The sequence below is a fragment of the Plectropomus leopardus genome, chromosome 5 (genome assembly GCF_008729295.1).
Source record: "Plectropomus leopardus isolate mb chromosome 5, YSFRI_Pleo_2.0, whole genome shotgun sequence".
Classification (NCBI taxonomy): Eukaryota; Metazoa; Chordata; class Actinopteri; order Perciformes; family Serranidae; genus Plectropomus; species Plectropomus leopardus.
The window spans coordinates 20887799-21031977 of record NC_056467.1 but is presented as its reverse complement, the minus strand read 5'-3'; the positions used below and the strand labels follow the sequence as shown (position 1 = coordinate 21031977).

The window sequence follows — 144179 nt, the reverse complement described above, 5'->3', positions numbered from 1 at the left end:
CTTCATGTCTTTCCTACGTGTCACTCAGGAAAGCTCAAGGAAAAGTATGAGTTTTTCACAAACTTACAATGGTCATAAGTCACTTGCGGTCCATTCAGAATGGACCCGTGACCCATTCTGGACCGCAGCCCACCAGTTGGGAACCACTGCACTAAAGGTCTGGATTAGTGATACTGACTTGAACAAAACAGTTAACAGCACAATCTGGAACATCACAACATCCTGTACAGCACACCTTAGAAAAAAAAAACATTCATTGTAGTATCATATACACAAAATACTGTAAGTATTATCTTCTCGTTTTTTTTCTGTACGGAACAAGTTAACAAGGAGAGAAAGATTGTGGTAACAGAGCCGTTGCAGACCTTAACCTCAGAGCTGTCCAAATGAAAAACTTGTTGACCACATTCCTCGCCTAGTCAGTAATAGATGGAGAAAGGAATGAGGAGTGATAGGTGGCCCTCTGAGCAGAGAGTCCCTGGTCATAGTGCATTGTCTGCACGGCACATCCATGCAGCAATCAGGTTCAGTGCATTTTACTTTTCACTCTAAAAAGCCATCTCAGGTACACCTCTTTAACCACGAGCTCTAACCTGCTTAATAGCTATTGATTAAGCATCAGCTCAGTGGCTAGAGGAGGTGCAATCCATTCTCAGTCCTATTTCTCCAGAACAAATTTGATGAACGGGGCATTATAGCTTGGAGGGAAACCTATTTCCCTCAGTTTGCCTGATGAAAATGTTCATTTTGTTCAAGGTGTAAGCAACACTTCTCAATAAGAACGATGGCTCTAACATTTAGAGTACAATACAGGACGATACAGTACAGTAGCTTATCGACATCGACAGGCTGCAAGCGAGCGATGGTTATCACAGGGTTAAATGTATTTATCTTACAGTTCTATAAACTATCGACCAGAAAGTTTTACACACAGCCTTCAGTCCACACAGTGCACTTATTTATTCAGTACAAAGTCCATCTAAAGCTAAGAGAGATCCACACCCCTGAGCGGTCACAGCCTCCGGTCCCCATTCTCCACACACTCAGCCAGGCTGTTGAGAGCTGTCTCCTCACTCTTGGACTGAAGGACATTGTCCCCCTTCCTGGAGGGCTTTTTAGTGGCCCGTGAAAGCTTCCTCCTGAACGTATCTCCAGCCAGGAAGTAGAGAATAGGATCCACACAGCTATTGAGGCTGGCCAGCCCTCGCGTCACCTGGTAGGTGGCGTAGACGCGGTTATTAAAATCACACATATCAGGGCTTTGGAAGTACAGCCTTGCCCGCATGTTAAGGTTCTTCATCACATGGAAGGGCAGGTAGGAGACGGCGAAGACCGCAAGCACGATGATAACCAGGTGGATGGATTTCTGCCGCAGGGGCGCATTGTTCATATCATTGCAGATTAACGCTTTCACGATCATACCGTAGCAACAAAATATGATAATGAAGGGGATGCAGAACCCAAAGACAGTCAAAGTCATGCTGTAGATAAAATAACCAGGTAACTCATCCTCAGTGGTGGTGTCATAACAAGTGGTTGAGTTACGCTTTAAGCCAGTGCGGGAATAATACAATATGGGAGAGATACCTATAACGACCACCGCCCACACCAACGCGCTGGTAATAACTGCATTTTTCTTCTTCAGTCTGCCCAGAGACTTGAGCGGGTGCACCACCCCGGTGTACCTGTGAACACTGATGCAGGTCAGAAACAGAATACTCCCGTAAAGATTCACATGGAATATGAATCGCTGCAGACGACACAGAACATCCCCGAATATCCAGTCCGTTTTATTGAAGTAGTAGAAGATGAGGAAGGGCAGAGAGAGGACGTAACAGAAGTCAGCCAGAGCCAGGTTGAACATGTAGACAGAAATACTGCTCCAGGGTCTCATGTGGCACACAAACATCCAAATGGCCAGGCTGTTGCCCACCAGCCCCGTGATAAAGACCATGATGTAAACAGTGGGCAGGTAGTAGAACTGGAAACCTGTCTTGGTGAGGGAACATCCTCGTGTGTGATTGTGGAGATCGGTTACATTCAACAGCGAGGTCAAGTTCAGGTCTGTGGTCATGGTGTCAGGGGCAGAGGCAGGTCCTTTTACTGCATGAAAGAAATATGTCATATTTAAGCCGATATTTGGTCTTTAAATACAGTCTTAAACACTACACATCAATGATCTGTTGCTTTGTGCTTTAAGTTGCTTGCTTTTAAATTTGAATGGCGTTTACTTTCAAAAAACATTCCTGCAGAAATTCGACGTTTAAGCTCCAAACTTGATTTTGACGAACGCCTACGTGCTGTCCAACAAACACACACGCATACACACACACACACACACACACACACACACGCACACACAGGAATTACAAACGTATTACAACACTCACCGCTGAGACAGACTTGAATTCCACATTCCTATAGCCTTCACAGTTGCAAAGATTTCAGTCAACACACAGATGGGGCGTCACGAGCTGTCAGGTGTCTCCATTCACCCCCTTAACTGTGTTTTGAATTGTTTAAAAGTTGCGATATCCTTCAGGTTTGCGTTGACACTTCAAGGGGAGAAAAACCAGTCCGCCGTCGGTTCGTCACGCGGGGACGATTTCCCACAACAGCGGCAGTGGGACGCACCAGAGACAGCTGCAGGCTCTGGCACGAAGAGCAGGAATTGCGAGCAGCAGGCTCCGTAAAGCGAGAGGAGGCTCTTCGCGCTGTGGAGAGGGGAGGTGCGCACCACACTAAACCACTGAGCAGCTTCCCGTCTCCAGACGCGCTCTTTCTGTTCCTCCCTCCTTTCATTGGAGCCTTATCAGATCTGACCCGCCAGCTCGAGAGGAATATTGTTATAGAAAGAGAGCTGCTCGCAAATATTACGCAGGCTGATTTAAATTAAAATTTGGTTACAAAGAGGAAAGATAATAAAAATAACATGTAAACATGTAATTTGGGGTGTGCGGAACTGAGCAAGACAGTAGCCTAACAATTTTAGGCATATAATGCAGAGAATTAACCATTCTATTAAAGCTGTTTTAATAAGAAATTTAAAGAGAAGAAATTCTAGCCCAGGGCCATGCTAGCCCAGGGCCATAGCCATGGAGTCAATTTATGGAGGGGGAATAATTTTAATATTTTAATTAGGGCTGTCAAACAATCATTTTTTAAAAATCGGAATTAATCTCAGAATTTCAATAACTAATCGCGATTAATCACGTTTTTCTCATCACAGGTTTTTAATTCATTTATTTTGCATTACAGAGAAGTAATGAAGTCCATATTGACAGAGTAAAGCAATTCTCATCATTGTCTTGATTGAGAGTCAATGACAGCAAAAACTGCATGAGACTAGAATAAAGCGGGCATGTCTGTCAAGGGAAGAATCATGGGTACCCCTAAATGTATGGCTCTTAATTGCATTGTGATGAACATGTTAACACTGACAGCACTAGATGTGTTATCCCTTTTCCACCAAAAATAGCACATGTACACAGGTTTCTTAAAAAACAATAAACCCATCGGAAGTAGGCTATAGTCTCCTTTCCCATTGCCAGAAGAGCAGAGCTGTATACAAGGCTCTGCAGTAAATGGAGCATGTGTGTGTGTGTGTGTGTGTGTGTGTGTGTGTGTGTGTGTGTTTGTGTAAGTGTTTTTTTTTGGTGTGTCATGTTTGAAAGCAGGTTAGTAAAAAAAAAAAAAAAAAAAATGAAAGCGAGAAGCCAGTGAAATTCACTTTGTTCTGTACATCTCTTATTTCTCTTTCAAACTGCAGACTAATTTGGGTTGATTTGAGGGCTGCGGAGAACTCATCAACTACGTGCAATCTGTCAGTGCTTTTGGCACTATTAAAATTATATATTAAATATTATTATAAAATCATTGACTAGAGTTGGAAAAAATAGTTCAATGTATGTATTTATGGTAACAGTGGTAGTACAGGAATTAAAGTACAAACAGTATGAGTGAATATTAGATTAGAATATTGAAGAATATTAGATATAGACTTTTATTATTATTATTATTATTATTATTAGGCATATTCTTATTTTTTAAAACATAAACATAGCCTATAGATCTGGTGCTATTAAAAAAACGCAGTCAGGGACTAACGCCTCAGATGCCCAGGCATATCAGTGACACTGCCTTGTACCAGCCCCCAAATTATAGTGAGAATGATGTTTCATAATTGTTTAGAAGTGATACAGCAGTGTGCTGAGAATAAATTTGTTTAAATTGGAAGTAGAGCTATAATGGACGGTGATAATGTCACGGTTAGGGGGTTGTCATTGCAACCAGATTTTTACATGAAATATCCCACACGATGACTGTCAATCATAAAGGGTCATGGAGACATTGATTGAAACAAAAATGGCAGGAAATGGTTTAACAGGGGCAGAGTCAAACTATAAATTTACAGTTCCTCTACAACTGAGATGGTCATTTTTGTGGCTCCGAAAAAGATCAGAGACAGACAGTTCATGATGTGTCGTAATCAGCCAAGGACAAAGCAGACACGTAGCAGAGAGCAGGAGACAGAGGGAGGATGGTGAGGAATGATTAAGGGATCGGGACAGTTGAGAGAGAGAGAAACCCCCCCCCAAAAAAAGGTTAATTAATTATACTGTGATGCCAAACATACATTAAAATCGCAAGAAAGAGCCAAGGCTGTTGCAATAATCTAATGGATAACTAGTAATGAGAACAAAGAATAAAAATGTCCACCATATCCCCAGTATAGTCCATCAGAAGATATTATTGAGCTAGTTTGGTAGCTTTTTATTTTTGTGTCATGAAACATCCCAACCCACAATTGATTGACATTTTCCATTCTATGAAATAACGGAACATGTCTAGGAAGCAACATAACACAACACAATTCTCAAACCCAAGTTGTCACACATTGGTCACATTTGCAGTGGACTTCCATGTCTACATATCACATGTGGCAAATGTGGCCTTTTTGTCAATTTGCTATATTATGTTCTGGGGATCTGCTAGCCAGGCTTTACAACACAAGCACATGGTAGGATGACACTGGCACTGGTTATATTTTAGGCCACAAAAGCACATGGTAACCGACCACTGGGATGTCAACAAATGCACATTTGTTGCAGATATGATGGTTAGGTTAGAGGTTGAGGGAGGCACATAGTAAAGGTGTAGAAAAAAAAACATCACCTTCAGACGGGTACGTACACTGGACTCCCGCATGAACGATTAGGTTGTTTGTTGGAACCCCCATTCATCGCCCCCTACCCACCTGCCCTATAGGTGCCCTTGAGCTTCTTAGATTTACGTTGGTTACGCTTAAGCAGTATTTCAACTTGTTTGGTCCATCGTTTCACATTTATGGCGCATGGGAAAGGTTCCTCCAGCGACGCTTGCAGCAGCAGGTGCGCATCTGCTGGCGTAATAACAAACCCAGCGACCAGTTCTGTCCCGTCCTGTGTTTCTCAGCAGATGCTGTCCAGTGGTGTGCCATGCAGAAGCAATTGGGTGGCTTTTGGCATCAGGATCCTTACACCAGAAAGCACTGACAAAGTGGTGGTATTTAATGAGTTTCAGAGTGAAAACAGGCTGGGAAATACATAAAAACCAAATTAATTTTTCTTTAGCATAGTCATTGCTATCCCCCATACACATAAACGAAATAAACAAAAGATGAGTAACATCTTGTTTCTCCAGATCCTTATAGCTTTCTAAATAATTTCTTAGATAGGAACTGATAATTAACAATAATTTCTTAAGGTTCTTAAGTGCTTAAGGTTCGAGAAGGATGTGTGATGTTATTATAGGAAGTGTACATCAATGTGGTAGGTAGACTTTGAATCATTAATTGTGATTAATTTGAATTGATCTATAAGGCTATTGTTTCGCGGATATCATGTGTCTCATCAGCTTTTTTCAGGCAGAGTTTAGTGCCAATGAAAAGCAACTGTTTTTTCACCAAGACAGCGGATTTTTCTGCCCGCATTGTGCGTCTAAAACCTGAGTAACATTAAGGCAGAGCATGATTTACTATCCTGACCGATAAATCAAGTGTTTTTTGTACGTAAAGCCTAATAATATGTTAACCACAGCATTGTTGAAAATGCAAAGTTTCAATGTTTTCTGCTACACAGTAATTGTACAGATATAAAGGAAAAGTGGGTTTGTAGAGACATAAAATGCCAACATTTTTTTCTTGCCATTGTGGTCTTAATTTACAGATGATATGTTTAATTCGAAAGAGAGTTTTGTTTGTATTTTAAAGCAACAGACAACTACTATAAAAAATTTAACGCTTTTTTTCGGAAAATCAGGAAAAAAAATTCACCAGTGCATTAGTTATATTAGCAAACAGTTTGATTGTTATTAAGCTACAGAGGCTCAACACGGTGTACTACCAACTGTGTATATTCACATATCCAAAGTAACTGAACTGTGTAATTGAACCTACTCCACAAATGCGACACATCATTCCATGTGAAAATAATTTTACAAATGAGTAAAAACAAATGAACATTTGAGCACATATAACCCAGAGTGCTTCTTTAATGCTAATTTGCACAGCAGTTGCAGGAATGTAAATGTAAATGCTTGGTTGAGAGTCGCTGTATTGTAAACTTGCAGAATGAGGGTTTGCCGTACATAATCAGTTCAAGATATCTAACAGTATACATCTGCCAACACAAACACAGAGCGTGATGAAATACGCCTCTTGTGGTTTGTCCTTTCTGCAAAGACAGCAGATTTGCATTGGTTGGCTCTAAGGCAAAAACTTCAATCACAAAAGATTTCTGCAGACATTTTGACTGAGCAAACCCATTCCTAAAATGTAGCATCTCCATATTACACTGTCCTCTCTTATATTAGCAAGGATGTAATATTCAAGTCTCAAGGCAGGGTGAGCTAAGTTAAGAAATGCTCACTGCCATTACATTTCCTGCCAAGGACCCTATCCTATTTGGCTCTGACCTCCATTTTCTGCCCCACAGGCTGACAGGGACATACTGGGCACGGCTGGACGCGCACTGTTAGATTAATTTGAATGTGTTAAGCACCAACACTAGCGAGGTCAGTGTACCTCAACCTGTCAGAGGAGCTGCTGTGCAATATTAATTTTTTCAACATGGTTTTAATTCAAGGCATTTTGTTGCGTTTTAATGAAGACACCCCCGCCCCTCCCCCAAAAGAAAAATATGTTTGAGAATGTTTTAGAATTGCTATGTGACACTTTCTATCCAATCTAATACCACAATGTGTGACTATGTAACTTTTTTAATATAATAAATATTGCACTCTTCCTCTTACAAATAACAATTTGAATTAATATAAATGAAACGCCAGCTTGGTTTCTTAAAAATATGTAAAATGGACACAACCTCTTAATAATGCATTACTTGGTGGTCAGCATGAAACGTGTAAATTTACATGCTGGCAACACAAAAACAATGCCAAAGCAAAGTCAGCCAGGATCTTTTGTCAAGGTGGATACACAAATTAAGTATAAAGAGCAAGAAAGTCCACAGGTGGACGGGGTGGTAAATGGGTCAAACAAGTATGGACTTTAAACCAGGAGTCTGCTGTTGGTGTCCCCTCTGAAACAACAAGTCAGCTCCATGACTTTATAAAACTAACATTAAGACAGAATACTTCATGGAGGTGCTTTGCGTAACTTTGCTAAGTACATGCATACTTTACACAGGTATCTTAACCCAAATCATAATCTTTTTCTAAACTTGACCAAGTATATTTTGTTCTCTAAACCTAAACAAGTATTTTTCGTTCTCTTAACCTAACCAAACTGCGAAATCACGAAATCACAGCTCTTCGTCACAGACTACATTATAATGTGTATTTACAATAACTTCTGTGTAGAACCCCCCGTGATGTGTACATAAGATGAAACGGTACATGAGCAAACGCTGTTTTTGTGTTGCTAGTATGTCATTTCAGCACATATCTTGCCAGCCATCAGGAGTGTTATTACGAGGTCATACTTCTATTAGACTGTGTTGGAAAAGCATCATTGCCTAATTTGGTACATTTACACACTTTTCAGCCCACCTTGCTTGGTCTGGTATGACCAGTAGCTTTATGGTGATTAATGCTGGTAAACATTAGATAAATATCACTGAGTGACTTTGTTGACTTTAGGACACTTTTCTTGTGCTACTGCTGCATAATGTTTTCCCCAGTATTTGTTATTGTAGATACAGTGCTGTTCAGCAGAAGTTAAACAGGCATGCTTTAAACAAAAACAAGTCATGCAGAAAATGTCACCATTCTACCAATAAAGACAAATGGAAAGATAATGGAGTTCCACTGTTTTCCTGCTGCATGTTGGACATTATTTATGGATAAACTTGACCTGACTTTCACTTGCTCTGCTCACAGATTTTGGTGAGTCAGGTGTTTCCAGTCAGAACCAATCCATGTCTGAGGGAACATTGTTGCCCTGCACATGCTTCCAGGTGTGGACGTTAGATAAGGATAAGTTGAAAATACCTTCAGCAGCTCCCATCCCCTCAGTCAGTGTGGTTAACGGATCACTGCCTTCCAGGCCAAAACATCCTGCCTCATTTGGCCTCAAGTGCTTAAAAAAAAAAAAAAGAAAGAAAAAAAAAGCACAGGGAAGTGTGACATTATTGCAGATACTTTAAAACAGGTCATTACTTGAGAGTTACAGCTGAAATACTTTGCTGAACTTTAACAAGCCCACTGGGTCCCGCTCTCTCAGTTGCACCAGTGGATTAAGTCCCGTTGCAAAAACGGATTGGATGGAGTAACACTTCTCCTCACGTCCCAGATGTAATCATAATGACAAGTGTAAAGCATAGAAGAGAAATTCTATTTGTCTCAGGCTCTGACCTGCATTTCATCCCATCCCGCTTCGCTGGCTCCTCTGACAGCCCGATCACCATCAGAGTCGGGATGGCTAATGGTGTTTCTTGCTTGTGTCGCTCTCATTAAGTGTGGCGGAACCAGGTCTCTGCAGCAACACTGAGCGAGGAAAATCAGACCCCGAGCTGCATTAGCATATTTAGACCAGCGTGCATCTGTCTCATTAGTGAAAATCTAATTTTACATATTAGTAGATTTTTGAGAAAATTATTTTTGTAATATATTCTGCTACTCCTTTCATCTGAATGTTTCTGTCCTTTCATTTATCTTTTGTTTTTTTTTGTCTGCCTTTGTTCCCAGTCTATGGTTTTTTCTTCTTCTATTGAATTCTTTTGCTTTTTTATTTTGCTTTATCCAGTTCTAAGCTCATCACATGCCCAGAAGGAGACCAGCACACACAACGCACATGTGATTCTGATGAGCATCTCCGCTGCTATTGAACTCTCTTATCAGCCGTCCAACAGACTAGGCTGGAAAATAATGAATTCTTCGTTTGCCTGTTTTTCTGTCACTCCGCGTCACTCTGCCATTCTGTTTTCTTTTGCAGTTCCTCTTTCATGTTTCTCTTGCTCTCACGTCCATCCATCCTTCATTTCAGATGAACATCCACCCTCCCTCCTCTCTTTCCTGAATAGGTGAGCTGACTTGAATTTTGCATGAGGGCTTTACTACGCACATGGAAACTCTCAGTAGCCTGTATTTTTGCTGTGCTCGTGCTTGTTTTCAGCCCAAACACCAATTACCACTGAGGGCCTGGGAGAGCAAAATATTTTACCATTTCCAGTAATAGCATGTCTGATAGCTTGGCTGACTTGTTCCCCTGTGGGACTCTTGCTGTAATGACACTGCATGGCTCACTTGGTAACAAACTTGGCACCAAATGCAGTGCAATCACTGTGCGTCAGCTGTCAGAAATGTGAATGTTGTGTTTGTAGAAGTGAGCGCTGTGGAACAGGACTTGGATCACAGTGTTGGAAATTTTTTTAATCTCGCACATTTGGAATCAAAGCATAATATTTTAGATATCACATATTTTAACTCAAGCATTTTGTTAGTTAATGTAAGCCTTATAGGGAATATGACTTTTGAAAGATGACTGTGTACACTTGATGAATAAACATATTGTGCAGGCCTAAAAGTGGTAATCGGTTTAATCCACGTGAATATAATCTCATTCTCAAATCTTGCATAAACATGTTAGTGTACACTGTATAACTTAATGAAAACTATCATGATTCTTATATGTGGGGTGTTTATTCTCTGAGAGATCTGGTATCACCCTCTTCATTAGTTCTCTTCAGACTGTTTTGTAATCAGAGGCAGGAACAGTTTACTTAAAGCTGCTATGCTCAATATTTTTTCTATCAACAATGACTTGTGTGTGAAAGGTGTTGTTCATAGTCATGAACCCATAGAGAATGATGACTTCACTTTCATCCCTCGTCCCTTTCATCTCTACAGGGCCCACAAATCTACTGTTTTGGTTCACTCTCACCGCTCTCATTAGCAATGTTTCCAGCAACAGCTGTAAAAATGCTCTAAAACCCCATAATATGGTCCTTGCCCTGCACCAAACAGCAGACTAACAAAGTTTGCAATTAGCTTGTAAACACAGTGGAATATATAGCTGCTAAAGAGAAAGACAGATCCTTCAGATATTTATTGCATGCCGTACAGCAATTGTCAGATAAATAAACAGACAACTACAATAACACCAACAACAACAACACAAAACAGAAACATCAACAGGGCACCTCATCCATATTGTAGACCTATTTACCACATATTGAAGTGTTTTATATATCATAAGGTGTTGCATCCTCACACGCAGGTTCAATTATTTTTCGCAGGTTGTTCAACAGAGCAATACTGGTAGGCACAAATGACCTGCGAGCTGGATTGGTTCGGAGGGCTGGCACCCTGTACCATCTGCCTGATGATAACAGCTCATGCACACTAAATCAGGAGTTGGTGAAGATCAAAACTGAACTAAAAGTAGAGTAAACTTTCCTCCTCCAGAATATGATTGCATAGGCCGTTTGTACAAGTAGCTGATTATGACTCATGCTCACGTTTTTGTTAGGTGCCAACCTCTGTAGTAAGTATGGCAGGAGCAAAGGAGGAGTTAAATGATAATAACATATGCAGGACTTTAACCCAGGAAATATTCTGTGTCCTGTGTGAAACCAAGTTACTGTTTAATTATTTGAGCCACGTACGTGATGCATGTGTTGTGTCACATGATTTATGACATGTTACACAATGTTAGTAACAAATACATGCAACATGAACTATGCCCTTTTTTCAAAAAGAAAAACCTAACCAGCTGGTTTTGGTGTAACTGTGATCATTTCATAGTGTTAAAGTCGTGATTAAAACAAAGACCATAAGCTAGTATTGGCATGTAAAGCACTGGTCGACCAACAAGTCCCATGATGTTTCAAATAAGTTATTAATAACTTACAGAAACACTGTGTGCAATAGTCCACTTTCAATCTTCTCTTCACCTCTCTGTGTGTCTCTCTCCTTCTCAGTCAGTGCACACACGCACACACACACACACATACGCACACACACACACACACACACAAGACAGAGGGACTGCAAGGCCTCACCTGAGCCTTTCATCACCACGGATTTAGATAATAACTGGGGAAAAATCCGGTGACTATAGGCTGTTTGTGTTTGCTATGATCAAGGCAAAAGTAATTAGTACTGAGCCCATTCACATTTCAGTAATTGTAACTGCGTTATTTATTTGAAAAGGTAATTAGTTATATATCTATTTACTGCCAAAAGTAGTGGAATTACTGTAATGGGATACAAAGGAATGCATTACTTCCAGCACTGTGTCTGACATATTCTGTTGCTTTTGTTGCCAGTAGGGTCACACAACACGCAAAACAATCTCTCCTGTGAAGCTGATTGGAAAACTTTAACAATACTTTGGGCTTCAGTACAACACACTGCAACTGGATACTGGACTTCCTCACATGCAGACCCCAGAGAGTTCGAATTGGCAGTCAAACCTCCTCTACATTAGTGCTCAACTCCAGAGCCCCCCCAGGACTGTGTGCCAAGTCCCTTCCTGTTCACACTGTACACCCATGACTGCACTACCAGACATCAGGAGAACGTTATTGTGAAGTATGCGGACAAAACCACCATCATCAGCTGTATTACAAACAACGATGAGAGTTCATACCGGGAGAAAATCAACAATCTTGCAGAGCGGTGCACAGAGAGCAACCTATTGCTCAATGTCAATAAAACCAAGGAGCTGATTGTTGATTTTAGAAAGAACGAGACAGAGACACACCCCTGTCTACATCAGTGGAGCTGAGGTGGAGCAGGTGAAAAGCTATAGGTTCCTTGGAATTATTATCACTGAGAACCTACTGTATTTTAGTCATCACACATGACCGCTCAGGTTAAAAAAGCACAAAAAAGGCTCTACTTCCTACAGAAACATAGGAAGGCTAAATTCCAGAGCAAGATCCTGGTTAACTTCTACAGAGGAGCAATAGAAAACATGCTGACAGGAACCATCACGAACTGGCAAGGTTTTTGCATGGCTCAGGACAGGAAGGCTCTACAGCGGGTGATTAAAACTGCCCAGAACATCACTGGTTCCCATCTCGAAGCATCAGTGACCTCGGTGAAGTGAGGTGTCTGCACAGAGCCCAAAGGATACTGAAAGACAGCAGCCACCCCAGCCACAGTCTGCTCACCCTGCTGCCATGTGGGAAAAGATACAGAAGTATCCGCTGCTGAACCACCAGACTACAGAGCAGCTTTTTTCCCCAGGCTGTGACATGCATCAACTCCTCCTTCAATGCCAAAAAGATGTAGCAGGATTTAGGATCAACTTTAATTTCAGTTTTTCTTAAACCACGTTTAAGAAAAACGACAATAAATCTACCTTGTACCTTGTATGTTATGTAACCTGTACATGCAGTATGTCAACACAGTGACCTCAAAAAAGTTTGCAATGACATTTGTAACTCATCTAAAGTATCACGTTCTCCTGTTTCCTTGATATGATTGCCAGAGAACTAGCATTCGGATTGGATGGACCTTAAAAGAAAGGTCATTTAAGTCAGGTGCACGCTTTAGTTTTCAGTAAACAGCTTGGGTGTTCCCACACACACACAAAAACACACACACACAGAAACACACAGGAAGGTCAGCTGCTCCCTAGGGTTCCTCTGACTGCAACTGTGATCAACCGGCTAAACCTTATGACCAACCCCACGTGCGACCTGTACGCTCCCTCTTTTCTTCTGTCTTTAATCTTCCTTCTGTGAACCTTCATGTCACTCGATCTGCATTTCTCATACCAACTATCAGTCCATTCAATCAGCCCATCTTTCCTGAATGTCAAGGTATCATTTACTTTTTCTTGTCCACATTGAGCAACTGACTTTTCTATAATCAGATCAATGCAGCTGAATGTCACAGAGGTTTTCTATCAAGCAGAGAGAAGGTCAGTGTGTCTGCTCTGTGTAAATACCACAGAAATGTAGCTCTCAGACCACCGTTGTGCCAGGCATTTTACATTCGACTGAGTCAAAGTAAGTGTGGCTGATATTTGTGCATTTTTGCAGATGTGAATGATGTGAATACAATTTGATGGTATTTCCCCAAAAAACACAAAACGCCAAAGTCTGAGTTTTAGTAAAAGTTGCCAGCGGTATTGTATGAAGTGGTGATGACCAATCACAACTTATCAAATATGTAAGCATTTATTTTTCTGTCTAAATATTCAGCAGTAATTGTAAACTTCAAAGTGTTACTGTAATAATCCCAGTTAAGTGATTTGCCATTGCATTTCCCACAGCCATCAAAGTTTCTTCACAGGCTCCAAGTGGGGCACAAACACCTCATTAGAAAAAACAAAAAAAAAAGAGTTTGTTTATAAATTGCGATGCAGTGAATCAGTGTTTCCAGTGAACACTAATGGCATCCGTTAACCATAATTTCGAACAGACCCCCAGTTTGATGGGATTCTACCCACTGCAGTCTGGTTTAATGTATTTTTTTCTTCACTTGTTTATTTTCCAGCATCATTCTTCTTCGTACACACCATCCATATAAAGCCAAATGAGCTCCTTCTGGATCTCAAACAACCAATGTTTAAGTCAATGCACTTTCATTGCAGTGGGTCCAATTCCACGGTAAATGTGCTTATGTGAATAGGACATTTCTTAATCAATCTAATGAGGTGGAATAGACCAAAATGCATTTACCTGAGAGCTGTACTGTAAATTCTAGGTACTTGTACTTGAGTATTCTCTTTTATGTGACTCTGTACTGCTATACCACTATATCTCAGAGGCAAATATTGTACTTTTCTTCCAATACATTTGTCTGATAGCTTCAATTACTTTCAGATTCATTTTTCCAGCCCATTTTTGTTTTTTATCTGTTTAACTGAACAATAAAGTTTCCCTTTATGTTTTGACAAAATTCCTCTAATTCTGAAGCTAAACAAACAATTTAAAAAAACTGCTTGAATAACAAAAATGCATTGTTGTGAGGCTGAGGCTGGTTGTTTTTCTGACACCACAAAAACTTGACTTACAGTTATATGGTTCTCACAGGACAGCCATGCCACAAAAATAAGTTGATCTTATAGAATATGATGCATTTCTGTAGATTAAAATAACCAGCAGTATATGAAGGAGTCAGAATTAGCACAACTTAAAACATCTACAGCATTAAAAATTTAACATACACACTGATACAGCAGCAATTTTAATCCAAACACATCATATTTAATAATAAAACACTGAAAGGAACAATTTTACTCCACTTACATACTTTTACGAAAGTTAAGTATTTTAATGTAGGAAATTTACTTGTAGTAGAATAAGGGATCCAAATACTTATTTCAGCACACTGCAAACTAAATATACACACTGTGTACTTACATAAAATAGAAAATTAGTGAATAATAATAAATAATAATGATTCAAATGCCCACAAAGCATAACAATTGTCCATTTATTTATTTATTGTCATGGTTTTAAAGAACACTTTATGTATCATTCATTGATTCACTTAGTTTGTTTATACACTGTGTTCTAATTTTGCTGTGGTTTCAGACACTGCAGCTCCCACTGTCTGCTCTTACATCAGCAGATTCACTGCACCTGCTGATCATCATTCACCTGTTTCTCTTTCACCCATTAGCTCTGCCTCAGTCCGACCCCTTGATACTTTGTAGACTGCCTGGATTATTTTGTAAATTCATATTAAAGTAAAGACTCCTTGCTTACTTCATCTGTCCTCTGAATTGTGCTCTTGGGTTTTTGTCTTTGAACTGTGACTATATATTATGATAAATTACTTTCCCACCCCACCTGCAGCTAACCCCCGCACCATGCAGTCCATCAGCTATCCTCTAATATATCTAAATTAGACTGATCATTGAAAAGGATTGAGAACATCCATAACAATGTAAGACTGCATATAATGTCAGCAGGAGCCTGTGATAAACAAGTAAAAGATAAATATATATATGTACCTATAAAAGATAAAGATATATATATATATATACCTCTACATGAAAATGATAATTAAAAAAAGGGATGGGAATAAAAGACGGAGATGTGTCAAAATCATTAATTATTGCAATCTCCCTTGAAGTCTAATATTTCCTTTTCAAAACATACATATTTAATGCTTGTTGTAAGGGTAGGAAGTGACTGTTGCTTCCAGGAGATGGCAAAAAAGTCTCATGACAATTAAGGAAGTAAATGCTCTAATGGCGCGTGCTGTTTGAGTAAATTTAATTAAGGCACACATGGGTTAGGGGAAGAAATATAATTTTGGCACATTATTAAGGAGACTAAAAATAAAAGACCAAAATATGTACAGTGATGTGATAATTGGACTTTGCATTGAGGTCTAAATCGCGATAAGCCTGGTGTTAGTTAAGCAGATGTTTAACACAATATAAAGCTATCTGACCATATCTTCCATTAAGAGAGAGAAAAGTACTTTATGCACTAGGTGAGGTGTTGGATTCACACTTCTAACTCCCCTCAGTGAATGAGAATATTTTACACATAATATCATAAAATATTAATATGAATCACTTTTATTTTTGGAGGCAGTGTAATGGAATTATATAATCCTATGAGTTGAAAGAAAGGAAGAGTTAGCCAAAAACCATTAAAATAATTAAGACAGATCCAAAACAGTGATGAAACTAAAGATTTTTGAATATACCAAAACAGCCAAAAGTGAGAGCATACAGCTTCTCGAGCCAGCCTCAAGCCATTCGTAGAACTGCAGTTTTTTGGCACTTCCATGTTGACTTTACTTTTCAGCTCCATAAGATACCACTTGTTCAATCCTTGCCTGATAAAAGATTTCAATAACGATCAAATAATAGTGAACATAATTAGGTAAGGTAAGGCAAGTTCCTAATGCTTTTAAAAAGAACTGTGTCGCTTACGTGACAACTATCTGACAATATTCAAGAATTATCTTGACACATCCTCAGGATTTTTGTTACAGGACAAACAAATTTTAAACTGAATTTGCAACGCTGAGGCTGTAACAACAGACTGGGATTACACACTTAACCTGATTTATGAGAAGAGTCAAATGACAATACACTTCCAAAGTGCAGGGTTTTAGATGTCAAGTGTGAGGAATGTACATGGATGGATGGACAGGATTACAGGGTAAAGAGGTTGTCTAATGGAGAGGATTCACTGTTACGCAACAATCTGTTGCCCCATAACTGGAAACAAAGATGCTTAAATGTTGAGATGTTTAGAGCAAAGTGGGGGTGAAGGAGAAGGGGCTAATGGTGCACATTAGCGTAAAGCTTTTTGTGTGGCCATATTGTGGGGCTGACTCACAGAGACTCAGGAGCTCAGTGCAGGATGTACATTACCATGCATCCAGGAAAGCCCCACATCGATCTACACTCTGCCGGTATCCCTACAGAACTAAATACAATTTTAATCAAATATTTTCTGGATGACTTCCATTTTTACCCAACTAGTATGTGCTTGTGGTAGCTCTTAGTGAGAGGAGCTGTAATTGTGTTTGTGTTTCTGTGTGTATATTTGTATAAGTTTGTAAGCGCCATGGTGAGATATCCTATTTTCTGTGGAGGGAGATAAGCGAGTAAATGAATGGCGCCATCTGAATGTATAGCACCTAACAGCATTAACATTATTGTCCTGTCTGTGAACCATAATCGGAATGGCTCTGATTCACTAAATCCTTAATGGAATAAAGCTGGATGATGAAAGAAGCTGCTGACAAATGGGAGAAAGGGGAGAAAAGCAAGGGGAGAATGACTTTGTCAAACTTTTCCCATTTGGCGACCAAGCCAGCGTATAATTGCTGAACATTCAGAGTGGAAAGCGACTGAGGTTGTGCATTTTATGAGCAGTTTGACGAGTTGAAATATGACATGCGTCTGGTGCAGTTGAGACAAAGCATAAGACTTGAGCAGTAAATGTAGGGATCTACTGTATGGTGAGTAAATTAGCATGTCTAAACATGCTAAGCAGCATCACTGCAAAAGAAGAAGAGAAAAAAAGGGAGACTGAAAGAGAGAAAAAATTAAACTGCAAGTGAAAATTGCATGATGCAACAAGTTTATACACTAACTGAATCATGCTCTCTCTCTCTTCCTCTCTCTCTCCCATGCACACACAAACACACACAACCACCCACACACACACACACCCACACACACACATTCATGCATACATGCCAAAAATGTAATCTAAAACACAGTAACATTTTCTCTAGAAATCCACATGGCAGATTAACCACATTCCAAAGCTTTCATCCACACATTTTCTTTTATTGTAATTCTTAATTAGCATAAGTGTTTTTATTGTAAACTGCTGCCACGACACAGAGAAACAGTTAATGACTGTGGTTGTACACAAAAAAAACTGATCTTTAAAAGTTTTAATTGTAAAATGGCATGCCTAAATAAAGCCATGTGGCAAACTGCCAGTCCAAACAAGTCTAGAGTCAATGTCTTAGACATAAAAAGGACATATTAAATGTCATGCGAAGGTTTTTCAGGCGTTGCAGTTAAGGGTCTCCCCTTGTCAGACTGCTGCTTGTCAATATTCTGCACCATGACAGGTAGACGGAAAGGAAAGGGTAAAACACAGGAGAGAGGAAGACTTAAAAGGCAGGTGAAGGGACAGCACACAGAGAGAAGGGAGATGTGACAACGGGACGCATTAGTGACAGAGAAAGGGACCAAGGGGTGAATAAATAAAAGAGGAGCAGAGAAAGAGGACAAGGGAATGAGGCTGAATATAGAGCTAAAAACAGAGGGAAAACTGACAGATATGAAAAAGAGAGAGGAAGCAACAGAGTGTTACATCTGGGAGAGGAGGGTGCGCCAAGACCGAAACAATCCATCCTTTCTTGTTATTGGAGGCAAAGAAAAGGACAGGAAGGCAGCAGTGCACCATGGGAGTTCCGAGGCATTTAATTGGAGATGAAGAGAAGCAGGCTAAGAGCCAGGTTCAAACTGAGAGGCACTGAAGAAAATAATTTGATGTTAAGGAAGAACTATCAACCGTATCTCAATCTTAACTTGGAAACAAGAACTTTCAAGTTCTGTCAAGAAGTAAGAAAACTTCATTCAAAACCACACTGACCGAGCAAATAACTGACTAAAGCCTCTTTCTCACATAGTTACCGGTAAATTACTGGGACAACCTTTCAGTCACTTGGGATTTCCACTATTCACACTTGCACAACATTCAGGAACATTACCGTCTTGAGCCTTTTCTCACATGCCATGTCAATGTGAGAATAGATGGGGCAAGGGGCAGTCCAGAAGGTGGTAATGCAACACTTATGCTTATTCTCAGGAGCTGTTCACATGCCACTGTTCTTATAATGTATTTCATATTCATTGCAGTGGCTTGTTATCAAATCATATGAAAAACCATTGGTGTAATTGCTAAACCATAAACAGGTTGTGAATTCAAATATGTCATCAGAGGAGTCTTGTGATTGGTTTGTTTGCTCTATATCAAAGCTTCTTTCGTCAGACAGACATAACCCTACACAATCCTACAGTGTTACTTTCCGTAAGCCCAAGGTCAAAACAGGTTAAACCAACATAAGCCAATATTTTTCAGACCATTCGTTGAGATATTTCACTGAGTTACAAGGGCTAGTAGAACTGCAGCTGGCCTGGAAGTGAAGCCATGACTCAGGCTCTATATAAGTTTCTCCCCTTTCTCTGTTTTAACCAAAAAATGTCTACAGTCATTACTTTCCTCTTCTTAAACAACCTCAACTTTATACACTACTACTTACAGTATATTGAACTATATAACTCCCTTAACTTTTAGGAGATTAATGTTTTTGTTTCCTCCCCTCTTCACCTTCTTTTACCTAGTCCTGCTTTCTCAGACCCATTAAACCAAAGAACAGATATGCCATTCTCTTAATCTTCATATTAGATAGCTGTATGGTCTGGTGAGCTCCATTTTCCAAGCCTAATAAGGTGACAGAAAGGATTACAAGAGGAACTTCAAACACTTTGCTTCCTCACTTTTATCCACTGAGCTGTTCATATTGGCTGATTAATATTAGGGGGTCAAATACAGATTAAAATACAGAATTAAAGACCAGTCGAAAGAGGATTGAGGTGATGCAGGATCTGGTGCTACCTGAATCCAGCCGTGGCTCAGACACTATAGAGTTTCTTGAGCAGCTGTTCTTGTGTGATAATGTGTCTGAGTCACGGTGCTTTTGAGATTTATTCAGACACAGGTTCATGAGAAATCGCCTGCCTCAGGTTTAGATGCCCACATGAATACACTCAAGCTGAAGGTCATACAGAGGAGCACGGTGGTGGGTTGGGCACAGAAGCAGGAAATAGCTAAGAAATTAGACAGACAGGCTCTAAATAAAACATCAAGTCACTATTGTCTTGAACACATTTTGACCTCTACAGTTCTTTTTATTTTTTTAAATACTTTTCAGGTGTGTGATGATACCTTCAACCTGATAAAACCTAATTTTGGGCAAAACAAATATTGCTCCATGCTGTATGAGACCAGGGAAGACAAAGTTAAACAAAAGAGCCTGTGGCAAAGTACATCTGCAGCACTTTGATTGCTGTGTTATCTAAATGACACAAACATTTCCTGTTTCCATTTAGTAAAAAAATATCAGAATGAAGTACTGTCCACTCACCAGGAGATTTGTTTATTAAACGATCTCTTGAAGCAATATTTAGACATTTTGAGATATTTGCTGTCCTGCATAAAGTTAGATGAGGAGGTTGATACCAATGTATGCAGGAAATGTCAGCTACTGTTTGTTAAAGGCATTGCAAGCAAAAGTTAAAGCTATATACAACCACAGATTCTCCAGGTTTGGAATTTTGCCTCGCATTTATTTCAACATTCTGTCCACAATTTTCCTAGGTTCCTCTTGGATGCACGCTTCTTATGGTCTGGCACCTAATCGCTGCCCTTATAGAGAGTCCCAATATCACCTGCGCACTTAGAACGTCCTGAACAACGGCCTATTGTTGTGTGCCTATTGTTTTGACGGCCCAACAATTTCAGGCCCCTTAGTCCAGAAAATGTTCCATAGGTCTGCAAGTCCATTTTTCTGATGGCCCTTTATCCCAAAAACAATTGGCCATTTCTCTGAAGTAGTGTTAAAACATAAAATGCACACTCACAGAAAATCCATCCGCCAGAAAAGTGAAAAACACCCAGGCTCAGTGGCTCAAATGCTGATGGAAAACACCATGAAGGGTCAGTCAAAACACCCAAAAAAAGCTAGCCTGGCTGTGTTCAAAATTAAACCATCCACGTACTGGCACCTCAAGGCCCAGACACACCAAACCAACATTGAAAAACTATTAGTGACAAAGGCCCACTATTGCATTGCTTTCTGCTGTCTTTGTCTCGGCCATAAAAGTTGCTTTATGCTCGAATGACGATTATGGTTTCATATGAAATTATTTTTATTTTATTTAACCTTTATTTATACAGGTAATCTCACTGAGAAACTGGGCCTCATTCTCAGGAAAGACCTGTTTCCAACAACAAATTGTTAGAGCTAATGAATTCAGAGGTACTAACATGCCGTGCTATCATCTAAGGAGGGGTTAAGAAAGTTAAAAACTAAAAAGGAAACTAAAAGGAAACTAAAAGGAAAAATGGTATGGTCATTTCACATGGGTGCCTTAATCTCTGACCTCAAGATATGGGTTCAATGAGTACCCATAGACATGCCCACTTTATGCTTTTGCTGTTATTTCATTTATAATCAAGACAATCTGGTAAGAATTACTTTACCTTGGACTTCACAACTGTTATTTAATTGAAAACTTGATCATAAAATGAGATTTATCATGATTAACTATTGAAATTCTGCAACTGATCGTGATTTTGAAAATAATGTAAAAAAAAAAATAAAAAAAATAACTAGTTTCTAGCTCCAGCTTTATATTGGATGGGAAGCCATGAGAGTGTAATTCTCAACAAGAAAGCAATTAAATGTCAAAGCAAACCTTGTAAAGAAGCACAGTGACTAATGACAAAGCTGATCACTTTGGGATCTAACTTTGGGAAACTGGGGCTACAGAGCTAAACCGATAACATTAATCGGAACTGAAGTAAAACAGCACATGATGCAGCTGCTGTGATGAACTCTCGATAAATCTGTTGAAATAAACATCTGAGACAAAATGCTGAGAGAAGAGTTGAGCTGCATACAGCCTATAGGTCCTATATGCCAAACTGCCTGTCTCAGCAATAGGCTCCTCTCACTCTTCCTAAATCACTGTGAATTAATTACACCTCCTGTGATTTAAGAGCCAACTACCACTGTCCTGTTGGCTTGGTGATAACCTCAGTGAAAAGACTGCTTTATGAGCGTAACACGAGATAGACGAAATAAGGAAGAGTACGGGAGTGAAAGAGAGAAGGAGCTGTTGAGGAAACTCATTAATGAGAGGGATGGATTAGGGGTGTTTCATATAAACACTCTTACATGAGTGGCATACTGATTTAAAATGATCTACCCTGAAGTGCAGATTTGTATTTAAGTTTCAAAAAATCTATCTCTGCACTAAGAGGGTGATCCCAGCCTCCCCCCTACTCCCCACTACTACTCAAGCTGGAGGTTGAGGCTGTGGTAGAGTTGACTTGAATACATTTTGGCTCCTCACTCATGTGACTGTTCACTTAATCCTCCAAGCTGTCCACAGAGTCCTGTCACAAAGATGAAGTTTAGCCTACACCACAGCTGTTGCAACAGATTGTTTTTTCTCTTTCTTCCTGTGGGCTCTGGTGTCACACTGGGATCTTTCTTCAGGCTTTGTCTCTTTGTATACAGCTCTCATTCTCTGTCATTCTCTGCTGCTTTACTCGTCCTCAAATAGCATCACAGTCAAGTAAAGACAAATGACTAGCTAATTAACTGACATTAAAGGATATCGCACAATATGTTAATTGGACCTACATCATGCCTCCCCTGACCTCCTTCTCTCTTTCCTTTCTTCCCGTCTTTGTGTGCTGCACTTAACGCCGAGGGACATCCTGTCACCATGTGAATGGTGGCCGTTCATCTCTGAGTACAGCTGTGCCCTCAGTGCGCTCTTTGTATGACCCATATTCTGTTAGCAAACTGCCCGGACAGTTGTTATGTACCTCCCTGACTTGTTCTTCTTCCTCTATCTAAGAGCGGAAATATTCAGTAAACTGTAAATTCTGTAAATGAAGTTTGGTAGAGGTCCAGGGTCATAGCACGCACCTAAAAACGACATGTGGTGCTCTAATTGTAGTTTGAAGGTTGTAGTTCAACTATTTCCCTGCATTAAAACGTCACTAATAATGCTGGGTATAGATGAAAGAAATATTACTGTGTAGCGTTTCAAATTACTGCCTGTGACTATGACAGAACAATTGCAACATTAAATGGTTGAATACAAACGCCTTTTGTAATATACTATTTCATGACAATCCACAAAAAGTTTGTAATGATCTATATGCGGCGTGCACAACTTCATACATTGTCAGATTTTTGAAGACTGCAAGTAGATGACCCCAACGGAGGGTGAATACGGGGTTGGTACCAACAGATGGATGCCCTCTTGTGGCCATCATACAGTTAACGGTTGAAAAAACGTTATGCTTAGTTATTTACTTACACTTTTGCATAGTCACTTAGTTTGCTTAGTTACCACTACGTGTTAAAGTGGTTTGTGGGTTAATGTGATGATGCATGATAATTTGAATCCAATAAATTATATAAATCTATGATTATGTCAAAGTGGACTAAAGAATTACAGACTTAAGGGGGATTTAAGGAGCACATACTATATCTCTGCCTCTGAGGTTTTCAGAGGCTGGTTTAACCTTTCCAAAGGCCACTTCATAAAAGTCATCAGTTGCAGGAGCAGTCAGTTGAGGATCTACTGCACTGACATGGGGATGTCAAAAATAACAGTCTTCAAAAAATAACAGTCTTCAAAAAAGTACTAGATGTTGATCAGCCTTAATTAATCTTAAGAAACTGATAAATAATTTTATTTCTGACAAATGTATCAGTCAACACCAACTTCCATGCATGTCTTGTACACATTTGCCAAGTCCATCAGGTCTATAGACATCATATAAGATGGACAACACATGTCTACTTCCTCCCACTTTACAAAAATGAAGCCGAAGTCCTGTCTACAGGCGAAACACTTTAACATACCACATAAGAACTACAGGAAATCTTTTTTGGGAAAAAAATGCTTGATGTGTACTTTGATTTTGGCCCAGGTCCTATCTTCTAACAGTAGGGACAGTGTTTATGACCGATATTGCGGCCAGTCACCAAGGGGGCAGTTGAGATGTTTTATCTTCACTCCCATTGGGCTGCCAACGCCTGTTTGTTTTGTTTTACCTACAGTTTTGTTTTGCTCCTTTTTAAAATTAGACTGTTCTCATGCACTGTTTTTCCTGTACTTACAAAAGGTAGTGCATCAGAATTCTTATAACCTACATTATCTTGAGCAAGTCATTTGTATATGACCCACATAACCAGAAAGACTTTGATCATGTGACCAATGCATTGATGGCAGTGGCGATTCTAGAGTCTGTTCGGGCCCTAGGCAAAAATTCACAGGGGGCCCCTCCAACCAGCATCATTTCTCTCCCCAACGTGTCACCACCGATTCTACAAGTTGAATTGGCCCAAAAACCTCCAACAAGTGCAGAGCAGTGTCGCCACTGTTGTTCACACAGCTCTGACCAGAGCCTCTAACAGCCCTGACAAAGCCCTACCCCCGACAGGCGGCCTGGTGTTACCAGTTTTAAAGTGAAAAGCATATACACTACAATCAATTAAAGGTAGAAAACTGAACTTACACTTACCATTATCATCATTTGGAGGGGGCACTTTATCCCTCTCTTTTGCTGATGTCAGAAACTTAAGAAATAATCCTGAGGAAAGATTAAAAAAAAAGAGGTGATATAGTGTATGAAACTTATAATAGTAATATGTTAGTCAATTTATAATGCTTTCACATTATAGAGTTAGAATTCAGCCTGTGAATGTTTCCCTTTGGCATAGCTTTCACTATCCATAGTTTATTTACATTTAATTTGAGAGGGACAATGTAATTTAGTATTGTTCCAATGCAGAGAATTAAACTTTTATGCTGCAGTCTGCACTATAGCTAGTTAGGCTTTTACATTAAACAGCATAGGCCTAATGAAAATTTACAACTTTCAGTATCGTAAAACCACCACAGATGGAAAATACAATAAAAACAAACAACCCGCCGCACATAGCACAACAACATATACCAATACACTTTAATAATTTAGAGAAATGTTACGATTGTCAAAATTTCTTTGCATCTAAATTTCATAGCATTCGTAGCTTGAAAATTAGCTTGGTCGGACACAGCTTTCATCAGTTTTCCCCTTTAAAACACTAGAGACTTACGCCAACCCGCAGTCTTGAGTGCCAGAGCAGGTAGCCTAATTTCCGCTGGCGGAGGGGCTAACTCCAAGATTCACCTTGCTAGCTTGAGTGGCGGTCTAAAAAATTAAATCTTGCAGCCCTTTTGGACTTTCCAAATGTTATTGAACTGGATGGCGTAAATGTAGAAGTGAAATGAATTGTGTTTTGGGTGTTTTGAAGCTCACAAAAAAATTATTTACTGATTTACAGAAGTCTCTTTCCCGATGTAAGTCAATGGGGAAAAGTCCTTCTGGGCCAGTTGGCGTCAGGTGACTGTACCAGATGGTGTAATTCCACTTTCGGCCACTATGTAAAATTTGCATCAGAGCCTGGTGCACTTCCAAGGAGCTTGACTGACAAGCTCAGCCTCTGGCTGTTGGGAGTAAAGACATAGGTAGTAGAGTGAAAGTCTGCATAATGATCTGTCTCTTTTATTTTAAGGTATTTTGTCATCATCTTCCTTTCAAGAACCTACACAACTTTAACACAACATCCCTAAACCTAATCTGTGTGAGTTTACATTAAGTTTACATGTGTGTAATGTGAAGACGGCATTTATAGGGCCCTAATCAGATGGTTGAATGTGCATTTTCTTTGACATTGGGGCTTCCTTTTCTGAGAGACATTAATGTAAAGCCTCTCTATTTTTTTATTTACCTTAACTGCACCCTTTCTGGCCTAGCTTCAAAGTGAGCAAAACTAGCAATCAGCAAAACTGTGAGTTCAGGCTGTTCGCCTAAAGTTCAAAGTTGAAAATGTCCAAGTTTATCACTAAGGTATTGCTCCAAAATTGTCAGCAAAGTGGTGGCCTAAATATTGATGGTAGTTCTGGCAAATTTGAGGATCCCTGAGTTAACAGAGCAGTGGATGATTTCGTCTACCTTTCAAAGGCTGGCACACACAGCTGATGTTGTCACACGGTACAAGGAAGCTAAAAAAATGATAGCCAAGCCTAAAAAGAACAAGGAATTCAACTACATGACTTCATCAAAACACAACCAAATTACAGCCGTTATTGGCAGTGTGGCAGGAAGTCGGTGTTAAATTCTGTGATGGACTTCAACCAGTCAGATCGATAGCACTCCTCTTCCAAGAGGAGATGGTATTAGACTAACCTGCTACTCTCACTCTCTTTTTTCCATCAGCATAGGAAAACACTCACAGACACTTAGTGATAAACACACACAAACACACTCACCATAATCATGCACACCTGGATGCACACACACGCACACACTCCCACATACACCCTAGAGAAAATTGGATGTTTGAGCGGCACTCCAAGTAGCACTCAGTGAAAGTCAAGTGGTGACTCAGCAGACAGATAACAGCAAGGGAGAGACAGCAACAGGGTTTAAGTCGAGGCGGGGTGGATGGTGCATAAAAATAATGAAACGATTACTTTGAAGCAAAAGTGTCAAAAAGTGACAATAATCTGAGCTGTCTGACTTTTGGATCATCATGTGTCAACCCTGGAATTACCTGTCTGTCTCTTTTTGTCTGCACATAAAACCCTTTATAAAGCCTGTTATCTCTGATCTGTTGTTTATCTCTGATTTCAGAAGAAAAACATCATTATTTCTTTATGCACTCGTGTCTCACTGTTGTGCCACCTGCCACATCTAATAGTGACTTTAAATACTCACTCTTGCCACCATTGCATTCATCATCTTTCTCTCTTGGTCTCTCTCTCCTTCCCTTGTTTTCCATTATTGCTTCCATAATGAGGTCAGAGCATTAGTTCATTGTGGGTCAGTTTGAAGAAAAAAAGATCTAACCCATTAATTTAACAGTCAGCCCCCCATCACTGTATTGTTTGTATCTATAATTCACAAATAAAATAATTTGCATTTTTATTGTATTTCTCAGTATTTTCATCCCCTGAGAGGTAATTTTAATTAAATGACATTTATCGTCTGGTAATGGACATGTATGGCTGAGTGCTCAAAGTGCAACTTATTTCCTTTTCTTCCCCCACATTTATACTTAGCTGGAGGTGCAATCTTGCACACACACTCACTCACACTCGTGCACTATTCAAGCCTTATTTGTTGTTTTAAAAAAAGAGCCCTAATTGAAAAACTGGGCATGTTGAGGGGGCAGTAGTAAGTGAGATTCATGACGCATTACGGACATGAGGTCATACATCATACTTTGTGAGGCAGGCGACAGAAGCTGCCATTATTGGATCAGCATTGCTTCATTAAGTCTCCACACGACACAGTCTGCCACTAACGCCTGTGGACAGAGAGATGAAGAAGGGAGGGAGGGGGAGGAAAGGAGGGACAAAAGCTGGGAGGAAAAGAAATGCAGAAGAAGAGATGGAGGGAAAGAGACAAGGCACAGGGAGTTGACAATAGAGTGCAGGAGGAGAGAGAAAGAAAACAGTTGTGCAAGAAGATGGAGAAAGAAAGAGATGACTGATATTAAAGATGAAAAAGAAACAAAAGTCATCCATGATTTTCTGTGATTCAGTGCATTTTGATGATTTTTTTCAGGCAGATAATCAGACGTAGAAATCGACGAGTAAGGAAACAACGCATTAGAGATAATGGCCCGCAGTTTCCTGTTAATGCCGGCTTAGTCAACATTTCTACAACTCAAGCACAGTTGGCAAACCCTCCAGCAGCTCAGTGCATCCAAGTTTCAGAGGATAATTCCCATCCATCCAAATAACTGTCCTTCTCCTTTTCCCTGACAACTGTCACCATTATTCCACTTGATTAGGCTGTTGCATGAACAGCAGAAAACAAAGCATCAGGAACAGTGATCTCAATCTGTTTAAATCTATTGTTATAATGAAAGAAAATATATCCAAAGATTCAATATTATGCATAACTCAAATGACGAACAAACAGGTGATTGCAGATTCCTGCACTGCACAGTCACTGCTGGACTGTGAGCCCCAACTGACAAAGAGATGGTGCTATCTGGTGGCTAGACTGTGCATCACACCATTGAACCAGCAGCATGGTTTTATTTTGCTTTAGATTAGGAGAGAGACATCTTACCTTACGCTGGTTTCTGCAAAAAGGCACCAAACAACGAAGCCCCTGCAAACCTTTATATTATTTTATTAGAGCTTCTTTAGGACTGTGTGACTGTGCACTGACTGTGCTTCAGGTTTAATCAGCCACTTTAACTGAAAACACCTGTGTGAGGGAACCAAGGGTGGACAAGCTTCAATTTAGCTCAATTTAATGCTTAAATGCTGACATGAACCTTCTGTCTTTCACAGTGTGTGTACATGCTGCAACATGTATTGCGATTCCCAGACTTAATTTGCTTCTTTAAAAAAACTGCATCTCAATTAAGTGACATTGAGATTTTATCTGTGAATGTTTCTAAAGAAATTAGACTCACATCTCTATCTCAATTAAAATCTTTGCTCCTAATTAGAAGCTTCAGTGGGTAGGACAAATAGAAGCATCATGCGGCGAGATATCAGTAATAGGATTTTAATGAATACCAATATTGATTTGGAGTCACTGAGTGCTAAGAAAACATAAAAAATAAGTCATGCTGGATCAATGTTTGTGGTAGCAAGATCATTATGCTCACTGAATATGGGTAAGTGCAATTATTTAAATTACTGCAAATATACAATAATCAGATGACAGAATAACAGATAAAGATATATTGGATTTTTTAACAGGGTTAAAACAAAAATTAAGTGTTCGATTTAGCTGCTATTGGACTTGCAATCAAAAGTATCTGAATTAGAATTGGCCTATTGATAGAGCGATAACTTTTGGACTGCTTTTTAAATTACTCCTTTTATCTCTGTAATGTAACCACAAATACCCTGTATAGGTACTATAGTAATACTACAGTGGTGCATCTTTAATTATGGCAACACGTAACTGCATTTCTCTTTTAAATGTATTGGCTTATTCAGATGATTAACAACACTCACTTATGAGATGGTTTTGTATGACTTATTGGCTCAGTGATATGTGACATCACTGTTTCTGTTTTCCTGATTATTGGTTATTTATTGGTTATTTGAATTTGCTTAAAAAAAACAGTTAAAAACTTTGGGAAATATTTGCATTCTTGCGTGATGAAAAGTTATGCAAGGTTATGTCCAGGACTATCTCTTGGCCAGGTGCAGGGAGTTTTTTGGAGTTGCCTGGCAACCTCAAGGTGACAATAATACTGAAGGAGGCCAAGACCCAAGAAACAGTCATGCATGTCGCCTTCATGTTCTATCAAGCTCGGCCCTCTACTGGACATTCACACACTGATATTTGAATAAATGTGGCCAGCCAATCAGGACATGCCTACCTGGATATGTGCATAGCCCACTGTATGTAAGGAGGCATATGACACTGTCAGCTATCCTTTTTCATCTTCAGTGACAGCCATTAACAATTGACTCACCTTTAACAGGTCAGGTGGATGTTATGTCATGACAAAGTGTTCATTCATCTAGCTCCAGCCACTGTACCCACAAACACCAGTAGAGGTTGGAGCATGTGTGAGGATAAAACAAAGGTTACAATATTGTAACCCTAGTTCTATTAGCACAAGCGGAGCCCTCTATCTAGGAGCTCTGTCACTTTTACACTGTTCACTGAAGGAGGTGTTAGACAGCTAATGGTGTCTTATGTATCCTTCTATACTGTGGGCACTGCACATATTCAGGTAAGCATGGTCTTACGGCTAGACTGCTATTCGCCTGTCAAGGTGAACCTCAAATGGGACCGAAAAGCACTTTACAAATAACAATAATGCACTTTCTCACCCTTGCCTGAACTGCTGCTAAACTGTGTTTTAAATATTTTTTTTTGGCTCAGCTGCTCAGTTGTGTTTCTGATATGTCTGTTTAGCTGAAGAGAAACGGTATTTCATTTCAGTCTGTGTATGCAAATACTGAAAATAAAATCTCATCTTGAATCTTGAGGGCTCTGCCTGTGCTAATAGAACTATGGAGTTACAATATCATAACGTTCATTATTGTCAAACTTCAACTTGTCAATTTTGCAATTTATTTGTACAGATGAAAGATATAACATAGCAATGAGTGAGCCTTAGTGCAGGATGCTGGATTTTGTTAGAGCTAAACAAACATATTTGTGCATTTTCTTAAATATGGTGTTATTTGGACAGTACATCATGTGTTCTCCCCAAATACATGAAATACTTTGTCTGAGGCAAATTCTCCTTCAGTTCATTTGTAAATTTTTATTACATTTTTTTTATTCATAACAGCAAGAATCAAATATAGCAATGCAGGCCCCATGAAAAAAACGTGTCAAGAACATTTTTTTCTCTTTACTACACACAACCATCAAAGTTGGCACACCACAGGTTATATTAGCTACATTCATGACTTCAGTTTTTACACAATGTTGTAGCTAATAAATCCCCAGCAAACACATATTTTTACCAGCTTCAGCAGGTTCAGTTGCGCACCTCGATTTCATTCCTGGTTTCCTCTCAAACGTTTCATTCTGATGAGATTATATTTTATGGCTTTAGACTGTGACCATCAGACGTTTTCTCTACAGGTGCTTTTCAGAGGAGGCATGCAAACATGACACATCTTTTCAGGGGGCCCGGAGCAGTAAAAACAAGCAGAAACAAACTGCAGCAGAAGACAGAATACATCATATTAGCACTACGAGCAGAGAAAACAAACAAGAAACAAAAAAAAGTTCAGTTTACATTATATCATAAACGTAAGCATGCGTGCTTGTAGGAGATGAGAGATGACAAAGATGATCAGAACACAATTCTTAAAACTTACGACTTAATGACCAAATCACGAAATGGTATTTCAATCTGAAATGATTCTTTAATTCTGCCTGATGTTGAACTACATTCATGTTTGGTCAGTTTCATCTACTAGAAGCACAGCTTACATAAACATAAAGAACATACTTATAGCTATGGTGTTTGTGTTGCATGTATTTTAACTCTCCAAGTGGTAAAACTTTAGTGAGTATATTTTCAGGATTTTTTTTTTTAAATAAACCACTATTCTATTTTTGTATTTTTTATATATATCTTATTCCATTACACTGATAGAATATTGTATACTGTAAATACATCTTTCTGTATAACATGTTTTCTTATTCAATATTACTGTTGTGATTTTTTTAAACGGTATATGTATTTCCTTTAACATGCATTCCTCTCTGAGTTAAGTAAGGAGACAGGACGTGTTGTGATTGGTTGGGCCTGGGAGGGCGTGGCCATGACACAGACCTGTCCATACAGGCAGGTTAGGGGACCAGACAAACCCAGTCAGGCCCTTACGCTGGAGGGTAGTGGACGCCTCCTCCGGAAGGTTACCTGGCAAACTACAAGCTGCTGACAAAAAAGAAGAGCAACACTTGGCCTTTTCTGAAACGGGTCGCAGAGTCAGAACTCAGTGCCGTTTTGATGCAAGCAATTTTTGTTCAGCCTTTCGTAAGATTTTTTTTGTGTTATCCTAGCAAAATTCCTTGTCGTTATAGACATTATGTTTTTTTTTATTCAAAATAAGATCTCAATATACATGATTCTCTCTTTTTTGACTATGTACAGAAGTGCAAAAAAGTCAACCTTTATCACCTTTATCACCTCAAGTTTCCCCACCCCACCCTTGTTGTTTGCAGTTGGCGAAGTAAGAGATGAGCATGTACACTCAGTTCCCTACTCGCCACGTTCACCTGACCCCGCCAGCGACGCCCCCAAAAAGTGATCAAATATGCAGCTTGTTTTCCAACATGGCCCAATTTCCAGGGAGAGTAAAAATATTAAAACAATAGTTACTATTTGAAATGGATACAGTAGAAAATAACATCTTTACTCTAAACATCTAAGAACTAGATTTTTATAATAGTCTTTTTTTTTCTTATATGACTAGTTACAAACCTTACAATCATTAAAATATTACTCGGTTATTGGCGGTGGTTGCCACAGTGACAACTTAGCCTCTCTGTTCTATTATGTCATCACTAATAGATACTCATATAAAACATCTTTGTCCAAAGAACACAAAAAGACTAGAGAAATTAACAATATGCATACAGTTCAACAATATGCATAACGTAGAAAATATTGAGTTTACAATCATAATCATACTAAAATTAACATTACATGGAATTTCAGGAAACTGTGCATGAGGAACACACAAACACACACTTTTTTTTTTAAACCTTATAGTCACTATAAGAAAGATAAATAGAATGAGCAAAAATCCGAACTAAATATCAAAAATCATCCAAACAAAATAAACACTTCTCATCTAAAGAAAAACCACAAAAAAGTTAAGAAAACACTGACAAAAAAGTGACAATTACATAGTGCTGTGTGTGTGTGTGTGTGTGTGTGTGTGTGTGAGTGTGCGTTTGTGTGTGTCAGTGTGTGTGTGTGTGTGTGTGTGTGTGTGTGTGTGTGTGTGCTAATATGGCGTGAATTAGGCAACTGGATGGTTCAAAATGGCATGTTGCATTGTGCTGACCCGATGGTACATTCTAAGGCTTTGGATGAGTAATACAATCGTTTATATTCTTGCCATTTTCCCTGTACTATCCACCAATTAAATATGCCTGAAGAACACCCAGAACACAACAAGAACAAAGAGTTCTAGAGATCTACTCAATACACTCGATCCTACTTTGGGCTCGCCTGTGCGGCCCGCACATTTTCAAAATTTTGTCCCACTACTCTACCCACAATATCTAGTAACAGTGACCCAAAAAGACTTTGGCTGACTATCTGAAAACTCTCAGGTAGACGTATTAAACAAATATCCTTAAATATGTCAGACCATATATACACTACACTTCAACAGTCTGCTTTAAAAAATGCATAACCATAAAAATGAAAAAAAAAAAAAAAAAAAATCAGGTCATACAAATCCATCACCGGTTGCACCCTCGATTTCTGTCTCACAGCAGTTTGGACACCAACTGATCTCCCTCAAAGCAATTAATTATTACATCATCATTAGGGGAGTCTTTGGTCTCTCGTGCAGGCCGAGACCCCACATACAGCTCATCTGACATTTAGAGTCAGTAGACTTAATGATCATGGAGAGATCTGTGTCAGCATAGATCCAGTCATTTCCTGTCTAAACAACTGACATCAAAGTCTGAGAAAAAAGAAGAAAAAAGAAAACTTTCCTTCAGTAGATTTGATTAAAGCAGACAATCTCGTAGAATCTAATCAGGAGGGGCGCTATTGGCAATCACAGGAAATGACAGGTCACAACATTGGACACTACATGCTGTCCAAAAGAGAAAATAGACGTATTAAAGGGAATTGTTGAGTTTAACACTTTGTAGAACTGCTTTAATACCATTCATGTGTTTTGAGATGTATGGCACTTTACAGGGATGCCTGCAAGGTTAAAGACATGTGCTTAAGAGATAGAAAAGTAGGCTACAAAGGTTTGAAAGACACCTCACAGACATTCAGTTGCTATTTTGCCTCTGAGCACACTCGTGTAATTTCCCCTATCACTGGTTTAACAAAATGAAAAAATAAAGAAAATTGTTGTGCATGCATATGTGATTAGTCAGATAATTTGTTTCTTTCTTTTGCCTCAAATGAAATACAAGGTGCACCGTTGTGTAAACAAATGAACACATTTCGGTCAAAGACCACCAACCAATAAACAAAAAAACACATGATTCTTGGTCAATGGACGTACCAATCCAGTCATTTTTTTTTTTTGAATGACTGCTCCCTTCGTTTACCTCATGTTGACATTCAAAGTGTGTCCGGTGAATAAAGGTAAGTTGCCTCCACAGAGCGAAAGGCAGTCTTTTAATGCAAATTATATTCTTTTCTGTTGTCGTGTTGAAGTGTGCATGAGTAACACATGAAAACAATCCTAACACACTGTGCCTCCTATGATAACATGCAGATTTATCCCAAACCAATTGAGATTTGGTTTTCCGTTTTGCTCTTGATGTTACAGGCATGAAGGGTTACCGCTAGTCTTGGACTTGACACCAACGCACTCCAGTTCCATCTGGGAAGAAGTTTACAAAACACAAAAAAATCAGATGTGAAAGAAGAGGATGAGCTGCAACAAAGCACAGTTTAGAAATGTGTTATTGTCCTTATTTGTAGAAAAAGGGGTTCCAAAAGGGTTCTTCCTGAAGGGCTGAGGTTCTACCCTCAACCATTTGCTTTTGAAGTACCTTTTTTTGAAGAACAGGATCTTTGTAAGACTAATGGTTTCATCAAGAACCTTTTTCGAAAAGGTTCTTTCGAAGACTAATGGTTCTATTGAGAACCCTTTTCACCCCCACAAAAAACAAAAAAAAAACTTGTTGAATATAGGGTTCTTCAAGAGTTCTTTCTATGATTAAAGATTCCATTACGAACACTTTTCATCCAACAAACTATTTTTAGAGGAGAGAGTTCCTAAATAGTTGTTGAAAACATGGATGTTGAAAGATTTTTATCCTCAAGTATTCAAATGTTTACCCATGTTTCAAACGGTACTTTCAACCGTAGACGTTCCTGTAATCCCGTTAATCAATGTATGTGTCTTGTGTTCTGCCATAGTTGATACCTTTACGGAATATTTGCCCCACAAAAACATGATCAGGAACAATGATTGTAGTGATTTGCACAGGACCACATCAGCCCAATCTTTGGGAGCCTCATGAAACCCAAGTCTGCTGGATGTGGTTTCCTTGGCGGCAGACTAATGTGTTACACTAAAACCATCATTAGTGAGAGAGAGATCTATGGGCAATTTATTTTGTTGCTATTTTTGTAGACCCCAAAGATAAATCCCTTGGAATTAAAAGTGTTCTCGGTAAAACACCATGGGTGGTTGGGTTAGCACCCTTTGATCTCAAATACCAAACAAATACAATTCTTGCTTACTACTGAATCTCCTTTCAGTGCATATAAGGATGTAATAAAAAAGAGCATATTAACCAAAATGTCAATTTATTCCTTTAAGTTATACATTACTCCAATAAATTAAGTGGTAGAAATGTTTGATCATAATATTAACAATAATAATGATAACTTCCTGAAGAAATAACTTTGTCAGCTGCAAACAAAAAGCAATTGTGGCAAATCTTTTTCACAGCAGTTATGTAGCTGTGTGTGAAAAGTAGCAGACAGTATTGGTCAAAATGCAGTGTGTGAGATGTTTGACAGAGGTGCAGTACATACTGTTCTGATTGAGACTCCTACATCTGGGTCACATACTTGTGACTAGTCAGATGGTCTGCAGATATTATTGGAATCTGATTGAGAGAGGAAAAAAGGAGTGGGAGGGAGAAGGGAAAAAGACAGGCAGGGAAAAAAGGTGAGAGACAGACATCATTTAAAATGAGGACAAACAGTACTCCAACCTAAATTGATGGTAAAGTACAGCACTGTGAGCTTTGCTAAATAATCACAGTATTAGATGCTCTGAAAAGCTAGCAAAGATCAGAGATAAGCCTTGTGCACCATTCATGCATTTTTCATTAAGAGGCACATGGGAATCATAAGATCAAAAAAAGAAAACTAACAGACGGTGAGCAGTCAGAGCTGATACCAGAACTGAAAAAAGGAGAAAGAGGAGGCAGTAGAGGAGCAAACCTGATTGGCTGTTGCGGTTGCAAAGGGAACACTTGTGGCAGATGTGGTGGCTGCAGACACAGTGGCTGGATTAGCACCGTGCATCATGGGTACTTGGAGGGAAAGATCATACAAGCAGTTGAACCAGAGCAGATTTGAAGTTTTTTATGTTCACACTTCATGTGTACATCTGTCTTTAGAATGTTGATAAATATGAGTAAATCTGTGTGTAGAATTTGGGAGCATCTTTTGGCAAAAACGGTATAGTCATAACTATGATTTAATTTAGTTTATAATTACCTAAGATAGGAATCTTTGTGTTTCAGTTACCTTAGAATGAACCCTTTATATTTACATATAGAGCGGGTCCTCTCTCAGTGAGTCCACCATGTTGTTATACAATAGTCCAAGATGGACAACCCAAACACAAGCTATGTAAACAGCTAAGTAAGAACATTGACTTTTTCAGAATAAGGGGGAAAAAATGAATAATTTATGTATGTAAACAAAGTCATTATGTGGTGAGTTGAATGACACGTGAGAGACTACAATGGGCTCAAAGATAATCAGGAAGGAAAGCTGGCACCTACCAACACTTGTTGCAGGTGTCATGCACAATATCGAGCCTGCCCATCATGCATTGCAACAGGGAGTGGAGTGATTAGGGAGGAAGAAATAAAGAAAAACCCATTACAAGTGTTATAAAGTCAGACACATTGGATTAAATGTGGAAATGAACAAACTGGGCACTGATTATGTTAACCCGCATGCTACATTAAAATGATTATATCTCTGCTTATGTGCCAATACTTACATTAATAATTGCACAGGCAAACCACCTTCATACATCACAGTTGCTGCCACCACACAGCATGGGAAGCATATGCATGAGATACAAAGCTCTGGCTCTCAACTCTCACTGCTCCATTAAAAGGAAGGGGGAATTAAACACTACCAGAGGTCCCATTTTCCTGTCAGCAGCACAGCAGCTGTTTACACAGAGGTACTTTTGAATGTCCTGCTTTCAGAGTCCTTAAAGTGGGCTGCAGTGCCCTGACAGTCCAATTGTGTGGGACATGAGAAAGATGAGGTGAGACAGATGAGAATATAATACACAGTGTACAATTGTACACAGTGGCCAGAGAGGAGCTGTGTGTGTCTGTGCATAAGCACACATACTGTACAATAAGGGTGCAATTTAAATTTTAAGCCTTGCATAACACTGATATTAACAGAATAGACTACCATCATTGTGATATAAAGACCACACTGTGGTGAATTTCGTATTACGTCATTACGTACTAAACTAACACACATGCAAAAAAGCGCAGGCATAAAATGTGTTGTTTTTTTTAAAAAAGTACTTCTGACACTCCTTCTCCCATGCAAGTCCATGCAAATTGTTTCACCCACTATGAATTCACACAGTCATTCAGCCATTTACTGCTGACAGCAAACATTACTCAGTTGTGAGAGACAACACGTGATTTAACAGCCAATAGCAATGAGATCGCTGCCACCAACATGGGCTAAAGAAGTCTCAGGCATTACCTGATGGTATGAAGGCAGCCTGCTGCTGAAACTGCATGTTGGCCAGGGCCTGTTGGTACTGGAATACGCCAGCATTGAACATAGTGGTGGCACCATTGGCTTTTTCAAGTGCAGGTCTCTTTGGTAAAGGAGGCAAGACAGGAGGGAGCCCCTAAAGAGGGGACAACATCAAAATAAAGGGATGGGAGTGAGGGAAACCAAAGGATGGTGGCAGTGACATTCAGGACAGAGAGAAGAAAGAATTTCATTAGAGGATAAAGTTGCTCTTCCAAAACATTACAAACACTGGCAAGCAAGCAGTGGACTGCACTACCTCTGTCAGAGCAAGACAGGACTGTGGTGCCAGCTGATATCTATCAAAAAACTGTCCTCAGCACAATGTCATGAACTTTATGGTATGATTTTGAATAAAACAGTACATTAAGTAATTATTTTTCAGTCTAAGGCACAACTAGATCTCTCTATAACTATGATGAAAGTTAGGATAGTATTTATTGTATTGGCTGTCGGACCATCAACAGGAATGATGTAGTTAGGGAAAGCTGCACTGCCAGCTCCATGATAATAGTTCACTATAAGCCATGTTTAGACACCTCTAAAACAATTACACATGCAATATGGGAAGTGACAGAATCATGCAAAGACTACCTTATTAGAAACTTAAGTATTACATTTTCATGCCACCAATTATTTGCTGATGAGAAGCACTTCAGGTGATGAACTGACCACTTACAGTCACAAATGTGGGGGCTTTCTTATTTAAATATGTTTTTGGTTCCTTATTAAACTACAATGAAACAATTATTCTGTAAATAACAAACATATGATACAAACCAATGGCTTCAGCCAGTTCATCACCCCTCAGTGTTTTGTCATTACATATCTAGAACTACGAATCTAGTACACAACAGCAACATGCCAAGCTAAAAGGTGAAAGGTCATAGTACCAGGTCAAAAGTTGCGTCGAGGGGTCGCTTCAGTGATTTGACAGCCGACTGAGTCTTAATTAGCAGGCAGCGAGCACATGATGGCAATGGGCCAATGGGGTTCAAGCGCATTAACATAAACCAGCAAGCGAAGGTGCATCATGGGGGCAGCAGTGCAGTGTGGGTTGGTGAGGAAAAAAACAAACAAACAAAAAAACAAACAAATAAAAACAAATCATTGGAATGCAATATACAACAATAACAAGACTAAGGCATGCACATTAATGGCTGTAGGGTCACTAAAAAGAATTATAGCCCTTGATGAAGGTTACGAAAATTCTGTTTCATGAACTGTAACATTGAGTGTAATGTCGTTCTTGTCCAGAAAGGAGGATTAGCCAGTTATCAGATCTGTTAAATTCAAAATCAAGCAGTCCTGGATTATTAGACATACACTATGAATACAATGTAAGTATAATATGAGAAAAGCCCATGCTCCAGATTCTGGGTTAACTCGTGGTCTGTGATGACTGGACTATGGCAACTGTTACCATGAAAGTAAACAAGGTTAACTTGATCCCAACCCCTGGTCCCTTTAACTCAACCCCCAAACTATGTCTGCAACTGCTATTACCATCATCTGAACAGAGTGAAACACTGTGTTTTTATTAATGTTTTGCCCCCTGCACACCTTAATTTCACATTTACAATGGCCATAAACCAGAATTATGGGTGCAGTTTGTTGAATTGTCATTAATACAATAGATATCATCTGCCATTAATGAAGTAAAGATTACCTGCTTGCCCTATAGATCAGAATATTTTTTTCTTTCCTTCTTTATTGCTTCAAGGATACTTTTTATATATTTGAATCACCAAAGTCTAGATTTGCTACCAAGGAGGATCATGCATTTAATGTCATAACACCTATGGGTATAACTAACAAAACACTGCTTCTGTAGCTACATAAATGTGAACGTAAAGCCACAGCAATGAGTCCATAGCATGAGTCCATACAGTTAGAGAAGGCATAATTATTAACATTTTCTCTCCATCTCTGAAACAATTTGCTGATATTGACATATTTGATTGTTTTAATTGTTTGACTCTCTTTTAATAAGTCTTTTTTCCATCTTTGGGTGGCTTTGCATTGCAGAATGTTGTTGTCAGTACTGGAATAACAACTTTCTCTGCAGGATTCTCCATCACTAAATAAGGCTATCACACATGGATTTATTTAGAGAGAACTGGATCCAATGTTAAACACAGCGCCCTGTTCATTCTTTTGAGAGTTGCTCTGTGGTGCAAAATGGCTCAACTGCAGCACATAAAATTACCCGGATGATCCGGGGATGATTGGCACTATTTTCACACTGTGCGGCTCATAGAGCATAGGCACTAGCCACAATAAAAATTGGCCTTAAAACCTGTCAAACTTCCTGCGAGCCTGCTTTCACCAACAGAACGTGCACACAAATCTGTCTATGTAGAATAGCCAACAAGAACTCTTTAAAACAACCTGTGATTGGCCAAGGTCTCCCGTCAAGGGCTAGATTTTCTAAAGTCAAAAACAGCCTTCCGCCGCTTTAACGTTTTAAAGAGAAGAGAGGCTAAAAGGGGCAGATAAATTGTTCAAATGCAAAGGCAAATGTGATTATATTATGCCTAATTTGGCTTCAATGTAAAAAGGAACTGAGATCAAGCTTACCCTCCTTTCTGCAATACTTGCTTTTAATATCTACAGAATTCGGCTGTGCAAAACATGTCCTTCTATAGAAAATTACGATTGCATTGTAGAAACAATGCTGAAGTTGACAACAGTCTTCACAGTTGTCTTTTCAGTAAAAATACAACATATGTACAAACTGCAAACAGCAAAATATACAACTAAGAAAGCAGCAAAACAAGGAGGAGCAGGAGGGGAGCAGTAGGCTCAGTCACATACTAGCATGATCGCTACAGCCTGCTGCTAATAAAACACACATCCACTCTCTGTATCTTCTTAGTGCGTATTGGGGAAGGGCTGAAGAGAGCAGAAACAGAAGAATTTGGGATGTGCGCAGCGAGGTTCAGTAAAACAACAGGGGAGAAGGTGTTGACTCAAACAACATGAAAATGAAGACTTTTACGTCCAAACATGAGTGTTTGTGGTATACTGTGCTCATGTGCTGGTCATGCTGAATGAGCCAGCATCAACATTAGAAGAGCGTAATGATTTGTTTTTGGTAATCACAGAAGTCTGGCTTGATTTCTGAAATAATAATGCTACTCTAGGTGTCATTTCATCTGTTGGATGTCATTATACAGTTATACTGTTCTTTACCTTGACTCCTTATTGGTGCAATCTGTGGACAGATACCTACCATGGCTGCAGCAGCCGCAGCCTGGTTGACTTGGTGTTGGGCCGCTTTGATCTTGGCCTGCAGGTGAGCTGGAGGGTGAAAGTACTTGCACTTCTCCCTCGAGCAGCGGCCCTTTATGTAGTCCATACACACAGTGACCGTGTTATCGTTGGTGTCAATCATAGTGCTGTCTGAAGGGTGGGCAAAGCGACAGTCGTTCTCTCCGCGTGTGCAGTTACCCCGCTGGTACTCCCGACACACCTGGTGCACAAAAACACATGAACGCACACAAGTATAACTGATTTCATTTTGTTTACATGTCTTCAAGATCACAGTAAAACACACATAAATGCACACAAATATCACATCCACACACACATTATAAAGTTACTGTTCACTTTACTTAACTTTTGATGAAGTAATCAATCTGTTGAGTCATTTCAGAACTTGACAATCACTTTACCAGACAGAGCTAACCAATCTTAGTGACAGGCTTGGCCATTACTGTTGATTGATAAGCAGAACAGACTGTAACCAGCGTTTACAGACTCATTAATCACACGGCATTTATCCATTATTCAAATGAGCTGTGTTGTTGTTCTTCCTTATGGAGACAGGAGGGGGCAGCATCTGCGTGAACAGTCAGGGAACCGATTGCCTCAGCCTGAATGTGGAGACTCAATGAGGCTCGTGGGAAATATGAGGCTGGTTGCCCTCAAGGGAGGCTGCAACTGACGTAATCACCAGCCCACGCATAATAATACACACACACAAGGTGGGTGCACATATAAATTATGAGGCAGCATATTTTCCTCCAGAATTAAATTTTGACACTTAAATAGCTGCGCAATAACTTAAAATCTCAGTTTGAGCACAGGCAGACACTGCTGAGTCTGAATTGAAATCCCATCCTGCCCCCAAATAAAATGTAATTTCATGGTACGTTGTATCGATCTATCAGTTATTTTAATAGAACAAGCCATTTACCAAATGTCTGTTTACCAGTCTCACTGTCTGCATGCATAAAGGATTTGATCTGTGGTCGAACTGCTGCCAGACAAAAGGCCACCGATGCTGCAATCTACACACAAACCCTGCTCCGTCTCCTGTCATGACAGCTCATCATCCCCAATCACTGATCTGTGTGAGCAATAGGGCAGGATTCTCTCTGTCTGTCTCCTCTTCCTCTTATGTGCCTCTCTCACACACTCCACACACTCCACAGTCACATACGAATGTGCACTCACATTAATTCACCACCACTGCCACCATCACCACCGCTGCTACTGGTCTTATTTTTTAAGAGAGAGCCTTGTTGTCAGGCAGATGTTTGAGAGGCGGGTGAGGGAGGGAGGGAGGAAACAAGGAGTGAGAGCAAAATGTAAAAGTGGTTGATGAATAAAGAGAAAAAGACAGACAGATGGGTCTTTGGGATTGAGTGAGTGTGGCTAACGTGGAAAAAAAGAATGAGAGGAAATGGAAATGGAAGCAATTCTCTGCGCCAGGTGTGTTATCTTACAGTGGTTAATTGTGTGTTAGAGAGAGCTAACCCAGCGAAAGTGCTTAGTTGGACAAACAAATAAAAGGCCTGTTAATCATATTTCAATCCCCATGGTAACTGTCCCTCCAGTTTGTTTACCACACCATAGTTTTCAGGTGAAGCAAAATATGATTTTATGAGCGCTGAAAGGCTGCAGTATAGCTCCATAAAAGATAGAGACAGAGAGACAAATATTTCTTGGGAAAAACAGTCTGAAATATTGTCTTCTAAAATAGGAATTTCTCTCAGCCTCAAGGAAACAGCCTGAAACATATCTACTCGCTGGTATGTGTGTCGGTCCACAAAATTCTAGCTATGTTTATTTTTTTGACGACACACCAGAAACTAAAATATGTCTGGCCCTTTTCTCCAAGATATTTTTAGCAAACCTAGTTCCTGACAAATTAGGCTAGGATATGAATTCTCCCGATCAAAAAGCTTCACTAGCTCACACAGGCTGAGCTCTACAGGCAGTGTTGACCGCTGGGTGTTAATATCTGAAGTGAAACAGTGAAAATGAGCTGATTTTCCCTCCACTGCCAGTTATTGCATTTGGCTGATAAATATTACACATCTGTTTGGCCGTTTATTGCACTCTAGTGCAGAATGCTATCTGTCCTTTGCCAGACAATAGTTTCAATCTGAGTCGAGACCTGCGTGTTCTTCTTCTCTCAGCAACTAGCTTCCTCTCACTTGTCACGACTCCTCTATGAAATCCAATCATAGCTCCAACCTTTGTTTCTGTTATCTTTGTCTCTGCTTGCCCCAACCACTCCCCTGATGACCACAACAGGTCTCCAAATTGATTTCCCATCTCCCTCTTTGTCTCTTTTTCCCGTCATTGACCCATTCCCTCCCTCTGCATGTCATCCACTCGTTCATCGGGTCCGAAGACTTCCTCAGCCTCACCCCCATTAACTATCCAGCTACATTTTAAATGTAACCTTACCAACATTCTCGCACGCCTCCCACCTGCCTCCAACGATTTCCCCATTATTCTGCTGCAAGTGTTTCCCGGGTGGGGCTGCATAATGGATGAGATTGACTTACTGTCCAATTAATGATTATCTGAACACAGCTAGAGGAACAGTGCTCTTCAGGTATCAAAAGACTGATTGGCTTCATAGAAGAATTAAAGATTTTTGTGAAAATTACTCACTGATAGAATATAACTTGAGCCTGTGCCAAACAATGCTGTCTCCTGGCTGTTGATGGGATGCAGCATTGACAACGGTACTGTTTGTAGAGAGATACTCTAATTAACATCTCTCTCTCTTTGCTTAGGTCTGGGTAATGACTGTATTATGGTAATGGGATGTAGTAACTGTAACAGAAACTGTGTACCAGATACATAATTAAAGTCTACAAACAGAAACTGTTGAGGCAAGATTTTCCAACCCATGCCTTTAATATTCAAATCGGCACAGACCATGTTTCAAAGCCCAATCTGTTTGCATAGCTGCGAAAAAGACCCTCGCCGGGTGCAGTGTTTACTAGAGTTTTGTTAATCTATCTTTCAATCTGTGATATGAAAGTGGAAAAATAATTATGCAAATCCGCTCATCTGTGTGGTCTGTGTGTATAGTCAAATTATACCTTTGTATGTGAGTGTGTGTGCTGCTCACCTCCAGTCTGTCTGTCCTCATGAGTTTCTGTGCAGCAGCAGCAGCAGCAGCTGGTACGGGGACATTGGGGTTGCTGGTGACCAGTACGGGAGCACTGGGCAAGATGTCAGCGGGCATCAGGCCGGGCGACACGGGGCCAAGGTAGGGGTTAAACGCAGCGGCTGCTGCCGCAGCAGCATTGACATTGGTTGCAAGGCTGGGTGTGACTGAAAACATGGGCTGTAGGCACATGCAGAATGAAAGAGTTGAGCAGAAGATGAGCAAAAAGATTAGTCACAAAGTCGATATTTAAAAATGTAATATGTAAGCCTTTGTGACCTGAGCAAATTCTTTTAATTTCTTTCAAAAATATTGAGAGAAGGCAACCAAAATTTGCTAAAAATTAAGAGAAAAGTTTTTAAAAAAAATTACCTGAAAATAAGGGAAAGGTTTTAAATTTTTTTTTTTTCTTTCACGTAATTTTAAATATATATTTTTATTTTTTAAACTATTTTTAACTTAATTTTCTTTGTCAGCTTTTTCTTATTTCTTGCAGTTTGTGAGAAATTCCTTGCCAAGTTGGCCATTGCCTTTCTTCCCATACTTTTGGAAGAAATCATACCAGTTTGCTTAGGGTCAAATAACTTGTGAAAGGCAACTGAATACAGCACAAGAAAACTGATATTGATCTAGGTTTCAAGGGGTTAATTACATCCACCAAAAAGTATAATGCCATCCCTCCCCACCCTGACTCAAATAACCCAATGGACTTGAAGATATATGAAGCAAGACATGTTTGCAATCATCAAGTGCCAAGCAGAGGACCAGAAGTGTGTTGGGAGAGAGTGTCAAAAATAGACAATTACTGGGCCCACATCTGAGGAGAAACAATATATTCAATGGCTGCTTGTCTTTCTTTTGAATTAACACATAAAAGACGCCAAGAGACTCTATATGTGGTGTCACCTCCTCCCTATACGGATCAGATGGAATCACATGCTTGGCAAATCAGAGATCACACACATATAGGAATTATTGCTGAGGGACGTCAAGCTGTGTGTGCATGCAAGGAGAGAGATGGGCTATACTGTGCAAACACATACTGCCTGTATGTGCTATACTGGAGATTGAAAGACACACTCTGTGAGAGGGAGGCTAAGGAGTACGCTAGCTGACATAGCGTAGTCTAAGTTTTCCCTGCACGTTCCTGACCTCAGCCCCAGTCTGAGAATTGTCTCTTGAGCCCCTGCCAACACGACACAGTGAGTAATAGAGCAGCGGCAGCCAAGGCTGGACAGCTACATTCCTCCAAAAACCTCCTTGCTGCTCTGGGATGACTCAGAAAATCAGGAATAATGGCGCAGATTTTCTAATTCTTTCAGTGCTCTGCTCTGGAATGTCTAAAGAATTATGTCCTATCACAAGGTACTCTGGAAAAGTGTCTCTGTCAAGGTGCTCAGATACCAGTTTGGGATATTCACAGCTCAAGGTTGGTATGATGTCAGTGAAAAGACTCACAGTCATGAGGCAGTGATGTCATCCTGTAAAAACTTTGCGATCTTGCTAGCGGCCTTTTCTTAATGTCTCTTCACTAAGCATTGAATTGTTTCCAATAGGACGTAGCACATTCTTGCTATAAATGACAATCCCAACAGATTGAAAACAGATATGTTAAACTGAGTGTATTTACACAGTAAGGACATCTCACTGCATGCCTTCTGTCATTAATCTGTGTTCCTGCGTCGATGTGGTGTCTGTTATGGTGGCTGACATGTGCAAATTTCCATTTGGAGAAGTATGCTGCAGCTTCAGAAATGAATTTAAAAATATGTATGGATATCTAAACAAATGCAACAAGTAAAATGTGCTGCAACTGTAAAAGTTGTGCTGCAGAAAGCCAAAACACAGACAGTAAATGGACCACAAACACGCTACAAATACAGAAACCATGCAAAGTCAAAAACACCAAAAAACTATTGCAACAGATAAAACGTTGCATATCTAGTCAACACAACGGAAGTCCTCCAGGCCTCTAGGGGAGGGCTCAGTGGAACAGCTTGATTCTCAACCCAGAGAGAGAGAAAGAGAGAGATGACCAAACAAGAGTTTTTGTTTGTGAACCAGGAGAAGCAGATTAAAGAAGGAACATAAAGAGGTTTAAATTCTTTTCTTTTTTTTTTTACATTTGACCTTAGTCTTTCACAATATTCTAAAAGAAAAACAGATTTGCGTATATTCCCTAGAGACCTTCAGAACCTCTGTTTTAATGATATATGCAGAATTTTTCTGTTGCATTTTCAGGGTTTGTGTATTTTAGACTTCGCATCATTTCTGTATCTGCAGCATGTTTGCTGCCAGTCTATTTGTTTTGGTGTCCTGCAGCACCTTTTGTTCGTTTGCAGCTTCTATTCTTTGTTGTATTTGCAATATTTTCTAACAAGCTAAAAGAACTACCTGGGGGACCCATGGGTTGTGGGTCCACCATGCATCACTACTGTTCACACTGTTAAATATGCTCCTCTGTTACATTATGAAAATAAACTATTGTACTTGTCAGCTGTGTGCTAATATAAAGAAATCATGTAGTCTATCAGCTGTGCACTGGAGATTATAAGACGTAACCATTTACACGGTGGATGAGTACTTGCAGTCTTCATATGTTTGCAGCCTACTTTTAAACAGAAAAAAACACATTCTATGTTGCGATAATTACTGGAAATTACATGCAATATAGCCAACAGCTAGTGGGTGGTTGTTTGTGACTTTCAGCTCCAGTAAGTGAGTCGGATTTCAGTGACTGATTAATATGTTTACTGGTTAGATGGGCTCTCATAAGTGGCCTGGTGGGTGTGGTTTAAAAAAAACAAAAAAAAACTAAAGCGCATTACTTGTGTCTAAAGTTTGCCAACATTAGCTAACATTAGCTTTTTTAAACTATTGGTCATACTCACCAGCCAATAAACATGGAAAACATACTGTGTAGTTACAGCTTTAACACACCACTGAAATGTCCTTTTGTGCACCTTTAATGGTTTTATTTTACTTATTTCTAAACACCACCTCTGCCAAACGTACACCAAAAGTAAGTGAATGAGTGAGTGAGTGAGTGAGCGAGTGAAAGCGAGATAGATATAATTGTAACATGGGCTGTCCGCTGACGTTGACTCTATAATAAAAAGCATCATGAGCACCATCACTCACAGACATCTGTAATGGACCCTAATTACTTCACCCTCTGCACAGTACCATGCGTGAAATGAAAGCACTCTCCTACGCACACGGAGGGAGGGTGGACAGCTACAGACAAAAAAGTGGGAGAGCAGCAAATATAATTTGTAGAGATACCAGGGATGGGGGCAGGAAACTAAGCTGAAGACACAAGAGAGGGATGGAGGAAGAAAGTCTGATTCCTGGAAAGGCAAGTAGCCAGTCTTACCCTTTGTTCCCTTTGCACACAACACGGCTGTTTTCTTGACTTTTCTTTGTAGTAGAGGCCTAAAGCCATCTCTCCTCACTGCTGTCGTCCTATCTCCTTCATTTTACCTACCTGTCTTTACTCTGTTCATTTATCTCTTCCTGCCTCTCTCTGTCCTCCCTTTCTTCTTCTGCTGTGTCCTTCTCTGTCAGCCTGTCTTCCTCCTCCTATCCTCTGCCCATGACATAAACAGAAAGGGAAGACTTTGCAGTCCCAGGGAGATCTATTGCTTCTTTAAACTCTTTCATGGTTTCCTCTGTTCCTCTCAATGGGCCTCTCCACTCAGCCCCTCTTCCCCAGATAAGGGTGATAAGCCATCGGCTAAGTGTGCACGTGGGGGTGTGTGTCCAAGCATGCAGCATCTGAAGCTCTTTTGAATAGTCTGAGACAAATTCACTCCACTGCTCTCACTTAAACATAAAGGGACAGGAGAAGACAGAGAATTTACTTGAAGCCTGACTGACAGGTCTCATTGACTCTGTGAGGTCTCATGGATGGGGCAGGGAAGGATTCATTTGAACTGGCTGAACGGAGCTACGGCCATCACCTTGAAGATCCTTGGAGCATGCAGCACAGTCACAGAGCTATTTCTGATCTCATTTACTGATTGTGTTTGTGTGTGTGTGTGTGCATGCATGGATTTGTGGGTGTGTTGCATGATAATATTTTATTGATCACCATATAAGAAATACTCACACAGTAATGATACAAATTGTGTGTGTGATGCCTTGGCCTTGTTGTCCCAACAATGCTTGATTATTGGGCCTAACATAACATTAATTGACTGAAACAAGTAGTTTATTAATGAATCAGTCACTATTAAGTTGTTTTTCAAGCAAAAATACAAAATATTCTTTGGTACCACCTTTTTGAAATGTGACGCTTTGCTGTTTTTCTCTGTTTATATCATGGTATGATATATTTTTCAGTTTTGGACTGTTGGTTTCAGTCTTTCTCAATAAAGATCTCCTAGCCTGCTCTGTGCCTATATAAATGAGCTAAACTACATGTTGCTTGTTTGAAAAACTGCTTGCCCTGGCTATATTTTTGCAAAGGTCTGCACACCTCTAAACCATTTTCAGTGCAACAACAGACTGTTTCTAAGGCTCGATCAGGGCTCTATAGGCTAACTGAATGTTGTTTTTGCTTTAAGTATATATCTTAGCATTTTTTTGTGCTCAACATGCCAGAGTTTGGTCACTTGTTGTATGTTATGTGCAGGTGTTAGTCTCTGAGATGGCTATTTTTTGACATGTTAAAGATGAAACAGTTCATTAAAAAAGTAATTTCCAGATTAATCATAAATAAAATTAATAAATATAAATGCAAGTTGCATCCATCTAAACTCAAATTCCACTTTGAACCTTTATTCTGGAGTTCTCACAGTGTGTTTCCTAAATGAATCTTAAGATTTCAAAGCTGCTTTTTTTTAATTTATTTATTTTTGTATGTACTGTTTGGTCAAGACTCAACCTCTATGCTCCAACTTAACAACCCTGTTAATTCTTACCCAGTCGACCTGGCTCTTAGCTTTGGTACTTCTTTGGTACTCTTAACTTTGGTTAAGTTTGAAATAAAGGCAACACACAGTCAAAACTATGATCAGTGCCCACAAGTTGATCATATGATTGTCATGTTTGGCTGATATGATTGACGTCCTTACCCTAAAGATATTCAATTAAATGAAAGCCAGATCTTTCATAGAGCATGCTAAAAGCACTTTCAAACCACAGATTTAACTGCATTACAAATTCCCAGAAATCTGTCAGAGATAATTTTAATTAAAAAAATTCTAATCAGATATAATTATTAGTTGCAATCTCTTTTACACTCCTAGAATAACAAAGCAAATTAGGATTTGTTCTCTTTTTTGGTGCATCGATTGCATTTCATTCTCTAGCCTATTTGATCATTTCTAGATGTTTCATTTTTGTTATTACCAAGCCCCCGTGAACATCGTTGGGCTATGAAGTGACTTTTTGGAACAATCAAGAATGCAGGTCACATGAAAACCTCTGGCTCAAAAAGAGATTTTTCCCCATACACATTCATTAGAAAAGAAACAGCTGCACAATGAATATATTTTTCACCTTAGCATTAAAAAACACTGACATGACTCTTTGCATTTTCTTAATTTAACCCATTATGTCCAGTATACATCTCAAAGAGGTGTTTTGGCTGTCAATCAAAAACATTTATTGAGAGTTCTTGCTCTATCAATAAGATGAATTTTAGAAAGATGGAGAGTAAAGACTTTCTGAAGAGTTTGTACATCCTGTGTGTAGGAAATTAGTGTCATTTTTTTATGTTAATGTGAGCTGTGTATACATGTGTCCACATACCACTGGCTGTAGCTGTGTGCCGGGCATCATGGCGTTGGCGAGCTGCATCTGCTGGGCCAGCATGGCCATGTTTTTCTGCTGGATGAGGTTGTTCCTTCCATTGATCTCCAGCTGGGTCTTTAGGTGGGGAGGAGGATGCAGGTACTTACAGTTCTCTCTAGAACAGCGGCCCTAATGGGGTGAGAGGGTAGGAGGAAGAGGAGACAAGAGTAGGGGATAAGGAGGATAGAGACATGGAAAAATGAGAATTAGATTAGTCTTTCTTTTGACTGGAGCCTAATGTAAAGGAGTAATGAGCCTTGACTCAAGTTGTTGCCCTCCGATTTAGCAGGCGCTGACCTAACATCCCTGGCATCTGGGCCTGCCACTGGCTTCATCGTAAAGAAGACCGATCAGTTCTAGTTACTATTTCCCTATTCGTGACCTAAGCTGTGCACTCACTACCTTACCCTATTTCCTCTAGGTCCCATCGAGAGACAAATTAGCTTCAAGTGCAGCGATAAAGAGGATTAGCTGTCTATCTGCTTCTGCTAACAGATGGTCATACACAGAGCAAAAGAAAAAGAAAGAATGATGCACTGTCCTAATGATGATATGGAAGGTTGTTCTCATAAAGTGTTTGCATGTTTTCTTACAAAAAGTAGCCTAATGCACCCAAATTTGTACATATCCCACACAATCATGGGCTAATATTTGGTGCAAAACCGACATATTTTAGAAGGCTACTTTCACATGACCAATGCACTGACAGCAGAAACAAGGAAGTAGTCCCGAGCAGCAGGTTGAGGTGGTGGATGGGTCACAAAACATTGGACTGTTCAACACTGGGTGTTCGGCCCGTGTGACCTTTGAGTCACAAGGTATGTCCTCACCATATTTTTTTCTCTTAAACCTAACTACAGAAACTTTTCTTGCTTAAACCTTACCTCCCTACCTTTATTTTGATTACGTGACTTGTTAATGTTATGATGTTAAGGACATAACATGATTTATGGAGTGCATTAACATACAAATCATTCTACGCCGATTCACTGGATATGGATAGCTTTATTATTAATCAATCTGGCTGTATTTTCTGGATTTATCTTTGTCCAACCACCTGTCCAAAACCCCAAAAAGTTAAACTTTTGTAATGAAGCAACACAAACTACATGTCTTATGATGAGGAACAACCATTCACAGCTTGTATGTGTATCTTCCCTTTCTTCTGTAAATATCAGTCTATGACAGATATGGAGAATAAGTTGATCATTTCAGAGCTTTTCATCTGTCCTACAGACAAAATGTAAGGCTGGATACACACTTGCCTGGAAAAAGATAAGCCCTGGTATGCTATGGTGCTGGTTATGCTCACTCAAAAACTTCAGACCCAACTTGTTGCGTTCTTAAAAGCTTGAGGCACAAGAGTAGCACCCACCGCCTAACCTCAAGTTTTAAAGATGAAGCGAGTGTCCCAGTCCTTAATATTATCAAAATAGTAACAGATCTTTGTCCATTGATCAAATAATCGATAAATAAACAAATCATTTTAACTCCAGTGTTCAATCTGTGTAACTGTTTCACTAAAAAGTGTCCTTTCTTTTTGTGAGAGAGATTATGTTACAGGGACAAAACACCCAGAAATAAGTAGAGTAATGTGATTTATGCAGTGCAATGCAACCAGGATTGCACAGACTTGGGTCTCTTGGGTGTTGGTGTGTCCATGTGACATCACAGACAGGCAGGAGAACATGTAAACTGGAGGAATGGAAGAGATCTTTGAGAACTTTTCAGTATTTTCTTCTCTTTATATATATCTTTCTCACTCCCTCTCTCTTTAAAATTTGGTGCAGATGTATTTGGATCTGTGTTTTAGTGCTGCTTTGGAGGAGATGGAGGGTAATTAATGACGGCGCATCATTGCATCTTGCCAGTTAAGGAGCTGAAATTATCGAGTCACCAGGTGTTGTATTCCCATCAATGTTGATCGGAGCTGGAGGCGACAAAAGCCCGTGTCTACTGCAGAGTCATTTTACCAGGGTGTTTAAGCCAATCATAGGCATTCTCATTGCTTTAAAAAGCCAGATGTTAGCAGGTGTTAGCTGTTTTTTTTGTGCAGTGGGAAGAAGGCTTCACAATGCTGTCCCAAAGATCAACACTCATTCACACCTGGACCCATCTAGCCACAGCAACCCACACGAATACTGTTTGGGTCAAGGATTTGAAGTGGCCTTAACGACTCTGAAACTCAGAGTCCACATGTGTCCTTAACGACTCCGTAGGACACACCCACATAGGGAGGAAAGCCTGCAACTCCCTTATGGTTGGTTAGAAATGAAGAAGCTTCTTGGATTACAGGCAAAACGTCTTTAAGGAACTAAAACAACTCCAGTTGCAAACGAAATAGCACTTATGGATACTATGACCCAGACTGAGAACCTTCATCATCATACAGGGAAAAGAGGCTCAAGTTCATAAAGGTCAAGAACATACAGTATCTCTTTGTAAGACAGATGTGAAGTAAAAACAATGACATTAAATTAAAAGAAAAGACAAAGAAGCAATGCTCATCTTTTGACCTGAACTTCAGCTGCACTCTAACTCCAAAGACAAACTTTTGTGCGAATCGAATTAGCAAAAACCTGCATTCTCCTCCATCTTACAACATTAAAAGATATCCCACTTTATGTTGGATGTTTTACATGGCCCTCTGAATCACTATTGATCTCCTCCAAATTGAGCAAAATGACTTGTGTGTCAATACTTCACATCATATCAGAAAAAAAGGACCGGAGAACTGATGCCGGATCGATGCATGATTGGAGACTTCTGTGACAATAAACATAAACACATCATGGCACTTTATCTAATATTCTGCTATAAGCAGCGCAGTGTGTGTGTGTGTCTGAGTTCTTGGAGCTGTGGGCGATTATATTCATCCAGCAGCCGGCAGCCCAAGGGGAGAAGGAGGGAATGTAATTTACACTCTCATAATGCCTGCTCCACTGAACACTCCCCCGGATAGGTGTAATATTTTAGATATCTCCTCCTCTTATTCACCCCCCCCCCCCCCCCCCCTCCATTCCCTCCATCCACTATACACCCCAAGCCCCATGCTGGTATTTGTTCTCCACATCATGAATACAGAGCAGTTGAGGTGCAGTGGTGCTGCTGTGATCTGTGTATGCGAACATGTTCCATGTATGTGTGCAGAATGTGCAAAGCAGACCCTCACTCTGCCTTTGTTGCTTTTGCTCTTTCTTCTTGTCTCGCCTCAATCTTTCCCAATCAAAATGCATCCTCCATCTGTTTCTTCCCATTACTCCCTTATATAAATCTATTTCCAGGGGATGGGGAGAACAACCCTGCGACAACTCCACGGCACCACCTCCCATTTGGAATTAAAGGCTGGCATTCATGCTACAGCTTATCTCAGGGAGATTACCTGCTGCCCATTGCAGCCCACTATTATGACACCTGCTTTCACAACCTAACACATAGACTCTCCCACTCTTCCTCTATTCCTCCCACCACGCTTTATTCCTCTCCTTGTCTCTCTCTATCTCTCCATCTCTGCCTTTTATTTCCTTGTGCAGCCTGTTCTGCCTAGATACAGCAGGAGAGATACTTTGCATTGGGGAGCAGCAGAATGTCAAGAGTTCTTCCAGCATTTTCATTGGCTGAGAGCAATAGTACTCCCAGCCTGCCGATTGGCCTGGAGGCACACATTTTCAATGCTCCCAGTCTGGCTCGTCCCTATGTGGCTGCGACTATTGATCAGCGCTAATTGGTTAATGTCTTTTGATTTTCAAAGCGCATTCCCACTGGGTGACTAGACTCCACCGTGTCAGCTCAAGTCAGTGTATGTGCCTATGTGTGTGTACAGTGTGTGTGTGATTAACTGTGACCTGCAGAGCGTGCATAAAATCCCCAAAGCACCCTTTGAAGGCAATCTCTTCATTGGGTTGCATTTGGTCAACTTTGAGGCAGCTTTACTGAATGTGTTCTACATTCTGAACAAAAATTTAAATGCAACACATTTTCATAGGTTTAAGTTAAAGATCTAAGACTTTTTAATGGACATGTTTTTCTCAATTCTTTGTTGCAAATTTGTTTAAATCTGGTAGTGAGCACTTCTACATTTCCAAGTTCATCCATCCACCCGACAGTTGTGGCATATCACGACTCTGATTAGACAGCATTGTTACTTCGTAGGTGTGCCTTGGGATGGTCACAATAAAAGGCTTCTCTAAAACGTTCAGTTTGATCACATAACACAAGGCCACAGATGTTTGAAGGAGAGTGCCCTTGGCATGCTGACTACAGGAATGTCCACCAGTGCTGTTGCCTGTGGGCTGAATGTGAAATTCACATCATAAGTCATCTCTAGTGTTGTTTCCTTTAATCTGGCAGTACATCCAACTGGCATCAGAACAAATACCACATATAGCCACACCACCTTAGGACCTCCAAATCCAGCGTCTTCACCTGTGGGAGACCAGCCATCCCAAAAAGCTGATGCTACAATTTGTTTGCACAACCAAAGACTTTCTGCACAAACTTTCAGAAAACATCCCAGGAAAGTTCATCTGCATGCTCACTGTCTTCACCAGGGTCTTGACATAACAGCAGTTTATCAGGGAGTAAAGACATAGCATAAAGAGCAAAAGTCTGTGTAAGAAGGCAGGTTTGGGTGGTCGATGGGTCACAAAACCTAATGTAACTTTCCTCGCCTAAAACTTACCAACATAACTACATTAAGTATGTAACTTTACCTTTGGTGTGTAACATCAGTTGTGGGGCGCTAATAAGTGCTATATTAATGTATAATTAATATATATGTAATTGCAGGTTTAAAAAAGTCTTATACCATTTTTTGTACTTATTTTTAAATATGTCAAGCTTGAAAACAACTTTTAAATTTAGTGTAATGTAGTGTTTTTGAAATGAAGACAGTTCAATAAATGTTTTGTCCTGTTAGTAATCATCCAAAGTCGAAAATATTGTTAAATAACACATGGTTTGAATAGCTCTTTTTAGTCAAGTTGTAATATTAAAAGAAGTCTCATCTACAAAGTACCTTAATTGAAGAACCCTCCAAAACCTCTTATGAAACCACATTAGCATTAAACCAAAAAGCAGCAACCTCCAAGACTGACAAAATAAGATAATGCAGAGGTGCCAAAAAACATCAGTTCCTTGAACAGCCATTTGAGATTGGCTCCGAAACAGAGTATATCGCCATAGACCACCATGCAAAAATGCCTAACTGTACCTAACTCACCCACGCAGTGTTGGTTGGGCATAACCTCAGGGGTAGGTTATGCACACTGCATGTCAAACATCCTCAATAAAGCCTCTCCATGATACAGTCCATGCCTATTTAGCGGTTGAATCAGCAGACTGAATACAGGTATTTTCTTGCCTTGCCATCTTCTTTTAGTAAAATCAGAGGGAAATGAAAGGACACTTGAAGGAAAGGAAACACGATATTATGGTGGATCAAAAAAACTTTGTTAGGAAATGTTTTTCATTTTGGTGATTTTGGCCTATAGGGCAAGGTCAGTGGCTTTCATGTGATTATCTGCTCAGTCAGCTGTGGTTGTAGAATAACACAGTGGGCTGGAAGCCCAATCTAATGTGGATAATGCTCTGATGTTTGTAAAAGAAGTACTGTTGATTGTTTTGATCCTTTGAGGCGGACACCGCTGTGAACACATTATCTGGGAAGAGTACTATCATTAGGATGAAGGTGCTTGTAGTAATGAGGATCTACCTCTGCACATTTTATTAGCTGCATTCACAAAGGTCAGCACCTTGACGTCGTCCTACCTTTCATGTTTCTGCCAATAGCCCCATTATCTATTGCTATGTTGTTTGAACGATTCAATCCTGCATGAAGTCTCCACCACCAATCACTGCCTGCGATGCTAATGTGCTGGCCTCTCTCCTGCCCCTTTTCTCGGCTGTTTCCCCACTGTCTAAACAGTGTCACTATAGGTTAATGGTGAGCCTGTCTGATCCAAAGCAGCGCTCCCTCTGGCTAAGAGCGTATGACTACCAGACTCCACTCATGTTGACTCTGTTCCGCCTTCACCTGTCTGCCTGTCCTCTGCTGAGACGCTAATATGCTAACAGACTACCTCGATGTGTCTTTCACGCACTCTTACGATTGCTTCATCATTCTTCTTGTCTCTTCTCTGTCTGTTTCCCTCAGATACCTTTCAGGTGATTGTCTGGATTGGTCTGTTCTCTTAGCAAGCCCTCGCACCAAACAAACGATATTCTTCACTCAAGAGTCTTCACTCAAAGCTATAAAACATAGTCTGGCATGTCAGGGTAAGGTTTTCGTAAACAGCTTCCACATACGGTAGTCTTAACACCAAATATAGATTGTGAAACTTGAAGCAATTTGCTTTAGCCAGGCTTTGGCCGTGGCAAAGCTTTATTTCACTTGCTTTTAATTGGCAAGTTGTAACAAGAAAGAACCAGCTGTCACAGTCTCACTCTTAAGAGTGTGCATGTACACACGGGGGAATGGAGCATCCTGCACTTATAAATCACCTTGGCCTCATTACACTTGATACCTTTCAGCCATATTCAGCTCCTGGACACACACTCGCATGCACGCACGTACGCACACTTATTTTTTTAAGGTGATATAACAGTTTTGGTCGGCAGACTGTTATTGATGCTTATTAATCAGTGCCACAGGAACAATAAAGCTAAATTAATTCCCAGGTGCCTACATAAACATGAAAGTATGCATACACACAAACACGCACATACTATACACGTCCTAACATTTAGTTACTTCAATTACCACTGCAGCATTTTTACTGCAGTTTCAGGTATCAGATGTTTGCCTGGGTCTGACCTCGGCAACAACATCGATTTAATCAAGAACACATGATCCTCTATGACAAAGTTGCATCAGCGAGACTGTCCACAAAACAACAGGAACTCAGGAGACTGGGTATAGGATTTTCTTAACCCTATGTCCCAATCACTGGACACACCATATTTTTAAAGTTCCTTTAATTGATATTTTGATCAGCCTTGTTGGCTATGGACACCTGGATGCTAACAACATGTGCCATACATGTATTACATATACACATTCGTTGTACTTCGGGGAATGAGGTATTATGGAAATCTACAACCGTAAACTATGCCACAAGAAACAGACCACATTTTTGTCAAAGAGGTTATAATATTTATCTAGATACATGAGCAGATAAACATAAGAGTTTGATTTTATTATTGGAAGTACCCTAAAGGCAAATCTTAGTCTTAGTCATGTCTTTTTTTATATTCTAAACAGTACCTTTTAAGTTTTTTTTACTTTCTTTTTTTTTTTTGGGAGGTCTGGGTTTGTACAATCACGATCCAGACCAGCAGCATTACTGTTTTTGCAGTAACCACAAATACATCTGTTGCTGTTGCTCATTTTCTTTATGACTCCAGTTATTTTCATTCTTCCAAGCCTTTTCTTCATGCAATTTTCCCCTCTTTTTCACAAGGCTTATTTCCATCTGTTTGATCCAAGTTTTTGAAATGAAGACAGTTCAATAAATGTTTTGTCCTGTTAGTAATCATCCAAAGTCGAAAATAGGAAATGCTCATAACCATATCTGCCAAAATAATGGTCGAGACACTCTTGGTAACATGTTTATGAAGTCACTGACTTGCTAATTTTGTGTGTCTGTGTGTGCTCTGAGACTATGATCAAAACCTAAGACCGTCAGACTATTTGCTGCCTGTGGTAGTTTGGCAGCTCTGAAGGATGTGTCTGTGGACTGCCAGAGAATAAAACTCATGGCAGAATTCCACTCACGGACGAGCAACAGAGACAAAAACAAGACCAGAAGAAGGGGAAGGTAGACAGTCAAACAGAGGCATGAAAAAGCAGAAAGACAGAGATTAATATTAATCAAAGCAGTCTGAGTGATTTCTGCAGTGTCTTAACTGGCAGATATTTACATTCTCCAAGGGTTGAATGGCGCATTGCTTTCCACCAGACCCCTTCTGCATGCTCACTCCAGTAATCACCAATTGATTCTAAATGATCTTTTAATCTACCCGTCCAGGATGACTCATTCCAACTTAACCACACATAATCCAAAAGCCTCTGATCTTTTCCGCATTCTCTCTCTCTGCACACGCTGTGTTGGAGCTCTCCTCAGACTCCCAAATACCGTGACCAGTGTGACAACTGTAGAGCTCAAGTCTGGACAGCCACCGTTCCGAACACCTGTGCATTATTAATTCTCTCCCAATGGCACGGCCTCTCCCTCCTGCTCCCAAAGACAACCATCAATCAAGAAAATGCTGTCTGGATGAGGGGCCGTGAAGAGAATACACAAGTACACACACAAACATACGGGCATGTGCTTTCTTGACCAAGGGTTCCTACTGGCAAGCATACGTCAGACAAATTATGACATCAGATGCAGCACAAAGAACGTCCTGTCTGAGAACAGAGAGTGCTGCCAGACTGGCCAATAACACACACACACACACATAAACACAGCACATTTATTAAGCAATACAAACCAGCTGCACACCACTGGTCCATCATGCCAAATGTTAGAAAGTAAACCTGATGACAGACATGTTTTTTCATTGAAGTCAACAAGAGAAAAACATCCTGTGTTCTGTGTCTTCTCTTTCTCTGTCTCATCATGTGCCACTGCTGATACTGGATGTCTATATAAGTCTCATTATCTCTTTCCAATCATTTATCAAATCCAGAACACCCCTGGTGCATTAGTATAATATCCTGGATCAGTTAATGACCTTAAAACCTCATTTAACTGCGCAGAAAGGCTTAGAGATAACGACATGGATAGATATATGGACAGAACAGACAATGACACAACACAGCTAGCAGAAACTATCGCTGGAATTAAACATCTTATGAGTTCACAGAAACGCTGTTCAGAAATTAAAGCTTCTTTACGTCACAAATGACGGCAAGTCCGCAGAAAGCTTTTAGCCGTGGTGCTCAATAAGCCAAAACACCAATTACAGCCCCCGAAAGCACTACTTAGCCTGGCAGTGTGTTAGCATGTTTTGGGGTGGGTGCCGGTGTAAAATCGTTAGCACAGGGAGCTAATTACAGCCCAAAATCATTAGCTGTCATGGCTAATGGCAGCACTCTGCCACTGTTAGCTGGGCTGTTTCCTTTTTGTTATCCAGTATTATACCTGGCTGAAATGTCTGGGTCAAGTGGCCCGTGTTTAACCAGTTTGTTTTATGTTTACTGTCACTGTTTTTCGTGATCAGTGATGGAAATGAAACAAATGTGCTACTTGTGGGCTCTCACAAATCCATTCCCATCAATTAAAGTTATTATAGTTTATGTATTTTAGATGTGTCTGAGTCTGTCTGTTGCAGGCTGCATTCTCCTCACTGCTGTCAATCTTTTAAGAAAAAATAATAAACATTAGCTGCCAAAGTTTTTTTTATACCTTATTTTTTTTGCTGCATAATTAGTGTGGCTATCAGTGTTGTTCACTGGTGGGAATAGCTGCCTCCCACTGACTGATCGTTCAATAGATTGGTTATTCCATTAGATTTTTCAATATTTCAATAAGTGCCAGAAAATAGTGAAGAGATTACCACAAGTTCACAGGGCCCAAGATGAAGCAGGAACTAAAAAAGTGTCAGTTCAATGTGAATATATTTATGATTTGTCATTATTTATAAATCCTGTGACAAGCCCCTTTCACACATGACCTGCAAAACGGAAATTAGCGAGAAATTACTCAAAGGAGCTATCAGCGAGGACGCAAATGTTTAAATCATCTAGATAGCACTTTAAGTGGACTTTACCCCCCAAGCTCTATCGTATAAAGTTAGTGTAATATCCAAAGGAGACCATCTGTTAATAGCAGGTAATTGTCCGGAGAATTTACAGTGAGCAAGCTGATGACGTTTGTCATGCTGGTAACACAAAATTGGAAGAAAATAAACATTAAACAGTGAAGAAAAAGGGTAATTTACACAAAGATGGTAACAATATCTAACTGGAGAGATGACAATATTTGGGAAAAGTCTGTTGGTAAGGACTGACGCAATAATCACATACAAGTAACTGCAAGAGACTCTGTTATTTATAACCAACATTACAAACAGATATGTGGCTGTGGTGTAATCCATGTTATTTCCCACCTCCTGCACGTGAATTTGTGTTTCCTAGCATCGTAGAGCAATCTCCCTAGGATTGGCTAAGTTTTTTTTTTTTGCCTTGGATTGGTTGGTTTTGGGTAACAATGTTAGGGTAAGCCAATGAGAGACAGAGTCTGGTGGGCCATTCTTTTGCTATCCTAGGAAATGCAAATTTGCCCCCTGTATGCTCTACCCAGGCATCAACGCTTGCTTAAACCAAATGGAGAATTTCAAGTCAGCGAGAATGCCTCTGGAACTGATAGTCTGTTGTTGTGTGCTACATGTGTGAAAGGGAAACTCCTGACAAAGTCCAGACCTGATTTTCCAGATATCATCGAGAGTTAATATGAGAAAACAACAATACACTGGCACTCTGTCCAGCCTCCCCACCACACTGCAAAGGATCAACAGTTATGGAAAATGGTTGGACGCATACAGGTGCAGGTTTGATGTACAAACAAATATGTAACACAGTAAACGTTGCTAACTTATTGAGCCAGCTAAGCAGCTAACTTAAAATGCCTCAACACTCCGTAATTGGAATAATGGTTGAGTTGCTGTTCTTTCCATTTAATATTGCATCAATGCAGTTTAAAGGCTCCGAAAATGTTATACAAAACAAGAGCATTGTGTGAAATACATAATGAGGATTAAATTCCATACATAGTTTAATGAACTGGAGTATTTACTCTTCAGTCCCTGATTTTAAGTCAAACAATACTGTTTACGAAATCAACATTTGGAAGTCACCTTGCTATAACGAGGCAAACAAGTGCAGTTGGCGACGTGTGTTTATATTTCCAGAAGTCAACTCCCTCCATGTTTTTGTTTTGTTGTGTGTTACACTTCCACTGTCATTGCTGTTTTAATGTCAAAACACTATGAAAGTGCAAAGTTTGCAGAATTCCATATTTTCAAAGGTGTGCATAAAAGGCTCAAAAAAATTCAGTCTCCAGCACTTGCATATTTCACGGTGGGGCAGCACTGAACCCTTGAGGAATGCTGCTGACTGCTTTGAAAGCGAACATCCCCCATGGTCAGAGAAGCCAGCATTAATGTTACGACCCAGCTCTCTAGGGGGAAAGAAAGCAACATAAACCAGATGGATTTAGCAAAAGTTATTTATTGCATTAAAGTTATTTATCATATCGGCCGTGGGTAACTTCGTTTTACAAACAACAAAGGAGGCAAATTCCAAAGTAATAGGGACCTGAGGGCTTACTTCAAATAAATAAATAAATACAACAAAAAGAATACTACCTCAGAGTTTGACTTGATAAAAGACACTAGAAAATAAGGACATGAAACCCAAACTGTATAACCTCCTCTACATTTTGTTATTTAAAAGAACAGGATAGAAACCAGGAAGTCAGGGGCAGTAATGTGATGGAGTAGTGTCCCGTCTGACTAATTTTATATGCAAATAAATTGATACAACTATTAAAAAATGTATTCACACAGGCTTATGTATTTAAAGTTTTTGGCATTTTGATTTTGTTGGCACTTTATACTTGCTATTGTAATATTTACTTTTGGAGAAACAATGTCTTTACAAAAGTATGGAAGCGTTATTTTCCATTTGTGTGGTGTCACTCTGTTGTGATTTATCTATTTATCTGTTAATCTAAACTATAAACAGGAATGTAAAACACTGCAGTGTCAGTTCTTAAAGTGGGTATGGGTAGTGGAGACAAAAATGTTAAACTGAAGCTATGCCGACGCGTGTGCCTGCAGAAGTGTTCGTACTTCACGCCACCCCTGCATAAGTCAGTGCCCCACTTGGGTGACCCCAGTAAAAAAAAGTCTTGACACGCCACTTCTACATCAATCTCACACAGGGATAACGGACACTACTTTACATACATGCAAAACACAGGAAAGAGTCACATGGGGCAGGCAGCAGCCGAAGTGGCAACAATTAGCATTTAAAGGAAATGAAGTTGGTAGTCAGTAAAGGGATTAAATAAAATGTCAAAGTCACTGAGTCAGCAGAGGAGGCACCTTTTCATCTCTGTTCACTATGCTCCTTTCACTGACCCGGCTGCAGTTATAAAGCCTAGATTTGCTCCTTTTTCGCTTGCTTTTAAAATCTGCCTGAAATGGAGTTGATGAAGTCTGTGTCTCTCTCTGGAGAATGCAGTATAGGTGGCAAGCGTTGTTCTGGCTCCTGTGGGAACGTCATTGTAGAATTGTGCAAGGCAAAGTCTCTAATTAGCTTTGTTCTTATTAGGTCTACAACACTATCTCCCCTCAAACACACACACACATACAGTGATGTAGAGAGAGGCCGCGCCACAGCCCCTGAGATCTGCCCCCTCTTCTCTATTTCTCTTTCAATTAACCCTCCTCCTCCATCCTCTATCTGTTCATCTTCCTCTTTCTGCCTTCATCTTCCCTTCACTCTCAGCTTAAACATTCACTATTCACAATCTCTAAAGTTTAGACTAATTCATTTTTATCTCCCATTCACTGTGCAAAGGAGGCAGGCAGAGAGCAGACCCATTAAAACAGCCTTAATGGAAGACTGGTGAACAGGCACACAAGATTCAACAGCTTTTAGGCCTAATTATTTTTTGCCCAACTTTGTAACACTCACTCTGCAGATATATATGGCCTTGCTGGCTGCTGGGAATATATCCTTTTTTTATATCTAAACCTCCCTCCTTTTTCATATCTGGATCTTCCTTCATTTCCACGCTGTCCTTAGATTGCTTCACAGCCATTGTCATTAAGTGTTCAGCAAAAGATGCGCAAAAGAATAGATAAAAATGTTGTCTTGTATCTTAATTTGAAGACAGAGATTGAAAAAAAGTAAAAAGGAAAAGATTAAGTTGTGAATGAACAAAAAATGCTAGCTGACAAAGACTGGCAGCTGCCTTTGGTTTGTGCTGTGATCTTTAGCAGCTACACTGAGTGGCTCCAATGTGAAAACAAAAGACGCTGTTGGCAACAGGCACGGCGCTGCCCTCGGTGTGTGAAAACTGCATGAGTGGACACAAACAACAAGACACAGCCGCATGAGTGCACAGAAATTTTTAATGTGCCTGCTTTGTAGAGTGATCTCAGGAGGGATTTAGGATCAAATGACACTTTTTTTTTTCCTCCTGATGAAGCGAGTCAGGATCAGATGCAGTAGAGTCAGAGGGCTGGAATGTTCTATTCTATTCTACTTCTGATGAGTCATGGGGGACGTGGCGGATAATCACAAGACCACACCCTGAAGCTCTCAAGTCACGGAGTGAGAGAAAGTTGTCAGATGCGAGTAGAGATGTCTTTTGTAGCGTGCACGTTTGCTACATGTCTGCACTCACACATACTCTATCACACACACACTCCTATTCTACTCCGGCGAACAGTGTCACTGTACTGGCATCAGCAGCTAGTGTCATTGCCTCGAGGTTAAAGCAGATAAGAGAGGATTAGCATTCATTACTCCATAAAGTGATGATACCCCAAGCAAGCACACACACACGCACAGAGCTATGTGCAGACATGCTCAAGGCACACACACATACACACACTCAAGGCGAATGGCCAGATTTTTCTCTAAAGCCACAGCATAGCTTCATTTTTTAAAGACAAACCGTCAAAGCTGAAAACAAAGGGAAATGCTAGTCATCCAGAGTTCTAGCATGTAATCCTTTGTACCACCAACAACTGGAGAGCTGGACAATCCTCAAACTGAAGCTTGACTCAAACACTGAAAAATCCAAGGACAACAATAGAAAAAGAAACAGATGAAACAGATTTTTAGAATGTGATAGGAGATCTTTCAAAGGGACTGTTCACCCCATAGCGTTGGGTACCAAACTCTGCACTTTTAAGGATACTGAATTTCGTCTGTACCCTAGAGTACGGATTCATAATAAATCCACTGTTCCAAATAACGCTAACTTAGAGTGCATCTGGGCAAGTATGCCAGGTTTAGACAAGGAGTGGAAGTGCCGCGATGCACCGAGAAGCTTGGAGACCAATCAAAGAGATCCAAGGCTGACAACGGATCTCCATGGAGTCATGGAGCTCTGCGACTGCTCCATCAGCTTCCCAGCAAGCTCAGCTTATCACTGTAGCAAGCCAAAAGTATCGCTGCGGTGCTGATCTACTGCGATAGTTATGGCATCCAGTCTATTTTATTCTCCATATCATTTGCACTACTAGATAAGAAACACACAAATACATGCAGACAGAGAGACAGACACATAGGATAAGCTCTATGATTTAAAAAAAGCTGAGAAGCAAAACTGTGATTTGGTCAATTATGTCACTTCTGCAATTGTTTAAATATTATACTTTAGTTATTGCAGAGGAAGTAAAGTACTGAAAAAAAGATAATGTTGGGTACAGGTACTAAATCCCAGGTACTGGAAGTGGAACTACTTTTGGTTCAAATGTGAATGTACTTAACCTATCACCCCAACAGCAAAAACACACACTTTTCCTCTTACCCATAGTGCTCTTTATCAATTTTGATTGTTTTGATGAAAGTTGTTGAGTGTTGGAGATATCAGCCATAGAGATGTTTGCTCTCTCTTGAATGTAGTGGAAGTAGCTGGCACTCAGCTTGTGGTGCTCAAAGCACCAACAATCACATATGAAACACTTACCAGCTATGTCTTTTTCCAGAAATCATGACTTAAATCATACTCAAGATAATTCACAGACCATGTTAACATGAAGGAACTTTTTTTCCCTCTTATCAAAATACAACCACCATTTAGGGCACAGAAAGAAGCGTGCATCCAATCATGGACGAGAGGCTCATGCTAAACATTATTAGCATCCTCCTTGGATAAGCTGTAACATTAGCCAGCTTAGGTAAGCTATCTTAACAGTATCAAACTATATGGGTAAATAGTGGATGCTTCCTTCTCAAGGTGATTTAGTTGGTGGGTTTAGTTTGGTAGAAACAATTAAACCATTTAACTGCTCACAACAAGATTTGTGGATTATCTTGAGTAACAGGGTCATGATTTTGTTGACTTTTTGAGACACTGTTCTCGAGTTTTTCAAATATCTTTTTTTCTTTCTTTTTTTGGTGCTTTTAGCACCACAAGCTGAGTGCCAGAGAGGGTGGACATTTCTACTTATGAATTTGTCAACTCTCAGCAACTTTCACCAAAACATCTACATTGATAAATAGCACTACGGGTAAGATAAAAACTATATCTAGGACTTTTGGGTGAGCTGTACCTTAATTCATTAAAATATCCATATAAAAAATATGCACCACAAATAATTAAGCACAAGTAAGTAGCATTTTTCGCTCAGGACCTTGGCTTCACCACTGCAGAGGAACATTCAGCATGCACCATGCGGTGTTCCCATAAAGATGCACAATGGAGTGAAAGCGAGAGACAAAGAGACGGACAGAATGGACCGAGACAGAGTCATTTATAGGTTAAGGATATGTTTTGTTAACACGATACATCATGTAGAAAAGCATGACACAATGTGTCTTAATTCCCTCCCCCACACACACAGAGAAGAGCAGAGCAGGGTGCCATCACCACGTAGCGCCTTCCGGCTGCACACTCATCCACATCGATCCACATTGATCAAAGTCGGCTTGTACCACTTCAGCAAAGAGCGGGGTGATCACCTTCCCTAAGCCGATCTAACAATGGCCTCATCTGTTTCAGATATGCCACGTACTGTATGTAGTCATAAAAGTATATCAGGAACCACAGTCTATTTAAAAAGAAGTAAAGGTCAGGTGGAAATGTGAAAGAATTCAGCCTAAAACCAAACTGAGGTTACACTGAAGGATCTGGTGGTTATTTCCATATCATTTAGATCACATATTTTGTGATATGTCGTCCTTTCGAGACTTCAAATATCGTCAGGAAAGCTGCAGTGAGAGGCAGCATGGTGACAGACAGAGTGCTGTCGGCAGACCCAATACAACACAGCTGCTGTATCTCTCTCTGATGGCTGAGCCTGATACCGCTGTAATCCAGTTAAAGCCTTTTGAAGAATCACAATGTCCAACAGCAAGCCCTGCAACATGCACTATAACAATAAAGGGATATTACAGGCATTCTTCAATCTTGCGCGTCAAATAGACGACTGACACGGCTTCCTTTCACTTCCTCTGTTATTACTTTCCCTCCATCCACACACCAACTATCTGCTGTTCTTTCCTCTCCATCTGTCCATCACTGTCCATGTTACACCATTTGATGTCCTTGCACCCATCCATCACTCTTTCAGTCCCTTTCATTGAATCTCTTTTCCTCTGCTTGTTGACACCACCCTCCTGTCTGTCTGTCTCTGCAGGGATGGCATTCTTTGCCTCATGTTTAATGTCATGATGATGCTATTACAGATGCAGGCATTTCCACAACCGATTTGGCTTCTTGGGTCACTTCACAGCTACTTATGTTTTTGCCGCACACTTTCACGACTTGCATGTTTCAGGGGGGCAAAAATGAAAAAAAAGTGGGCTTTACAGGTTGCTGTAAGACAGGGATTTAGAGTTGATGTATTAACTTTTATAGAAAGAGAGAGGAAAAGAGCCCGCTGGAAGCAGCAAAAAACATCCGCTCCATAATGGTCATGAAGGATCAATATTGCATGGAGACAAAGTGCTGCTAAACAGTGTGGTTTCTGTTAATTAGCACTTCTCTAATGATCCCTCTCTCTTTTTTTTTACCTCTCCTTTCCCCTCTCCTTTGCTTTCTGTATTTCCCTCCCACTCTCGCACTTTATTGCTTCCTTCCATTATAACCCTTTCTTTCTTTTGCTTCATCACTTGTTCACTGCTCTCAGTCAGTGGATTCTGTCCTCCTCACCAATGTTCTGTCTGAGCAGAGAAAACAATGCGAGAGGAGGTATCCGAGTTCTTTTCATAAGCATGATAAATATCCCGCGCCTGTGTTTGCGGCTGATGGCTCTCAAGGATGAGATTTAATGAACCTCTCATCCAACTCTGATTATTTTCTAATTAAAGGAGTGAGTGATGGGGGCAATGAGCAAATTCATGAATTCATGTTTATAACTGCGGGGGGTGGGGGGATAAAACAACAAACTAAACTGGTAAAAAACTGGTAATGACAGACGTAGAGACAGAACTCGTTTTCAGTCGAGCCGTGTTTACTGCACTCTCCTGGGAGTGAGGTCATTTGGCACAAAGATATATTTGCAAAACTTAAATAAATCAAATTATCTTTATGATGTGTGAATGTGTATGGTGTAAATATTAAAGTGTTTAAAGTTTCAATAGGTGCATTAATCATGCCAGATTTGCCTGGTTACAAATAATATATCTGAAAGCATAATTAACATTATGCTGAGCAATAGGTACACAAGTCAGAGATTTTACTACAATTTATGTACCTCACTCTTTGCTACTTGCTGAGCACAAATCTGATACTAAAATCTTCTACCGTAAAGACTACAATATAACATGCATAAACACCAAGCGTTACTAGCCCACTAGACTGTATGGCTTACAACCTAACACATATAATGTTAATGCCTGATGATAAAATGTGGCACTGGTAGATAGCAAGCAAGCCAACAGCATTTGCATTATCGTTTGTGGTACCAACTGTTTACAGATTTAAGCCAATAAACAAACTGTTGACTTCTATCCAACAACAAATAGTCGATGTGAAAGATACATATTTTTGAACAATACTTTGGTGTGTACTGTGGTAGTAATTCACAAGTTTAAAATGTGTTTGTGGTCCTGCACCTTCAACTACGTCAGCAAAATGGCTTCAACTGAGTGTGAGAAGTGTCCAAAATTTCACAATCATAGTGCACTGCATTTTGCCACACTTCTAATTATGAAGGCATTTATGCACTCAAAATGGCAACCATAAGTACAGAAGTATCTGATTTGAGACACAGCATAAGAGTCCACAGCCACACTAAAGCTCTGTTAGCTTTTTAGTTAAATGCCAATGTCAGTAGGCTAATATTTGCACAATGACAATGCTAACATGCCATTGTTGCATAGGCATATGTGTACATTGTGACCATTTTGATACTACATGAAGAATTAAGGGATCACCAAAGGTAGTACAATTTCATGGCAATCCTATTTATCATTATTATTCAATAGTTATTTCAGTCCTTACCAAGAGGGTGGATGACCAACTGACAGACAAACATTGTCATGACACCTTTGGGCATTTTAGACTTGATAACTTATAACTAATCTGCATGTCTTTGGACTGTGGAAGGAATCGTAGAAACTCTCTACAGAAGGTTGGTTGATTTTGGATTTGAACACTGCAAAAAGACAGTGCTAACCACTGCATCGGCCCACATTTAATACAAAATAAGAACATGCTGCCCTTTAGTTTCACTTTAATTGTCCAAACTCTTTCCTGTCCCATTTTAATTTCTTTATTCCATTACGTCATGATTTGAGAGCTATTGTCCAATGGCTTTAGTGACGGTACACGCATACATAATCAATTCAAAGTGCCCAATAACAGAGCAGTAAGCAACTTGCCCAGATTCCAAATGCCTGCTTGTTGCAGCCTGCAATACCATTAACCAGGCACCAAAGCCACTCTAACGTGATTACCTACCTGAGTTGAATGTTCATGATTTCACAGGACTCTCTCTGCTTTACTGAGATCAGTGTATGTGTCACTGTGCGTGTGGGTGACTGCAGTCAAGAGTAACAGTTTGTTTGCAGTTTGTGTTGATGTGTGTGATTATGTGTTCAGGGTTGAAAGTGAAGGATTACACTTCAGAAGTGCAGCTGCATAGTGCTCGAACTCCTGAGATCAGATGTAGAGCAGAGGGTCAATGACAGATAGAGGAGATGATGAGATGGAGGAAAGGCAAGACAGAGGTAGACAGACTTGCGGCGCTGCCGAAAGGAGGAAGCAAGAGACCAAGTTGGCAGAGGAGTCGCTGTCCTGGAGTGAATTAATGCTCCATTGCTCCCATTCTCCATCTACTTCTTCCTCCACCCCATACACCTTACTTGTCTGCATTCTAATTTTAAATGTTTGTTTTACCGCATCACTCTCAAAGAATTACAAATGGTGTGCTTTAAAAGCAGTCGGGAAGACGATGAGGTAAGGAGAAAAAGATGGGGGGGAGACGAGAAGTTAGATTGGTGAGATGAGGAGGGGGGTGAGACAGAACAGAAATGGATCAGGCCATAACTGATTAGATATTCTGTTCACAAGAGCAGTAGCAGCAGGAGCAGCAATAGCAATGGGACATCACGACTCAGCACGGAGAGATGCTGATGTTACCTTCACATTGCCTAAATGTCCAGGGCTCTTGAGCCTCATATGAAAACACATACGTAATGCTAGAAAACTGTCCCAGTCATATTTGGAGAAAAAAAAATCATGCAAAAGGATGTAGTTTGAGGCAAGATTAGTGGTTTGATAAGTGGTGTATTAAAAGTGCATGAAATGTGCCAAAACGTAAAAGGGAGGCAATTGCATGTGGTGAGATGCTATTCCTGAATGCCCTTGTATGTATTTTGGCCCTGATGTTGTTGTGTCATGTCTCCATGCTGATGCAGCATGTTTAAAGATGGATGTGTGTGTTTGTGTGTCTATGCTGAGGCAGCGTATCCACAGATGGATGTAGAAGTGGTGGCCTCTCTGAGGACAGACATTTAGAGGAGACTTTTCAAGGGAGGACTTGCTCATGAATTGAGCCAGACAAAGTTAATAGCTTCTGGCTGTGTATTCACTGCTTACTTCATGGCAATGTGCTAATAAAAGCCTCCTTTCATAATGTCCTGCGTAGGCTGAGCTATGTGAGTAATCAGATATGGTATATCCTATTTAGTTTGGCCCAAAATATGTATTCTATAAATGGATCTGCAGAGTGCTAGATGATAACAGTTCGATGGAGCACACCCTCTTCCCAGGACTAATGTTTTTGAGCATCTCTTACACCACTAACAACACTTTACAAAAACAGCTCAGGGGATACTCTTGTACATGCACAGGCACTTGAAAGGCACACTTTTCAATACAAAATAGATAAAGGGTTTAACTAAAAATAACTTCAAGTATGGAACCTACTGTCACTCCTAAATTTACTGACAGTTTGTTTTAAAGTCAAACTGAACTTGTTGTTGTGAGGAAATCTGTTTGTATCATTTATGTTTATACTGACTTGTGTGCTCAATTGGTCAAATCTTTACTTGTGTTTCAATTTTAACCCATTTTCGATTAACAGTGAACACCAGGAATCAAACCTAATCATTTTACATTGTTAACATTCTGTTTACGTCATTAACATTTGTAAACATTGAAGTAAATCCTGACCATAGTATACAGTATTACATGTTGTGAAACACATCCTAATTGCCCTTTTATATATCAAATGTTTTATAGGCCTAGTGCATCTTGCAATTTAAGATTAGTGTTAGAAAACTGATTGACCTTTAAGACTATGCACTTTTTTTAAGTGGCATAAGCAATCCACTTTTGTGTTTCCCCCACAATACTGGCATTTCATTTGGGTAAAAGAAAGCACCTTAATGGGATCCGTATTTGCTGTTGGAGTTGAGATATTTGAATTTTTGTTAGAAGGAGAAATGCTGGCTCTGTTAACTCCTAAAATGTAGCAGGATCAAGGATAAATGTAATTTCACTTTTTAAACTTTGTTTAAAAAATGACTAATAAATCTACCTTCTACCTTCTTAAAATCACATTCACTCTAGGCTGACTTCATCTGACTTCATCCCATGTACAGAGGCTGTGTCATCATTGCAGTGGCCCTGGGTTTGAATCCAGCCTTGGCCCTTTGCTGCATGTCTCCCCTCTCTTTCTCCCCCTTTCATGAAAAGAAAAGAAAATATATTTTTCTTTCTCAGGCCTGCTGTTAACCTGAGCCAGCACTGTTCAAGTGCAAAAGTATGCTTTTTAATAAATGGTCCTCTAAGTGCATACAATTGATCATAGTCCCCACATTGTAGTGTGAACAGAAACAAACTGTGGTATTGGAGTGCAATGAAGTTACGACTGCTCAGATACAACAATCTTAATCCTGTGGATGCACGATTTTCATGTGTAAACAGCTTCTTTTTTTTTTTAAAGCTCTAACCATATCAGTGCTGAAACAGTCTAAACTCAGATGCCCTTGGTGACCCCTGCAGACCAAGGTCTGATGATGCACAATAAGGACAAGGAAGCACTGTCCATCCTGGAGGTGTGATTCATCTCGTTCTAAAGGGTAACCAAAAAAAAACGAAGCCAGAGACAAACAAGTGTCTCCCCAAAATACGATGTAAAGTGATAAAGAAAAAAAGATTTTAAAAAAATCATTGTGTGTGAAATGGAAATGAAAGTGTCTCAGATGGCTGAGAAAAAATAAGTGGGGGCGGGTGTCTGGGGGGGGGGGTTGTAGGATGGGTTGAGTAGAGACAGATTAACAGAGGTAATGAGAGGAGAGGATGAGAGTGGAGAGCATGACAGTAGAATACAGATGCGGTGCAGATTAACACTGTTAGAGTACGTTTCCCTTTCAAAGAGTTCTTATCCAATATACTGCATCCCTCTCTGCACTGCACACTCACTCACACACACACACACACACACACACACATACTCACACCTCTGTTTTCTACTGGGCTCTCATCTCAATACATATTGCCTTACCTATTCTCCTGTTATCTGCTCTCTTTGCTTACCTCTCTCTCTCACTCTTGCACTTACACTCTACATTTGTTGTGTCTTTTCAAGGACCCTCAAGTAGCCTGTATATGTAGGTCACAATACATTCCTTAGCTCATCTTTGAGTGGCCATGTCTGTGCAATATGGAAATGTATGTCTGATTGTGTGTGTGAGTGTGTGTATGTGAGTTGTACTCTCTCAAATTGAGCCTATAATTATTGATCTACAACAGGGAAAAAGGATTGCTACTTGTAGTGATAAGGGATGAACATAAACATAAATGTATATCATGAACATAGTTTTGAACATAGTGCACAAAGTCAAACTCTGGGGTTTATGACACAAACTGTACAATTAATTAGTTCATGGAGTTTACAAAAGCTGCAGAGTTGTTGTTTTGGTTTTTTTTTTTCTTTTTTTAAATAATTTGAACATTACACAACTTATATTAACCATTTAGGTACTTTGGGGATTTTTGAACAAATATAAAAAAGACTTTACCTTTTTTAATTACTCTCCATTAATGCCCCAGATGGTATGTCTAACTACCTATTTTTTAATCATGTATACCTAACCTTTAACTACCTTTTGAAATATTAAAATAGGTTTCTACCTTAAACCTTTTTTTGACATCTCTAAAAGTTTGGCTTCTTACACATCTATAAGAAAACTCACTGGTACTGGCTCCACTTTATAACAGCCATAATACCCTTGAACAGGCTCTTTAAAGTGATTATGGGGACATAATACACAACAGCTTCACCATAATGACACTAAGGAATGTCCCATGTTATTGCAATAATAAGTACACAAATTCTCAAGGACATCACAAGCAAGATCTCCACCTTTGGGATTATGTTGTGCACAATGACACCCAAAACATTGTGTGACTTTAATATACATACAGAGCACCACATTTTCCTTAAGCCCATGAAATTTCTCCATTTGACTTCTAACAATAAGACCTGTCATGATCCTGGATTCTTGTTTGTAGTCTAGTAATTCTGATGACTCCTGGGTTTGGGCTTTTCTGTTTGTTGTGCTTTTCCTTGTTTCATGTTAATCATTTATGTTTAGTCTGTTTCCTGTTTTATTTTGTAAGTTTACTCTTCATGTGTATTGTTTCATTTTACTTCCTGCCTTTGTGTGCTTTCCTGCCTTAGTGATTGTCTGCCCTGCCCTAATTTGTTTAACCTGTTGTTCACCCTGCTGTCACCTGTTCCTCGTTATCACCCTGCACTCCTTGTGCTGTATTTAGTCCTTGTGCTCCCTCTCGTTTTGTGCTTAAATATGCAAATGAGACATTATCTAATTAAATATAAACTTACTGCATTAACCCCCAGAACAGAAATTTAGACTAAAATTAACTCCTCAGTGTGTATCTCGCACATTTTCCTTCCACTAGTCTAAAAGAAGACCATCCATGTTATGGAGGAAAAATAGTCCAAAATCTCATAATCAACCAGTGCATGAAAAAGAAAAATGTTTCCATGGCTGTGGAGTGTCTAACAGTGCCCAATAAACTAGAGCAGACCAGCATCTTTGACGTCAAAGTGACTAAGTGTTTTGCTAAATAGCCAAGAAGCCTGAAACAGCATCTCTCTAGTCAACTGTACAATGTCCAGTTTGCTGATCCAGTCCTCACATGACTCCTTTAAGTGGAGTGTGAAATTAACAACCCTGGAGCACCGAATATAAGGCAAGTTTGTCTTCAGTTAATAACAGTCAGGTGTCACAATGGCCAGAAAACTTTTGAGACTAAAACATTTTAGTACCTCAGCTATAAAAGTGACTGCTCTTTGTTCCTTGGGATTTTGCTCTTTGTTGATTTTTTATTTTTATTTTTTTGTTCTGACAACCAAACACTTTCTCTAACAATGAGCCAGTCAAATTAAATCAAACCAATGTCTCTCTACCATACACATTCTTTATGAGCTGTTTCTTTCACTGGCTTTAAACAAAGAGGTAAAATTGAGAGGTCGTACTTACCCTTCTGTCTGGTTGGGTAATTAGCATAAATTAACAGTTTATTGTCAACAATACATTAATAATTGTCAAAACAAGGCAATATGTAATCACTGACAGACTGGTGAGAATGTGGCACACTGTATTTACTGCAGTTGCTAACTTCTGAACACTGAATGCTACAAGCCAAAATACTTGTGATTTTGTGTAAATCCCTCAGTGTTAGACAGACTGCTGTATTGACTCTAATTTGTGTAACTACATTTACTCAGCTGTCCCCCAACTGTCCGATAATAAAGTGCTCCTTTTACAAATAATATATCGGCTGTCAAAGGCTTCCATTGTACAAGAAAGAGAGTAAGAGTGCTAGATTAGTATGATACAACAAATGCTTTCAGCAGCTTTTCATACTGATCCTACACACATCACATACATCATGGCATGTGGAGGTTGCAGATTCAAGCAGGTGTGGTCCAACTTCCTTATTATTAATCCATAGATTATCCATAGATATAGAGTTTCCACTTTTCCTCATTTCTTTCATTTCAGTATGAAACATGTCTGTTAATATTTTTGCTGATTACCAGCTCCAATGTAAAAGTATCATGGGACTCCTACATAAGAAAAAGAAACTCAGAAATTCATGCAACATATTTTCCTCTCAAACTGCCCAGCTTAAAAGGTCCTGACACCAAGCCAATGGTCAGTCACGGTCTATCGCCCTAGTTTTTGCAGTGTGTCCCATGCTGTTGGCACTAGTCTGCCCTTGTTGTCTTTTTTCAGCCGATTCAGCATGCTGAATTGGTGTCGGATATGGCAGAGCCCATTGGTGAATGAAAACACTCTGATTAGCAGTTCAGCTCAGTGCATGAGAAGATGAAGGAAGTAAGGAAAGCAAACAAACAGCTAAAATCAAGAGGGTGTGAGATGCGTGTTTTGATTTGTCAGTTCTCCAGTTTCCTTTTTTTTTTAACAAAAACAGATACATCTCCTCTCATGCAAGAACAGAATGTATGTGCTAGTTGGCTGCTGGCTTTGGTCTTCACAGTGTGTTGTTCAAGTGAAACTTTTTGGCCAAGACACAGGGTATGTGAGGCGTTGCAAAAGTCAGCCTCCGTCGACGCTAGTTCTTTGATGTTGGTTTGATTTGTCTGGGCCTTAACAGACAAAACAACAGGGGGTGAGAGAGAAAATACATCTAGAGTATATTGGCTTTTAATAATCACTTATTCCAATGAACATAAAGTAAACACTATTTATATACATGACGACTTTGAAGTTTTTCATGTAATGTTGTTTTCTTTGAAGCAAGTAAATTGGTTATTCCTGAGTGGGCTTGTTAGACGACATGTTAACACTAAGAAAATTTAGGTCTAAATTATAATTAGCACAAAAATAGAAATCTGTGTACATAACAAAAACAGCAATTACATCAACCACTCCCCAAAACTAAAACCAAATTCTTTCTATGTTTTCCTGATATAATATATTCCCAATAGAAAACAAAAACAAATAAGAACGTATATGTAAAACATTAACAATGAACCCTTTTGGTAGTTTAGGGGAGTTCTAGGGATTTTCACCAACTCAATAGTTTACCTAATATGTTAATACCAAAAGCTCTTATTTTTCTTTTCATGCAGCTGCTTATGAAAGTTACAGTCGATTCCAATAATGGCAAGAATTTCCAGCAGAGAAGAAATATTCAGTGTCAATAGAAAGGATGAGAATCTTAATGAGAAGGAATTACATGGAAAGTAAACCTACTGAGACAATTTCAGCATGGTCATCAGTAGCCAGTCCATCATACTGTAGTGGAGCTCCTGCAACTCTCTGCCTCACTCTCACCTGTTTCCCATCATAGCCCCAACGGTGAGTTTATTGTATTTCGTCAGCCTAAATATCCCCAGAATTGTTTTTTATCCACTTGCAGTGAAACCAGCTTTGTATCCAGCTCCTAATAGCAACAAGCTGCTGAATTCCTGTGGTAGGAGCCAAAAGAAGAAGCAAATACCTTTTTTCTTGCTCTAATCATAGACAGTTGTCAGACAAGTCCAAAATTGGTTATTTCTCTGTCTTCAAAAACTGTCTGACTATTTAGCCATATGAGTATTTTCTTAGCTGGCACCTCCCTGGCTTAAGTTTTCACACATTCATGTCTAAACACACCTGTAGAAGGAAAACATTTATAATTCAACCAATGCAGTCATTCTTCTGCTGAGGACAGTCACCACTCAGCCTTATAGCAAACATTTTAATGCTATAGACTACGGAAGTAGTTGTTTTAATACTGCTGTCATATTGTGGATTGAACCCATTCACTTCCATCAATGAAAATAACCACAATGTTTAAATGTATTCCTTCCATTACTAATTTAGTAAATATACACATTGTGAACGGAGTTGTATCCATACAGTTTAATAATGGCTTTGTCAGGTTACTTCTCTCTGTTACTGTCTGTCACAGGTTTTCTGTAATGTCAGCCAATCCTACCAAGTCCTGTTCGACCCTATCACTCTATCCTCTGTCACACCACCCATTCAAAGTGTCTTTACACAACATTCACCACTGAAGGCCTAATTGAACTAGAAAGGATAACTGACGTGCCTCATATGATTCTCCTATTCACAGCAGACATGACATTTGAAATGACCAAACCATTTTATGCAGGCTGTTCTCATAAACAACAAATGCACATGCGGTGGGAGGAAGCAGCACGGTCCCTATGTTGACACAACCGTGCAGACTGTCATGATAGTTGGGATTAGGCACCAAAGTCACAGATGGTTAGGTTTAGGCAAAAGAGTCACATGGTAAGGTGTAGAAAATAATACATACGCACAAAACCACATGGGAAACAAACTCCAAACTTCCACGAAACTTGGTTATTTGTGGGACCTATCTACCTCCCCACCTGCCCGCGCTGGCGCTCCTCATTATGTGGTTACCGGCAGCATTATTATCTGACCTGTCCTTCAGCATTTCAGGCGCACGCGACTGGTTCCGTCTAGCAGCGCTGTCAGGTGACGCCGCCCGTGAGCATTGCACATGGAGGCGTGTCCATCAGCGAATGATCACAATGCCAAGGGTTCTGTCCAACCACATTATAGTCCGATATGCCCGTGCCCGTTTCATGTGGACGTGGAAGGTGGCTTTTGGTGTCACACTTATATGCCGCAGAACGGCGCTATTTGATGATTTCAGAATGAGACAGGGTTGATGGGTCACAAAACCACTTACTTTCCAAGGGGACTTTCTCACGGAGGGGAATGTTTAGAACTGGGTGGACTTTGAGTCATTTTAAGGTACGTCCACCATGTTTCTTTTTTTACACCTAACCACAGCAACTTTACTTGCCTACACCAGACATCTGTAACTTTATGTCTAGGATGAAAGATCATTCCTGGGGTACTAATTCATAGGACATCACATCATTTCGTTGGATATCATACAAACTGTTCTATGAGGATACAATGTAGGCAGGCATAAGTTTGTAACCAGCAATCTCATTATGTTTTTTTGTTTTTTTCTTCCAGGTCGGTGAAAGTCAAATAAAGCACAGCCAATCAACCTATATTATATTAATTAATTGCTGCTGTTTGGTTTATGAAGCAATTGAAGGTTTATGTCTAGTAGATGTCAATAAACATTCACAAAAACAAAGGTGATGTCTTATTTGTACATAAGAATCTATACTAGTATTTTTTTTATTTTCTTAGGATTTGACATGTGACAATACCACAGTTCCAAATATCTATAGACAGTGGTAGTTGTTTTCATTCAGTGTTGCAGAACTACAACGGTTTTTAAAGCTTTGAGCTGAGCTATCCTCCGCTGTTGCCCAAAACCGATGTGCGCTCTAGCTGCATCTCCACCTCTGTGTCTCTTCATCTCTACTCTCTGCCTCACTGACTTTGGTTGCTGGGTCCTCATTTGATGCTCCAAAATTGAAACAAGGTCAGAGAAGAGATGTCAAAGCAGCTCGATGCACCTCATAATGCTTTTGGTGCGAGTGCAGACATTTAGAACAGCAGTTGTACTTAAGAATGTCGGTATCTGATGTTTTTAGTGCGTTTGGGCCTTGACAAATACCATTTTTAAGATAACACTGAATGACTGAATGAAGGTAAGAAAATAAAGACTTAACAAGCTTACAAAGAAATATCTTGCCAAACAGCAAGATCAGTACTGATTGTATGCATCTTACTTGTATCCTATGTACTTTTGTTTTTTCTTTTTATTATTTTAGATCCTTATTATTGATGAATTTATCGTTGTCCTTGATGAATTTATCTCTTTTCTTTCATGAATTTATCTGTTTAGTCTGCTTCCCATTTTATTGCTTCATTGTCACTTTAGGTGTTTTTCTTTTTGTTGCTATGTCTAATTGTACTACTTCAACTACTATATATAAATATATTTTTTCTTTTCATTTAGTTATTAGTCTAGTATCTTGATTATTTTATATCATAAGTTATTTGACCTCCATGTCTGTAACAATTAACATCTACATGAAGATCAGCTGGTAAGAAAATGTGGCTGAAGAAATAGAGGAGATACAGAACAAAGTGTTTTTATAAATCTGAGGAAGATTGTTTCATTTAAATGAGAGAGATGGAAGAAGCAAGAGAGAGCAATCCTTGTATTCCTCTAGCCACAGGCCTCCCTTCCTTTGCCGGCCTGCATTTCAACAGGAATTACGGCTGGGTGGTATGCCAAATTGTCGTGGAGTGCGAAGCCACGTGTAAAGACCATCTATCCCTTTACTCCCTTTTTTCTCCCTACATCCTCCTGCCTGTCCTTCCCTATCCTTTTGCACCTCTCTCCATGCCAAGCTATGTATTATGAATTCATCTGCAGATAAAGTAGATCTATCATTCTGTCATGGAGGAAGGGAGGGGAGGTAGACTGTGGAATGCCCTGGCACTGAGGGGAAGGGAAGGGCGCTGAGCATAGTGCTACGCTTCCTCGCACATTCCCTGCTGCGCCTGCTCTCACCCTCTCCAGCTCAGTCTACACGTCTGTTTTCACAATCCATGCAAGGCCCCCACAGCCCCCTTCCTTTTCCACTCCTATCTTACCTATACCAACCAAAACCATTGGGGGTCCAACCAAGCAGCCCAGAGCTATAATAACACAGCGCCTTGCTTAACAAGGAACCCCCCCTCCTCCTGGTTATAAACCAAGGTAAGCCGTGGCCTGGACTGGCTTGACTGACTTCCAGCTCTGATCTCCAGTTACACTGAATCACACCCTGCTTGCCAATCAGATAGGAGACAAATTACAGGACATGTGCATAACACGGCAGACAGAACTCGAGGATCCAGAATAATTGTGCTCACTTGAGCCAAAACACCCAGATTGACTTAACTGATATCACCGTATCCAACAGATTTCCAGCATCTGGAATAATAAGGCAGCAGGCTCATGCCACAGAGTGAGTGTTTGTATGTATGTATGTTGTGTATGTGACCTTTATTCTGCATATGTACAGTACATACACATACTTGTCTTCATATACAATAAACTACTGTATATCACAGAACGCCAGTGTTTATGTTTGGCTCTCAGCCATGACACATGCTGCCACAGCTGACCCTTTACACACTCTCCCACTGTTGTGGTAAATTAAAAGTGTGACCAGTATTCCCAGTGTATGGGCGTCCTCATCTGCGAACTGCATACCGTACGTTTATGACTGAATGAATAAAGTGTGGTTTATAGAGTACTCCAAGAATGAGTCCTAAAACCTGGAAATTAGTTAGGATTGAGGCTTGAGGTCAATGGGTTCTTCTGAATAAGCTTTTGATTAGATGCCTGAAATAAGGGTCTGTGGTTAACACAAGATTAAGAAGCTTTTATGCTTTGTTCTACGACATAAAATACTTCAGTAAATACCCCACTCATGAACTTTGTAGCCTTTATGTCTCTTAAAAAATTTAAAAAAAGAAAAAAAAAATGAAACTACATCGTCTACTACACGTCATCATGCCGTGCCTCACCGAACACTGCTTTACAGCCTTGCTGTGATGGTGATGTTAAGTCGTGTGACCGTAGTGTAGTTTATTTAGCTAAATACCAGCTGTATATATGTGGCAATTGCATTCAGGCTCCAAAAATCCTAATAGTTGTGTGTAATTTATTAAGACTATTTTGCTGAACAAAATTTGTAGGTATCAAAAACATTTGTTTGCTACAGAGTTTATTCTCTGCCATAATCCAAAATCCAATGGAAAAATCCCATAGACTTTTCGACAAGGGAAGCAGGGCAAAGCTAACTTCCACATCAGCCTACAGAAAAACATAATCCCATAATGTCATCAACGGCAAAAACATTTGGAGAGAAAGTAGCTATGATGGTATTTGTTTGTTTTTTTATCAACTTGTGGGTGACATGATTTTTTAAAATGTTGTGACAGAATGACTGGCGAAACAAAAATGAACTCATACTATAAATTATTATTGAAGCTTTTATCTAAACTCAAGTACTTTGGTTACAGTCTATTGACATTATAGACTTTCTAATCAGCTGTGCTTTCATGCATCAGGAAAACATTTCTCACCACAATAAATATGCAGCGTTCTGTAATGAACCCTATACAATCCTCTTTTTTTTCCGTAACTTCCAAACCGGTTAATTCCTCTTTTCCTCTGTCTTTCCATCATCTCTCCTGTTTGAACCCCCCCCCCACCCCCCCCCCCCCTGACCGAGAGTGAGAGGAGCTGCATAGTGGGAGTGTGTTGTCCCAGTGCCAGGGCAAAAATAGACAGTAAATTACAGAGCCTTCTGAGAACACCCCACTGTGCTTCATGACCTCAAAATAACACATACAGACATACACTCGCAAACTCACATACAAACATGAAATACACAGTGTGCTGCCCTACTTCTATATTTCCCATCCAGCCTGTTGATGTGATGATCACATAGAAACTTCTGTGATGTGCCAACTGACAGTCCTGCAATAAAGTTATGTGCCAGCTAAGGAAACTCTGAGTCTGATTCACAGATGTTAATGCAATTACGGCCTCCTCTCAGTTTACCAGGACACACACACACTCTAAAAAATATTTATACACATATGTGTTGATCCTCTTGCCATGGCTTAACCATTTGAAACCTGAGCAAATTGGCTTATTGTTTTCTGAAAAAAAAATGGAAAAAGGTCATTGAGAAGTTATGAGTTAAAAGAAAATAACCTAAAATTTAGCATTAAAAAAAAAGAAAAAACTAACCCTAACCCTATGCACAATTCCTGACTACGCCCTAACATGAAAAGGTAAAGACCAGAAAAAAAATCCATTAATAAATAGATACAATAGTTAATAATAACAACACTAAGTATAAATATACATTTTTCTAGACCTTTTCCCCTATTTTTTTATTATTATTAATATATGTATTGTTTAATACTATTTTAAATTATCTCCTAATAATCTTTATCTTTCTCTCTCTCCCTTAAAAATATTTTTTAGGCCAGTTTCTTTTCTTAATTTCCTGCAGTTTGTGGTACATCTCCAACTTGCTCATTGCCTTAATAGCCATGTTTTCAAAAGAAGACAAACTAATTTGCTCAGGTTTCAAAGGATTAAATGCATGTGAAAGGTGTCTAATTGCATCACAAAAAAATGATGTTCCAGGTTTCAAAGGATTAAATGCATGTGAAAGGTGTCTAATTGCATCACAAAAAAATGATGTTCCAGGTTTCAAAGGATTAAATGCATGTGAGAAGTGTCTGAATGCAGCACGAACAAAGTGATGTTCCAGGTTTCAGAGGGTTAACCTTGAGGCTAAAGAAATACCTAACTTTTCTTTGCAGCTTACTACAGACTCTTCTCCCCTGCATCAATCCCAGAATCAGCAACCTTCTCTTTAGGTCTAACAGGCATCCCTAAAACCCCCAAATACAACTTAATCCGAAAGACAACGAAAGACAATGCCCATCACCACTGCTCACAAGAAAAACAAGAGAAGACAGGGCCGTGATGAATGAACATCACAGGTGTTTGTCGTACTCACCTTGAGTGAGTCAAAACAGGCAATGACTCTGCCGTTTTCCACTTGACAGCTCTTGGCAGGGTGAGCAAACTTGCACTCGCTGTCCGGTCGCGAACACGTTCCTCTCTGGAATTCCCGACAAACCTCCAACGTCAGCCACTTTGTGTCCCGGATTGGTGTCACATTCACTGCCATTTCGAACCAGGCAGGAGGGGTCGATTAAGAGGAACAGATATCCAGCAAATGCAGTTACGCGTGTATGTTTTCAATGATGCGGGGACAAATGGGGAGAAAGAATAGGTAAAGGACATGGGAAAAGGCCAATTTTAAGAGGTTTTGTCCCCAGGGTCTGATTCTGAGGTGAAGCCTGTGAGGCCTGGGACTTGCCTACCACCTGCGGCCCATCCCAAGAGTCTGTTTGTGGCTGTGATAGGAATCCTCCACCGCCTGTCACCCAGGGCTGGCGACGGCCACAAGGGTTTGCTTTGTAATCTCTCTTTCTTGTTCTCTCTCTCTCAAACACACACACACACCAGATTTGGCCTCGCTCCTCGGCTGAGCTTTGAGATGAGACGAATGGCAAAACACATTATCGATCGAGTTGGCCCATGATGAAAAGATGCGGGGCTGGAGGAGAGAGAAGGAGGAGAAAGATGAACAGAAGAAGGATGAGGAGGAGAAGGCTGTGGTGGAGGGGACAGCAGAGAGACAATCTCCTTCCGTTTGCAGGAGCCGATAAAAGCTGTCTGTCTTCAGTATCAAGCTATGCCTGCAGAGGAGGGGGGGGTGGTTGACTTCCACGGAGGAGGGCTGAGTGGCATGGACGGAGGGAAGCAGTGAGGTGTCAGTGGTGTGTAGACTGGCTCAGTGGATGGGATTGGCAGTCCTGGGGCTTCTGGTGTGGCTGGCGACTCTGGCAGACATGGACAGGCACAGAGGCAGAGGCGGCTTCAGTGGAGCCAAACAGCCACAGGGGTCACCGAAAGAAGGCACTTCTCTCTGTGGAGAAGGAGGGAAGATTGTCAATGGAGCACAGCTTAACGCATCCACCCACACGCACACACACACACACATGCACATGCCGAGGTTAATACACTCAGAGACACATTTGGATTCATACACACAGCTTCATTCGAAAATGTTTCCAAGTCATTCTCTTGCACATCCTCTCTCACAGTAGCCCTCACAGAGACTGCCAGGCTCTCAGCTGGAAAATCAAATCAAACACCATATCGCTAACAGTAAAGCTCACGCATTCAGGCGCAGACAATTTATTTCAAAGGAAGACAGTGAAGAAGAGAGAGATCAAGAGACAAAAAAAGAAAGAAAGCGAGAATAATTCAATATACTATGCATCTGTGTTGCTGTCCAAAAAAGTGACCCTAGGAATGTATGGTACAAGAAATTTTAATGCTAGAATATTTTATGTGACAATATTGATTATGCAAATTCTGACTGTAGTTTATTTCTATTTTTAACATATAATAATGCTGTAGAATTTACTTTTAGATAATTACTCTAATTTGCAAATATCAACCTTTGAAACTTTGAAACATGAGCAAAATTGGCTTGATTTCTTCCCCAAAATTAGCAATAAATTAGTAAAAAGTTACAAGAAAAAATCCCTAAAATAAGTTTTTAAAAGGGGGATTATTATATCTTATCTAATAATCCCCCCAGCTAATATTATTTTTTTATTTTTATTTTATTTATTTACTTTTTCTTTTCTTGTTTGCAGAAAATGTCTTGCCAAGTTGCTCATTATGTTTTTGAAAGAAAATGAGCCACTTTTCTCTGGTTTCAGAGGTTTAAATGCTGGTATAAGGCATCTGAATGAACAACAAAACTGATATCAACCAAGGTGTTAGAGGGTTAAAAACAAATTAAATAAATAAATAAAAGTATTACTATTGCAGACTTTTACACTTTCATAGGGAATTCTTAATCTCTATTAAACATATCCATTCTACCCACCATTTAACATAACTGCAATTGAGCCTTTCTAAAAACTGACAAGAGAGCCCCTTTTTATAGGTATCAATAACAAATGAGCAAGTGTTTGAGTATCAAAGTATTGATGTTTGACGTGAGTGAGATATCAATCTGCCCACCCCTGGTAAGATTAGAAGCAGCCAATCAGCTGCCTAAATGGCTCCAGCATCACTGCTGGCTGTTGGCCAGGTGAGACAAGAGAGATAAGGACTAGATGAAGTCATTATGAGAGAGAGAGAGAAAGAATGTGACATATTTCCGCTTTTTCCTTTCGCCAAGCACATTCCTGCATGCTCCTTAAATCCACTCATCCAAACACTTCCTGACCTCTCTGCTCAAATCCGGTTGTTGAAAGAACAGACTGCCCCCCAAAACTCCTACAGCTGCTGTGTTATAGTAAGTACCCTTAACTCTCCATCCCACGTGTGGTTACATCACTGCTAAGTCCCCCACACTCAGTAAGGCCTTTATAAATATGCTGATATGAGCTGCAATGATATGACTTCTGTTTTAAGAAACCATCCAGGCCGAAATTTACGGGCATGAATTAAATATAAAATATTTAATTTACAGTAATATCTCTTCTAGTAGCACTGATATTCATACAGCAGTCCTGTCCCTAAATATGCAAGTTTGGAAATATGCAACTCCTTTACAGTGTAGTCTAGGCTAGTTTATTTGCACATACATGTGTATTAAAAAAAGACAGTACACATTTCAAAAGGATAAACATTGTGCAGGAAAGATTAGAAGCCAAAAAATGTCTTATGAAGATATCTCCTCTTAAAAACAAAAAGCACAAAGTGTGTAATCCAAGTTTCAAGACCAAGCAGAAATACAAAATTGATAGAAATGTAAAATTTACAATAAAAGTTTGCACATACACATTGAGATGTGTTACAAAGGAATCGATCAAGTATTACACATCTTTGCAAATTATAGTTTTTATATGTTGTTTTTTAGATAAATATATAACATATATGCTGATTGTTTTTGTTGTTTTTTACTTTTGAGCGAACAGCTGTATGTCATATTTATAATCATATCTGTATTCAGAAACCTAATAGAAGCTTTGAGTCAAAAACAGAAGGCCCTGCTCTGTGTCTACCTGACACTACCTGTTGAGTTATTGCATGTGTGTGTTTATGCTCTGGTAGAAAAAAAGCAATATCAAAGACACATCCACAAACTATTTGGCTAGAAAATTAAACCACAAAGACAAGCAGTAACGATGTTGAATGACGTTGAAATAGTTGTAGCAGCTTGCATTCAGTGATGACTATTTGCTTGTACTGGATGCCTGAGCAACACTAAATAGATATATATGTGTCAACTGGACAGAAAAATGCAAAAATCTAAATGTGTGGACCTTGCGTAACTGAAAAATGATACATGTTTATCTGACAACAGATAGCCCTCAAGCCCTTTAAAAACAAAAAAACTTTTACTCCCAGCCTACTGTTATCAAGTTTTGCAACCTACATGTAGTGGATGCAACAAATGTAAGCATTTTTCTCTCAGAACTTTCACAATACATTCTGGGAAATTATAAACTGAAGGAGAGGATGAGTCAGGCTGAAAAGGAGTAAAAAAGAGTAAGCTATACTCCAAAAGTGAGTTATAGCTATTTACCAGAAAATAACCTTAAACACACCAAGCATTAGCAGTGATCACCACAAGATTGTTTTTTTGATATGGAATCATTAATACTGCACGGACGCACATGCACACACACATACTTGTGGTTTTTAAGAAAAAATGAGCACTGAAAAAAGGGAAACAAGGGAGGAAGGAAGAAAAAAATGAAAAAAAAAATAAAAATACTCTTTTGGTCAAACATTGACTGCTTATGTGTCATTCCCTCTTCTCTTATTTGGGCCAGTCACATCTGTGGTGAACTACTTTTACAGTCCAAAGTTGATATTTTGGGTAGTGTGTGTGTGTGTGTGTGTGTGTGTGTGTGTGTGTGTGTAGACAAGAGAAAGAGGCCAGGGCAGCCCACTGTATCTGGCAGGAAGTCTGTGCTAAGGAGAGGGAATACGGAGAGGGCTACCATTACCAGTGCATTAAATATGGAGTGGCAAAATTACTCTTCTGCATCGCCTATTCTTACTCACTTCCTTACCTCTCAGAATCTCACTGTATTGCACTGTTAAATCCCAGATGGTAGGAAGGTAGATGGAGTTTTTTTTGCATGCAAATAAAAGCTGGAAGAACTACATATAAAATGCAAATGACGTCAGGTAAATTTAAGGGATATTGTATTTTCCACACTGGGAGTCCAATGTTCGTTTCTCATCTGAATGTGATGTTTTCTGTACACCTTACCCTAAACCTTTGAACTATCCGTGACAGCATTTATGTTAGTTGCCATGTGCTGTTGTTGCCTAAACAACCACGTGCAGTATAATCCCACCACATGCTTGAGTTTACATCACGGTAGCAGACTGAACCTGAACGTAAAGAGCAGACGCAGAGGGAAACCTTGAGCATAATATGTCGTCGCAGAAGTTTACTGTAAAGTACCAATATGTGGAAACACCTTTTGGGGATGCAGCGTTAGCCATTTAAAGGTTCTCAAATAAACTTTGATTTTACAGAAATAAATTTAAATGCTTGTCCCTGAATTCATCCAAATATAAACATAGATTTCAGATTTTACATTCAACTGACTAAGTACCAAGTTTTGGTGAAACATGCCACAAAACCAAACTGTATTTGTGCACTGTATCTATCCATAAATATTCTAAAGGAGTCATTGTTCTGCGTGTTACTCAACACAACAACTGAACAGCACAATATGGCCAGTAGTGATCCCAGTAATTTCGGGGCCCCAGCCCAGCAAAGGGTCACTGAGGCCCTGACGATTGCACTGACAGTTACTCCTAAGTAAATCACCTAGTGTAAATCACTGGTATCATCATGATATGATATTATATCGATACTTTGGGCAACCATACGATAATTGCCGATATCAGAAAGTCTGCCTCGGTATGACTTCGATTTGATTTGATTTAGGGATCAATACGAGATCGGTATGGATCGTTACACCCCTAGAAGCTAGCTGACATACAACAACTAAAAGGGGACCCACTAAGGGGGTTTGGGGCAGCGATATTGTACTGTACAGCGCCTGTATGGAAGTTTTAAGGGGGTATATAGTTGTCTTCGCAAAATGTGCTACTATGAGAGGCCATCGGGGGCCCCTTTTTCCAATTATTATGGAAAGCAAAAAGAATATGGCCCTTTATTTTGAATGTGTGTATTTGAGGAAAAGATAGAGACTGAAAGTGAAAAATGACCTTGGCGATGAAAATGTACAGTCAGCAACATTTTAAAACTGTTTCTCAATAAAAAAAAAACCCAAGACATACACTTGCACGCCTAAAGTACCAGTGTTGGGCCAGAAACGTGGTTCACCACAGTTCTGCTGTTGCTGTTTTAGAGGCTTTGGGTCCAGGCAGAGAGGAAATGTGAGTTCAGAGAGAAAACCCACTAAACATCTAGTAGCACTGAACTCTAGCATGCACTGACATAAAAGAGAATATGTCCCATTTACAATGACTGCATGAATGAAAAGGAAGCAAATAGCTGGAGAATGTACACAAATAAGATTAGACAAACTTTCCCTGGAGTCCCAAAGCAGGGTCATGCCACTTTTCTCAAAGGAGTTCTGTTTTTCTTTGGCACTTGTTTGATGCCCCAGTGGAAACAGCCGTGACAAAATGAGCAGCCGTGAGCTTTGACTTCAAGTAAAGTAGATTTAATAAATGGGGCTCCACCTACATGTATTATTAGCCCCAGTTTCACACAGATATATCTCGTGCCAAAAGCTTGAACTCAATTCCCATCAAACAAGCACAACCCATTTGAAAACCCAGAGTGAGTCAGTCTCATTAGATGGGGCTCACGTCAAAACAGAGGATTAAAAAACTAAAGGGGTGAAAAATGTGAGAAATGACTCTGGTGTTGAGGAAATATATAAATAAAGGAGTCATCAATAAGCATCTCAGCATGTGTGAATAATGCATGTGGCCATTTCCCGTAGCCAGAGGCAGGAGATATTATTACACCATCAGATCAACTAGCCAAGGTAATAAGTTGGATCAGAAAGGGAGGTGGAGAAGGCTGGGGATATTACAGTACGCAGCCCCCAACCTCCCCCCAAAAAGACACACATACACGCACTTCATTAACAGTATAGAAGGTAAAATCTTAGTCAAACACTTTGGCTTGTGACTAACCTCAGCTGTTCACATGAGGTTCCCGCAAAGCAGAGTTTGATGCTGACATTGTCACCGGGGTTCATGTCTCCATCTCCTCGTTTAAAGGAAGCCACCTGATCCTGTGCTAATCTGTCTGCCGAAATGGTGCCACTAGTTTGGCTGAACTCTGGATTATTCCATGGCTATGACAACCGTACAAGAAAAACACACTGATTTAGCCCCTGGTGACACCACTGCTGCTGAATTACTGACTGTTAAGACCCAATTACATATACAGTTAATGTGTGTTAATAGGCTACATGAATAGGAAACAAATCGTGTGCAAAGCAAAGTCTACAATTTGTTTTATTTTAAAAATTAATTAGAATAGGAAGCAAGATTAAGAAGCAAAACAATGTTCTCAAACTTATGTCTGACTGCTGCTTGGTTGCTTCATTTCACAAAAAAAAGATGAGAGTGCTGCTTATAATGTCTTTAATATTATGATTTCAAGTGATCAGGGAAACATCAGCAATATGCTCTTTTGACAAAACATGGGCTTAAATTCCAGGAAATGCATGTATTTGACATGCTGGACACAAGTGCCACTGCTTCCAAACGAAGCAGCACCTCCATTACCAAGGGTAAATATCCTGTTTTATAGTAATAACATTAGTGCCACACGGGCAGATTTTTTCTTTGAACAGAAAAACTTCTGTGAAAATGAATGCTGTACAAATGCTCTCTTATTTCATCCATTTTAAATGATGACAGACATGCTGACACTGAAAACCATCAAATACCGACACTTGGTCAGTGGCCTGTTGAATGTTCAGGGACAGTGTGTCAAATAACGGTAATCTCTTTTCAAATTAAAGAACAGTTTCTACTCATTCAATGCATACAGTCTCTTCAACATATACTTACTACATTGCTAAAATACTTCATTTAAGCTTTACTACCTTGGGTTTAGGCAACAAAGCACATGCTTAAGCTGAGAAAAAAAGCCATCGTGATTTGAATGAGTACATTTGTTACGTACATGTTATAACATCACCAGCATAGTATGCTAAACATACTAGCACACTGTGTGGTAATCAAAACAACTCAAATGACTTTTAGTTTCACACGGGACTCGAACAGTAGTCTCTAGAGTTGAAGTCCTGAGTTTGTTTGACTTTCCTGCTCTTTATACAACAGCATCTTTTTGGAGCGTCAGCAAAATGCCGCCACCTGGGTCTTCTCATACCACCATTAAAGGCTGCATCTGCGTGTCTGTGTGTGATGCTGACGGGCCACTGACAAAGCGTTGGTACTTGATGAATTAGGAGTGAGACCAGGTTGGAAAACCTGTGTTTAGACCTACTTTTTTTTCCCCCACACAGAAAATTGATCAAGATACTATGGAATATGTACCGTCAATTTTGGAAGGTTTACACTTTCTATATGAAAACTCAATAAAAAGAGGTTTCATAAATGCACACACTTGTCCAGGAGCTAAGCTAACTATTTTAAAGGGTAAAGTTTTAGGGAAAATTCATGTGTTTGGGAAGTAATTAAGAAGGGAATTTATAACAAACTGGACAGATAAGCAGAATCCATAATGGAATTGGTATCAATAACATTTTATCAATTTTACATGCCTGTTTATTATTAGTGATGGTATTAACACGGAGCTGTGCATCTGTATATGTTAATGTGACATTCTTGGTGGATGCCACATGCTATTGCACTCTCTTTTATGGCGGGGCCTCACGCACAGTTAACACAAGCCACATTCAGCCCTGCATCTGAGAGCAATACAGAAGAAAGAATGAGGAAGAAATGGAGTGAACAGGAGCCAGAGATGGGAGCCATTTATTCACCTTGAATGACTTCCAGCAAAGAAAAAAAAAGGGGAAGATGAAAAAGAGCAAAAACGGGTTCCTCTATGTTTGATTTCCACTGGCTGACCTTTTAAATACAATACACAGAGAAACAAAAAGAGCAGTTGTTGAAAATACTTGCAGAGAAGTAAGAGGCAACTCTTTGCTCCAAAACAAACTCCCCTAAGAGAGTCATAGTGTAAACTCTGATCTGTAAAAGTGCCCTTGGACTTGCCGTCTAGCAGTTTAAAGGTCTTGTTTGTTTAGGCTGCAAATTGATGGTTCAGACATTCCTTGAGTGTTACAAATTCAGAAACAGATTTTGAAGCTTTCTTCCAGAGGATATTGGGAAATATGTCTGATTCTTGCTACAAACTTTTGAAACCTGGGCAAATTTTCTTGGTTTCTTTCAAAGACATGGGAAGAAGGCAATTAACAAAAAAAAAAAAAAAAACGAAGAAGAAGAAGAAGAAGAAATGGCCCCAAAAATTAACAAGAAATCAGTACAAAAACAAGTACAAGAAAATACATTCAAATTGGTAAAATATTAATAAATAAATAAATAAATAAATAAATAAATAAAAGGGAAAGAAAGTTTTTTTAAAAAAAGACTTCCCATATCTCTTTACAGAAACACATAATAAATTTGTAAATATAATTTTTACTTTACATTTTTCTCTAAATTATTTAAAAATAATTTTCTAAATCAACTAACTTCTTGCAGTTTGTGGATCATTTCTTACAAAGTGGCTCATTGTCTTTCTTTCCATTTCTGAAATAAATCACACTAGTTTGCTCCTGGTGCAAAGGTTTAAATACCTGTGAAAGGTGTCTGAAAGCAGCACAAGAAAAGCCACGTCGCTCCAAGTTTCAAAGGGTTAACTTTGGGAAGCGAAAGAGAGAAAAGAAGACGGAAAGATGGAAGGAGGAAGGGAGGGGAAATTCAGTAATGCGAGAGGTTAAAGGGCGCTTACTGCAGCAGCAAAAAGCAGATGCTGGACGCTTCGTATTACACCGCATCGCCGGCTGACCAGGATATCATCTATATACGACCTGAGCTGCCCTTTATTCTGATAGGAGCATCAGGAGGACGGGAGGGGGGGGGCGACAAATAGAGCAAAGGATACCAGAGGTGGTGACAGGGAAAGGATAGAGGCTAGAGGAAGAGTGATGGAAAGAAAACAGGAACAATTAGTACAAGTTGGCGAATGACAGAGGTTGGTGCCTGGTTGTGAGGGGAAAAACAAGGTGAGCACTGGCAAGTATAAAAGAGGAGAAAAAAAAAGAGGGGAGAAAAAATATTTGTTCCATTTCAAAGCACTGCTGGCACTCTGCTGTGATACCATCTTGACATTTCTCATCTCTCTTCATTTATCTTTTTCTGATCCCCACCTGTTCTCCTTTTCTTTTTCTCTTTACACGTATGCTTCAGTGTTTTCTACTTCTCTCCCAAAATCTTCCTCCTCCTTAGAAATCTGCTCGCCTTCTGCTAAGTCGCACCACAAGTATCATGTGACATAAACAACTCTGTGAACGTGGCTCGTCTTTTAATAGTAGCTGTCCTCATTTTATTCGCCCACTGTCTCGGGCCCCTCTATCGCTCCGTCTCGCTCCTTGTTCACACAACACCTTATGCTGCAGTACCACGGTAATGTGCTGCAAGGTCATCATCGCCACGGCAACTAGAGAAACCGTGTTTAAAGCAAGGATAAAGTGGTTAATGGTGTCAGGTCCAGCCCAATATTATAACAGTATGAAGGAGATCATGTGAAAGACACCAACCTTTCAAATGAGCTCTGTGACATCTTAGCAGTGTTGCTCGCCAGACTCCCATGCTGTTCATTAATGAGGCGAGACCGGCTAGCTGAGGTGCCGCAATAGCCACAGACAAGGCTTATGTCACCAAATGATTTAGGTTAAACACTTCAGTTAAATTTAAAAGTGTTGTTTAAATAAAAATGACACACTTTCTGTATCACAATAAACATATACCTCTTATTTACACCTAAATAGGTAATGAGTGACACCTTAAGGCTAGCTGTTAACTTTTAGAAAAATACCTTTCGATATAACTCTCAGTATATTTTGAAAGAAATACATGAAACAAATGGTCTTATTTATCTCATTACATCCCTTCTCTTTCCACTGCGTCTAATAGCAGTGACTATAAATGGCTACGGTGCACCAAAAAAACAATCAGAGCCAACAGAACTTGGTCCTGTCAGTTTTGTCAGTCTGATATCAGCCCAGAGCTGTGTTATATTTGTCAACAAAAACTGTGAAAAGAAATATAAATTGAAGACACCTTTGGGAACAAAAAATGCAGTGTGTTACTTTTTTGGGGGGTAAAAAAGAAAAAAGATAATGTGTAAGACAGAGGGAAAGCTGAGCAATGTACAAATTTGAATGCAGTCTGACTCCATGACCTGCAGAAAGAATCGAACATTTTATGCTTCTAAACATATCAAATGCTGCCCAGAGTTGTTTTATTTGCTTGACCTGCAACACTAATCAGCAGAATTTTGCATTTCAATACGGTTATGGCTCTGCCTGTAGCTGACGTCTCTTTTTCTTGGAAGAAAAAAAGCAACAAATTTATGAACCACATTCGTTTCCAGTGCCAATGAAAATTAGACAAGAGGATAGCAACAAAACAGCCAGGACAAACCTCAAAAACAGCCTGGCCAATATGCTAGCAATTCTAAAAAAAAAGGTACATTAAAACCCTAATATTATGCTCATTTCAGGTTTCAACTTGTATTTGGGGCTTTTTTCTAGCTTTCTGCCTAAATATCCCTGTATTCATTGTCTGTCTGAAACACTTTTTTTTTTCCAGCACCTGGCATTAAACTCCCCTCCCGAAACAGCCCAGTCTGCTCTGATTGGTCAGTGTTTTCTCGTCTGCCACATCTGCGCTCTCTTTGTTTCTGCATAGTCACTGCAGCTGGAGAATGACTGTAACGGCGCTGTAATAGGATTTCCTACCTTTATAAAGTATATTTGTGACATCACAACTTCACAGAAGTCCTAATGGCTCATATGAAGGCAGTGTCTGAATACAGACTGCATGCATTACTCTGTGTATTAAGCTTTTTATAGCACTTATATCTCCCTTTCAATCAAAACAAAAAAGAAATACAAATCAGACTTTTTACAATATGGGACCTTTAATGATAATGTGAATAATTATCATCAAGGGTGGCAGATGTGAGTGGAACTTGAACATTACTTTCAGTCTGCTATCTTTCATGTTTAGGAAGGTGTGCTGGATTAATATGGAGATGACCAAAATAAAATGAAAACACCAGAGTCACGCACAGAAATGTCAAAGCAGGCAAGAAGTTGTCTGGCAGAAATCATGACTCTCAGTTTACCACTGATCATTCTGACCCTGAAGTCTCTAGACAGATAAAACCTCACGTTACTCCTTCAGTCTTACCTTCAACTTAAATGACATGGTGCTGTTTCTGTGCAAAAGCGAGCAGAGGCAGGACCTTGATTCTATATTAAAGAACAAAACACACTATTTGCTACTTATATTAAAAAAAAACCACAGCATTAGCAGGCTGTGTACTTGATTGCTTTGTTGTTGCACACTGTTTATCTCAGTTTATTTTTGAGTCAGTGTTACCAACAGAAAGCTGCTGATCATCAGCTGGCTGATCACTTGACACAGGCCAGGAGGTGAGCTGGAGCCAGAGGGGTTGTGTGCCAGTTTAGAATTTCAAATTTTTGTCAAAGTTAACCCTGTGGTGACACTATTGTCCAACTGGACTACAAAGCAGCTGACTACTGAGTGCTCTATAAAAACACACAAGTCATCCAGCCAATACAACCACATAGGTTCTACGTTTCTACCCTGTCTAAAATAACACTCCTATCTGTGTTGTTAGGTTTGGGAGTGGAATCATAATACTTAATGTCACAAGACACTGTGATGATGTGACTCAACAATGACCTTTGGTGTCAAAATGCACACAAACAGCAGTCTCCTAAATAAAAGTCCTTTATTTGTTTGACCGGTTTACTACCTCAACCTCTCTACTACCACAGACTTTGTGGCTCTTAATACTCCTTCACCTGACCTTATCCTTTGCTCCTGTAATTAGCATGGCCACTCGAGATTGTCACCTAACAATGTAAGTAAACACGGGTAATAAGCTCCTTTTACGACCTATGGGGTCAGCTCGCGGGGGAGGAAGGGCTCAAAACATAACACTGAATTTTGTCATGACCAGCAATTTAATAATGTCATGTGCTGTGTTGTTGCTGTATACTAAAGGGAGAGGAGGCAGACATCTCTATGGCTGATATCTCCAACACTCTGCAATTCACAGCAAAAACTGTCTAGAATGATAAATAGCACTACAGGTAAGAGGATAAATATCTTTCTTTTTTCCAATTTGAGGGTGAACTGTCCCCTTAAGATAGTGGAAAAGCTATCGGCTGCTATGTAGCCAAGCTACTATGGTATTGATGGTACCTTTCAAGTGGTCTTTCCCCACTTTCCCCACACACATTTGAGTGTGGCTAAATAAAACTACAGGGGTTGTCATTACATAAGGATTGTACTCATTTTAGAAATTATGACAGTCAAAATGGATTTGGCTGTCCATTACTTTTATTTGACAATTTGTTTTGTTTTCTGTGTAAAGTTTTAAAGTTTGAATGGACATTCAGTGTGACGGCGGCACCCACATCATACAGTAATCAAGCTAACAGCACTAAGATCATAAATGTGCAACAACATTTTTTGATGCTGCTAGATATCGACAAAAGCAAGAGACTGTATAGTATTAACTTGCTTTGAGCTGTAAATTCACCACCTTTTCAACTTTAAATGCAGTTTCTCTCTCACTCTGCGCCACTGTAGTGTATCTGCGGCTGCAAAGAGTAGCGTCAAAGTCAGGAGCACTCACTGTGCAGCAAAATCTGGTACACCGCACAGAAAAAAACTAAGTTAACTAAGTTACACGTTAATTTCTGAGGTTAATTTGAGTTTATTTTTCTCAACAGAACGTGTCAGTATAATAAACTTTTTTTATCCTATTTTCTACAATAATCCAAAAGCCAATGGAAAAATCCCACTGGCTTTTGAAGAGGGAACCAAGGGGATGTTAACTTCCAAGACAGTCTACACAACAGTGTCACACCTGCAGCACTCTATTAAAAATAAATCAATTAATCACATGACACTGAATAATGGATTCCTGGGTAAGTTTCCTCATATCCCTTTTAATAAAGATATTGTGTTTGGTCTCCATATATCTATTGCATATCTCAGTCACAATAAATTTCTTTTCTCCTTAAACTGCTTGAGGACAACTGAAAGATGGACATCTCTGTAACATTAATGAGCTCAATTACCTTGCCGAGGGGACAATGACATTAATAATGCTCTCGTGAACTGTGTCCAGCAAACGCTCAGTCACACCCATGCAAGATTGAGATCTGATCCAACAGTCTTCAGCTGAGTGCTGGTCATTCTGAAACAATACTCCATTACAATGATGTTTCCACAGACTGTACCATCAGGGTAATCTTAGACTTAATTTCATCCCCTAGTGTCAGACACACACACACACCCACACACACACACACACACACACACACACATTAGTATTGACCACAAACCATGAGACAGCAGATCTGCATCATCTACAAAGGATACACAACTACAGAGATGAATGGAAGGTCAGTGAGTGCATTGATATTCAGGACACAGCCATATGAGGAATATGTATGCATATGCACAACATCAACTGTGCGCACTCTCCCCATCTCACACACACATAACCACATGCAATCTATGACTCCCTCCTTCGCTGTAAGACAAACAGAGGGGAGGAGGGATGACGAGGGCAGTCAAGTGGCACGTGTGCAAGCTGTCGTCTGCACTGTGATATCAGCACAAGTGTTTAAACAGCCTGACGTGCACACAGAGACAGGGGGTGAGGCAGCTGGAGTAGACACCTATATGAATAGGGGTGTGAGATAATATATGCTTATGGTTACCTATTCGTTTGTCAGGGAGGAGGGCAGTTCCGCATACATTTTGCTAATCTACAGCCTACAACCACTTTTTTACTCTATCTCCACTGCAGTGTGACTACCTGCTGTGGTAGTACCAGTGTGGTGTAATGCAGCGGCAGGGTGTCATTGAGTTCATGGACATAAACCAACCCGCTGCCAGACTAGTCTACTCCTCTCAGGAATAGCAATAGAGGAGGTGTGTGTATGATATATGTGTGTGGGTGGGAGATCGAGGAAGATTGGGAAATGGCGAGAATGAGAGGAAGAGTCACGCAGACAGGAAGACAGATAGACAGACAGATAGATGGTAAGTGATAGAAAAAGAGACGTCTGAGGGGTATAGATGTAATAGGTGGAGGGAGAGGCAGACAGATGCCAGTAAAAAAAAGTAGTCTGCCCACTTTGGAAAAGCTCCCTTGTGTAAATTTACCACCTCCGCATGTGGCATTTCAAGCACGGGGGCCTTTATCAGACATGAAAAAAGACCAACAGTCTCTCTTTTTTTTTTTACTTTCTCCTGCTCTCACTCTCAGACACATGCCAAACTAGACAGTTACTGAGACATGCAGGCAGACAGTAGAAAAAGACAAAACAAAAATGTACAGACAGACAGACAGACAGGTAGACGGAGCGGAGGAACAGGTGGCACGACCCGAGAAAGACAGAGTGGAGATATTCAGCATGTAATGAGATGGGAGCAGAGTGAGACAGGGGATTCAGACAGAGTACGATACAATAAGTACAGCGAGATAAGAATAATTTATGACAGTGGAAAATCCTTTACAGGAGACGGTTCAGTAACAGCAAGATGATCACTGATTAGAGGCTGAATGGCTGCAAAGCTTAATAGCAGAATTGTTGTAAAGATTACAGAGCTCAATAGATGGAGATGATTAACGCTAATGATTTGGCCTTCTGCGAATTCTTCACATTCCGCAGTCTGGTAGTTTTGATCAAATCGGGAAATACCGCAGGAGTGAATGCTCCCCAGAAGAAATAATCAGTTCTCCAAATCGCAGCCACACACACACACACACACACACACACACATATGAAGTGCAGAATCTCTGACTTGTCATCAGAGCAGCATTTGGCCAAACAGGGGATAATCTGTACTCTTCAGCTGTCTATGACCAGTGATTCAGTTTGACACCTTAATCTGTGGAAATCACAGAGGGCTCCACCGTGGAGCCAACTGTATTTACTATAGATTACATCTTCCACTAGTGTGCATTAGTCCAGTGACAGCTTTGCAGACGGCAGGGAAAGCAGCAATCATACGCCACTGACTGACTCACTGTGATTTTGCCACTTGCCAAATAGCCTCGTAGGACTCCCCCAACCATTTGTCTGAGTGACCGACTGTGTATGTGCCAGTTATGTGCTCCGGGTTGAATTTCCGTGGCTCGGGACTCAAAGTCATTTCCACTCAGGTTATCCTGCCATCACCTTGTTTAAAGCATCCGTCCCAATTTCTTTTTCTTTTTTTTTTCTCAAAAATTGAATGATGTAAATCAGGGTATCTGGGTGCTCATGTCATTAGCCACATACACACTAATTTTCTCCCACACACACAAGCACAAAGCTCATCTGCATTCGACAGACTGCTCTGAGGACAGCAGGGAGATGACATCACTTCTAAAGGACAGATTAGTTGAGGGAAGAAAGGTGGGGGAGGAAAAGAAAAGAGGACAAATTCGAAGAAAAACCTCATTTTTTAAGAAGCAACACTATTAAAACGCAGGTAGCCGTGCATTCTCTCCCCCTCACTTTTCCGCCGTTAGTCTCTTTCTTCTCTCACACACAGTTGTTTAGTCAGAGTCGTGTGTGCTGTGAAATTCAGTATGTATCTGAGTGCCTCTGCGCTCTCGCTGTGCTATACTCTAATGACCTTGTAGATCTGCCTGCTCTGATCTGCAGAGAAGCTTTTTCAACCCACTGAGAGTCAGACACTGAGAGAGAAACACAAAGCAAACCATAAAAAAAGCAGAAAGGCAGATAATAGGCCGAGAGGGGATGAGGAAGTGAATCTGTGAAAGAGAGACAGGAGTGTTGGGATCACTGGGCAAGAAGAGGGTGTGTACTCAAAACAACAGGGAATATACAGATAGACGCAGCATCTACTGCAGCATCAGTTTGGTAAATGCAACTTTATTACAAAAAATAAATACGGTAAATAAAATACACATACAATGCTTCTTCTGGCAGGTGGGCCAACAGCAAATTTCCATCAACATTCAGGCAATATGACGTTGTCTATTCCAAAATTTAGATTACTTTAATATCACCACTTTCCATTTTCTAAGCAGCTCTTATTTGCTGTGATACTGCAGAAAAGTCACCAGCAAACCCCTGCAAAGCTTTTCTGTGAGGTGTGTGGCTACAGAAATTTTGGACTTAGTCATGAAGGTCACTAACTGTGAAAACTCATGTATTTGATGAAAGGTTGCTAAATTGAATTTTTGTTTTTTGTCAGTAGACCAGTTGCAAACATTGCAAATAATAAGATGAAGATACACTTAAGTCAACATGAAATAAAAAAAATACCTTTTTCAGTTTTAATCCTGTGTCCCTCAGTTAATTGATCAGTTATCTCTTGTTGTATGTCAAATATATGTTAAAAAAAATCAGTTTCCTATTGTTTTACATCAAAATCTCTGTCTTTTCTCTTTCTGCAGAGCCCGGTAAAAGGGTTTCAATGTTTGATGACTCATTCTGCACTCAGGGCTGTTTACAAAAGTTCCTTCGATCAAACGACACTTTGGGCAACCAGCTAGCCACACCAGTCATATAAAACCACATTACACCATTTGTGGGATGCAGTGACTAACAGAGCAATATGAAGAGGGACTGAAAGAGATATGTGTTTCGATATTAGCAGGCAAAAACTTTGTTTCCATTTCTAGAACAATGTGGTAGACATCTAAGTCATACATCTGTCATTTGTCCTGCTCATGATCTAACGGCAGGGTAGGTTTGTAATTAAGATAAGATGAGCCTTTATTGTCTTCCTTAGACGAAATGTGTCATAGACATTCAACAGAACACAGACGACATGGACACACACATACACAATGTGTGGAGCCAACACTCCACCATAGCTCAGAATCACACCATAGCCCATCCTCTTTTTTACAGTCAAATCAAATGCAAAAGATTTGATGTGAATTCCTCTTGTAACTGTGCTCCATTAAATATTCAGCTTTCTTGGGAAATATGTCACAGTTCAGAAGCTAGAGACGCTCTCATTGTCTTTAAGCTTATTAGTTTAAGAACTGCAGTCATAACAGCTTAGTTGACCCTCCAGTATGTCACCACAGTAAGGGACACCTTCTTCCATAACTGCCTGCATGGGGTATGGAAAACTGGCATCATCATCTCCAGTCGCAGTTGCTTACAGTGCAGCACAGTGCAGGTGTCCAAACTTCATGGAAAAGTGGCAACGAGTTGTAGATGTTGTGAAGATTAATACGTGTTTGGACCCCAAAGCTAATGTATTTCTGACATGTTGAACCGATTGCAGTAATTATGTTTTTAATGCAAAACAAACAAGTGTTTGTCTGCCCCCCCCCCTCAGCCCAACCAACACAGGCAGATGGCCATCCACCACAGAGTGTTGTTTCTGCTCGAGTTTTCTGCCCGTTTAAAGGAAGTTTGTCTTTGCTATCGCATTATGTTCTTGTTCTTGGTGGGAATTTGTTTGAATTCTCGCATCTCTGTAAATTAAAAGTTTTTGTCTGGACTGCTGTATATGAAAAGTGTACAGTAGCCTTTTTACACGCACTTCCATTAAAAAAGTGGTTTCAGTAGTGTCCGATATAATCAAGCATTTGTTAAACAGAGAAAAAAACGTATGTCTTCATTCCTTAAAAAGTCATTGTATTTGATAATGACAATAGTAATTGTGCAATGCCATATGCCAGGATATTTTCTGATACAATTATTGTACCCTAAAAACCTCATACCATTGTGACCCTCGTCCTGAGATAACTTTTGTTACAGTTTGGCAGTCAATTAAAATGTTGTTCATACTAAAAAATTTAAATACAGCCCTCCATCGCAATGTTTTTATTTTGTTAGTTTCTCCATTAAAATGGCATGCATGCACTGATCCTTGGCCTCCATAAATCCATAACAAACTCTGATAACTTGACTGAGTAGTTGTCAAAAATTTACATTCCAAAAAAAGAGATGAACCTTTTAGTTTTCTAAATAAAGTCAGAAAATGCATATATAAAAAAAAAAAAACACATCACATGATGTTAATAAGTTGTCACAAATAAGAATGTATGAATAACTAAATTTTGACAAAAATGTTAGACAGAACCTTATAATTTTAAGGTTGCCGCCACTCCAGTCAACAACCAACACTGCTCAAATGCAGATTTTTGGGAGAAATACTGACAGAAATATAACACTATTTGTATACACATCTTTATTAATTATTAAGTTAATTATTAAGCCATTAAAGTAAAATTCTGTTCCCACTACAACATGAAAATCTGAATGATGATTCTGTATGCGCACATGCATGCTTGTTAATGTTGTTAATGTGCTTGTGTGTCAGACTGGTGCAGACGGCCTGGGCACAGGGGGAGTTTAATCATTTCCTGAGGGCAGCCGTAGTGTAAACACCAGTAGTGCAGTCATTATACAGAAGGAGTGGAGGGGCTGTTCATATCTGTAAGTGTGTTCCTGAGTGAGTCGGTGTGTTTTTTCATTCATTCATCCATAAATGTGAGTGCGTATTTAGCTTTAGTGTTAACAGTGGGAGTCACACAACAGGGATATCAGTGTAGTCCAGGAGAGAAAGAGAGAGAGAGAGTGTGTAGTCTGGCAGAAAAGGGAATGTGTGTCAGTGTGCATCTCTGTGCGCGAGTGTGTGTGTGTGTGTGTGCTAACTACTCTGCGGAACATTAAACACTAACGTTACCCATTCCTTTGTCTGCTCAGCTCTTTTCCACATTAAAACTGTCCCGCCTCAAACTACCACACATTAGCAGTGAGGCACACTGGTCATCTGCATATGTACACACACGCTCAAACAGACATATAGAACTGACTCAAACACATCAACACAGAGCACGCAACATCCAGATGGTGAATAAAAACATTCCAAATGGCAGAACAGAGCAGAAAATGTAAGCAGGGAAAACTCAAACAAACACAAAGTAACTCACACACACACACATGCACACAGTAAACAGCAAAGACTTACTGTATCTCTGCAAGGACTCATCTGACTGCTGCTGAGGGGAGAATGGAAAGTGAAAACCTCATGCTTGCTTCGCGACACTCCTCTCTTTCACTCCCTCCGTCACTGCCCCCTCCTCCCTCCTTTTTCCTTTGCTTTCTCCCTCCCCTGCCTCTTTTTCCTTCCTCCTCCTCCCCTCTCCTCTTCCTCCTTCCCTCCCTGTCCTTCACTCCCTCGCTCCTTCCCTCTTGGCCGAGCCCTACTCTATTCAGATACACCAGTCTCCATATAAGGCAGCACAGCTAAACATGTCACACATAATTTATCCACAGCAGGCTGCAAGTTCACCTTTCACAGCTCTCGTTTGGATCATATGCAAAAGAGGGAGGAGGGCGACGCAGGGGGAACTTAACTCAGACAAACTTCTACTGTCAACAGCCACGTTCCCACACTGCGCGGGAGTGTGTGCTCGCCGGCGTGCATGTGTGTATGTTAACAAATGCTGACAATCAGACCGTGAAAATGCTACCCGAGACCAAAATGCAATTCACCTGCACTGTTCCAACACCTCCCTCTACCTCTTTTCTTCCTCTCCGCCATCTGTATCTGCAGGCAGTAAATCTCATACAGATGCTGTTTGTGAGACCTGTCCACCTGCACACCCCCCACCCCCCTCTCCTCCCCTTCTCTCCTTCCCTCAGTTCTCCTTATCTGTACCTTCATAAAACATGAGTGACAGGAGCAGAGAGGGGGAGAAAACAAACTGGAAGGCAAAAAAAAACATTAAAAAGGGTTAAACAGAGGCTGAAAAGGAGAGGAGGTGTTAAATCATTTTGTTTTGTGATTAAAACAGGGTGATGCAGCGAGTAAGAGTGCAAGGAGGGCGAGATAAAAATAATATGTCAACAAATAAAACGCCATCCGGACTGCTGTCTGGCTGTGAGGTTGTGAGAATCAGCGCGATTCCCTCTGATGATGTGTCAGGTTTTGCAAAATCGATGGCGTTAAAAATACATGCCTGCTGACCTCTCTTCTGCCTTCTCTACTTCCTCTGCTTGAGTTTTTTATATTTTTATTTCTTATTTATTTCAACTTGCAGCCTTGGTATTGCACTTGAAAAAAAAACGCTGCATGTAGTAGATAGCAATTGTGGTGAAGAGAAAGGAAAAGCAGAGAAAAAGAGAGATTGGGAATAATAATAGCTGCACTTGAGTAGCGGCGCTAGCTGGTAGCTTTCTCCTCCCTCCTCCACAGCTTCAGTCCACTCACAGGACAGCAAGAGTCACAGCTCTGTTGCCATGGCGTCTAACTCCATCAAACACTACGTCAGGTGCATGTTTGTCTATGTGACCATGTGTGAGTGTGTGGTGTTGTGTGTGTGTGTGTGTGTGTGCGGAGGCGTGTATGTCAGGTGGGTGTTACCAAGTGACTCAGAGCCACATCACTGACTTGTGGCTGCAATATATCAGTGTGTTTGGAATTTATCACTGTATTGGCTTGTGTGTGCATGTGTGTGTGTGTGTGTGTGTGTGTGTGTGTGTGTGTGTGTATGCGCAAGGGAAAGGTGTTGATTGAACGGCAGCCTGCAGCCTGCCCTCAAAAGCACCTATGATGGATCTCTGCGCTGCTCTAAGTGTTAATGTTTAGCCCCAGCTCCTATAAATATTTATCAATTCATTCATAGAGTCAAAGCAATGCACTACAGACGCCAGTAATATGGAATTTCAACTTTAGCGCCGGCAAGTCACCGACATGTGCCCAAAAAAGGCCCTGCAGTTGTCTTTCAGGACTAAACTGACCTGTGAAGGGGTAACAGTGTCTCTATGTATGCTCATGTTGAATTGTGATTGTTGAGAACAGAATGGGACTTGGAGGACCTGATAACGGTTTTCTCTGGAAAATGATTTCGCTCTAAAGTAAATCTGAGTTATGCCCTGTAAGGAAATACTTATTCTTGTTTGCCTTACTCAGAGCACAGCTGTCAGCGACAGATTTACAGTCTTACCCTGCTGGCCACCAGTGTCTTTCTTCGTTGAAATTTTTGGTCGAATTTAGGTTGTGACGTCTGGCGACAAAAGTTCAATGTCAGGATTTGACGCAGAATACTGACAACAGATGAAACCAAATGGCTTTTTAACTGTTTTATGTCATCATTTTGATGTAGAATGATGACTTTTAGATGCAGAGAAGAAACAAAAATAACAAAAACAGACATCTGCAAAACATCATGATGTCAACACAAGCTGAAATTCAAACATTAGGACATTTATAATTATTGTCAATCATTGTAATTTATTCCAACCAAAATTCAATGTCTATTCGACACCTGACGCCCCTCCTACTGTCCTGTAGGCTGACATGGCTTTCCTCATCAGGCAGCTGCTGACATGGGAGGTCGTTAGCTCGGCTACGCTCACCTGGGCCTTCCAGATTATAAAAGCTCGGCAAGGTGTTCACACATTCTCTCCTTTACTACAGCACCCAGCATCATTGTCCACAGCACACCTCACACCTGCTTAATGATTTCCACACTCCGTTGTACATTTGAGTTCGTCTTAGTTTGATAAATTATGATTGGTTTAGCTAAATCTCTTGTGTGGACTCCCTCCTTGTCACATTCACTAAGCCAGTTTGTGACAGAAATAAAAATCAAAAGTCTTTCTGACATCATATTAATGCCTATCCAGCTGGGTTGCTCATGGGAACCTCAGTAGGTCACCTGCATTCAAACATATGCCAGAGGTGCGGAGGAAGGGCTCCAGCCCAAATGTTTTTGTGGGTGGTTAGGGTTAAGCGGTTAAGGTTAGGGTTAATAATATATGCCTATGTGGTTTATCCTTCTATACTTTTCCCTAATAAAATCTAATTGAGTAAAAGACCTTGTGTTGGCATAACCGTCAATTCAGAGTAATACAGACCAAATCTACTTATTGCAGATCCTTGATTTGTTCATAAGGGTTGACCGAATTATTAGACCGGGGATTCAGTTTAGCAGATTTCTGTTAACTCCACTCCAGCACAGTACAACAAAAATAGGTTTCAAGATGTGCAGTTCTTTACATGCCAAATTTTACCCAACCCATGTCATGTTATGTGATGTTAAGCAACTTAAAAATAGTAACTTCAGACAAACGTTGCCTCTTTTTAGGGGGGAGGATTAAACATCAATCATCATTTGTTGTGTTGTGGTTTCAGAATGATGAAGAGGGTTATAGAACAATTAGACGGAAAGGCTCTACAGGATGGATTTTTTGCTTGTCAACTCTTGTTTTTCCTAAATTATGTAAACATTTGTAGGCATTCTGTTACGTCAAATGGATTGAAAGATGTGTGTATAGTTGCTGTGCCTGGGAAAAATCCCCCCAGTGGAGCATGCCCCCAGAATTCTGTAGATTTGGGCTGAGCCCCAAAAGTTTATAGCATCTGGCTCCGTTCCTGACATACATTACAGAACATCTTCTACCAGGCTGAGTGCGGGAATCCAGTGGGACAAGGAAGGTCGACTCTGTTTGCATCAGAGATGTTTGGTACTCAAACACTGTCAAAGATGATGGACAAGGTTTCCATGATGTCTCTGTTTTATATTAGGTTGCCAACCATATTTTCTTCTCAAAGAATGCACCAGTGCTTTTGTTGCTGCTGTTTACATTCCTCCTGATAAAATTAAATAGATTAATATGCACCTTACTCCTGGTTTGGGTTTGTTTTTCTTGTGTGGTATTGAAGGACTACAACTGCATTTTGTTGTGCAACCCAGTGTTGTACAATGGCAATTATTGAATATTGAAAAGTAGCAAAAGTTACAACTAACATTTGTGACAGAATGGCCACTGTCAGTGTTGCAATGTGTTATTTTATAGTTAATTATAAGTATTAATATCCATGCATTATAAAAAGCAGCAAGCTGATGTTGTAGCTAATTTAAAAGTTGAATTCACTGTGCATTTTATTTTAAATGTTTGCATTGTAAGGATTTACAATATGAAACTTCTAAGAACCCCCCCACCCCCACCCCCCCCCCCGCCCCACTCACATACAAGTGCACAAAAATGGAAATACTCAAGCAAATAACAAGTTCTTAAAATCATACCAAGCGCTTGAGTAAATGCACTTTTCACTGTCAGGCTTCGAGTCTAAAAGGAGAAACGCAGTAATGAAGAAACAAGGCATAGTGAAAGGTTTTGGACTTGTAGATAATTGCTGCAATTGCAGATAATTTAATGCACACTAAGGTTCCTGCTTACTGCTCTGCTGATGTCTGTGTATGGAGGAAAGAGCAAAAAGGACTTCTGAGGCACTGCTTTCTAACACAAGCCAGTATCTCTCACATTGTCTCTCATACAGATCATATCAAAACAGGGCTACAGATCCATGAACATGTGTCCTTGGTGTTCCAGATCATTAAAAACAAGAATGAGGAAAAAGACGAGAAAGAGAACAAAGACAGGAGGAGTTAAAAGTTGGACAAGGAGATCTGGATTCATATATCACCGCTGATCCTCGCTGCTAGGCAAAGCCTGAGCTGGACCAAGAGTAAAAGGAAATCTACTGGAGAAGTTGGAGAGGGATCTCACTGAACGGAAAATCCAGCAGTGTGATCCGGTGTGAGTCTGAGAGGTTTTCAACATTCATAACATAGTTCTGCTCTATTGTTCAAATCATTGAACAGATGATCTTCAAGAAACAGTACCTAATTCAGTCTGTTAAAACAGCCTCTTTCGTGTTTGTCTGAACAGCTCTGTGTTCAACACATTCTGGGGCCCCCCACATGCAACCTCAGTGGAAAATGTGGGAATCTGGGAAACAGACCAGAAGTGGAATATATGAATGACCATTATTCAAAAAGCTCCTAAACTGACCACAGAAATAGCTCTGGTGTAACCACTGTTATGTTTGAACTTATAGACAGATAAGCATCCTTCTGCTTTTCTTTTTTCACTCGCTAACAGCGCCTCTCCGCTTTATCTTGAACTATAACACTTCCTTTAAAGAAGACCTTATATACCCAGATGACTACAGTATATAGGCACATATCTACACACTTTTATCAGGCAGCTTTGATTCTCCTGAACGCCAGCGCTGTATTAATACAAAGTGGAGAAAGAGATATAGAAGCCACTGTCATCTAACTGTCTTGTGGATAATTCTATCACCTGACAACACAGTCGCGAAGTGAAGGGGCCTCTTAATGAAAGGAACCATAATGAAAAAGAGGAGCCTTTCCATTTTGAGTTTTGACAGGTGGATTTCTGCAGGGGAAGTGCAGATAGAAGCAGTGCTCCATCAGAGCTAAATGGAGACAAACTGAATATTCAAAAGATTTTTTATGTCTGATCTGCATTACGGCTTCTTTTGCATTCCATTTCCCAAGCCGCAAAAAGCTCTTTGCATAGTCCGTTACAGTGTTCAGCATAAACAGCTTCCCACAGTCACATAATAGACACTGAGAAAAGGTGCAACATACACAAGTAAAACTGTCACAAAGCTCCTTTGAGACATTTGTGTGATAAGGGGTAATATAAATAAAATTGACCTTGAGCTGTATTTGATATCAAAGCTGGATTTTGGGACAATACAACTTATGTTTGATGGTATAATGGACTTGTATTTGATTAGCGCCTTTGTAGGCTGACTCAATGGATGTAGACTGTGGCTGTAAAGCCGCCACTGTCTGTTGTTTTAGACACACATTCTTTCCCCGTGCTTCTAACGGCGTGTTAGCATTTTCAAAACTGTCTTTGCCTCAGGAGACAACAACTTACACACTGGAGATGGCAAGTTTCGACGAAGATTTGGATAATGCAATAAGGCATTGCTGCTTTGTTCTCTCAGTGAAATATTATAAATAAACCACACCAAATAAAACATCTTAAATGTCCAGTCTCGCAGGACTCTCATGCCTGACAGGGTTTTACCATGATTAATTATATATACCATTTGATATGCTTTTCACCATTTTCTTGGAGCATAGAGTGTATTCTGGGCACAGAGGGAGCAGCAGAGTACCAAACGCAGTGAAAGTGAAACTTTTAAGTTGATTGTACTGTGTCTAAAAGTTTGCTTTCTGTTGCATCAATAGCAGCTGCTGCCTTCATCCATCCATGAGCTCTGATTGGACAGACAGATCAATTATGACTCGAACAGCTGCTAAAGAAAGTAAAAAAAAAAAAAGTTCATGATGAGCTCCACCTGTACTGTGTTCACAGACCTGCAAACACATCTAATTTAGAGAGGGGACACAGAATAATGAAAAAGGGACACACACAAACACACACACAGGATAATCCTACACCCCGTGCAAAATTCAGATCTTCCCATTAGTGGACAACTTGCTCTATCTCCTACTGCAGAGCCGCCCCTTTTAGTTATTTTCCATCAGTGGTCTGTATATAAATAACATTAAATTATGACCATTTGTAATTAAGGTTTAGTTTAGAAATAATCAACTTTAAATTCAATTTTTTTTTCTCTCTAAACCCTCATTCTGAACTTGCGTTATGTCTCCACATGACCGTGTTGAATCACGATTTCACGATTGGGTCACAGGCTTGCAGAGTGAAATTTCCCATTTAAGTCCTGGGGTAATAAAGTTTGAGAGTCCTTGCCCTAGGCTGCTGCAGTCACACTCTCCAGCCTGTCTGTGTCTCTGGCGCAACAGATACGGTCACAAGCCTCAGTGGCCGTTAAACCACAAACTGACGCTCGATGGAAAAGCAACACTTTTAGCTGCCTATCAGCTGTATTACTGTAACTTGTCATTACTTGCATAAACCTCAAAAAACAAACTTAGGTCATAGAAGTAACTGTAGCACTGTGGGACAGACTGTTGTATATTAAGTTTTAATTACAGAGAGCTTTAGAAAATGAATCCAAAAATGCCTCATCAGTGATCATTGTAATTAAAGTATATCTTAGAAAGCGTCACTGACTCAAACTGTTTTTTTAAGGGCACATTAAGCTTACATTTTACAGCATAATTTGTCTTACTGTAGTGTTACAAGAAGCATATCAGACAGAATCATGCAACATTAACTATCTTTCAAACTCTCCACATTACTGCTGAATATCTGTTGCTTTTGTTGACTACATTTTTGAATTAATTTAAATTATTCTGTAACATTATGCAAGACTGTACCCAATGTTCTCACACAGGTGATCAGAAATACAAAGTGTGACACAAGTTATCCTTTTCTAAAAGTTACACTGTAGGCCTACATGCAAAACCTCCCCAGTTTATTCAGCTACAGTCAAACACTATCTGCAAGCTAGAGGGGCGCAAAAACTATGCAAAACGAAACCTAGTAACACACAAAAAGTAACACATGTATTCCACATGCAAATCAGGTATTTCAAATCTCTCTAAGATATATCCTTGCTTTTGATGAATCCCAAACTCCACAACAGCACCAATCACTCGCAACAGGCAAGGAAGTTGTCGGAATCCTTCCATGTCAAATATTAATGACACCCTGTCGTGTCTATAGAGCAACTCTCCCCTCTCCTGCTCTCAAGAGGCAGCAACAGACAGATAGAGAGATCATCCTGTAAACCCAGTGGTTGTCCATACGGTCACAGAAAAGCTGTCTTACCTGCCTGACTGTCTGTGTGTTTCACTGGCACTCGGTCTGGGTGTACGGAGTGTGTGTGTGCTCACACACAATCCCCTTCCCGAACAGGAACTGATGAATCTGCACGACTTCAGCCCTGCAGCGTGCAGTGCATTATGGGGTTTCAGTCTCTCTCTCTCTCTCTCTCTCTCTCTCTCTGCTGTGTCTCTCTCTCTCTCTCCTCCTCTCTCTCTCTGTTGGCACAGTGTTAGAGGGGGATGTCCTCGCCTCCTGTCTGGAGAGAGGAGGGTGAACTCACACGCGCTGTGTCCACACACACAATGCAGAAGAAGCCTCATGATGACGAGCGCCGCGGCTCTGGTTGCCGTGGCAACAGCCTCCCTCCCTCCCTCTCCCTCTTGTAGCTCTACAGACTCTCTCTCAGCATATTCTGTTTAAATAGCGAGAAAGTGATAAATGTTCAATAAACTGAACTCATTTTCTTTGCTTATAATGCTTCTATTTAGCATTTACTTTGAGCCTGAGCTAACCAGCTCACACAGAAATTGTGGTCATGTGATCACCAACTGTTGCTTCTGCCTTCTGAGATAAAGAGAGGGCGGTGTATAGTCAGAGAGAATAGAGACAGATACTGTTTGTGTGCACATGCATCATTGTGCTTGTGTGTGTGTGTGTGTGTGTGTGTGTGTGTGTGTGTGTGTTGCTTTTGAGTGTGGGGGTTGATGTTGTGGTTCCTGGAAGCAGGCTGTAGTTCCTGTTTGTGGTTCCTTTCCTTCTTTTCATTGCTACTGCCAGTTCACTGAGGCCTGCAGCCCTTTGATAACACACATTTTAGTCACATTACCAACACGGGAAGTTCAGCTGGTCTGACCAATTGAACGAATGTGACGTGTGCACACACGCATGTAAGCAGGTAGACACAGAAAGACTGACCGTGCCCACTGGTGTAATTATTTCAATTGTCATCATCATTCTCCTTCCTGGAGGTTGGTTTTAACCGTTATTTAGTGGCTGATTCAGAATGATAATAAGAGCTTGGTGGGTTATTGGAAGAGAGGGGGCTGATAGGCCAAAAAAGAACAGAGGTGGAGGCAAAGAGATATAAAGGGATACTGTAAACACAAGAGAATGACAGTGAGGAAGGAAAAGGAGATGAGACCTCCTCTCCACCATCTCCCATGGCGACAGAGTGGGTGGAAGGCCGCGGCTGTCCTTCAGGCCCTGTAAATCAGCAGCTCACAGCTGAGTTTTGCAGCACAACCATCACACTGGTAACCCCCAACGCTCAGTCTTTCAATATCTAGGCTTCCTTTTTTTCTCCTGCAGCTGTCATCGCTCTCTCTTCCTCTCTGTCACTCGATCTTGCACTCCCCCCGACTCTGCTCCCAACCCCTGACCCTAAAAGAGTCATCTCTGTCACCAAAACAAATATGTTACATGTTCATATTTGGATCAAGATGATTGATACCACTGTGCCAAAGGAACTAGAACGAGTTAAAGGTTATAAAAAAATACATTTCCCATAGTCCTGTTCTCTGTCTTTCCAGTAGCCATGGGAACAGGTAGGAACTGGGATTCACTGAACATTGATTGTTGAAATTCTTATGGGGCAGATTTAATCAGTGAGCTTGGCAAAGGAAGGGAAAGGGAGCAGGGTAAGGTATAGACAGAGTGGGAAGCAACAGATGGTCATGAGTGTGCATGTGCCAGGATCCGTGTGCTTGTTTGTCGAAGCAAGTTGCCAATTCATACTTGCTGTTCTACTTTATTCTTTGGGTCTGCAATGAATGTGCCACTATTTTAAAGAGACAGTTTAACCCGAAAACAAACCTATGTAAAATATATATTCATCTCGCCAATATAATGGAAATAGATAGCACTCAGCTTGATGTCTCTTTCCAGAATCATGACCAAGTTATGCAAGATAATCCGCAGACCTTGTTGTGAGCTGTTTGTTGGAAGGACCAATTGTCCTTCTACTGAACTGTATCATTGCTCAGGAGGAACCATTGATCTATTATTCATTCAAACTAACACTTAGAAACTGAAAGCACCACTGAGCTGGCTACACTGTAATACATTTTCATGTAAAATCATGCATTATTTTCAACACGTGCCATGTCAATTTGTCTTGTTGCCACGTTGCAGTGGACTTCTGTGTCTATATATCATGACTTAGGTATCCTTCTACATATGCTGTTTACATTCTGGGATACCGCTATGTGATGTCAACAAATTCACATGGTGGGATGATGTGGCAAGTGGTTATGTTTAGACAGCATAGGCACATGGTAACCAATGCCAGAACATTAACAAATGCACATGCTGACACAGATGGTTAGGATTAGTGTAAGGAGGCACAAGTAAAGTGTAGAAAAAACCCATTAAATTATACAGGAAGAAAACACTGGGGTCCTGCATGAAAATCCACTGTTGTGGGACCCATTCACCACCACTCCTGCCCACCCTATAGGCAACCTTGTGCTCCTTATATTACACCGATACTGGTGGCATTTCAGCTTTACACCATCCTACCGCAAGTCATGAGCATGCGACAGGTTTCGTCCAGCCACATTTTCAATTGACACCAGCCGCCCACATATCGGGTGTTGATGCTGCTAACTAATGCTAGAAGCACTGTAAAAGCAGCTCTATTTTAAGAGTTCATAATGAGAATGGGCTGTTACTTTCATCATTAGTTCAACAGTAAATTGCCATTAATTACAATATTCTACAGTACAATATGAAGCTTACAGTGTAATATTGTAGCTAATCTGCATGTGGCATCTATCCCTCCGCTAGGCCTGGTAAAATGAAAATGAAATGAAATGAAAAAAAAATGCATAATGCCATAAAATCATACAACAGCCTACAATTTGCATTAGGTTTGCTTCAAAGGGCATCAGAATTTATTGTTTTTTAGTGTCTTTTGGAAAACCTGCACATTAGTTTTAGAATTTGGTCGTATTTTTATTGCAATTTTTTACAGCCTATCCTTACAGCCTAACGGCGTTTTTACAAGCACAGGCCTTTTGTCATTGAGTTGATGCACGCTTTCCTCTGCACAGTGATTCGTTTGGTGAGTGTATTTGGTATGAAAAATACTTCCTCCCTAAAACTGCTCACAACAACGTTTGTGAAATTTCTTGAGTAACCAGGTCATGATTTCCGGAAAAAGACATGGCTGTTGAGGTTTTCAAATGTATTTTGAGCACTATGAGCCGTGTCATCTAGTTCCATTATATTCGAAAGAAGGCAGACATCGAGGACTGAAATCTCAAGCATTCACCGACTCCCATCAAAACAATGCAACTTGATTAATAGCACTACAGGTAAGAGGAAAAATATGTATTTTTGACTCTCAAACCTACTCCTCCAGGCATCCACTGCTCCACAACAGAGGAAACTGCATCTAATCAATATGAAAGGCTTTTCTGTGGCTCTCATTTATTGTGCATCTGGAATGTATCTGCACAAGCTCGCAGTATCACTGGACCCTCATGTCCTCCTTGTAATGAAGAGTCCTTGAGTTGAGGGACACTGAATAACCTACTCAGATTTGAAAGCCACAGTGATTAGTCTGCTCTTTGGGACTAATGGCAATGGCAGGTGTCCACAGGCTCTGTGTGCCAAATCTACTCATTAGAGACATTAACGTGCGTTTGCGCACATATACACACACATGCACACACAGAGCTCACTGCTCATTGGAACTATTCATTAACAACATCGCAATACCCCTTAAGCGCAATGACCATTGATTAGGCTTATGCATAATGATGGTGGTGGAACCGCAGGTGTAATTATTACTACACACAGACTTTTGTCCACCTGGATGTGGATTTCTTATACCTGTATTGTCGGCATTGTGCCTCTTTCTGATACTGTGTAACGTTTCTGGTCCTACATACAGTGTTACTGTGTTTACTTCATTACAGGAACTTAGGTCTTGAGCCATATTCACATTATTGCAGAAACAAAATGGCTCTTGAACTGCGTGTGATGCTTTGCATAATGCCAGATTTTTGAGTGAAAGCTGTTGGAACTAACTTATTGGCAAATATTAATAAGTAGATACTCAGCATTAGTTTTAAGCCATTTACAAACTCACATGTCACAATATGAACTTTGCAAACAGTACGCTTTATCTGACTCACAGAATCAGATAAATGCATACTCATAAGTATGCTCCAATTTATGAGCATGCATTCACCCACTGAAATTTGCAACGTGCCTACCTTATTTCATGTGGAGTCATCAATACAAAAGGAGGCATATGACACCATCAGACAGCCTTTTGTCAGCAACTAACCTTAAGCCAGTCAGGATTTGTGTGGGTGGGTTGAAGTCGTGTCACGACAGGGTGTTCATTCATCAGGCTCCACCCACTGCATCCATAGAGTCCACTAAATGGCGGAGCCTGTGTGAGACTGAAGGAAGCTCCTCCACAGCGCAAGCCTCTTGTCTGAATATGGTAAATTCTAGCTCCAACAAACCAAAGATCGCCATGGCTGAAATGCCAAACTCACAGCTTTAAATCAGCAGCCCACAAACCAGTGGGTGACATCATGGTAGCTACATCCATTATTTGAACATGCTTAAGCCACAGTATTTTTTTCATTTTTTTGGTCTGAATATGATGATGTGATTGTGTAAATAGGCTACTTTCAGAACCATCTTTTAAGATTCTATCCTCCATTTTTATTCTGAGCACAACCGGTAGCCTTCAGCAATTACCTGTGCTTGTGGAGGTCAGAGCAACCTGGGGTCAAAGATCAACAAAATTTTAACTTTGGACACAGTTTGTATCCAAATGAACTATCACTTGATTATCTACAGTAAACAAAAACACTACATCCACTTTTATGGAAGAAGCCCAGACAAAAGTTGCAGAGTGGGCTAAACTTGGCTTTTCAATATACAGAATTTATTATTTATTTATTTGTTTGTTTATTTATTTATCTATTTAGCCTTTTTCAGTTTTCAGTGGATGCACAGACTGAGCTGAAAGTAGCAGTTACAGTAGATACAATGAGAACGTTTGTGAAAGATCATTGGCACTCACTATTGCAATAGTGGATGCTGAAGGATACATGCAGTATGGTAAAAATGTGACATTTAGTTTGCTTTATCATATTGCATGTAAAATAAAGGGAAAGTCAAACAGAGGTGTTATCTGCAGCAATGGATGTCATTAGTTTCCTGTTTGTGATCATATTCAGATATGCATTCTGTAAACCTAAAAGGTTCAGTTGCAGTATTGCCTATTATCTTATTAAGCTCGAGGACAAACTATTTCTAACGGCTCAGTTTGTTGATGCAAGCACAGTACTACATCACAAATACTTTAACTAGTAATGCATTTTAAAGCTCTATTTAAAGAGTGGGACCCTGTTTGTAATCTGTAAACAGCACATCTGCAGTATTAAAGGCTTGAGTTTCAGTTGCTGGTGTAAGGTTGAACGGGCTTTTCAAATCGTGCATCTGACAGCAAAATAATATTTACCCATTTATTTTTAAACACATCTTCCCTCATCTCTGTCTGAGAGACAGAGTGGGGATGGGTGAGGGGTTCGATGTCTGACTCTGTTATAATCAGTCTGTTCCCACAGAGAGAGATGCACACCAAACAGAATGGGCAAGCATCACAGTGTTGAAATCTTTTTAGTATTCTTTCACATGCAAACTATCAACAGTACTCTCTGTATCAGCACAACAACAAAGGCTGCTGTACAGCAATGCTTTCAGCAACTAGAAAATAATTTACAAAATGTATATATTATTGCTTAATATGTGCAAAAAACAAACAAAACTGCCATAACATTTCAAAGAGAGGTTCACACAAACAGTATGCAGCAATCTGTTTTCTGCCAAGGCTAAACACTAAACAGAATATCCAATGTTGTCATCGCCCTGCCCTTAGGCCCAAATTAAAAGTTGTTGGTGTTTGAGGTTGAGAAACTTCAACCACACAACAACACCAATAAAATTCCAAGCGTAGTTTCTGTAAGACGTGGAAACCAGCAGGAGCAAAAACTGGCCATAGCAGAATAAACTGACCAAAAATAGTAAACCAGTAACCCCTCCCACATCATCAGCACATAATATTAATTAATGTGAAGCCAGGAGTACGCTTAATGTGGTACTTTGCCAATTTTCAACTAGCATTGTGTCCTAACAATGTGGTAAGTATGTCTAAATGAACTATGGTAAACTTCCATCAAAAATAACTGTATAGTATACTATAGTATAGTATAGCATAGTATAGTATGGATACGCATTGAAAGAGAAGGTCACCGCTTTTTCTGTCTCTCTCATCCAAATTCCGAATTCTGATCAAACTGTAAAACATGCCAGTGCTTGTCAAACATAAACCACAAGTTTTTTTTGTTTTTTATTTGTTGGTTTGGTTTTTACAGAATTGTCCATTTCTTGCCTATAATATTTTTAGCAACATATTTTAGTGCACTGTTTGGCTGTAATGCAAGAATTTATACACAGGAAGTGGACAATATATTGTTCCCTGTATTGTATAAATTGAGGTTGAAAAAAATCTGATCAAATGGTAAAACTAAGGAACCTTGATCAAATTTGAACCAAATTCTGTTATTGTGTTGTTATTTCTTACTTCAAATGTTTTCAGAAACATTTTAGTGTACAGTGTAACTGTAATATGAGATTGTTTGTGTCCAGCCGGCCACGATATTGTTTTTTGACTCATGACCGCATATTATTTCACCCATCAGCATGACGGTTTATTGGTCCAGTGTAGCACAGTGCATTCTGGTAGTTGTAGGTTTTCTTTTCCTCAGGAAAAGACATTGCCACAGCCCTTTTTTCACTATTTTCCCTGGTTCTATAGCACCAATGTCAAACATTTTGCATCTCTCTACTACATGGAAAGCCTAGTTTTATGAAAACACAATTTTTTCAGCAGTGAAATACTTATACAAACATTTAATTACAAAATCTATAAGCTCACTTTTAGCCTTGAAATGCCAAGGCTGGCCATGACATTGCATTTACTTGGCCAATGCTTTCTGTACAAAGTGAACTCCCTCAAAACAAGAGCTGAATATCACCAAAGAATTGAAGTGCACCCCTTACCCACCCAAAAAACTCAAATTACTCTTCAATACCAATGCTTACTGAAGTAAAGACTCCTTTTTTCCTTAATTTGAAGACTTATCTTCCGCAACTATTGTACTTCCTTTTCTTCCCTTTCCTTAGAACTGATATGTTCCTTTCGCTCTTTGTTCACTCCTCATTAACCTGTTTACTCCCTATTTAAACCCTGCACACTCTTTCATTCAGTTTTTAATGAGCATCACATGTGGTGGCAGTGCTGATTTACAGCCCATGTTTCAAGGCTGATAAATTTTGACGGATACCTGTAATGGTGCACCTTTCCTTCTGAACCTCCTCCTTAACACTCATCGTTGTATTTTTTTATTTATTTAGGAAATATGGTATGTCAAGGTGTAGTTTGAAAAGATGGATTTCATTGGGGAGCTTATTCCACTTCTAAGTAAATACACGAGCCACCACACAGCACTTCAACTAAAAGGCTACGATAATGTATAATGATAGGTTAATTGTGCAATCAGAAAGCTAAGCATTAAATAGAGATTATATAACCCCCATTTGTTTTGGTTAAAAGCCTCTCAGTCAAATATTCTTACTGTCCTCTGGCTGTCAGCTTGACAACCAGTTCAGCACTGCTGCCCCTGACTGCGTTCCACAGATGAATGCCACTCCATTGTTGGGACAATAATGTGAATTGTTGGAAAGTGTTGGATAGTAGAAAATTTCTTGTTAACGCCAAAAGAGAGAATGGTGCAATGTAGCTGCAACCTTGCCTGTTTGTAGCAGTGTCTTGCTGGGCGTATACTGTGTGCATCCAGCAAAACCAGCGTGCAATGTACAGACTGAGTATGAGTTAAAGATGCAGTCAGGTACCAAAAAATTTAGTAAGAGCTCATGTGGACTTCATTTTGCTCTCAAAAAGCCATGAAAATGAAAAATAATGTGAGTATGCAAAAAAACTAATTTACAGCAGGTCAGGCTCTGATTGTGGGAGGGATGTGGACATCTCTGGTAACGTAGGTTACTCTGGGGTTTGATCCAAAAGCCTGACCCTGCTTGGAGGAGAGTACTGAAAAATAATATGCATACAAATGCAGTCTGAAGCCCACAAGCGTACCAATGAAACAGGGTGGGAGTGAAGGAATCTCAGCAGATTGCCCTTGGTAACTTACTGTTGGTAAATATTCATAAGCACAACCTCTAGATTCATTGCAGCCGGCAGAAAGATGTGTAGATGCTTGACAAGGGAGAAAACGATTATCAGAGAGTGTGTTTGAGAACGAGAACAGATGCTACGGAACCATAAGGTAAATAACAGTGGAAAACAGAAACATGCTTTTATTATTGGTTTTGGTAAACAGAAGAGAAATGCTTTGGTCAAAAAGATGCACATACTTTTTGAAACTAATTGGCAATTATTGTAGTTTACTTATGCATAAACAAAACTAAACTGTACTTTGTTTATGTGGAGATAAAAAGCTGATTAGAGATGCATGAACAAAAGTATCAGTGAACATTATGCATCACAACTGGATCACTGACTTTCTGAGCTAATTGGGGTTGAATCTGATGATTAAAAACAACTAGACTCCAATTTCACATGTCCCATGTCTACAGTTTGTTCTCCGAAGAAATTTGACTGGGGTATCAAACTGCTACTTTTATTGCAGTGAGAAAACCTCAGAAAAATCACCTGCAGCAACCCCAAGGCAATATGAAATCGAGATTTTCTGTTTGATCGGACAAACAAATGCTTCGCGAAATAATAAAGCCTGCGGTGACTGCCAGTCCTCGGCACACACTGTACATATTCATGAGGCCATGCTTTACACCCGATGATGCAACAATATTTAATGATTTCTAACAGTTTTTCATTTCTTTTTTTCATAATTCAAAGTCAGAATGGTTTCCCTGAGGGGACACACTCTTCTTCAGCAGCTGGTTATAGATGCACCATTCACAGAGCAGATCAACACAGAAGGTGAACTATGGAGAAACCCTGTGAGGCAGAGCAGGATATGTCCAGTTTTAACTGTTGCATTGCTTCACTTTGCCTGTGTCCCAGCCAAAAATTTGCATGTGTCTGTCTTTTACCAAACTAAGTCAAGCTTAATTGCCCAGGTCAGTCATTGTAAAAACACATCCTTTAAACATGATAGAAACAAATAAAACTCTTTAAAACCACCTTGGTCGTGTTAGTTAGTTCACTGTTCTAACAATCACCACCACCACTGGTTTGGTGCAAACCCCTTAATTTAGCAAGTTAGATATGAAAATAAGCATTTCCCCCTGCAGTCTCTCTGCCCTTTCTGCTGTTGCAAGCCGGGTGTTTACAGTCCTGTAATGTTATCCCCACTACTGGCAGTGGCCATGTTTTTCAGCTCAGCTGTCGGTTCCAACAGACTGACATCTGGTAGCGCATGATGTGCACTAAATACAAAACATCCTTATTACAGCATATCCAATATGACGTTGATAGGAAGATGAGCATCTGTATTTTTCATAGTGCACAAAATCATACCATCTGGATTTCTAAATAACCTAGTGTACCCAGTTGCGTCGCGTGGGGTTTTTTTTTAAAAAAAAAATGTTTTATGAGGAAATCAAGTAAGACATAACCTTTAATATATTTTCTTTTTAGAGTGTGGGGGACAGAAAAGAGTATGTTGCAGCTTGTACATAGCTATTTCATGAATCCGAATGACCTATTAAAGCGCCCAGTATCATTTTACCGGGACTTACACACGCCTGTTATCTAACCGACACTTTGAACACCGACACACGCTCTTTCTCTCTCCCTCCCTCAGTGGCTCACTCACACAAATACATTGTCTTCTTGACGTGACTTGACTTAAACATCTTATTAAGTTACTCAACCGCCCATACAAATGCAAAATTGCCCGCTTTAATGCACAGTGCAGATTTGAAAGTGAAAAAAATAGCATTCATTCACAAACGTAATCAGAAGATGTTAAGTTTTACGCCCACGTCATATACGACTTGCACGCTGTATGTGCTCGAGATACACACTTTCCACATGTCCTTATCGTCTGATAGGCCAAATGTTTATTACACTGCATGGGCCAAAAGACAAAAACAACCCAGTACCAATGACTATAAACAGCGCACCTGACACCTGCATCTGTTCAGGAAGGCCGCTGTCTGTGGTGCTGATTTTTTCAGCGTAAACAACCGCAATAAACAATAACTTCAGCGGAGTGAAACGTGCAGCTTAATCGAGGCAAGCAAGGCACAAAAGACATACAACCACATCAAAAATAACACGCATAGCTAAATAGGCAGTTCAGTAACCAGTAAAGCACAGAAAAAGTGTGCATTTTCCTTACCTTGTTTGAAGAGGAACGCCATGCTCCTGTCTTTCATGGTGGCAAAGTGGTCAATAACCATGTCGTAGACTTTCCCATTGGCCTCCACAAAAACAGAGTCAATGTGTATCTTGGTTAAGTTGACAAATCCGTCCAAATGTATTTATATTCTTATCCTTTTAAGACAAGAAAATATGAGCTCTGCTGATGTGCTGGTGGCTGGTATCGTGAGTATAAGCTGCAACAGTTTGTAGACCTCGGAGAGTGTGGTCATCCTCAATAAGAAGCTGTAGCAGCTATGCTGGTGGCTTGTGAAACAACCTGTTGTTGTTCAGCGTGTGCAGCTCATTTCTTAACTTCTGGGGTTTCTTGGTCTGTCGTCAGATTTATCTTAAGTTGTTGCTGTAGAGGTAGTTTAGTGAAATTGTTTTTTTACTAAATACTCCATCTCCACACTAAATAACTGTACTTGCTAATTTTGCTAACGAGATGTCAACACAAACTTGCTAATCTCCCGATATTTCATTCAGTGACTTGATGATGACCATACTATGATTTGATTGGTGTGCGGCCAAAGGGTGGGCGGTATCCTGACACAGTCCTGGCTAATCACAGGTGAGCAGTGACATGAGGATAGCCTCACCTGATTGGTTAATCATTATAATTTTTTTTCACTAACGGACGCCAACTCCGCTTGACCTCCTTGCAGACAACAGTGTGCAATATCTATTTCACTACTCATTCGCCACTTAACATTTAGAGGACCGCTGTTTTACACATGTTAAAATGCTCAATAATTAGAGGAGAGAAATTAGGAAGAGATGACAGTGACACAACACAAGAATTATCTTAACTGTTAAAATTAGTGTTTTTATTTAATGACAGCTACAGTCTAGAAAAATAGAGGAAGCATGGCTTTCCTTAGCCTCCGGGAAGAGAAACGCCACTTGGTGTACCATAAAAGTGTAAAACTGCCCAATTCTATGTACATCACCAAGTCAACATCCAGCCCATTCTAATTCTGAACTTATTAAATGGTGCTGCTTTTGGCATTGGAGTGCAATGCTAAAAGGAACTTTCTGTGAGTGCATGAAATGAGGCAAGACGGCGTCAGCTTAAAAGGCTGCAGATAATGCTGTATTATAAGGAGTGCAAGGGTGCCTACGGGGCTGGTGAAAGAAGTGGTGGATGGGTTGACAAACCAGGACTTTAATGTGGGAGTTGGTGTTTGCTTCTTTGAATGTGACATTTTTTCTACACCTACCCATGTTCCTCCTTTCCCTAAACCCAACCATCCTTGACTTTGTCGCCTAACTCAAACCATGCGTGCCAGCATGTGCGTTTGTTGATGTCCCAGCATTGCTTGCCATGTAATGTTGTTGCCTAAGCATAACTATGTGCAGCATCATCCCACCATGTGCATTTGTTGACAGCAGGGCAGCAGCATCCTGGAGTGTAAAGAGAAGACACAGAAGGATACAGAAGCATAAAATTTGAACACTGAAAAAAGCTGCAATATGTGACCAATTGGGATGAGAACATGTTGTAACATCCTGAATCAGCTGAAAAAAAGCAGACACCAGCAGACTAGAGCCAAAGGTGCAGGAAACACCACATAAACTGGAGGAAAAGACGCTTACAGACAGTCCAACATTGACCAACAGCCGACCGTTAGCTTGGCGTGTGCCCTTGCAGGGGTACTAAAGATACTTTCAGCAAGGCCTTCTGAGGAAATAAGTAAACAAGATGCTGACTGTATGTAACTCTGTCCTTCTGTCAGGCTTAGGTACTCAGTGTTGGATAATGTACCTTATTTTGGATAAGAGTGGTTCTCATTTTCCTTCTCTATTGATTTCAAGCAATGCACAAACTGTACAGTATGCCTGCAATCCAATACAAAGATCTCCTCTCAGCCCAGTAGTATCACTTACAGTGACCAGAACAGGACCAAGTTGTAGCACAGTTGGAAATGTAAAAAGTGGAGCATACCATATCTGCTATGACAGCAACAGTCTTAGCAGTGCTGAGTATTTAAAATAAGACTTTATTGCAACTCTTTTGCTTTGTGTTAACACTACTTCAAGAGGCTTCTCTTGAACGAGACCTCAGCTTATGTATCAGATTTCAACTTTGGCCTTCTTGAAAATATAATAATCACGACATGTATCTCTCCTTTAGCTAAAAATAAGTCTGTTTCTAAGAGGTGCTGGCCAGCTTAATGGACTAATTAACTCAAATCCCAGGAGCACTGTAACAGCCAATTGAAATTACAAAAACAGCTAACACAACACTTTGCATTAGAGCCAGTGACTTATTATTTTCATTGATGCGCAACAGTCTGCATGAATATCCCTTTTTTAATCTCTCTTTTTCTCTCCAGTACATGTACAAACATGCAAATCTCTGCTACACACATAGTCCCCAACACAATGATTTTTCCCTTTTCACGCCCTTTTCCCCTTTCCTTTTGAGACAGTAATCCTCAGATGCAGCACTAATAGCATTAGCAGAGCATATCCAATCCCCTTGGTACCCCTACAGGGAGCGCAGAGCTCCGACCTACACTGAGGCAGACACTCTGGGGGAACTACACTACCCATAGTGCCTTAGGAAATCCGTGCACATCACTCAGCTCATTATTGATTAAAACAAAGAAAAACAAAGAGTAGAGAGTAAAAATGAGGAAGCTATGCATCAATATAACAGAAACAGTTACTGCAGACTGCTTTAAGAGTATTGTGTGAAAAGACAGCAAGACAAGGTCACAAGGGTTATCTACAGATCAAGGTCGACCAGAACCTTGTTTAACCTATTGTTCAGCTTTGTGTAGGACTGTGACAGGGACATATTCGAGGGGATTATGGAAGCTCACAAAAACCAGTACAGGAAACATGAGCCAAAGCTGTCTCTGTGGAAGCAGTGGATTTAGATATACAGTATCAAGCAGCAGATAATTACCCTACAGTGCTGGTAACAACATGATAACTGCATTGCTTCTTATTGATAGGCCATACAGTATTATAACTAGTGCTGCACAACAGCAACAACAACAATCATTCCCCTATAGACAATTGTTGCGGAGATATGTGATTTCAGTAAACTTGTTTATTTCTGCTGTCATTTTCAGCCATAACTGTAATGTTTAGAGATAAATAGGTAAATAGTTATTTTCTGGGTTGCTTTGTTAGCTAGCATCTTTGATAAACAACCTGCTTGCATGGAAGCTAAACAATTTACTGTTGTTGACAGGGACTGCAACAAAATGGATTTTTGTCACCTAAAAGGACCTAAGAAAATTAAAAACACTTTATATGTACAATATATTTGGAATATTTCACTGTTTTACCCTGCACACTAATCATAGCAGTTCATCAATTCTTGTTTTCTATGAAGTAAATTATGATTTTTTGTCAATGAAGCTTCTGCTAACAGCTTTGGTTCCCTGTCAGGCAGTCTAATGACATGTAAAGCAGTGAAAATATTCTAAACGTAGTGCAATTTACACTGATAATTAACCTTTTAGGTGAAACTTTTTTAGGTGGCCAAAATGTAACCAATTGAGGCAGCTTTTGCTCAGCACAGTTTCATTTTATGTAAGTGATGCAGAGGGATTCTACCTAGAAGTTATTGTAAACAAACATTGTGATTCGGCCTGTATGTTGATACAAATCACTGTGTGCTCCTTCGTATGGCCACGTGTATGCATGACCAAACAAATTATGAAGAATGTATTTGACTGTTTTGAATGAAAAAAAACTAAACAATGAAATTATGTTGACATTATTATTTCAGATTTGAATTCACTACAGCATCCTGGTGTGTTTGGAATTTGCTGCATTGTTGCTGAATTATTCATTTACAAACAGAGCAGACAAGCATTTCTATGTAAATGTATTTGTGTGTGCCTACATGCATGTTATATGTTTCTGCATAGCTAACACGATAGATAGATAGATAGATAGATAGATAGATAATACAGTCGTCCTTAAGTGGGCCATTCGCTCCACAGTGTAAGCTGCAAACAAACCATTTTCCCAAACACCTCCTTCTAAGGCAGAACACCACCAAACCAACCAGCAGAGGACTTGTCTTCCTTCCTCCCAGCCCCCGTAAGCCAGCCTGCCAACCACTCTGCTTCTTAACTCCATCTACATCTCTCAGCCATTACCCATCGCTCAGAGTGAGTCACTGACTTGAAAACAGGCTGCAGTCTGCCACAGCATCGGCAATCATTCTGCTATGCAGAGTCAATATTGTTTTTTGTTTTTCTCTTTTTCGGTGTATGTGTGTTTGAGAGAGAGACAGAGAAAATGATGTAGACACAAGGAAGGAAAGAGGAAGCTACAAAGGAATGAAGGGGAAAAGGAGAAGGAAAAAAACAGAAGCTGTTGTGTGTCGGGCCTAAGAATGAGCTGTAACCTAATGAGTCTAGATGAAAGCTGACTGTCTGAGCTAACTCAATTCTTTGCTCTGCTAGTCACAGTTCTTAGCTTAATGATGTTTGCTCCAGACTACTGATGCCCTGGCCAATGCTGGATTGCCTTTTTTTGGTCATATGTTTTCCTGTGCGCGACAACCCTCCTCACTGCTTGCATGCATAGAATGTTGAACTTGGCTTGGGCCGCACATGGAATGACATCACCCACACTGTGCAGCAGACATCCGTTTAAGATGTGTTTACAGTGCTTAAACCACCAGCATGCCTCCATCCCCGCTCGTATAAACACAGAATGTGGCTGACCATGTGCACACTTGTATGTGTACGCAGTGTTTACACAGAACAGATAAAGAAGTATAACCAGAGCAGGAGGTAAAGGCTGCAATCTGTGAGGTTGCAGCTAAATACAGCACAGGGCTGAAGCAACACAAGGGCGAGGATGTTCCAGGGAGGTCTTTGTAAAGGGTATCAGAGCTTTTGAGGGGCAAGGTGTAGTGTGTACACAGAGGTGAGGAGGAGGCATGATTCTTACTCAGGAATGTTGTAAAGCTGTTTGTAGAGTCAGCAGGCCAATGAAAAAGCTTAGACGTTGGAGCTCTGCCAAAGCCGTGATGGGAAAAATGAAGAAAAGAAAGAAAACGGGGGAATGGGAATAAAAGAAAAGAATGGGATCCATAAAGAGAAATCTCAGGCGTGTTGTCCATTGAGGAGAGTTTTACACTCTCAATAAGAATGCAGTCTCAGGTTTAATGAAATCTGGGAAGCTCTCTTTAGAATTGAATCAAAGCCCTTGCTGCCCTAATGCACCATTTCTACCATTTCCATCTCCACTGCAGAATGCATTCATCGTTTATTTCAGTGCTTCCCATCACATCTGTTTCACACATCTGAGCCAGTATGTATGTGTTGTTGACATCCAAGTCAGTATGTATGTCTGCATGTCTCCCTATAGAGGTAAAGTTAAAGTACATATATGTTATACAAACTTAGGCTATTCTCATGCACAGTTCGTATGTATACCTATGTATATGTATGTGGGTGTTTATGTGGACGGGCGGCATCAGTTCATAATGCCACTGAACCTGGTACTGTTGTATAATTTGCTGTCGGATGGTGTCAGGTTTAAATGCTGCTGGTAACAAAGTAATATAAAGAGCTGCAAGGTCTCTACAGGGCAAGCAGATGGGTAGTGGAAGGGTCCAACAAACCAAGGACTTTCATGCAAGAGTTCGGTGTACACTGCCACTATGAATGTAGAGCCAAACTATAATATTTTTTCTAAACATAACCAATCACTTTTGTTGTCTAAACTTGACCATCCGTGCCTTTGTAGCCTAATCCTAACCCCATGCTTTTGTTGACATCCCAGCACTGATTGCCATGTGCTTTTGTTGTTGCGACATCCTGGAACATCAACGGCCAATGCAGGAGAATAACTAGAACATAATATGAAGATGCAAAAGTGCAGCATTGAAATGTGACAGCTTGGGATGACAACATGTTGAACCCATGGAAACATGAATACCGCAATCACTTGACCAAACGAAGAAAGAAGGAAGTAGTCTGCACAAGGACACAAGTTAGGGTTGGTGGATGGGTCACAAAACATAGGACTTTATCTCTGGACACAGTTCAGGACTGTGTGAAGCCAAGTGAACTTTGAGCCATTTCAAGATTTGTGGTGACATCATTTGCAGCGCACTAATTCATCAGATTTCATATAAACCAATGTATGAAAAAATTCCACCTGTCCTATTCAGAGGGATTTTTAAAAAAGGCAATGAAATTGTGATAATAGGACAGCATCCAAACAAAATACTACATTATAGGCTTCTCACCAATAGAACAAAAATGTCTAATAATAATGATTCCTCAGCTTCCCAATCTTATGTCATTGTAACGTATAGATCAATACATAGCAATTCAGTTGAGATTCAAAAGTTGAAGGTTTTAGATGGAAACATGTGTCAGGTATTGTGGGCTGTCCCCTGTCCAAAGTACTAAGTACTGTATATATACTGTATATATATATATATATATATATATATATATATATATATATATAGATAGATAGATAGATAGATAGATAGATAGATAGAAATGGAAGGAATGCCACAGAGGTTAATTTAGGAGTCACTAATGAGGCATAATATAATCATGGTGGTGGAGATAGCCTTTTGATAGAAATAAAAGCTAATTAGATATCAGATGTGAAAAAAATAGTCAAAGCATAAATGGTGATGGGAATATTGTACTGTAGTAGAGGTAACATTGACAATCTATGCTAAAACAAGAATGAAAGCCTATAGCCTTGCTCTGCAAGACAATATTTATGCACAGCTTTAAGCTAAATACAAATGATGCCACAATGACATTGATATCATATGGATGTTAACCATCTTCAGTTAGTGCTAGCATGCCAACATGCGATAATTAACAGTATCTGTAAGTGAAGCTGAGACTAATGGGAATGGCATCAGCTTTTTTATATATTTGCTCATCGATCAAAGTGTTGGTTGACCTCTTTGCACCAAGGTGTGAGTGTCTGTGGCATGCTACTAAAGCCCTTGAAGAACACTGATATGCAATAACCCTATATAATATTCTTAGGGTCACAAAAATGTACCTGAATTCACAAATGTGTAGAATATAACTTTTTTTCCCCCTAAGAATGCTACATTGTGATAATGTGATATGAAGTCTGCTCTCACTCCGAATTTGTGGACTACATCCGCTCTGTCAGTTCTTTTGGCATACGAGTGTGATGCCAAAAGCTACCGTCTGCATCCAACCAGAATGCAGCTGGACGGTGTCAGATGAGAATGTGCTCAGACAAAATAAGTGGCATTTTTATTTATTTTATTTATGGTCGCACACAGGCAGTGTCACTTGAGAATGCTCCTGGACAGAACCTGTCTCATGCGCATGAAACGCTGAAGGACAGCATCAGGTAATAACGCTGTTGGTAACAATATAATATAAGGAGCACGAGTGCACTAATCGGCTTAAAGGGGGGTGTTGGTGGGGAGGTAGATGGGTTCCACAAATAATCAACCTTCGTGTGGGCGTCTGGAGTTCATTTAAACTTGTGGATGCGAGGTTTTTACACCTTATCTTAAGCCGCGACTTTGTGTACTTTGTGTACTGTTGTGTAAACACAAGGACCGTGCTGCATTATCCCAGCATGTACATATGTTGACATCACGGTAACAGCATCCCCGAGCATAAACAGCTGACGCAGGAGGATACCTAAAATCTAAAACTCAGAAAGTCACTGACAGAGTGTGACGAGCTGGGATAAGAACGTGTTGGATTATACCACTGATTGATACTGTATTGACTGGATTGATTATGAATTGATGATGCTGTACCATATGTGATATAAAAATGTTTTCACCAACAAGGTGAAAGTCAGTGGAGTTGAACCTGGAGAAAGTTAGCATTGCAGCCAGAAAGCTTTTAAAACTGATGTTTTTAGCATAAGTTAATAGAGTTGAACACAGAGAAATTTAGCTTTATACTGAAAGTTTACTCGACTCACCAGTGCAATCAGTTGGGACATTAGCTTGGAAAATTGTGCCAGGCCTCAGCGCACAGACTGGAATGAAACAGTGTTTTTTTTTGTTTTTGTTTTTGTTTTTTTTAAATCCACACTTTGATTTCCTATCCATAACAAAGTTGCCTGATAAATTAACACATGAAAGCACAACAGTAACTTAAAATGAGTTTCTTCATCACTTAGCCGAGTTTCTCACAACTTTAATGCTTTGCTCTTGTCAAGCATTTAGACTGGTGCTTTGACCTCTCACTGTCACTGGTTTTACCAGTCAGTGGATGGTAGGGAGGTAGAATAAAGCTTTATATCGGCTAAAGTGAAAGTAAACTCAAATGTGCTGGCTATTTCCTAAACTTATCAAACACTTTCTGTCTATCCATTAAACTATCTCAAACATTTGTAATATTTAATGAGTTTATTTAAAGTTCAAGATTTCCTCTATATTGCTCATTTAAACTGCTCTGGGCTACAAAGCAAGTGAGGAATAGTGGCAAGAGGGGGAGAGCAGAGAATCTATGCAGGTTCATTTTAGATTTATCTCCATCTGAGCAAATATCCAATTTAGATCCACCCCTCCTTGACCACATATCCATGCAGCTTCTCCTTCACAGCACAACATAACTCAAGGACAGTGAGTCAGGCAACCAATATGAGCCTAATCTAATCTGTAGTGCTGAAACCTGAGTTGCCATGAGACAAGCAGAGAGCTGTGATGTCACAGAGCGAGACCTCCACCCTGTCTACCTGCTGAGAGAGGCATGGGGAGAGGGAGCAGGAGTGGAAAAAGGGGATGGGAGAGACTGCTTCCCTCTCTCTAACAACGATGTTGTTTTTTTTTTTCTTTTTTCCCCCCCTTGTCTGTGTGCAGCAGAGCACAAAGTTGAAACATTAGTATCATGTCACTCATAATCGGCACCAGGGGAGGGATGAGTGATAAGAAGAAGGCCAAGCAACTGACCAACGAGGAAGACAGCAGAAAGCACAGACAGAGAAATGAGGAAACACTGAATGCTTAGACGGACATTAACCCTTTAACATCTGGATCGACATCACTTTCTTCTGTTGCATCAGACGCAACTTTCCCATTTTCAAATTCTCAAATATTTGAAAATTAAAACTACCCTCATAATAAGTCTTTGTTTTCTTGCTTTTGTTTGTTTTTTTACTTATCTTTTTTTCTGTTTTTTTGCTTATTTTCCAGGTCATTTTCTTATTACTTTTTACTTATTTTTTTTAAAATTTATTTTGCCTTTTTTTTTTCATCATTTCTTTTTAAGCTGCCTGTTGTCCTCTTCCCATGTTGTTGAAAGAAATCGAAACCAAGATATCGAAGGGTTAAGGGGCAGGATTGAAAGGCTGCCACAAACAAACTAACATATCAACATTCATACATTATAAACGGAATATGAGTTCTTGCAGTATTTATGCCACAGATCTCCCCATATAAGAAAACAACAGGATAACCCCTCTCGACCACAGAACAAACATTTAAACTCTTAGCAGCTCTACTTCTGTGAGCACCTCCAAACACGCTGTCTCCTTCTTTCCTCTCTTTATTTTCTTAAAATCAAGCAAACTCGGACAAATTCCTGTGGGTGCGTTATTTAGAGGAACTGTTGACCACTTTGACAATGGCTGGCAAAGTGACTGTCATCCTTTGGTGCCAACACATACAAGCCAGGAAGTCGAAGACCCCACAGGGAAAAATTCATCATTCTCTCCTGACACTGAGACTTGATATACAGAGACATTAAAATCTGTCAGAATCTATTTATACGACTCTTTGTCAACTCAGTTAACTCTACTTTTGTGTCAAATCTTAGTTCATCGTCTTACTTTTTATCTTGCAAAATTGGCAGTGAAAAACATCCAAATCATGTCACTGCTCAATGCATTGTTTCCCTGAAAACCGTCTTTTCTTGAGAGTGCAGACAGATTTCAGTGACGTCCTCCGTGGCGCTAGATTTCCCTGTCCCCTGACACTGTGTGACACCAATTAGGGGGCTGTGGATATGACAAGCCATTGGTCTAAACACTGTAACTGACAAAAAAAAAAAAGCTTCTCTAGCTACGTTGCTTTGTGTCTGATATTTTAGTGAGAAGAGAGGAAGCAAAACAGAGACAAATCAAGAGCCTTACAATGATGAGGAGGGGGGAAGGAGGATGTTAAAAGAGAAAGATGGGGAAAGAACGGCTGATGTCAGTGTTGCAAAGGGAAGTTTTCTGTTGTCAGCCCACACTTGACTGTCAACTGACAGAGCTGCCGATTCAGGCCTTGTGGAAAAGGAATGACAAGAGAGCTGATGTGCTGTTACTTGCTGTGCTGAGTACTTCTCAAATATAAAGGGAACTCCCCCCTTGCTGCTAAAGCAATGAACAGTATTTTATAATCACCGCAGAGGTTTACATGCTGTCTCGTCTAATCTTACTCAAGCATTACAATGTGTTTTACATAATAAAACCTGTTTAACGGCTCCCAGGTTCCCCCACAGCAGTGTTATGATGTCATCAAGTTAAGACACAGAACGGGGGGGGGTAATATTTTCTGCGTGGTGCAGTAATGTTCACATCTGTAAAACCTGGTGATACTGAAACAAGAGAAGACTTTGAAAGAGCCCTTAAGTGTGTGTAATGTATTTGTGTGTGCGTTTGAAAAGGACTCCTAGTAACGAAAACTGCCACCTGCCGAAATGAATGGTGGTGATTCACCTGAACTCTGACAGGGACGCAACTGGCAAATCACACACAGATGTTGCATTTCGGAGCGCCCCCCTTGTGTGTCACACAGCTGTCAATTTAATGCCGGAAACAAGTTTCATTGCTTGTGAAAAAAAATCCACAAACGCTCACTCAAGCTACTGTTTTGAAGAATTAAAAGCAGGCAGCTGCTTAGTGGATTTCTGACTGTTCAAAAAAGGGACCCATACATTAACCATGCATTATCTGAAAAACCTGCTTTAGCACAGAAAAACAGCAGAGCAGGGTTGTACAAGCTTCACACACAAATGTAAAGCGTCTGGATCGAGCTTCAGCATGACATTAGTTGTGCTTGACTGACCCTGAGAGCTGGCTATCAGCGTCTGAAGTGAAAACATGGCAGGGTTAGATATTAGAGCCTGCTGAGGCCAGGAAGTCTTAGCTCTGCAACGTGTCCAGTGACTAGCGTAGCGATTAGCTGACGGTTAGCTGACCTGACGGTGGTTTTGAATTTATACGTCCCAGTAGACAGCAGAGCAATCATATCAGTAACGCTGAAAAAGCCTGACGAAGCATACACCAGCAGCGTGTGTAAAACAAGCCTCTGGAGCTGCCATGAGTGAAAATGAAATAGATCCACAGTAAGGCAAAGAATACAAAAAGACATGCAGGAGGCACAGAGTTCAAACTGATGGGGGATGAAGGTCCCAGAACACCTATAGGAATGAACATGGTTGAACATGTGGGGTCCTGGATATTTTCTGTCAAAATGTATGACCTGACATGTCTTGGTTTTATCGCGTCTTCAGCTGACTTGTCACCTTGTCTGTTTTCATCAGGGTTTCAAAGTTGTTGTTTTTTTTTTCCCACGGTTTCAAACATGCTAAAGTGCACAGTCCTGTAATTTTGACCTCATGGACTGTAGGCAACACAAAGAGAGGAAATATGTAGTAATAATGTGGAATATTTATTTGAGGAAATAGTTATTATCCTTCAAATTGACCGGGGTACTAATAATCTTAAATACTGTAATTTGAGACCCTTTCTAATGAGAATTTACAATTTAAAGTAGAGTAATCATCAACTTAGCTTTATTTGAATAATGCTGTTCATACAAACATGCAGCAAAAGAGCTTCACAAGCAAAATTTAAAAAAATACACAAAAAACAACTCAGATAAAATTTACAGTATAACATAATCAACTACACAATGTTTTGCAAGACTAGAAAAAATACATCAGTAGGAAAATACAACATTTTTTTAGAAAAAAAAAAGCGAACAACCAAATAAACAAATTAATAAAATCACAATAAGCAGCTGGAATAGTAAAAAACAATGATTAAAATTTAAATTTAAGACTAATCTTACTCTAAATTAAAAAGACACATTAAGAACATCTTTAATTTACCTAAAAAAATAAAATAAAAAAGAGCATATCATTCCAATATCAAAAGGTAGTTCCACAGCTATGGGGCATCAGAAGCCCCATGATACGATGGTATGATGATACTTAAGTCATGGTAAGATATTAACATTTTAAACATTCTACAACAAGGTGAGCATTGTTATAACATATATTGTGATATATTATGAATTAATACCATTTTTCAACTGCAAATCATGTCCCTTAAGGAAAACTTTAACAACTTTTTTTTTAATCTAATAAAATAAGGTTTTCAGTTTTTTTAATCTCATTTCTTTTTTTTTTTTTGCAGCAAGATGTATCAAGTGGACTGAAAAAGCCATTTATTTTATTTTTTTAGTGAGATACTAAAAGCTGCTTTATTATTATTATTTATTTGCAATGTTAACAGTTTGTATATAAAAAAAATTGCTGATTTATGTTTGAGTATTGATTCAATATTGCCAAGCAAAATACTGCAATACTATGCTGTATCAATTTTGTCCCCAAACATGGTTCAGCTTTATAAAGCACAAACTGCAGTTTTGGATAAAGAAATGTCGCAGAAATTGAACTTGATGTCAAAGTCTGACAATTATACCCTTTGTTAGGGGTTAGTTTTATTTTCTTTCTGCAGTAGTAATGAGAAAAGAGGAAAGGGGGCTTAATTTGACAGTATCTTTGACAGATAAAACAGCATGAGCTTAACTGGTTCTCTCTCTGAAGTGAAACTGTAAATTGGCCAAAAAAGCAAAAGCTATTGGTAGATTCCTACTGCTAATGATCACTGGGACGCAATGACCACTTATGTCTGAAAAATTTAAAACAAAGATGGTTGTGGGGCTGTTAAGGTCATTTTTTATAATGTTTGCATGACTGGCCCTGGCTGTGACCTCAGCAAAGAGATGAGAGCAGGTGAAGCCCTCAATCTTCCCCTGTCTGAGTGTGCTGCTGCTCAAACAAACATTGTATGAATTATTGAAGCACCCTTTGACTCAAGCCTTTGAGAACATTTGAATTTGAGGTTTGAAAGAAAATAAAGGAGACAGGATTGAAAAAGAGAAGGTTGAAATGATCATAAAGGAAGATAAGAGACTATTGGGGAGAAAAAAATCCAACAAGAAAAAGATCTCAAAAGAGGAGAGGAGACAGGTCATCTTGAGAGCACAGATAGTGCAGAGCGCTTGAGGACTTTCTGCTGCACTTACAGCTTTCGGACATAACTCAACTAAACACTATAGTATAAAAGATGCAGTCTCTTACTTGCTTTGCTTCCATCTCATGTGATACACACCTCTAAGCCCACGCTCTACATCAGCTTTGATCCAATTAACTCACTGTCAAATGTGAACCACGTTGATAATTAGTGCAGAGTTCTAGTGATAAAGCTGTAAGTGTGTCACCTTCAGAACTGGGACACTTTAAGCTACAGGAGCAAATGGGAACACTCACGCAGAGCATGAGACACATACTCACTCATAAGTGTTAACATGAAAATTTTGTTAAAATAATACCCATAAAGTGTTGCCAGGACAAATCGTTTATTCTTGTTTCATCAACAGAATTTATTTTAGGTTCTTTTAGGTCGCCCATTTAGGTAGTTTATCTAATGTTTTCTTTCTGTCTGTGTGTGTGTGTGTGTGTGTGTGTGTGTGTGTGTGTGTGTGTGTTTTTGCACATCAGGGTACATTTGGGACAAATTGCCCATCTAAAGAGGCGAGGACGGAATGAGCACAAGTGAAACTAGCAGATACAGTCCATCACCTTTTCATTTCCTCATTACACACACAGACACACCGAACCGACTTGTGCACACACACACACACACACACACACACACACACAAACACACACACACAATCACGAGAGATGAGGGCACTGTGACATACTGATTGGCACAGCTCCACCCTCCACCAACTAGCCCATCACAAGTTGTCTTTATTTCTCTTCTGTCTCAATGTTCCTCATTCTGTCTTGTTTTTTCCAGCTTTATTTCCATTTAACTGGCAATAATAAGGACTTGTTCTCCTGTGCTGCTCCCCATTTACCTCTCAGACTGATTCATAACTGTCACGCATTATTTCAGTTTAGCATTTGATCTAATTTATGGCATTTTATGTTTGTTTGGTCTTTGTTGAATAATTTCATCAATGCAGTTTTGCACAAACACAAGGCAGGACACTCATGAAATTAAACCCACTATCTGAGCTTTGTGCTAATACTGTCCTCTGCTGGAACAAATGTGCTATTATGATTTATATACAGTTACCATCAGTGTTCTTTTCTTGTTGGTGTCACTTGAGTGGGATTATTATTTGCAGTGTCATGAGCTCCTTAGATTCCTCTCTCACAACTCACAACACACATTACAGCAATATGCATGTGGGAGGGAGCAGCTGTGAACTTTAGTAACTGCATTCAAATTTAAATTTAATGTTACATTTTGGAGGTTGTTTAGACCAGATAGTGGTTTTCAGTCTGACTGCATGGATTACTACAAGAGAAAGACTGCAATGTAATCACTTGGAACATGTTCGCTAGTCAATTTGTGTCCACTATAAGTGTTGGTTTTGCCACTGACAGGCTCAGATTGTTATTATAAGTGTCTGGCAACATTATGGAAAAAGATCTCTGAGGGTTAAGGTTAGGGGTTAGCAGTTAACAGTTAACAGTCATTTCAGCAATTTTAAAAGTTAGTTATTTTAACAATAATTTTAGCATGTATGAGGTCCACATATTTACAGATCTAATTGGATGAATGATGGGTGCATTTTAACCAAACCAGGGTTGGTTATTTTTTGGAACAGTTGAAAGACAAACTAAGACCATTTTTGAGAGTTATATTTTGTTTCTTTCACATAAAAGAAGTGTGTTTTATGATGAGAAAATTACTGTTTATTAATATGAAACCTGTTGGATTTTTAGGGCTGTTTATAGTTATAGTTATAGTTATAGTTTTCCATAATTTCCACAATCTTAGCTTACCAATGCAAAAACAAGCATTTTTAGTGATTGCATATTCATGCTGCATGATTGCCACTGCATTACATTGCAGCTGATTCAGTCAACACTGGGACAACTTTAAAAACTGTTGTCTCTATCAGTCAGTTAGACACAAAAACATGGGGAACTGGGTTCCACGTTGAAAAATACAGAATTACCCTTTAAGAATGGTTCAAATCCATACATGTGCACATGCATGTGTACCTTTGCCCTTTAGTTTGAAGTTAATGCACCTGCTGAAATCATGCCCTATTTGTCTGAAATAGGTATAGAAATATGGCACTATCAGTGTTAGAGGGGATGATGTATTGGCTAGTATCCAGAGTCCCCTCTGTAGGACCTAAAATTATTGATGGTCATATGAAGTTTCTAAAAAATATAAAAGATCATTGTTTGGTGACTGGGGGGGCCTGCCTCCTGAGTGCCTTTCCAGTCCCTGGGCACTTAATGTTTTTCTCTTTTCTAGCATGAATATTACTGAATTAGTACTCAGTACTGAATACTGAGTACTGAGTACTACACAAATACAACAATTAGCAATGAAAACTGGTAATGTGTGAAAAAACAACCTTGAACCAGCACTGGATACTGTGAAGACTCTGATATGTTTTCTGTTATCTGCCACTAGAGGGCACTCTCATTATATAAAATGGCAATCAAAAACACATTCATAGTGCCATATGAAACAAGTATTAGGAGTTATCAGATATATACATTAATGATATATCTGATTCTTCTCAAGGTATCTTCTCTTGTCTCTCAAGGGGAGACAAACTTTGTTATACAATAAACATAAAATCTAAAGCAAGACAAGTGTATTTTACACAATAAAAACTAAAAGTTTACATCTGTGTCCTCAAATCAATCTAACTTTGAGGCATGGCACAGATAAGCTACACTGCCTGTCCGAACAACAGAAGTCCTGCTGTCTTGACCTGATAGAAGACACAGCCTGGAGAGCGCTGCCTATGGTCTGAAAAGTTTTTGTAGTTGATTTTGGGTGAACATTTGTTTTGTGTAATTTGGAGCAAGGCCATTAAATGATTCACACATCCTTTATTAATCATACAAACAAAAGGATACTTTAACAAAAGCCAGCCCAAGTTAGTATTAAAAATAAGACCGGTGTCATCACCCCACTATTGGCCTCCACTAGAACAAATCCTAACACTACTGAAGCACAGGAATGCTGAAAGCTTACGCTTGATCCCAGAGTAATATAACCAAACAAACCACTGTCAGTCCCAGGCTGGGTTTCCTAAGGACATGTCCATGCTATTATACCTAGATTACCATCTCTGCAGGGTGATGTAAAATTAAAAAAAAAGTAACTCCACCCTGACTTTGTCTCACATGTCTCTCAGCAGTAGATCATGTGCTTTGCAAAGGTTGACCAACATCATAAGCACTGCTGCCAAAATATACTGTAAGTCCCCGATGACAATCAACATCATTAAGATCAGGCAGTGTTTTGCAACCACTGGAAAGGCCCTTGACGCAACAGATAAGAGATGAATGTCAACACTGGCATTGTTTGGTGAATGCATGTGTTCCAAAGCAAAGTGAATGGGTTATTCTTGTAGTTCTACATTATCATAATATATGAAATTACAAACAGGAACATTTTAATTCATTTTTTTGAAATGCTTGTGACAGCTATTATTATTATTATTGCTTTAACACTCTAGCATTTGAAGATTATTCAGATGTTTTTAATCAGCATGCCAATCCACAATTTTCAATGAAAAGACTTCGAAGAAATTATTCAAATGTTTTATAACCTTGACTATCTAGTTAGTGTGTGAAGATTAAACAGTCTATCATGTTTTTCTTTGTAGATCTGGCCATAGCTCTTCTTTCATGACATATTTGAATGACACTAATACATTCAAAACTAAAGGATGGTGGGCTGCAAAATTGATTTAATTAAGGATAGCAGTTGATATTATAGATCAGATGATACTTCCCACGCTGCAGTGACTTGGACATGGTGTCTCTGCTGTAACCTGATAGATTTTAGAAGGTTTTCTTTGATGGCAAAAAAGAAAAAAAATTGTGATGGTTAAATTAAAGTCTCAAGACTGATCCAGCTCACCTGTGTAACATTAGATGCAGTAAACATTTGATGCAATAATATGCAGATGACACCATTCTGCATTTTAAAGCCTCTTTCAAAACTATATCCAAGTCATATTTAGTTTCTCAAGCCCAAAATAATTGTCCTTACCTCTAGATGTGCACTGTAGTTTTACTTACTGATAGTTTTATACCTTGAAAAATTATCAGTGTACAATATAAATATGTATATGTGTCATGTGTGTATATGTGTCTTTTTGGGGAGACTGGACTGAGTAAGTCTTGAGTGACCTGAATTAGTTTGTCTGTCTTTTTTTTTCACTTGGTCAGTCTATCATTAGGAAGATTGTGTTTTGTTTTGTTTTTTTTTCATTTTTGTGTTTCTGTTTACTGTGTTTTCCCCCACCTGTGTTCCTGTGCTGTTTTCCCAGCGTCTGCCCATCTGCACACCTTCCTTGCATCAGCCTTGTTAGTCCCCCCTTGCTCCACACTTTGCCTCAGCCAATCAGCTCCCTGCCTGTTCTTCTGCCTCATTACCTTCCTCGCCTCACCTGAGCTTCTCTGCCTCATCACAGCGTGTGACAGCCATTCTGTTAACAAAAGTTTCATAATGTATCGATTGAATGAAAACTATCTGTATTGTATTTTTGAAAAAACATCCATGGAAGAAAGAAAATGTGTACTTGTTTTCAAAGAAGCAAAAGTAGATTCAGAGATAAATAGGCTCCATTTCAAGCATTTTGAGCTTTTGCCTTGAGAGCTGAAAAGGGCTAATTGATGCACAGATGTGCTTATATTAATACACAGGTTTAACAAACGCATGTTAGTCTTACAAATGTATTTAGCTTATTGATTGTTCTTATTGATAGTTCGCTTGAGTCTGCTGTTTCATAGTTGGGATGCTCAGCTGTTCCATCTCACAGTTCCCTTACCTGAAAACAAGCAAAAATGTTCACTTATTTCTGACTCAGTATAGGAAAATGTTTGTTAGTTGAGTAGACTACTTTAAGACTAAGGCTAAGGTAAACATAGTAAATTGAAATCTGTCTGTCTTAAACAAACATAGATTTGCTTGTTCTACTCTTCCCTGGGTGTTCAGGCAGAAAAATTTCCCGAGGCTCAAACACATATTGATAGTTTTGGGACAGTAACATTAGGCAAGCAGGCGTTAGAAGGAAGTTTAGACGCCTAAATATAAACCTTATAACCACTAAAATGAACAATATAAAATATACATACCTTGGAAATTCTGAGATTTTTTAGCAGAATATATCCCCCTCCTCTGGCTCTGTATTATTTCTTCTACCTAAAATGGCCCTGAAGCATTGTTGTACAATTCTGTAGAGTGAATTATAATGAAAGAAATGTGATGATTGAAAATAATTATGTAAGACATTGAGTGTAAAATTAAGAGAGAAACTTAATGTGTTTGTATGAGTTGACTGAAATAAAAAGCGGAACTTCATAGTGCTTATGGAGAGTACCATGGTCAGAAATACATTGCAGTTTCATGAGAAATCAAGTGAAAGGAACATTAGTTTATTATCCTATCTTGTGGACACTGTAATCCGCTGACACAGAATGTTCAAATAGAATATGTAACACTGAAATTAAGAGAAATAGTCAGACTCAATCTCTGCGGTTGAGGACACTGCATTGCTAAACCCAATATTTTTTTAAATTTTTTTTTTTTACAGTTTTCTACCTTATTCTTTTGGAATAGAAGGTATTCTCTAAGTAGAAGAAATATTGAAAGAAAGAGAGTACTACAGCTATAAATGGCCGCAAGCTCAAAGAAAAAATTATACCACCAGAGAATGGTTTTGAAAAGTCTTTTTTTTTTAAGGTCAGCTACCTGCAACAACCAGATTTTCTTCTTTTTTGTACTTTTTCCTAAAAATAAAATCAGGAAATAAACTGATAATTCTCTTATTCATGTTTCTGTTTCACATTTAAACTACTTGCTGCAGATTGTACAGCAACTGAAACTATTATTCACATTTAAAGGTTTCCATCAAAGTTTTTCCTCAAGGATGTAAAATTCTAAACAATATGTATCAACTTACTTGTTGATCTATGTGTTGCACTCTTTAATGCCACTATTATTTGGAGATTACAGTAATACTAAATTCCATTTCACTGACAGTGAACACATGGATGGTTTGACTGATCAGCAGTTGACCCAACTGACAACTGAAGATAGCCTATATGGATATGACTATTTTACAGTCTTGAAATACTTGGCTTAAATTTGGTATGAATTATCTTTTAAGTAACAATAAAATGTATGTTTTTACATTGCATCAGTATTCAGACTTAATTTGCTAGCATCATTGTTGTACTACTCATGATCAGTCTTGGTCTTGAGACCACTTTTTGAGGCCAAGGTCTCTGGCTTGTCTCTGATTCAGTCTCATCTCAGCCTAAAACAAAGACGGCTCTGGATATTAATTTAAGATCAGTCAAGACTAAAATTTCAGGAATAACACTAAAGCGCCTGTGCAAAAAAAAAAAAAAAAAGGAGTGTTAAATGAAAGATTGATGAGTTGATTTCAGCTCCTCAGTGTGTGTTCTTATTTTGTTGCCCATAGAAAATGTCCATGCCCATTCACCTCTGCAATGTCTTTTGTGTTCTTGTATCAAAATATTTTTTTCATGATACACTTACACATGCACACATATAAAGAATATGCTATTTTAAGAGGTGAATGCAGAGGGATCTTCATTAGTTTTCTGTGGGTATTATTCTGAGAATATGGATGTTTCAGATCAATTTGAGGAGTGCCTGTGGTTTACATGTACTAAGTGTTTCATTCAGTGTGTGACTCACACTCGTCTGGTCTTAGTCACTAAATTCCTGTGTTAGTCTTGGTCTGACTTATAGTCTCAATTACACCTCAGGTCTTGGTCTAGTCTTGGTCTCGATCATGACTTGAAAATCTTAAATGTAAAATTGTTTAAGTGGTCACTTTTCTCTGAAAGATTAAATGAAACCTTAACCTTTTCATGCAAAAGTCTGAAGTAAATATTGGAGCAGCCGATAACAGATTATATTTGATTGATAAGTTAAAATGTTTTCGAGACATTTAACTTGATGAGTGGAAATACAAGCCAGTCATCAACATTTATATAGGACTGCCAGGTAACCAGATGAAGCATGGTTGTGCAATTATTAGATTACTTATAAAGTCTACTGGTAGGCTTTGTTTGGTTTGTATTATCTTTCCATATTTTATATGCAAATTGCACTCAAACTGCCTGTTTGTTTTATTAGCCAGTTCATATGACAGGCACCAGTACCCTCAGAGCTCAGTGTTTACTGTTTCCAGTGTGCAGATAGTGGCTGCACCTGCTGATGGTTTCTCTCCCTTCTCACGTTACCAGTAACTACTAGAACGACTACAGCATGGTAAGTCTTGTTATACTAACATATAATATTCATGTTGTGCTGAATGTGCTAAGCTCTGAACCTAAAATTAGTTTTTATCGAATCTGTTGTTGAAAATTGTCCTTAAAGTTCACAATTCATTTGATTTTGCTTCTATTATTAATCACCTGTTTGTTTCCTCGTCCCTTTCCCTCTTACTTCCCTGACTCCCCCCGTTTTTGTCCTCCCTTTTCTATTTTCTCTTATTTTGTCTCCTCTCCTCTCCAGACGTTCAGTTGCACAGAGATTGATGATGTGCTTGAGAGGTACTACCTTTCACCATTTTATGGCATCGAGTTCTGCATTGGGTTCCCTGGCAACCTTTTGGTTGTACTTGGTTACATATTTTGTTTGCCAGAGTGGCAGAGCTGCAATATTTATCTATTCAACCTGGCAGTCTCAGACCTTATTTTCCTCTGCACACTGCCACGCCTCTCGTACCTCTATGCAAATGACCAATCGGAGACCAGTCCCTTTGCTTGTATTACCAACCGCTATGTTCTGCATGTCAATCTTTACTCCTCCATACTGTTTATGGTTTGGCTAAGCATGGACCGCTTCCTGCTCATAAGACATCCAACACGGAACCACTATCTGCTGAAGCCACAGACAGCCCTGATTGTGTCAGGGCTAAGCTGGGTAGCTGTCAATGTGGAAGTTGCTCCAATGATATCACTAATGGTGAATGACCTTCAGAGCAGAAACTGGAGTCACTGTAAGGATTTTGCCAGTCTGGAAGGAGACATCAATGTATTTGGCTACAGCCTGGGACTAACTCTGACCGGTTACCTTCTCCCTCTGCTTGGACTTTGTGGTTTCTATTACCAAATTGCACATTTGCTTCGTGTCCAGGAAAGGGCTGTGCAGCGTAGAACAACATCGTACAAGCAGCCTCTCAGGGTAGCTGCCTCGGCTGCAGTCATGTTTCTGGTAATATACACACCCTACCATGTGCTGAGAAATGTCAGGATAGCATCGCGGCAGCCGTGGGCGGGGCTGCAGCAGTGTACGAGGATGTATATAGAGGGCCTGTACATCATCACGCGACCATTGGCTTTCTTGCACAGTGTAATCAACCCTGCCTTCTACTTCCTCATGGGCGACAAGTTCAGAGAGCTCCTACTTGCTAAGATTAGAAAGGTTGTCAGAAAGACAGAGCGGCAAAGAGGATCAGCCTAAAAAAATTCAACACAAGGCCCCTGAAAATGTGATACACATGAACATAGTACATTCCAACATGTTAATCTGCCCTATCTTTACACTTCTTTTAATCAAAAGTTGCCTGTTTTTCTTTATTTATGTCATGTTTTAAGTGTTCAATATTTCCATTAATATCATCCGTTCAAATATTGTCAGATCGTCTGTCATTATTAATACTGAATGACATATTTGGTGTCAGCTGAATATTTTCTTTCTGCCTTTGTAGCGGTGACCATATCCAAATAGATTATATAAGTATAAGTGATTGAAACACATCAGGATATCCAAAAAGTGGAACGAAGACAAAGTTATCATTCATGTTGACAAAGTAACAAATTAAAATAACAGTACATTTAAAGGACTTAACCTCTTGTTTTTTTTTTAAATTAAGGTTCTATTTAAGTGTGAGTATGTATGTGCAGATAGGTTGCTGTTATGTTTGTATTTGTATCTATGTTTGGAGAAAAAGCAGTTATTTATGTGTTGTTGGCTAAAATGGAGGTGCCTGTTTTGTCATCTGTATGACCATTTTTGGGATGTTTGTGCAGCATTGTGCTGCACTACTTTTAAATCTAATAAAATTTAACATAACTAATAAGAATTGGCTAATATTTGTATTTTCAGTTGGAAGATTAATGGTTTGTAAGGAAAGATAATTGTTTCAGCAAGATGCATTATCTTTAGAGTCCCTTTCCAGACAATTTTAAAGTACTACTTTTACAAAGGGCTCACTTATGCTCAACATTATATATGAAGACGGAGGCAGCCTTCTGTCTATACCCTGCAGACATTTTGGAAAGTCAAAAAAGTACAAACAAAATGGAGCAGCATCACTGGAGACAGCTGGGACCATAAAATACAAAGAAGCCATTTAAAAAGTGGCAGAACTGAATTAATACATAATAGTGTTAAAAGATTTTTTTGATTTTTGATTTGAGGGTAAATGCACAGACATCACCCGCTTCAGTAGAGGAATGAGAAAATGCCTCTCTGTAGGGGGACTTTTAAAAAAGAAAAGAAAAAAAAAGAAAAACATTTGCTGTTGAGAAATTAAATGCAAGGCCCTGTGAACTTTATGTCATTGTATTCATAATTATAATACTTAATATAATACTTAATACATAATACATAATTATTAATTTCTGATCAGGGTTCCTGTGTTGTTTTGTTTTGTTTGTTTGTTTTGACACAGCATGTGAGTGCAATGCTGATCAAAAGTCATTTCTCACTATTTGGATTTCTGGGTTTCTGATCAGCACTGAAAAAGTCAGTCGATAGACTTTCCAGTTTATAAAGCGCTGAACTTGAATTCCCTTACAGCACAAGCAATATTAAAAGTTAAAACTGCAGCGCGCCCGAATGGTTTATGATGCATACAATATAACAGAATTCATCACCCTCTTGATTTTCACCTTCCAATCTCAATTATTGATGTACGTTTTCTGCATTCACATAATAACCCATTCCATGTAGTTGACTGAATTCCTGTTACTTTTGAACTTTTAATCAAGCCATATTAATAAAATGCCAATAATACTCAACCTAGCCAGTCAATGCTTTGGTTTTAGTGGATTTGTATTTATGAAGACTTCAGCTGTTTTTCTCGTTCCTCAGCACAACCATGTGATATTCTACAACTCAAACATTTAGAAAAGTGTATTTGTTATCCTTTACGCATTATAAAGGAGGATTATCCCGAAAATCAGTCAAAGAAAACAGTTTCAAGTTTTGATCTCTGTTGTCTTTGTTTTTCATGGACTTAACTGACCCCAGCCTACTGGTTTATGTAGCACCTCAACTTGTGGCCTTAAGCTCAATCATCAGCATGATTTTTATTTTCTCTCCAAGAGCCAAGGTTTATTATGCAGTTTTCTGGGTAGTGTCAAGGTACAAGGGTGATCAAGACTTCTAAAGAATAGTTGAACGGTTTAGCAGTACATATCCATCACTATATCAGACTTGTTTATCATTTGTTTTACTTGTTTTAACACACACACACACACACACACACACACACACACCCTTCACCATCATTACAACAGTACATCATTTCCTTCTTTTTGTCTTTCAATTTCAGAGTGAGCCTGTTTTACAGCACTAACTCTAGCTCAGATTTTTATTTTCTTTTTTTCCTGAATCACACTGATTACTCAGGATATTTAGTTTCAAAAGCATTCTATCCCCAGCTTGAAAAAAAATCATATGTTGTATGCTGTTGCAGCTTTTTTTTTTCCTTTCAATGAAGCGTGTTTCTAGTGTTGGTTGGTTTGGTTTATTGAAACACCTCTAATTAATTCCACTTCATATTTTTCTGAAGTTGGAATTTTCATGAAAGCCTTCTTCATATTGGACTATCAGTGACCTCTTAGAACTATTTGGGCTTTGAATCCCCATCAAACTTCATAGGGCTTTAATACAACAAACCAAGTCAGGTGCTTTTTCTCAGCCGTGACTTATCACACCATGCTGGATCCCTCATTTCATTTACATTGGCATCTATCCTGGAATGAGCCAAGGAAAGGAGCAAAAGCAGAATACTGGGCTGCCTTCTATACATGTGCTTCAGGTTTCACAATAAAAGCACGAGGAGATGTATTTCAACAGAGCTCATGAGAAAATCAGCAGGAAAGTTTATGTGAGGATAAATGTGAATCCTAAAGCTCTGTAATGTGATATCCTTGTTATATTTTTGGGGAAAGACAATTCAACATAGCAAATCAGGCTGTGGCAAACGAGGAAATGAAGGCCATACAGAGCACCTGGTCTTTATACAAGTTCTTAGGTGGGTTGCTGTATATTAGCGTTATAGTTTCTATAAAAAAAAAAAAAACACTTATTCTAAGCAGTAATAATGTTGTGGGGATACAATTTCAATATGATTAATGAAGTGAGACTCAAAAATAATGAAGATAAATATATAAATAAAAACTTTATGAACTGTGTTGCACCAAAGTTAAGAGAACATCATGTTACGCTTGCTGCATATTTGCATTAGCAGTTTGTGCGTGCTTACTTGCATTCCTGTGTGTGAACAGAGTATTTGTGTACTTCCTGTACTGTATGTGGTTATAATCCGTGCAAAACCACTATACATTACTACCAGTTTCAAGGAATCATCTGCCATAATCCAATTCACGTTATTGTTATTAGCCCCCCACAGCAGTGAAGGAATCCGGGAACAGTCATAACATTTCATCTACAGAGGGATAAATAAGTCCATACATACATAAAGTGCACACGCACACACACACACACACACACACACACACACACACACACACAAGCACAGCATGCAGAGGAATATGACCAGCATGGTGTAGCACATAAGGTAGAAGGTTTATTAACTTACATTTGTCCTTGATCCTGCTACATCTTTGGAATTAAAGGATAAGATTATGAAAATCAGCAGCTACTATTGAGATTCCATCCGGTTGCTTGGGCATGTTGCTGGTTGCATCATTCAATTCCTGCATTGCATTTTTTAAAAATTTACATCAGTCTTGTGTCCTTATGGCTCCCAACAAGATCCATCCATCCATTGCAATATTTTGATCCAGGATGTTAGGGGTTAACAATGTCTCTGTGAAGATGTGCGCAGAGCAGTCCCCTTTTCTAAGTGAGCTTCAGTCGCATAAATAGTTCAATCTAAGCCCATGAGGCTTGAAGAGTTTTGTTTAAAGTGTCCTGATGAACGAGGTTGACCTATCTGAATCATCACTTTTTTATAAATGCTTTGCTCGCACTGATGTTTCATCCTATTTGCTATTCAGAGAGGGGAAAAAAAAGCTGCCTCTTTTTTTTTTGTTTAAGCCTCTTGAGTAAAACTTGTGTAGGTGTGCTTTGTGGTAGATTTGTGACTGCAGTATGTTTGCAGGTCAGTTGTATTCTTTCCTCATAGCTTTATGAACCCATCTACAGATTCCACCTGAACTGCTTTCCCTGTGGTAGCGCCAAGTGGATTTCAATGTCTGAGTCAGTCTATACAGAACATCCCCATAGCATTGTGGCAATCTGTCATTATTTTGTACTGGCTCTCGTGTTCCTTTTTTCCATATCACACACGTTGTATGTATAGTATTCATACTTATTGTTCTTCATGTATATATCTGTTTTACATTGTAGCACATATTTATAATTGTAACTTTACATACTAGTTTTATACATTGCATTGTAGCATAAGCCACAAAGTTTTA

General features: G+C 39.6%; 3 protein-coding genes across 9 annotated transcripts in view; 1 reads left to right on the top strand and 2 right to left on the bottom strand.

The window, feature by feature from the left end:
• Positions 1 to 2710, bottom strand: part of p2ry1 (purinergic receptor P2Y1) — a 2805-nt gene extending 95 nt beyond the window's left edge. Inside the window, exons 1-2 of the mRNA XM_042486000.1 lie at positions 2391 to 2710; positions 1 to 2103 (exon numbers count right to left, since the gene is read on the bottom strand). The exon at positions 1 to 2103 is cut by the window's left edge and continues 95 nt beyond it. Of these exons, the coding sequence (XP_042341934.1) occupies positions 1013 to 2074 (1062 nt within the window). The 5' untranslated portion in view covers positions 2075 to 2103; positions 2391 to 2710 and the 3' untranslated portion in view covers positions 1 to 1012. The remainder of the gene's footprint in view (positions 2104 to 2390) is intronic.
• A 30428-nt stretch (positions 2711 to 33138) lies between these two features.
• Positions 33139 to 107902, bottom strand: LOC121942974 (muscleblind-like protein 1). 7 transcript variants are annotated; one of them, XM_042486304.1, is made up of 11 exons: positions 107796 to 107902; positions 80939 to 81916; positions 49190 to 49360; positions 43394 to 43612; positions 40250 to 40489; positions 37908 to 37961; positions 36961 to 37111; positions 36000 to 36035; positions 35431 to 35522; positions 35017 to 35090; positions 33139 to 33850 (listed from the first exon to the last, which is right to left on the bottom strand). In XM_042486304.1, the coding sequence occupies exons 2-10, from the start codon at positions 81110 to 81112 to the stop codon at positions 35034 to 35036; spliced, it is 1194 nt and encodes a 397-aa protein (XP_042342238.1). In that variant the 5' UTR covers positions 81113 to 81916; positions 107796 to 107902; the 3' UTR covers positions 33139 to 33850; positions 35017 to 35033. The 7 variants fall into 7 exon arrangements, with proteins under 7 accessions (XP_042342238.1, XP_042342240.1, XP_042342239.1 ...); XM_042486306.1 differs by having other exon boundaries at positions 36961 to 37078; XM_042486305.1 differs by lacking the exon at positions 107796 to 107902 and adding an exon at positions 100231 to 100307.
• LOC121943437 (succinate receptor 1-like) lies at positions 81537 to 140030 on the top strand. The gene is made up of 2 exons (XM_042486960.1): positions 81537 to 81638; positions 139015 to 140030. The coding sequence occupies exons 1-2, from the start codon at positions 81537 to 81539 to the stop codon at positions 139963 to 139965; spliced, it is 1053 nt and encodes a 350-aa protein (XP_042342894.1). The 3' UTR covers positions 139966 to 140030.
• The last annotated feature ends 4149 nt before the right edge of the window (positions 140031 to 144179 follow it).

What these genes read in the sequence shown, in the direction of transcription:
- LOC121942974 (XM_042486304.1), bottom strand. Translation starts at nt 81,112, where the DNA reads ATGGCAGTGAATGTGACACCAATCCGGGACACAAAGTGGCTGACGTTG. An exon ending in TGAGGACAGACAGACTGGAG is followed by an intron (nt 40,490 to 43,393) that starts GTGAGCAGCACA and finishes TTTGTGCACCAG; the next exon opens with GTGTGTCGGGAGTACCAGCG. An exon ending in TCGACGCAACTTTTGACCTG is followed by an intron (nt 37,112 to 37,907) that starts GTACTATGACCT and finishes TCCCCTCTTTAG; the next exon opens with GGGCTCCCTCCTGTCTTGCC.
- LOC121943437 (XM_042486960.1), top strand. Translation starts at nt 81,537, where the DNA reads ATGCGGGGCTGGAGGAGAGAGAAGGAGGAGAAAGATGAACAGAAGAAG. An exon ending in CAGAGAGACAATCTCCTTCC is followed by an intron (nt 81,639 to 139,014) that starts GTTTGCAGGAGC and finishes TCTCCTCTCCAG; the next exon opens with ACGTTCAGTTGCACAGAGAT.